The sequence below is a fragment of the Solanum stenotomum genome, chromosome 8 (genome assembly GCF_019186545.1).
Source record: "Solanum stenotomum isolate F172 chromosome 8, ASM1918654v1, whole genome shotgun sequence".
NCBI classification, from domain to species: Eukaryota; Viridiplantae; Streptophyta; class Magnoliopsida; order Solanales; family Solanaceae; genus Solanum; species Solanum stenotomum.
In genome coordinates this window covers 23,459,544-23,603,722 of record NC_064289.1, presented here as the reverse complement: position 1 = coordinate 23,603,722, position 144,179 = coordinate 23,459,544, and the positions used below count along the sequence as shown (strand labels likewise).

Here is a 144,179-nt window from a genome sequence, read left to right as displayed (position 1 = left end):
TTCTGATGTGGTAGGTGCACGTCCTTCTAGAGAGATAGGCTCTCAGCCAATGGGCGGTCCCAAGGAGTTTGTGTTCTTTTTGATATAATCTCTTAACACAAAACACAAACTCAAGATTTTAGCAAACAAAAACTCGCAAGCTTAAAAGGAAAAAGCCATCTTCAAGGTAGAACAATACTCACACTCAACAAACGAATCTGATAAAGGGCTGAAGCATCTTTGTTGAGTTTTAGTTTTGTGTCTATCATTTTATAGGTTTTTGCATCTTGAAACTTCTCAAGTATACAAGCAAAGACCATTTTGGTGAAGTATTCTCCAGCAAGCACAATAAGAACCTAATCAAGTTGCAAGCATCCGAGTGTGTCTTAGGAGTTATACTTTCGTGCGTATATTGTAAATCTGTTCCTAGTCTATAAAGGATTCAGATCTTGTTTCGGTTTCTAAAAGTTTAAATCGTCTAGAGTTAGGTGGTTTAGTAGGCGATGTTGTATTCGCTTAGAAAAATCTATATTGATCAGTGAGGGTTAGTATAATGGGCAGTGTTGTATCTACTCTAACTCAGCTAAGTGATATGAGATATTGCTTAGTGTGGAGATTAGCAGGTTAATCTCATTTTGTAAACTGGCTTTTACTTTTGCTCGGAGAAGATTAGTGAAAGCAGTTAGAAAAGTCCTGGCAGGCCAGGTCGTGGTTTTACTCCCTTGAACAAGGAGGTTTCCACGTAAAACACTTGTGCAGATCTTACTTTCAGCTATTTATTTTCTACACATTTTTAGTTACTGTTCTTGTTGTGACAAGGGACCTGGTCCCTGACTGACAGTGGACGCATACATTCCATCAATTGGTATCAGAGCGGGTGCTCTCTAGCTGGTTAACACCAAGAAAGAGTCATATGGAAAGAATGGTTGCTCCACTGAGATGGCAAGAAGGTCGGTCTTCAACAAGGCCACCCTTGTTTGATGGTCAGTATTATCGGTGGTGGAAACATTACATGTTTGACTTCATAATGGCTGAAGACTATGAGCTATGGGATGTTATTTGTGAGGGTCCCTATGTGCCATCTATAGAAGTAAAATATGGGGATGTCACAAGAGTCGTTGTCAACACTCGACAGCAATATAATGAATTTGACAAACGGAAAGTTGAGAAAACTTACAAGGCTAAGAAGTTCTTAATGTATGGAATCAGACTTAATGTATATAATCTGATTTCTTCGTTCGAATCAGCTAAAAAAATTTGGGATCTACTGAGAACTACCTATGATGAAGTTGAGGAAACAAGGGCACATCTGACTGGGGATGCTGATCAGAACGGAGATGCAGAAAGGTATGAATCACTAGCCTCCAAGGTGTCACAATGTGAGAACCTTGAAGTAGATGAGACCATGGACTATCTCACTCAAAAGTTTCAAAAACTTGTGAGTAAACGTGGAAGCTCCATGAAGGAAGAAGCTCATGATAGCGCTACAAGCTCTAGTGGCATGTGTTACAAGCGCAATCAACCAGGTCACACCATGAGAGACTGTCATGTGCTTGAAGTTGATCACAAGGAAGTAAAAGACCAAGAGGGGGACCAGGTCCATGCCAGCAGTGGCAGAAGAGAAACCTTTTTCCAGATGGTAAAGAGGGAGATGACTGCATGGGAAGACTCCTCGAGTGTTTTGATGACTCTGAGCACTCTGATGAAGCCTTTATGGAAAAATCTGATGATGAGGAAGATGAAGAAGAGGTAACCCTTTCTGATCTTAAACAAAACTTACATGTTTACTGTGTTAAGAGGTTGAGAAGTCTAGCCGTTGTTTTGATTGACTCCTTTCATTGAGTTAACAACTGAAAATGATCTAATGAACAACAACCTAGATATCCTTTGAGAAGAAAAAGTAGCCTTGGTTGACCAAATGTCTGTTGTGGAAGAACAATTGATGGTTCTAGAAGCTGAAATCTAGAACTTAGGGAAAAATTAAATATGCTGAGTGAGAAATGTGGCAGCGGAAACGGGGAGGCCAGCAGCTTACAAATCGAGCTAGAAACCAGTTTGAATACTGCTGAAACAAAACATGCTATGGCCTTGGAGAGAAATAATTTGTTAAAGAGGGACCTGGTCTGTGTCAAAGAAGAACTGAACAAATCTCTCAAGTGGACCAACTCCTCTAAAATTCCCTGCAAAGCTTACCAGTCAAGGTCAAAATGATAGGACGGGGTTAGGAAATTCAAGAAAAATTCCTTCTTACAATCTCCATGGCAAAGATGTGTCCATGTCTGATAGTTTGTCGTGTCTCCATGGTGGTCGCGATGGTCACTTGAAGAAGGATTGTCCAGCTTGGAAAAGGACCCAAGATAAACTCTCAAAATATTCTAAGTAGAGGAACATGAAGAATAAGGGACCTGGTCAACAGAGCAACAAGCAGAAGAAGAGACCTACAGAAGAACTGGCAGAAGACGGGACTTGGTCGTTCTCCTGTTCCTACGTTGAAAAAAATCAATCTGCCTCACTAGACAAAGAATTCTCTTATCACTCCTTTATCTGCTTACTGGGAACTCCAACTAAAGTGGTTTCCCAAGTCTAATGATCGATATGGTATTCTTGAGAGAAGAAGTAGCAGCAATCAGCATTGATTCATGAATTGTCGATGCTCAAGGCACGTGACTGGGAAACTGAAAACTTCTTATCTCTCAAGGCACTTCAAGGTTGAGGTGTCTCATTTGGCGATGGCAGAAAAGTCTCACTTGCCTTAGTGCTCAAAGTGAGAATGCTGAGATGACAAAGGTTGTGACGATGGTGTTGAAGAGAAGCAGATCAGACCATCCTTCAACAATCTCAAGGAAGCTGATGCAGATGATGAACCTGATGAGGGACCTGGTCAGCGGATTACCAAAGCTAAAATTTTCAAATGATAAAGTCTGTGATGCCTGTGCAAGAGGGAAACTAACAAGATCATCTTTCAAGGCTGAGATGGGAATGAGCTCAACCAGACCTTTGGAGCTTCTCCACATGGATCTATGTGGACCTGTCGGAATTCAAAGCAGAGGAGGTAAGAAGTATATTCTTGTAGTTGTTGATGATTTCTCCAGGTACACTTAGAATATGTTTCTGGAAAAAAAAAGACGAGACTTCTGGAATTCTGATCACCTTTGCCAAAGCTATTCAACTGAAGGTCAACTCCAAAATTACAGAGTTTGAAAACTCTCATCTTGAAAGTTTTTGTGCTGAAAATGGAATCAATCTCAACTTTTCTACACCAAGAACTCCTCAAAAAAATGAAGTGGTTGATATTGCAAGAACTATGCTAATTGACTCGGGGCTTGCTATGAACTTCTGGGCAGAAGCTTTCAACACAGCATGTTATTTCACAAATAGTTGCCTTATCAGGTCTATGTTGAAAAAGACTCCTTATGAATTGTTGAACAACAGAAAGCCTTCAATTTCCCACCTTAAGCCATTTGGGTGCAAATGCTTTGTACTAAATAATGAAAAGGATGATCGGGGTAAGTTTGATGCCATGAGTGATGAAGGTGTGCTTGTGGGATACTCTTTCACTAGCAAAGCATACAGAGTGTTTAACAAAAGAACTATTTGTGTTGAAGAAAACATTCATGTGACGTTTGATGAATCTGAGAAAAATAATGATCACATAGGAGACAATTAGATTGAGGAGCTGATCAAGGAAAGATAAGACAAGGACAACCTAAACCCTGGAAACAAACAGGTCACAAAAGAAATTGCTACAGATCTCACAGGAGTACCTGGTCCCTCTGATACTACCCAGAAGTTTCCATCTTAAAATCATGAAGTTGATGATGCTGAATCTGATGCTGAAATCTAAGAAGAGTCGATCAGAAAGTCCGAATGGAAACATCAATTCTCACATCCATTGGACAATCTCATCTCTCCACTTGACTTTGGAATTCAAACTAGATCCAGGACAAGAAATCTAGATGCATATTCAGTCTTTATGTCATCCATAGAACATCAAGGAAGCTTTGAAGGATGTAGAATGGGTAACTTCAATGTAGGAGAAGCTTTATCAAGTTGAGAGAAGCAAAGTGTGGCACCTGGTCCCCAGACCACTCGACAGAACCATTATTGGGACCAGATAGGTGTTCAGAAACAAACTTGATGAGCATGGGATCATTACTAGAATAAGTCAAGACTGGTAGTACAGGGCTACAAACAAGAATAAGGGATTGATTATGATGAGACCTTTGCTCCTGTAGCTAGAATGAAAGTCATCAGAATCTTGATTGCGTTTGCTGCTGACATGGAGTTCAAGCTTTTTCAAATGGATGTCAAGAGTGCCTTCTTGAATGGGAATCTGAAGGAAGAAGTGTATGTCAAACAACCCCCAGGCTTTGAAGATGCAGAACTGCCAAATAATGTGCTGAAGTTAGACAAGGCTCTGTATGGGTTGAAACAAGCTCCTAGAGCTTGGTATGAACTCTTGTCAAAATTCCTTCTTGCAAATGGGTTCAAAAGAAGTAAAATTGATAATACACTATTTTGAAATCCAGAGGAAAGGAGTTGTTGATTGTGCAGGTTTTTGTGGATGATATCATCTTTAGAGCCACTACAAATTTACTTTGCAAGGAATTCATTGATCTAATGAGCAGTGAGTTTGAAATGAGCATGAAGGGAGAACTCACTTTCTTCCTAGGCTTGCAGATCAAACAAACCTCTCAAGGCATTTCAATATGCCAAGAGAAGTATATCAAAGAGCTGCTCAAGAAATTTAATCTTCTTGAGGCAAAGGTGTTGGATACTCATATGAGCACAAGTGTAAAACTTGATATAGATGAAGATGGTGTGAAGGTAAATCAAACCATGTATAGGGGAATCAAATTATCACTTCTATACCTCACTGCAAGCAGGCCAGACATAGTGTTCAACGTAGGGATGTGTGCAAGGTTTCAAGCAGCACCAAAGGAGTGTCACTTGAAGGCAGCCAAGCGTATCTTGAGATACTTGAAAGGAACTAAGGACCTGGTCTTCTTCTACCCTACTAGTGACTCTTTTGATCTTATAGGTTATGCTGATGTTGATTATATAGGTTTTTTGGTTGATCGAAAAAGCACATCAGGCATGGCACATTTCCTAAGATCAGCTTTGATTTCATGGGGAACCAAAAAGCAGAATTTCGTGGCAATTGTCTATTGCAGAGGCAGAGTATGTGGCTGCTGCATCATGTTATGCACAACTACTATGGATTAAGCAGCAGCTGGTCGATTTTGGTGTACTCACAGACACTATTCCTCTCATTTGTGATAACAATAGTGCCATGAACATGGCCAAAAATCCCATCCAGCACAAGAGGACAAAGCACATAGACGTGAGGCATCATTTTCTAAGGGACAATGTTGAAAAGCAAAACGTGGTGATGAAGTTCTGCAAAACTGAAGATTAGTTGGCTCATATCTTTACAAATCCCTTGAGTAAAGAATGTTTCATTAAAAACAAGATGAGACTGGGGATGCACAAGATTACCTGATTCCTTCACAAGTTTGCACAAAAATCTTCTTTTTGGTTATGTTACGGAGGCAGGTATCTATACTTGTTTTAATGCTTGTCACTTAAGAATTCACTTCTGGTACCTTAAATGCAGGTATACACTCATGGTGAGTTTAGCTAACGGGAAGATCTAACCATACAGGCAGGGTCACAAACTGAAAAGGGGACCTGGTCCTCATGAGGTTAGTATCACTTATGCTACACTGTCTGTATGTAAACATCACTGCCATATGTCTATCGCATATTTATCGCGTCAGTTTCCGATGTCTTTTCGTTTTTAAACCAAAAGGTTTTGAATGGAAGACTCTTTGACCCTGACATTCTAACCAAAATTGGAATGTCAAATCTTTTTGTTGTCTCCATTCAAGGTTGGAACCATCTCTTTGAGCCACCAGTTCCGTACTTGCACGAACCTGAGGTGCGTGAATTTTTCTACAAAATGGAACTTCCGGAAAATGGTGGAATCGCAACTATTGTCAGGAATGTTGAAACATGTCTGGATGAAGAAATATTAGGGATCATTTTAGGGGTTTCTATGGAAGGAATTCAAATGATCGAAGGTTGTAAACCATCCAGTGACTTCACAAAACTTGCCACAAAACATGGAGATGTCAAGAATGCAGGATTACCAAAAAAGTTTCTCAAAGGGGAATATCAGTTGCTTTTTGAGTTCATCAACAAGGTGTTAGTGCCCAGAACTGAAAAAAGAACAGCGGCATCTGCTGCTGATCTTTTTCTCATGGAGAAATTTGATGAACTTGAAGAGATCAACCTCCCTGCCATTATGCTGGAATATGAGTGTGTTGAAGGAAAAGCTAGGGGCAGATCTCAAGTGGCAGATGTTCTAGAGTAGCAGACTGCTCTTAAACGGGAAGTGACTGATCTCACTGAGATTTTGAATAACAAGGAGATTTAAATCACTTCACCGAGGTCTGAATTACAGAAGGCGGTTTCGAGGGGACCTGGTACCAGTGATGGAAATGAGCAGGTGTTGCAAAAGTTGAGGGATGAGAATACAATGCTGCTGAAGACAAATGCCTCATTCAGTGAGGAAGTTAAGGCTCTCAACAGGCAGCTTATCAAGGCTCATAAGGATGCAAATGAGCCTCTGTCTCTGTTTAGGCGCATCTTCACTCTCCTTCCCCTTCCATCCTAAAAGTGTCTTGTTTCCTTAGTTTCCCTTTTTGTTCTTCAATCCTGATTAAAACTCTTCTGGCTTTCTGTTGTTTTGACTGACTACAGTGGTCAGTATTTGTGATCTAATGTTATTTATGTTTCTGCCTTGTTCATGTGTGGTTTAACATTCTCTTTATGCATACATACACATGTTATGTGTGGCCGAAGGCCCTGAATTATTTATTTCCTTGCATTTAACTTCAATATGTTTACTGCTTCACCTTTTCAATGATGACAAAAGGAGGAAGTTTTGTTGTAAAGGTTGGCTGTGGAATTAGGGGCATTGAACTAAGGGGGAACATACAAAGGGGGAACTGATTAAGGGGGAATACCAGTTTTATTGAATGAATGTTTGTTCACTCACGTGAGGAGTTATGCAGGTTGTTTGTCATCATCAAAAAGGGGGAAATTGATAAGTGCTTATGTTCCTAGATGTTTTGATGATCTCCTCACAAGTGCAGGGACCTGATCCTCTGCAGAGTATGAATACTCGTCCAGTGGTCAAAGTGTTGTACAGCTGGAAAGTTATCTGCGTTAGAAAGTTGGTGAAGCTGCAGAGTACTCCACCAATCAGAAGCGACGAGGTTGCTTGTTCATTAGATAATAACTTTTCATGTCTAAATATATCCAAGGAAAAATAACAAACTAATTCATTCATTCAAAAGGAGAGAGCCAACACGTATTCTCAAGAACTTACTAAGAGAAGTTTGCAAGGGACCTGGTCCCTGCAAGACTGCGATGTGAAAGGACGACACGATAGCTATCAGAGAAGTTGCCACTTCTGATGTGGTAGGTGCACGTCCTTCCAGAAAGGCAGACTCTTAGCCAATGGGAGGTCCCAAGGAGTTTGTGTTCTTTTTGATATAATCTCTTAACACAAAACACACACTCAAGATTTTGACAAACAAAAACTCACAAGCTTAAAAGGAAAAAGGCATCTTCAAGGTAGAACAATACTTACACTCAACAAAAGGATCTGATAAAGGGCTGAAGCATCTTTGTTAAGTTTGAGTTTTTTTTCTATCATTTTATAGGTTTTTGCATCTTGAAACTTCTCAAGTATACAATCAAAGACCATTTTGGTAAAGTATTCTCCAGCAAGCACAACAAGAAGCTGATCAAGTTGCAAGCATCCGAGTGTGTCTTAGGAGTTATACTTTCATGCGTATATTGTAAATCTGTTCCTAGTCTATAAAGGATTCAGATCTTGTTTCGGTTTCTAAAAGTCTAAATCATCAAGAGTTAGTTGGTTTAGTAGGCGGTGTTGTATCCGCTTACAAAAATCTATATTGATCAGTGAGGGTTAGTAGAGTGGGCAGTGTTGTATCTGCTCTGGCTCAGCTAAGTGATATGAGATATTGCTTAGTGTGGAGATTAGCAGGCTAATCTCATTTTGTAAACTGGCAGTTACTTTTGCTTGTAGAAGATTAGTGAAAGCAGTTTGAAAAGTCCTAGCGGGCCAGGTCGTGGTTTTACTCCCTTGAGCAAGGAGGTTTCCACATAAAACATTTGTGCAGATCTTACTTTTAGTTGTTTATTTTCTGCACATTTTTAGTTACTGTTCTTGCTGAGACAAGGGACCTAGTCCCTGACTGACAGTGGACGCATACATTCCATCAAGGTATGTGTGCAAGGTTTTATATAACAACCCACTCGGAAGGATGCTACCACTTAAACAAGAAATCTAACTAAATACTTGTGACATTTAAAATAGATTATTATGGCCATATTGATTATAATTTAGTAGAGGGATTAGGTTCATAAAGAAAAAAAAGAAATAGTTAAGGATGTGCATCCTGTCTATTTAAATATTTATTTGATGTCAAATTGATATTGCGCAGAATTTTAACTTATGGTTGAAAAACCCTTCCAAAATAATATAAGCCAATAACTCACGAGATTTTTATGCATATATTATCCTTACACTGCAAAAATGATATAAAAAGAATATTACCACTTCCGAGTACCAAAATTAGGTGGTCCATGCTTCACACAACCATTCAAAACAAGTGGTAAATTTAATATATTACAAGACTTGGGCTTACACACCCCAAAAGAACAAAACATATAGCCATACTTATATCACAACCCATGGTGACCTGATCAAATTAGCCTTCAAAATTTCATGTAAATATACAACACATAGGTCATGTATTAGTCCTAAGGTTTATGCAAATTATAGATGCTTATATGCAAATGTGATCTTCCCATAAACCTCGCAAAAACTCCGCCTCCAATGGCCAGCTTCAAGTATCCCCTCGAACACTCCCTACAATAGAAACAACTATCGCTAATCATAAAGCTTAGTGGGGTAAAAAATATATGTGTGGAGCTGCTAGATTCACCAAGTTACCTTTCAAAAGTCATGGACAGCACAATTGAAACATAATAAATAAATCAAGTAAACAATATATTATGGGTATCAAGTTCTATATTTAAAGATCCAAGTGTCCAGAACGCTCATAGCACCATTTCCCAAGAGATCCAATACCAAGGCTCGCCCAATATATACATCATACCGTCACACCCAGCATAACCAAGTATCAAGAAGGACCAAAGCCCTGTATCAAGAAGGACCGAAGTTCTGTATCAAGAAGGGTCAAAGCCCAATAATCAAGAGCATCAAGAACCATATTAAAAATGGCTTCCTAGTTCATACCTAAAATGGACAACATTCATACTTAAGACGAACCAAAAATCCAGAGTCAAGAAGGCAAATAATCTGAATCAATAGGCATGCCAATAGTGACAAAGTCATAGCCACAAGAAGGACAAAGTCCCAACAAGAATGCCAAGTGATCAAGCAATTCGTACAAGTGAGCGAGTTACACAAGTGTCTTGAAAGTCTAAGAGAATATCAATATGACAATACAATGTGACAAGAAGTAACCAAGGTATCGAGATAACCCTTCAATATACAAGCAGATAACAAGAGTACAAGTACAAGTTTATACCCAAACCTCGGGCTTTAGCATAGAAACAGTCTAACAAAACTTAAAGAATTCAAACCGTAGCCCGACCAACGTATCAAGGTTCTCAACTTGTACACAAGTATATATAGCCTTAAAAATACAATTAAATAACTTATTTAACTTCTATTATCTCAATAATGTTGACGTAAAACAGGATCATCATCACAAGTAAGCCTAGCATGTATTAATACAACTATGCTCCCAGAATAATGAATCTTTCCAGCCTGGTACCTCAAGTCGTAACTTAAATTTGTAAAGGTAAAATGCAAAACTGAACTTTATATCTTTCATGAAAGATGTAGGTACATCTCTAAATGTTGTAAATAAACAAGAATCACTGCAAAATATATTTTGTACGAAAAAATATATTCAAAACACTAACAGTTGATCATACAGGATTTCAAATTCCGAAATCTGGACAGAAATTCCCCTATGTTGCGTCCCATATTCCGAATCTATAACATCTAAATTAGAGCTTTACATAGATATAAGAATTGTAGGTATACGAATTAGCTTTCCAAATCATATTTATTCACTGTAAATGAATTTATAGAGAACACGATATGCATAAATTACCAAACACTACCCAGCTCAGAAACAAATTTTATCACTTACCAAAGAGAAGTGTGTGCCTCGAATTCCAGCCAAAAGGACCAAGTTTTTCTCTTGTGATTTTGAAGAACAACTGATTAAATAAGGCTCTTATACTTGAGAAAAACGAATTTACTAAAGGAGGCGTGAAAATATATAGTCACAAAAGTGATGTTTATCACTTGTGCAACTGTCCTTCAAAGGTGCTGCCCAAATAGTTATGTGCAACCTAAAATGCATACATATACACACATATATATATATATATATATATATATATATATCCTTCACCTCCATTTAAGTTATAGATAATTCCAACTAGAATGTTACGTAAATACCCCAAAACAATCCTTAAATGACTGTCTCAATTTATGTTAAGCAAGTTTGCAATTATGACAAAATTTTAAGTTCCCAAAATGAGAATAAAACATATTGTAGTAATTAAGAAATGGTAAATCAACATGCGACTCTTGGTTAGTACTTCGGGGTGTTACATTTTAGGCATGTCCCAGGGAATCACATCCAAAAGCAGCCAAGCGGATTCTGAGGTATCTAAAAAAAGATAGGGGACCTGGTCCTCTTCTAACAGAAGACTCATTTGATCTAGTAGGGTATGCAGATACTAATTTTGTAGGTTATCAGGTGGATAGAAAGAGCACGTCCGGAATGGCACACTTCCTACGTTCCTCACTCATTTCCTGGGGAACAAAGAAACAAAATTCAGTGGCTCTCTCTACAACTGAAGCTGAATATATAGCAGTTGCATCATGTTGTGCCCAACTACTATGGATCAAGCAGCAAATTGAAGATTTTGGAGTACTCATTCATACCATTCCACTCATATGTGACTGTTTTACTCGAAAAAATAAAAATTGACTGGTTTTAAAGAATCGCCAATTAATTTTTAAAGGGAAATTAAGAAAACTATTTTTTCCAAAAGACTAAAGCAGTAATCTAATGAAAATATAAAAAGGGGGTTCAAGGTTCATATTAGCATTGTGGGATGGGTTTGAAAGCACCCGAAATGCCCGCTAACACGCGGTTATCCAATAATTAGCATATTTGGCTAATTAATTTAACAAAAATATGCATACTTGAATAAATAGAGATAGTCAAAAAATTTACTTAATTTTAAATAGTGAATTCAAAATGGCTATCTCTTGGGGACATTGATTAGGAAGAACCTTAAAATTAAATATACATAAAACATATAATAGAAAATAAATGAGTAAAGGGAAGAAAATTTTGGGCCAAAGTCTGGTTCTGTTCGTGTGGACCAGCACTTTGGCCTAATTTTGTTTTGGGCCTTTGGCCCATTAAGCACATGTCATAACAACTAGTATTAAAAGCTAAAATGATTTCTTTCTGCTTTTGGCCCAATTTTCCACCTGTCCTAAATTAGTAAAACAGTAATAATCAAGACAAAGGGGCTTAGGCCCAAAGTAACAAAATACAAAACCAAAATTCAGGGCCTTTAGGCCCATTTTCGCATACACTAGGTGTATACTAGTGCATACGATTTCATATATCAGCTCCAAACACCTATACATCAATTTTCGAGACTTGTTCTTCGATTTCTATGAGCTGGCACACTCGATAGAGAATTCTTGGGGCCTTCGTGGCCCCCTTTGAAATGCAAAGATAGAGTCCATGAGGACCCAGACAACTTTCACATGCAAAATGAAGAAAAGAACAGAAGAATCAGTAACCAGTAATAACATCTCTAAACCGGTCACCAAATAATAAGTGTATCAAAACGAACACAACATATACATATTGCAAACAACTAGCAGTAACTGTGATCTTAACAAAATGCAAATAAATGAAAAGAAAACCAAAAGCAAGCCAAGATAATCACATTACTCACGCTTGTACTATTTTCTCCAACTAACTTCCATTTTTTAGCAAATTAACCAGTAATTGAAGCAAACAAGTTGTGGACACATAGAACATTAATTAAACTCTAAGTTATAGACCAAAGAAAATAAGACAGCACGAAGTCGGTAAAGTCAAATTTGGCAACTACAATAGCAAGATTATACATTTGAAACCAAAACAATTCATTACTTAACACACTTTGGGGAACACATAAATCAGCTAAGGAAAATACCTCTAAAACAATAATAATTATTGATTTTACACATAAGATGAACAAGTCAGAACCTTTGTTAAATGTTTGTCTCAATAGCACTACTTTTAACTAAAAATAAATCAACTTAATTCAAATTAGGGAACTGTGTGGTTTGATTGTGGTGGAAAGTGTTCCTCAGCTGGCGTTCTAAGATTTTGACACTCCTCTTCGAACTAAGGCTGGCAAATGGGCAGGGTTTTGGCCGGTCAGGTCCGGTTCCGGTTTGGTTCCTATACCGGTTTAACTAGTAAGGAACCGGTCTTAAAGGGTACCGGAACCGGTCTTATAGGGTACCGGAACCGGTATCGAAACGGAACCCAATTTTTTATCCGGTTCGATAAGAATCAGTTCCGGTCCGGTTCCTGTCCGGTTGATCCGGTTCAACGGTCACTTCCATTTTTATTTTTATTTTTTTAAGTTGAAAATTAATTTATAGTTGTTGGGCCCTTTTAGCCGTTGGGTTGGGGCCCAAAACGGCTCAAAACAGCCCCCCACCCCTCTTTAACCCCTTAACACTATAAATATACCCATATTCTTTTATTTGAATCACAAATTCACAAATTATTTCATTAACATCTTACAAAATCTCTCAATTTTCAATATCTCATAAATTCATAATTATTATTTTCTGATATTGACTTGGAGTTCGGATTTTTGAAATTTATTTGAAGTAAATCGGAAGGTTCAATTGGCATCTTTTTTGAAATTTATTTGAAGTAAATCGGAAGGTTCAATTGGCATCTCTCAATTCCGACTTTGGTTATACGTCTACTTTTATGTAGACGTTCGGTACATTCGTTCCAACTTTAATTTTTTATTTGTTTACTAATTAAGTTATTTTATTTTTTTGTTATATTATCTTGCTTGTGTTTTCATAATATTTAATTATTTTAAACTTGAACATGAATTTGGAAAGAAATAGTGATAAAAGACCAATGTCGGAAAGAAAAAATAATATGGGAGGAGGAAGTAGTTCTAATTCTAAAAATTTGCCACCTAGATTTGGATTTAATACTAATGATTATACTCATGTTGATGAAACTTCTTTTACACGAGACTCACGACCTATTGAATTTAATTCCGAAAATGAAGTAGATCATGAGACTTTAAATAGATGTTTTACTAATTTTGAGGAAGAATTAGATGAGGAAGTAGAAATAAATGAGGAAGATAATGAGACCCCTACCCCTACTAGTCCGGCTACCGAATTACCAGAACAAGATGAAGTCCCCTCTTTACCTACTTTTTCAAAGACTATTATACATGTTAAAAGATCTTTAGTATGAAAACTTTTGGTACAAAATGAGGAAAAAACTATTGTTACTTGCACGAAATGTAAATTGACCATTAAACATGTAACTACGGGTACACAAGGGGGAACGGGACGACTAAGAACACATTTGAGAAAGTGTAATAAAGAATTTGCTCGCCTAGTTGATATAGAAAGGGCTAATAGAAATGGAATACCCATACCTGAAAATTCTATGGGAGTTGGAGGTTCTAATATGGTTCAAAGTGTATTAAATATGACTAACCCGGCTAGCCGAAGCACACACCACACATATAGTAAAGAAAAATATCGTAGAGAATTAGCTAAAATGGTTGTTGTTTGTGGTTTGCCTTTTTCATTTCCTTCCCATCCTGAATTTGTTCATTATATTCGGGAATTATGTAACCCAAATTATAAAGGCATTCCAAGAAGTACAATTAAAAGTGATCTTTCTAAATATCAAAAAGAAAATTGTCATTTTCTTCGTTGTTTATTTGTTTATTATGATGGTAGATTATCTATTACTTTTGATATGGGACGTAGTCTTAATGGTAATGATTATTTTACAATTACTATCCATTGGATTGACCACGAATGGAACATGCAAAAATGAATATTAGGGTATAAATATGTTGAAGAAACTAAAATCGGTTCTTATATAGCAACAAAAATAAGCTCTATTTTAAAAAATTTTGGAATATGTGATAAAATAATGAGTGTCACTTTAGATAATGTTTCTAATAATTTAAAAGCAATTGATTATTTAAAATGTAGACTTTGTCCAATTGATAATGATTCTTTTCATATTAAGTGTGCCGTACATGTGTATAATTTGATAGTAAAAGATGATATTTCTCAATTTGGAATTTCTTGTGAAAAAATTAGACTTGCTTGTAATTGAATTTTTTAAGCTAAAGTAAAAGCTAAAATTACAGAATTTAAAAATCGTTGTAAAGAATGTGGACTTACATATAGAAAAGTTCCAAAAGAAGTATGCACTAGATGGAATTCTTTATTTGAAATGCTTGACGTTGCTTATATTTATCAAGAGTTGGTACAATTAGTTTTTAATGCTCATAATGCGGACCCGAATTTAAGAATTGGCTATGAAGATTGGGAAAATACAAAAGAACTTATTGAATTTTTAAGTATTTTTTATAAAGCAACAAATGTTGCTTCTGGTCAATATTATCCAACTATTTCTTCTGTTTTAGTAAATATATGTGCTATTTCATCTGAATTTGCAAAATATAGAGGAAACGATCGATTTGAAGATTCACTTACTTTTATGATTGAAAAATTCAAAAAATATTTTTTTTCCTATTCCTCAAATCTATTTGACTGCTACTACTTTCAAACCAAATTACAAATTAAAAGGTGTTGAAAGAATGGTTGAAAAGATTTATGCAAATTTTGAAATTAAAGATGATGAAACTCCTAGTGTTGAAGATTGTAAAAGTAGCATATATACAAAATCTAGAGAGTTATATAATACATATAAAGCTATGGAAAAAAATATTTCAATAGTTGAACCTCCAACTTGTAGGCCTAGAAGTGATGATACGGATGATTGGATGGATGATTATCTTGAGCTTGAATCCTCTACTAATAATGATTTTGATTTACATTTCAATCAGGCACGGGAAAAGATTAGATATGAAGAAGGACAACTTCAAGCTCAAATATTAGTATGGTGGAAGAATCGTGAAAGTCAATTTCTGACCCTTGCTAGGGTTGTTCGAGATGTGCTAGCGATTCAAGCATCATCGGTCGCTTCGGAGCAAGCCTTTAGTGCGGCGAGATTTATGATTGGAGATCATCGATATTCATTAGCAAAGGATAGTTTGGAAATATCGGTGTTGTTTCGAGATTGGGTCAATGTCGAAAGAAGAAATACCGGACTACCATAATTAAGGTTGGTGCACAGTCTCCAACTGTGGCAAAAATCTTGGCAAATAGCATGGCCTCGAAGGTTGTGTCTATTATTCATAAATGTTATGTTTAATAGACACAACCTTAGTTTTTGCATCTTGAAAATTCTCAAGAATACAAGCAAAGACCATCTTCGTGAAGTATTATCCTCAAGAGCAACAAGGACCTGATAGAGTTGTAAGGCGTCTAGTTGTCTTAGGATTATATCTTTTGTGCTTACATTGTAAATCTGTTCCTACTCTATAAAGGATTCAGATATTTTTTCTATTCGTAAAAGTCTAAATCGGTTAGAGTTAGCTGATTTAATGGGCAGTGTTGTATCTACTTAGTCAAATTCTAAGTCTTCTAGGAGCTAATTGATTTAGTGGGCAGTGTTGTATCTGCTTAGTTGAAGTCTAAGTTATCTAGGGTTGATAGCTTAGTGGGCAGTACGATATCTGATTTAGGCTTAATAAGTAATATGATTATTACTTAGCTTTGAGATTAATATTGCTTAATCTCATTTGGTGTTGTATCTGCGTTTCATTTTTGCTTGAAGAGATTAGTGAAAACAGTTGAAAATCATGTGTGACAGGTCATGATTTTACTCCCTTGAGCAAGAAGGTTTCCACGTAAATTGCTTGTGTTTTCTTCTATTCATTATTTACACTTTATTACTGTTCTTGCTGAGTCAAGGGACTTGGTCCATTGACTGATAGTAGACACACATATTCTATCACAAGACATCAAGAATAAGATTGCTCAAAAAAACATAATAGTAAAGCATTGTTATCATGAAGGAAATGAAGTTGCAGATGCTCTTCCTAAATACGCTATTACTATACAAGAGCCAATAATTTACTTTCAGGAATCTAAACTTCCGGCTGAGGTCAGGGGTCCTTTAANTAATTTTTTTAAGTTGAAAATTAATTTATAGTTGTTGGGCCCTTTTAGCCGTTGGGCTGGGGGCCAAAATGGCTCAAAACAGCCCCCCACCCCTCTCTAACCCCTTAACACTATAAATATACCCATATTCTTTTATTTGAATCACAAATTCACAAATTATTTCATTAACATCTTACAAAATCTCTCAATTTTCAATCTCTCAATTTTCAATCTCTCATAAATTCATAATTATTATTTTGTGAAATTGACTTGGAGTTCGGATTTTGGAAATTTATTTGACGTAAATCAGAAGCTTCAATTGGCATCTCTCAATTTCGACTTTGGTTATACGTCTACTTTTATGTAGACGTTCGGTACATTCGTTCCAACTTTAATTTTTTATTTGTTTACTAATTAAGTTATTTTATTTTTTTGTTATATTATCTTGCTTGTGTTTTCATAATATTTAATTATTTTAAACTTGAACATGAATTTGGAAAGAAATAGTGGTAAAAGACCAATGTCGGAAAGAAAAAATAATCGGGGAGGAGGAAGTAGTTCTAATTCTAAAAATTTGTCACCTAGATTTGGATTTAATACTAATGATTATACTCATGTTAATGAAACTTCTTTTACACGAGACTCACGACCTATTGAATTTAATTCTGAAAATGAAGTAGATCGTGAGACTTTAAATAGATGTTTTACTAATTTTGAGGAAGTAGAAATAAATGAGGAAGATAATGAGACACCTACCCCTACTAGTTCGGCTACCGAATTATCGGAACAAGATGAAGTCCCCTCTTTACCTACTTTTTCAAAGACCGTTATACGTGTTAAAAGATCTTTAGTATGAAAATTTTTGGTACAAAATGAGGAAAAAACTATTGTTACTTGCACGAAATGTAAATTGACCATGAAACATGTAACTACGGGTACACAAGGGGGAACGGGACGACTAAGAACACATTTGAGAAAGTGTAATAAAGAATTTGCTCGCCTAGTTGATATAGAAAGGGCTAATAGAAATGGAATACCCATACCCGAAAATTCTATGGGAGTTGGAGGTTATAATATGATTCAAAGTGTATTAAATATAACTAACCCGGCTAGCCGAAGCACACACCACACATATAGTAAAGAAAAAGATCGTAGAGAATTAGCTAAAATGGTCGTTGTTTGTGGTTTGCCTTTTTTCATTTCCTTCCCATCCTGAATTTATTCATTATATTTGGGAATTGTGTAACCCAAACTATAAAGGCAATCCAAGAAGTACAATTAAAAGTGATCTTTTTAAATATCAAAAAGAAAATTGTCATTTTCTTCATTGTTTATATGTTTATTATGATGGTAGATTATCTATTATTTTTTATATGGGACGTAGTCTTAATGGTAATGATTATTTTACAATTATTGTCCATTGGATTGACCATGAATGGAACATGCAAAAATGAACATTAAGGTATAAATATGTTGAAGAAACTAAAATCAGTTCTTATATAGCAACAAAAATAAGCTCTATTTTAAAAAATTTTGGAATATGTGATAAAATAATGAGTGTCACTTTAGATAATGTTTCTAATAATTTAAAAGCAATTGATTATTTAAAATGTAGACTTTGTCCAATTGATAATGATTCTTTTCATATTAAGTGTGCCGCACATGTGTATAATTTGATAGTAAAAGATGGTATTTCTCAATTTGGAATTTCTTGTGAAAAAATTAGACATGCTTGTAATTGAATTTTTTAAGCTAAAGTAAAAGCTAGAATTACAGAATTTAAAAATCGTTGTAAAGAATGTGGACTTACATATAGAAAAGTTCCAAAAGAAGTATGCACTACATGGAATTCTTTATTTAAAATGCTTGAAGTTGATTATATTTATCAAGAGCTGGTACAATTAGTTTTTAATGCTCATAATGCACACCCGAATTTAAAAATTGGCTATGAAGATTGGAAAAATACAAAAGAACTTATTGAATTTTTAAGTATTTTTTATAAAGCAACAAATGTTGCTTCTGGTCAATATTATCCAACCATTTCTTCTATTTTAGTAAATATATGTGCTATTTCATCTGAATTTGCAAAATATAGAGGAAAAGATCGATTTGAAGATTCACTTACTTTTATGATTGAAAAATTCAAAAAATATTTTTTTCCTATTCCTCAAATCTATTTGACAGCTACCACTTTCAACCCAAATTACAAATTAAAAGGTGTTGAACGAATGGTTGAAAAGATTTATGCAAATCTCGAAATTAAAGATGATGAAACTCCTAGTGTTGAAGATTGTAAAAGTAGCATCTATACAAAATCTAGAGAGTTATATAATACATATAAAGCTATGGAAAAAATATTCCAATAGTTGAACCTCCAACTTGTAGGCCTAGAAGTGATGATACGGATGATTGGATGGATGATTATCTTGAGCTTGAATCCTCTACTAATAATGATTTTGATTTACATTTCAATCAGGCAAGGGAAAAGATTAGGTATAAAGAAGGACAACTTCAAGCTCAAATATTAGTATGGTGGAAGAATCGTGAACATCAATTTCTGAACCTTGCTAGGGTTGTTCGAGATGTGCTAGCGATTCAAGCATCATCGGTCGCTTCGGAGCAAGCCTTTAGTGTGGCGAGATTTATGATTGGAGATCATCGATATTCATTAGCAAAAGATAGTTTGGAAATATCGGTGTTGTTTCAAGATTGGGTCAATGCCGAAAGAAGAAATACCGGACTACCACAATTAAGTAGCCAAATAAAAGACAAAATAGATGAAATATTTGGTGATAATAGTGATGATGGCATGGAAGCAATGGAAGAAGAACGGCAAATACAAGTCCAAAAAAATTTTCTTTTGAAATGATACAAAAGTTACGAAAAGATTTTTAAAAAAGTTTCAATTGTTAGTAGTTAGTACAATAATTAATATTCAATACCTAGATTATGTATTATTGTACTCTTTGTCTCTTTCTAATATTTGTATTGTACAATTTATTTATTTGAATAAATATACGGCTATTCGCCTTGATTTTCTTTTAAAATAGTCTCTTATATTTAATCCAAGTCATTTTACAAATTTAATTTTACACTATTTTAATATTAGTTTAAACTTTAATATAAGATTGAATTTTAAGGTTTAAACTTTAAATTCAACATAAACTTTAAACTTTAAAGTCAATTTGAAACTTTAAATTCAATATAAACTTTAAACTTTAAAGTCAATTTTAAAATTTAAAGTTTAAAGTTTAAACTTAAATTCAATTGAAACTTTAGTTTACTTTAACGTTTAAAGTTTTACGTTGAAGTTTTTTTAATAATATAATATTATTAATTAATAATATAATATTATATAATAATTAAAGTTAATAAAAAAATAAAGAAAATTACCGATACACAATGATCCAGTAAGAATCGGTTCCGGTTTGATCCAAACCAGTTCCTATCCGGTAACTAAGGGACTAGGCGGAACCTATGGTAATTTCTGGTAAAACCGATCCTGTCCAATTGCCAGTCTTACTTCGGACTATGTCCCAGTTCGTTGCTAAGAAAAAGTTTCACGTTGTACTGCATCCTTGTTGATATCGTCCGCACATGTGGTTTGATTTAAGAATTCATCCGCTTGGATGCTCTCGATAAATACTGAAATAAACTTGTTAGTAGAAACTGTAATTGAGAAAAAAAAGGTAACATATCTTACAACACTTTTTGGTTATGTTCTTGCACGTTTCTACGGATATGCCGTTGTCATGATGTTTTGAAATCACTCTTGCTTTGAAAGATGCCATATAAGTATGTCAGTATATGTTTGCATGCTCAAAGTAAATAATTAGTAGACATAGTGCCACTTTAGCTACCGGCTTGAGTCAAAAATTAAAGAAAGATCATTCATATAACAAATGAGTATATCTTAATGACAGGCATAAACAATTTTTTTTCAACTAGATGAGAAAATAACAAAGTATTGAGACTAAATGAAAATGGATACCACTTTCGAACGTCGTATGTCCATTACAACTTATTATTTATTGAGGATTTGGAGATGTCATTACTTGTTTTCTGCATGGCAAACTCTGATAATCTCTACAATGAGCTAGATGGCTCAATGATTATCCAACTGTAACGAGGTAGATGGCTCGATGATTATCCAACTGTAACGAGGTGGATGACTCGATAATAGTCCAACTGTAACGAGGTAGATGGCTCGATGATATTTGCTTCTTAACTCATGCTAAGAAAAAGTTCCACGTTGTGTTGCATCTTTTCTTTGATGTCTTCCACACCTGTGGTTTGATTTGAGAATTCATCCTCTTGGATGCTCTCGACAAAGAATGAAATAAACTTGTTAGCAGAAACTAGAATTTAAATAGAGAAGTGATATGTTTTATTGTGTTCGACAAATGTTCTATTCTATAAATGTTCTGACATCAGCCTCCATCGGTTTTGACGCAGTAGATAATGACTTGATATGATGTGGATGACGATGCTTCATTGATAGGATGATGATGATCCATTGGTAGTATAATGCTGCTACATGGTAGGATGATGATGCTATATTAGTAGAATAATGTTGATGTTCCTCTGGGTGATGATGTTGGTGCTCCATTGATAGGATGATGATTCTTCATTGATGATCCATTGGTAGGATTATGTTGATGGCCCTCTGGTTGATGACGTTGATGCTTCATTGATATGATGATAATTCTTCGTTGATGATCCATTAGTAGGATAATGTTGATCCATTGGCAGGATGACGTTGATGCTCTATTGATAGGATGATGATTCTTTGTTGATGATCTATTGGTAGGATAATGTTGATCCATTGGCAGGATGATGATATTCCATCGACAAAATGACGATGATATCCATTCGTGTAGTAGCGTTGATGCTCGATAATGATACTTCATTGATGATCCATTGGCAAAATCATGTTGATAATCCATCGATAAAATGATGATGATGTCCCTTTGGGTGGTGATACTACCTCATTTAATAATACTGTAGAAATGTCCTTCTGAGTAATTCCCATTACTGCGTCTGATATCGACATGCTTTGTAAATATTCTTCAAAATGTCCTTGATGCTGAAAAATGTAATTTAATGTCATTGTAGATGCTTGTACATGTCTAGAGTGATGCTTTCACTTATTCATATTTGAACATTTCTATTCATTGTGACACAAGCTTTGCTGGAAATTTGAACGAAGTGTCGATGCTCGTATTCTGCATTGTTTCTTTTTCTTCTAAATAAACTTCAATGACTTTCCCGCATCCACATATAATTTGTCAATTTTGGGGAGCTTCTCGCCTTTTTGAATTCTCCATATTCATTGAATTGAGGAATATGATGAACTTGAGGCGATCTTATAGACTTGCATCCACAAAAAAATTGTTAGATTTTAAAACAAATTGATCTGTGTTGACTCCTTCAAGCGCTTGCTCCTCGTCTTGCTATCTTTAGTTGATCGCTCCGATCACTTGCTTCTTGATAGACAAGACAAAACATTCTATGTGATGAGTCCTCAGATTGGACTCATTTAGGGCTTTATTTTAATAAAAAATAGTGTCCTCAAATGTTTATTTTATCTCAATATCTTATGAAAACTTTCAAGTTTCAGGTATTTGAAATTTTAGTGGAAACATGGACACTTAGGCACAAAAAGGAACAAAAAAACAAGAGAATGAAGAAACTGAAGCCTAAGCATCGCCAAGCACACTTGGCGAATCGCCGAAGGGACGTACTCCGCCCTCATTTCCAGCACACAGAGTCCTGAGGGAAGAGGATCAAAAAGGCGATAAAAGGAGCAGTCGGCGCATCGTCGATCAATTCTGTGAAGTAGTACTATACCGCCCAATGGTCCAAGACGCAAAGATGTTTTAGGCAAAAACAAAAAGGTGATGATCCAGATGATGGGCGAATCGCCGAGTCGGTCGCCGAGTCCCACTTACCTCGCTGAATGATCCACTACAGCACTATTTTCTGAAACTTATAAATACTAGCTTTCTATTAGTTTTAGGAGAGTCCGAACATTATTGTTAATTTTCACTTTTAGAACATCATTTTTAGTATTTTTCTCTCAAGTTTGGAGAGGGTTTTGTGGGAAACTCGAAGAAAAGAGTTCATCTCCCCCAAGTTGGAAGTGAGTCTTCTCTATTCTTCTTTATTTGCTTAAATTAAGGTTTAATTTGTTATACCCATTTGATTTCATTATCATTTTAGGTGTATTTTATTATTCCTTGATGTGTGGCTAAAAACCCCTATTCTTGGGGTGTGATTTAGCAAATATGTGTTGATATTATTGTTGGGTCTTGCTTGCTAATAGATTAGATATATTTTAATGGTGATTTCACATAGTGATTGTGGTTAAATTTAATGGGTTTATAGTTGCAAATACAAAGCTACCCATGTGTTTTCGACTTGCCCGAGAGGGAGGTCGCAAAACCAAGACAGCTAGACTGATGGCCTAAGGAGTGGGTCGACATGAGGTTCATCCCGAGAGGGTAAGCCCTAGTCCCATATCTTAACACTCAGCTCGAGAGAGTGAGTGGGGTAAGGCGTAGGCTGGCATTCATGCGGCAAATGGGTGTCCAAGAGGAACGCATTTGAAACGGGGTAAGTTGCCCGAGAGGGAACTTATTTCCATCTAAAGCTTAGTCTAGTCACTATTATCTTGCAAATTTCCTATTGAAAGCATGTACCCAACTATTTATCTCAAATTGTATTGCAGTCACACCCCAAAAACTTTTCCCCATACTTGATTTTCTAGTTATTTTTGTTGTTTTTACTACTTGTGACAAAACCCCCTTTGATATTTGACACTTTCATGTCACCCCCCAACTTTACAACGTTTTTATTCGCAAATCTCTTTAGCTATGACTAGTTAGAATGAAATTCTAATTAATATTATTTTCATTGCCACTCATTTGGGACACGACCCCAACCCTTAGTTGGGTTACTATATTATCGACGATCGTAGACACTCGTACCGTATATTAGTGTCGTTGGTCACGATAAGCATCACTATACAAAAATATTTGAAACATATAGACAAAATCTTTTTTTAAAACAAAAGTTTTCAAAAAGTTGTAATTGAAAAAGGTCGATGCCAAGTATCATGTCACGTCAATCTTAAAGAACGCCCTTGGTCCGAAACTTTGGCGTGTCTGATAGCTTGTTCTAGAGAATTCAACTGATCCTTAAAGCTTTGAAAATGTCTTACATAGTCCTGCTGAAATCTACTAAGATTGAAAATAAAAATGCAGTTGACTTTGAACTTCAACAGTGTCAGAGATTGTTGAGGTTGGATGTAAACTTTAGAGATCATTTGAAGTTAGCCTTAAACTTCTAATCATGCTTGAAGAAAAAAATTTGATGCCATCATAAAAAATTTATGTCCCAGTTAGAAATTTTGGGGTATCTCGAACTGTTGATGAATGAATCCTGAAATTTTTGATATATTCTCAAAAATTATGTCCCAGATATAATTCTCAATGTAACTTCTATCTTGACTTGTTGGAGAGATCTTCTTCTTCAAAATTTTTTAGTTCTCAAAAATTTTGTCAAAGTTTCTATTGTAAAGAAAAATAGAAAACTTATGAGAGATATGACCGAGCCATTGTGGCGTCTAGGTATCCCATTGAGGCAGGAATCAGGTCAAACGTAGTTCCCCTATTGATGACTAACAAAAATAAGAAATTTTGACAAGGAAACGACCGAGGCCGACACAGGCTACCTACGTGTCTCATTCTAGAGAATTTTGGTCGAACGTAGTTCAATTACAAAAGAGGAATATTGAAAATATATGAAGGTGTGACCGAAGCCGACATATGCAGCCTACGTATCTCATTCTTGAGAATTCAGGTCAGACGTAGTTTATTACAATATATAATTTTCTAACTACAGAACATAACACGATTACAAACAAACGATGCGATTACATGTTAAGAAATAAATAAAACTCTGAATCTTCAAATATAATAGCTCTTGATAGCATCTGAGTCGATTGACAACTTGAGATGAATGTCTATGTTCAACCACGGCATGTGAACAAACGAATGCATCGATGTATCTTCTATGTAAACTGTTGAGTTCTCTTTTCTGAGATTTTCTCAGATGGACCTGATTTTGACTTCTTTAACACAATCATCCTTTTCTAGATTTACGATTTTTGTCTCATACTGATTCAACTCACCTTGAGTTTCGAACTGTTTCAAATCTTTAACAAGGTGTTCAACTATCATGATCTCCTCAATATACTCTTCAAACTCATCTTCATCTACCTGATTTTGTTCATTCAACTTGTGACATGACATGATATTGACAAGTTTTACAAAAAATTATTTTTTACTAAAACAAAAAACAAAGATTGTTTAGATAGAACAAATAAATCAAGCAAAATGAATTTTCGCAATAGAAGAGGCTTTCGCTGAAAATAAGGATATACGAACTTTGGCCATGACCAGGAGCCATTTTGACTTTTCAAAATATTATGAGGGAAATTAAAACATAATTAGGCAAAATAACATAAAAGGTCGGTTCTGGGCCTCATTCGAATTACCACCGATTTTAGAAATAGCATAAGATTCATCTTTTTCTATCAAGATGAGCGAGGAACCAAAAGCGGAGTGGAAGTCCAATTAAGAACTTGCTCCATTGGATTGATGTCTCGTATGCCTGGTGTCTAGATCATCTTCTTAGGTGCAACATCACCTTCTTCAAAAAGATCCCCAATTTCTTCTCCAAAACCGTCATCATTGGCATATTCCTCTACCAGAAAGGACTGGCATAAATGAGGCGCAGACTTTGGTGGAACATTATTAATCCCCTTTTTGTTCTGACCCTCTCTTGACACTAAAGCAAAAGCTATATGGGGTGTCATGCTCGTAAAATTGAGTTTCTCACTTATTCTCAGAGAAGCTACAACTTTCTCAAGGTTGTCAGGACCATTCAAAACTATCACATTTACCATGCACCACTCATCCTCCGTCTCTTTCATATTTATAGTGGCACCTCCACAGTTCGGCAGAGGATTACTATTGACGCTGGGTACAACAGTCCTGAACACTTTCTGGTCAATCAAGTTCTGCATCATATGCTTCAAATTAATACAATTTTCAGTATCATGCCTAACACTATTGGAATAATATGCACATCTTCGATCAGCTCGGTAAAATCTTGAGCTAGTATTGACTGGCTTGGGCTTGATTGGATAAATAATATATGTCGCACTCCATTGCTCAGGACCAGCCGAAACTATCACATTTACCATGCACCACTCATCATTCGTCACTATCATATTTATAGTGGCATCTCCATAGTTCGGTAGAGGATTACTATTGACGTTGGGTACAACGGTCCTGACCACTTTCTGGTCGATCAAGTTCTGGATCATGTGCTTCAAATTAATACAATTTTCAACATCATGCCTCACACTATTGGAATGATTTGCACATCTTCGATCGGCTCGGTAAAACCTTGAGCTAGTATCGACTGGCTTGGGCTTGATCGGATGAATAATATTTGTCGCACTCAATTGCTCAAACTTCGTCCGACTTTCAATGAGCGGCGTAAAATTCTGAGCAGGTTTATTCTCGAATCTCGAACGAGGAGGATCATAATGTTCTTGTGAGGCGGAGGCATTTGATAATAATTTGAGGCTTTTTGACGAGAAGGTGCTTGAGACTTTGGGTCAATCATGTTAATAGAGAATCCTCCACGATTCAACAGTGAACCATCATTGGCATTGGAAGTGACAGTTTGAAGAGTAACAATTCTTAGATCAATCAAGTCTTGAATATTATGCTTCAAGTTGATGTAATCCTCAGTGGTATGTCCAGCACCTCCTGAATGATAAGCACAATGAAGATCGGGCCTGTAAAGTTTGGAATTGACATTGAGATTTTTTGGATCAATTGTTTATATTAGGCCAGCTACTTGCAATCTCTCAAAAAATTGGGTTTGACTTTCAACCAAAGGAGTAAGGACTCGAGAAGGTTTCTTCAAAAACTTCTGACAAGAAAGATTGTAATCATTTCGTAAAGATGGAGGTACTTGGCGGTAACTTGAAAGATTTTGGTGAGCAGGTGTTGGTGATGGAAAATTTGGGTATTGTGGAGTTTGGTAGCTAGGATGGGTATTTGGGTAATTTGGCAATACAACTTGGTAACTTGGTCGAACATTTGGGTAATTTGGCAATGGAGCTTGGTGATTTAGATAATTTGGTAATGGAACTAGGTAATTTGGTTGGATGGGTTAAGGATTTTGTGGAGCTAAAGGGTAGGTTTTGGATGATGAATGCTTTTGAACATTGAGACCGGCATGTCACTTTGATTTTTGGCTCGATTCAAATGAGATAAAGGAAACATCTTCCCTTTTCCTTCTCAATGGTCTCGAGGATTCATCTTGGGGAGTCATTCAGATGATTTTTTCGATCTTGACACCGTCTTCATGAGCTTCACCAATTTTAACTATCTCACTAAACTTCCCTCCTAAAAGGAGCAACATCATATTGTAGTACTTCGGATCTTGAATGAGCACGAAGACTTCGCTAATTTCTTTCTCGGTTATGGGATGCCTAATTTTTGCAGCTTCTCTTCTCTAACGGTAGGCATACTCTTAATAGCTTTCAATAGAATTCTGTTTGAGTCTCTCCAAAGAGTAACGATCAGGAAAGAATTCTACATTGTAACAAAATCTTTCAATGAACTATTTAGCCAAAGCATTCCAACTTGGCCACTGTTTGATTTCTTCAAAAATAAACCATTCCAAAGCCTCTCCTTCTAGACTTCGACTAAATAGTCGCATTAACAAAACTTTATCACTCCCTACTCCCACAAGTCGGTCACAATAATCCCTCAGCTGAGTCAAAGGACTTTCAACTCCACTAAAAGTGTCAAATTTTGGTACTTTGAAACCTTCTAGAAACTCCAAATATGGATGACGGCACAAATTTTTATAATTCAACCCCACAATGTCTAGGGTGTACTGGAAGTCCTTCATTGCATTCAAAACTTCCTCTCTGATGCTTTGCTCAGTCTGTCCTTTTGTGACCTTCCATTCCTTCTCCTTCTTCTCAAAATGTTCAAGTTCAAAATGTGTAGTCGAAGGAGGCCGGTATGATTCTGGCAATATTGAAAGATGAAATGCGGTTTTTAGAGGTATGGGTTGAGTGGTAAGTAGATTTTGGACAATTTGAGTAGGGATTTGATGCACCGGAGGAAAATTTTGGAAAATGTTGGTGTTTGGAGTTTGAGGAGGAGGTAACTATTGGTGTAAGAGCTAGCATGATGTGGGTTAGGGGTGGTTAAGTCAATGAGGGGAGGCTGTGGATCCGAAGTAGAAAAATGAAGTGGAGGCCTTTCATTGTCTGGAGTAGGAGTGTTGGCAATGATAGCCAAATTCGTCAAATCTCGGGTCTTATCCATTTCATCCCTCATTTCAACAATTTGTTGAAACAATTGTGCAATCAACTTGTTCTGTTCAGCAATGATAGGATCATTCACAATAATTTTGGTCAAATCAGTATTTTCAACATTTTCAACCACTTTTTCTTTGCCTTTTGACAAACATTGGTAGGAGAAGGAATCTTTGGGGTCTTTGGACCTTGTGAAGTATGGATGTTCAGTCATTTTCTCAACACATATTAGTTTTGAGTACCTGACAAAGAAAAACAACTTAAAGGCAAATGTGTTAGTCTGTGTAGATGATAAATAATACAAGATATCACACATATTACTGTAAACACATAAGAGTTGCTTCATTTGAGGATAAACTAGCCCATATATATAGAGAAACGACTAAATAGACAAGAATTTGTCTATTTGATTTTAGGATTAATGAATCTGAAATGTCGACTTAAGTCAAGTTAAAGTCGATAGTATCTTTCATTGTCGTATTCTGTTTTTCGATAGAGATGTAACTTTAATTTCTTTGTAGGAGTTGGAAAAGATAGAATTTCTCAAAAATGGGGACCGAGCCTTGAAAGGCTGCCTAGGTATCTCACGAAAGAGAATTCAGGTCTTACGTAGGTCGACCCTTGAATCTCTTTCAATTTGAGACGATAAATCTTTTTTTGATATGAGAGTAATATTTAAAAAATGAAATACAAATTTTGTTGGAAAACTAAAGACTCGAAGAGTATTTGGACGCATTTTTTATAGTGACTTGATATTTATGCTTAGAGGTTCTAAAACAATTCGAAGAGAAGTGAACCAAAGTATCTCCAAATAAAGTAACATATTCACACAAGCACCTATAACACATAAAGAGATATTGAGCGTTCTAAACAGATATGTGACCCTTTTATATCAAGGGTAGGCCTAACGATTCGAAGGATGTATAACGTCGTTTGAAACATTACATTGCCTCGAAACCCAAATCTTTACAAGTTTTACGAATAAACTGAATGGGGGTACATAATAGGGGAAAAGGGATACAAAATTATCAGTCTCGCACAGGGATACAATCCTAAACTATGCTTCTATGGAAAGATCCTTCGTTCTTGATTTTTATTATCTATGGATGTCCACGCTTTTGTTTGCAATGATAACTTGCTCCTTCTTCGATTTAGAATAACGTTATAATCTAACTCCTTAACCCTAATGACAATGTTTTGCCAAATGAATTATACATCCTTCAAATTTAAACACACAAGTATGATTGTCTTTTTGTTGACCAATAGGCCAAATAGACACAAGGTGGTCTTCTAATGGGCCCAATACACCTTGAGTGTTGGGTCAACTTAGTTCAAAATGAGCTAAATTTGGGATTTGGTTTCGCTCTACGCTAGTTGACTAAGAGTGGTTTTAGAAACACCGGGAACCCAAATGGACAATTTAGGCTGGAACTCACGACAACAATTGGACGCATGACGTACTAGTAAATTGCTGATCATTCCAGAAAATGATCAAGTATAAAAAGTCCGACTGCGATTATGAAGAAACCGTCTTTAATATAATATACATACAACATAAAATTCCATGAATGCAACAATTTAATATATACAATAAATAAAGCAAGTAACAGTTAAAACACATAGCCAAATAAATTAATCTTAAGGCTAGAACCAATCAATTTCCCAGCGGAGTCACCATTCTACTTTACTCAAAAAATAAAAATGGACTGGTTTTACAGAGTCGTCACTTAAATTTTAAAGGGACATTAAGAAAACTGTTTTTTTAAAAAGACAAATAGTAATCTAATGAAAATATAAAAAGGGTTTCGAGGTTCATACTAGCATTTTGGGAAAGGTTTGAAAGCACCCGAAATGCCCGATAACATGTGATTATACGACAATTAACGTATTTGGCTAATTAATTTAAGGAAAATATGCATACTTGAATAAATAGAGATACTCAAAAAATTTACTTAATTTTAAATAGTGAATTCAAAATGGCTATCTTTTTGGGGACATTGATTAGAAAAAACCTTAAAATTAAATAAACATAAAACATATAATACCAAATAAATGAGTATAGAAAAGAAAAATTTTGGGCCCAAGTCTGGTTCTGTTCGCCTGGGCCATCACTTGGTCCTAACAACTAGCATTAAAAGCTGAAATGATTTTTTTGGGCTTTTGGCCCAATTTTCCACATGTCCTAAATTAGCAAAATAGTAATAAGCAAGAAAAAGGGACTTAGGCCCATTTCCCCGTTTCCGCATACACTAGGTGTATACTAGTGCATACGATTTCATATATCATCTCCAAACACCTATACGTCAATTTTTGAGACATGTTCTTCGACTTCTATGAGCTGGCAGACTCAATAGAGAACTTTTGGGGACTTCGTGACTCCTTTTGAAATGCAAAGACAGAGTCTGTGAGGACCCGGACAGATTTCACATGCAAAACGAAGAAAAGAACAGAAGAATCGGTAACCAGTAATAACATCTCTGAACCGGTCACCAAAATATAAATGTATCAAAAAGAACACAACTTATCCATATTGCAAACAACTAACACTAACTGTGATCTTAACAAAATGCAAATAAATAAAAAGAAAACCAAAAGCAAGCCAAGATAATCACATTACTCACGCTTATACTATTGTCTCCAACTAACTTCCAATTTTTAGCAAATTAACCAGTAATTGAAGCAAACAAATTGTGGATACATAGAACAATAATTAAACTCTAAGTTATAGACCAAAAAAAATAAGACAACATGAAGTCGGTAAAGTCAAATTTGGCAACTACAACAACAATATTATACATTTGAAACCGAAATAATTCATTACTTAACACACTTTGGGGAACACATAAATCAGCCAAGGAATATACCTCTAAAACGATAATAATTATTGATTTTAGACATAAGATGAACAAGTCAGAACCATTGTTAAATGCTTGTCTCAACAGCACTACTTTTAACTAAAAATAAATCAACTTAATTTAAATGAGGGAACTAATAACACAATAGGCAGTTGTTTGCCACATTCTTAAGACGACATGACCTTAAATTTTAAACATGATAAAACAATTATAGACAAATAGATTCTATTATACAAGAAATAGAGAGACAGTGAACTCAAAACGAAGACGAACAACGATAGAGACATGCTGATAATCTTGTTAGAATGAAACGATGTTTAAACAGAGGTGACTGAAATCACAAAACTAAACACTTCAACAGGATTCACAATATTTAACTACATTAGAAGCATAGAACAACAAATTCACATCAATACGGAGACAAGACAGCAAACCTATTGACGATCATACATACAAAACATTAACAGACAAAAGGGAAAAGAGAAACAAGAACTGGAAGTAGACCGCAAATCGAAAAGACAAACGAGCTCTTCACTTTACAATAGTTTAACTATCAACAATAGGAACCTTTAAACACTATGTTTTGGGCAAGCTTTCAATACAAAAAGAGATACGCAAAGGGGATTCAAACAACTTGTGAGTAAGATGAAAAATCAAAGAAAAGAACACAAAATGATATCAGTTTCATCCAAGAAGACAACCATACCAACTAAGAGAGTAACTGACAATAGCCAAAGAAAGAACTCAATAGCATTAAGAAAACTTTACTAACATCAGTTAATATTCACCACTATATCTAAACACATGACTATTTGACAATAAAACTATTCAAACCAGTTGAGCGAAAAACTGAATAAACACATATCATTCAAAGAAAGAAAAAGAGTTATAACATAAAGATGTTACCTTTCGTAGGGAATAAACTGAGACCAAACAAGATAGCTATAAGGCTGATTCCACCACCAAAATGAGACTACAAGAAAACAGCAAGAACGTCAAATTCAAAACGAAATCAAAACTTGAGTGCCATCTATCTCACTTATCAATTTTTGGGTCTATTTTAGCCTCAAAAATCGTTGTATTTTCTCTGTAATATTGTCTTTAATTTTTGAGTTCGCCTCCATTTTTTCTAACCCCTAAACACTAAAGAAGAGAGAAGTTTATATAGAAGAAGATTTTTTGACAGAAATGGAGGGAAATCGAGAGGGATTTTTGGATGAATTCCCAATTTGAAATTCGAATCCCCCCTAGAGGATAAGGCTGGACAGCTTCAACTAGTACTATTCTCAACGGGAAAAAAATAAGTCGTTCGATCGAGGGACAATGACGAAAGGACAAGGATATTGCTCCACCTGGCCTGCTCGCGTACAAAAGGCGAGGACAAGGTTGTTGGGGGCTGAAAACTCGTATGAATTGTCGAAGGATGAGAGGAAAACGACGAGAAAGGGCAGTGTACTGCTTGTACGCGTAGACACCGTGAGCCTGTTGTGTACTCGCCACTGCTTTCCATCTATTTGACGTTGTTTGGAGTCGTTGTAGCTTGTGAATTTTGATGCTGCTCCTGTCGTTCTTGAATTGATGTTAATGTTGGAGAGAATGGGTTTGGAGTTGGGCCGGGTAAGGGAGTTATGAGGTGGGCTACGAATTGGAAAAGGAGAATAATGAAATTGGGCCTGGAGATTTGCTGGAAATGCGAAAATAAAAGTCCAAAAATTGTCATTTAAGATTGGTCAAGTGTAAACATTAAATTGGTTTAGCAAAATAGCTACATGGATGCAATTATGGCCGAATGGGAGTTAGTTAATTAGCCAAATTGAGTCAATTAGCAAATTTGGCTAAAGAATTAAATAAGATGAATTAATACGATTAATTAGTGAGCTTCTTAATCTTAACGAAATAAAATAATTAAACATAATTGTAAACTAATGATTTAAATACAAACTAATTCATTCAAAATTGCAATTATGATTTAAACTAAACTAAATTAAAACAAAATCTCTTTGATATGATTTTCAAATATTTATAAAATATACTAATTACATATATAACTATATGAAATATATTTATTATTCAAAACACTATAAAAGTCGACTGAAATTACTAAAATAACCTTGAAACTAATTTGAATTATATAAAGCTAATTATTCTAAATCGTTCAAAAAATTAAGAAGCTCAAAAATTAATTATTATCGGGGAGGGTCAAAATTGGGTGTCAACAGTGACAATACCAGTGCAGTCAACATTGGAAAGAATCCAATTTAGCATAAGAGAACCAAACACATTGATGTCAAGCATCACTTCTTGAGAGACAATGTTGAAAAAGGGAACAGCAACATGCAGTATTGTAGAATTGAAGAGCAGATTGCAAATATTTTCATAAAAGCCCTCAGTAAAGATCAATTTGAGAGTAATAGGTTGAAGCTGGGGATGATGAACATTGACTGACATGCCTCTATCCGAAGGCATCCAATCTTCCTTTGGTTATGATCAGAAGGGCAGGTATCCTCATTGTTTGTAATGCTTTGTTTAAGTAAGATCAACTATGTACCTGTTGCAGGTATACACTCATGGAAAATCACAGAAGCAAGGAATGGTCAGAACTCAGAACCATTCAGGGATCAAACTTTTTCCTGCAGTTAGGTACCTGATCCTGGCTAAAGGTTAGCACTCTCTACATTATGCTTAAACTGATAAATGAGAACCATTGAGATCTCTATGTGTCATTCATCGGCCATTCTGACCGTTGTACCATCTCTTTAAGTTCAAGCGATGCGTCTACTCAGGGACCTTACATGTCCTTTCAATTTCTTTTTATATCTCTTCCCTCCACTCTTTCCTCTTCATTTTTCAAACTCTCTTTTCTCAAAGTAGTTCGATAAACCCTAACTTCTCTTTCTTTCAAGTACTCTTCTCCTTATTTTCTCCAACATGTCTCAATCACCTTCCTCTTCCAAACAAATATTGGACTCCCTAAATGAAATAGATCCAGTGGCCTTCTACACATCATTTGATGCTCCCTCTCCGTCGAAAATGGCGAACATCTCTCCAATCAACATTGCAAAAGTCAATCCTCTTAGTCCCCAGTCTCCCATAGATCTCAATAACCCAGCACCCTCGCATCAACTTGGTCCCTATTCAACTATGTTATCTAACCACTTATTTGAGGGTGATCTTCCCAAGAGTAAGTCTTTTGAGTCCAATATTCTTGCCACCAGTGAAAGTATAGTTATCGAGAGTCTGGCACAGATGAGAGAAGGGGTGATACATAAAGCAGGAGGTAGTTTTGCAAATAAAGAAGGAGGTAGTTTTGTAGAGAGAATTCTTGGAGATACAGAACCAGTCTTCGATTGAACACCTGAGGTTGGTCTCCATCTTTCTGATGATTCAAGTGACACTGACGAGGATGACGTCCCTCTTAAGTGGGCACTGCAAAAGAGAATGGTCCCTATCATAAGGTCACAGACGAAACTTAAAAAAATGAGGCCCTTTAGAGCAATTTCCCAAAAACTCATGGGTGATGCTATGAAGTCAAGTGAAACAACTACGGCGGAGAATAGAAGGAGAAGAAGGTCTGGTGATGTGGTAATAAAATTTCCTACTGATGATGTGGTGGAAGTCTCTAACGAACTCTCTGAAAATGAGTTTGTGGATAAAGACACCCCCCTAGCTATTACACAAAAGGGAAAAGGGAAACAAGTTGAAGAAAACAGGCAAGTTGAAATCTAGAACACCTACCTCAAGAAGCCTGACACTACAAAAGGAAAGGGAAAGGATTCACATAAGAAGAGGGAACCATCAAAGAGGAAGAGAGAGACTTCCCCTGTTCTCAAGCAAAACTCTGAACAAGGACCAGGTACCAAACAAAATAATAATGATAAAGAAGTGAACAAGCAAATGATTGTTGATAATCTATGCCTACAAGAGGTTCTAGGAGGGAGGGTGTTTGATACTGAAATCCCTACGAAGCCAAGTATGGACTCATTGGCTGATCTTGTGAAGCTTCAATCATGGACTCACATGTTCATGACCAAGTCTCATGTTCTACATGAAGAGCATGTTCAAGACTTCTACTATAATATGGAATTTACAGAGGATGGCAACATTAACACTTGGGTAGATAACGAAAGTCTACATCTGGATAAAGAACTGCTGGGAAAAATACTGGAGGTACCTAGAGAATGGACCAAATTCATAGTGGGGAAGTCGTGCACCAAGCAGTTTGTGAAAGAATGCTCCAAACTTCCTGACATGCGTCGTGCGGGTCCAAAAGAAGCTCCTGAAGGGAGAGTACCAACTGTTGTTTGAGTTCTTCAATAAGGTACTTCTTCCTCGAACTAAGAAACGCACAGTGGCATCTGTGAATAACTTGTTTGTAATGGAATCACTCTACAAATTTGAACCCCTTAATCTCCCATCACTAATGTTGGATCATATGTATAAACTGTAATTGAACACTACGGCAAACATGGCATGGGTTACGAATATTTCCTCACTAAAGTATTTAAACATTTGAACATTCTAATGGGACTAGGTATTGTTGGAACTGTTAAACAATCCTTCTCTCTGAATACTTTGGTAGAGTGTGAGTGCATCGAAGGGAAAGCAGGACCACTGAGCAAGATGTCTCAATTGGTAATGGAACAAAATCAACTAAAGCACGAATTGAATGAGACAAATGTGCATGTAAGTAACAAGGATTCAGAGATTGCCTTATTGAAGGCTTAATTGCTCAAAGCACGGACTGAAGGACCTGATACTAAAGAAGCCAAAGAGTTACGGTTAAAGAATGTTGCCCTCCTTGCTCAGAATGCTGCTCTACAAGAGAAACTGATCAAAGATAATGATGAAGCAAATGATCGGCTTACTCTTGTCATCAAGTCCATCTCCCATCAACCTCCATCTACATAGTCTTCTCCCTTCCCTTCCTTGTCTTTCTTTGGAGTGGATAGTGTTCGGGGTTCTCAATATCAGTTTAATTTTAATGTATTGAATGTTATATTTTGTGCAATGAAGTTGGTTCCCTTTTTGTTGTGATAAAATCTTGTTTTTTCTACCATGTATGTGTTGCCCCAGGCTATGATCTTGCTTTGCAAACTTACTTGTCAGGCTGGTTTACTACGCTTCTTTTTTTATGATGCCAAAAGGGGGGAAATGTTAGTTGCTTAGGTTGGGGAAAGGCAAGTGTCACAGGGGGAATGAAAACGAAGGCATTTGTGTGGAGTTTGTCATCGCCAAAAAGGGGAAAATTGTTATTTGCAGTTTTGATGATTTGACAAGCCATGGGACCTTGTAAAGGGACCTGATCCTGGTGTCAATATACACACAAATGTCAGGCTGTAAAAAGTACAATTGATTGGTGCACAGTCTCCAACTGTGGCAGAAACCTCGGCAAATAGCATGGCCTCGAAGGTTGTGTCTATTATTCATAAATGTTATGTTTAATAGACACAACCTTAGTTTTTGCATCTTGAAAATTCTCAAGAATACAAGCAAAGACCATCTTCGTGAAGTATTATCCTCAAGAGCAACAGGGACCTGATAGAGCTGCAAGGCGTCTAGTTGTCTTAGGATTATATATTTTGTGCTTACATTGTAAATTTGTTCCTACTCTATAAAGGATTCAGCTATTTTTTCTATTCGTAAAAGTCTAAATCGGTTAGAGTTAGTTGATTTAGTAAGCAGTGTTGTATCTGCTTAGTCAAATTCTAAGTCTTCTAGGAGCTAATTGATTTAGTGGGCAGTGTTGTATCTGCTTAGTTGAAGTTTAAGTTATCTAGGGTTGATAGCTTAGTGGGCAGTACGATATCTGATTAGGCTTAATAAGTAATATGGTTATTACTTAGCTTTGAGATTAATAGCTTAATCTCATTTGGTGTTGTATCTGTGTTTCACTTTTGCTTGAAGAGATTAGTGAAAACAGTTGAAAATCATGTGTGACAGGTCGTGGTTTTACTCCCTTGAGCAAGGAGGTTTCCACGTAAATTGCTTGTGTTTTCTTCTGTTCATTATTTACACTTTATTATTGTTCTTGCTGAGTCAAGGGACCTGGTCCGTTGACTGATAGTAGACACACATATTCTATCAGAAGACATCAAGAATAAGATTGCTCAAAAAAACATAATAGTAAAGCATTGTTATCAGGAAGGAAATAAAGTTGCAGATGGTCTTCCTAAATACGCTATTACTATACAAGAGCCAATAATTTACTTTCAGGAATCTAAACTTCCGGCTGAGGTCAGGGGTCCTTTAACAATGAATAAACTTCAATTGTCTTCCTTCAGGAGAAGACCAAAGAAGGCCTCTTACTAGTATTACGATCCTCCATAATTCATTTCATCTCTCATTCATTAATGACTTAAGATCTTTTTCTGATCGTAAACTCTATTAGGATATTTAGGAGGTAAGGTTTGATGTCGCCCTCCAACTTATGTACTTTTTTTGTAGTGAAATGGATATGGTAGGGGTCTTGCCTAACCCCCCCTATCACACCGGAGGTGAACATATCTGTGTGAATGATTCTTGGTAAATAAATAAATAAATATTGTGGAGGATCTCAAATAAATTGAAGTATGTTGTCCTTATCGAATATTGATGACTTATCGAACACTTGACTCTGACTAAGATTGTCTTACTCTAGTGCAATGTATTTAAGATAAACTTGTTGTGGACTCGGAATAGACTTCTCGAGTAGTCCCCAAAACTGACCTTTGTTGACTTGGAGATGACTTGAATTGAGTTTCCATTTGTCAAATTCTGAATTGATCANATTGTGCACCCTAACAACCAAATGTTGTTGTTGGTGCGTGGTCGAAGGCACCAACTCGTAGTGCGATTGCGCGAGATCGATTCCCGCCGAAGGTAACCTTTTTTTTAACTTTAAATTCAGCTTTTTCTCTTAAAAAAAACCTTTTTAAAAATTGTTTTTATTAAAACTCGTTTTTGCCGCCTCATCTGGCCCCACCCTCTTTCTTAACCACCCTTTTTCTTGCCATCCGGTCTCATTCGTTTCTTAATTGAATTTAAAAACAAATAAAAGTCCTAGCACAATTCTAAACAAAATATAAGTTTAATTTTCCCTAGCACAATTCTAAACAAAATATAAAACTGCTAGAAAATCTACAACTTACAAGTATTTGTCACTGCATAATTGAAGTGCTAAGCAGGTTTTGCTAACGTTACCCTTGTGCCACTCCTAGACTTACGGCCTTACCCTAGAGTCACTCTTAGGTGAAAATACTCAAAATATTGGCTAATTAGAGCTTACGCCTTGTGATCAGTGTGAATATATATAGTAAGTTGCCGGAGGCCTAACTTTTGAATTGTTCTTTCCTACAAACTAGTGAATGCTACATGTTTATTTAATAATTAAGTGAAATAGTAATCTCATTTTTAACTATGTATATGTTTGGACATGCGTATATTACCTAGTAAGTTCGAGTTTTTCAAAATCAAATTAAATTGTTTATGTCGAATTTTAAATTTATAAATCAAACCAATAAAACTTGGGTTTTTCAACAATAAAATTATCGCAATTTTTTCATATGTTTTCAAAATTGTCAATTATTATAATTTATAATAATTTTTATGTAGTTTTTAATAAAATAATTTTTATTCAAAAAATAAAATATGTCTTAATTTACGGTCAAAATTAAAAAATTAGATTCTCAAAATTCCACCAGTATTACATAAACTTACTCTCAAAATCTTAATAGATGTTGCTCCATATCCATATTAATCATCGATCGGGATATGTTGTTTATCAAATTTTGATAAAAACACTTGTCAAATATAAATAAGACAAATTAAGGTAACTCAAATTACTATTAAAATCTAATTATATGAAGAAAAAAAAACTATGTATAAATCAAGTGGCATTTAACTGTTTTAAAATTATCATGGCAATTCGTCAAATATGATTATGATGAGTGTGCACCACCATTCTCCAAATCAAGAAAAAGAAAGAAACAATAGAATAATTGAGTATATCGGAGCTTAATTATTACCTTTCACTATATAATATACGTAGTAATTTTACAAAAAGAAATTTGAGAACTAGAGAAAGACATATTAGTAACTAACTAACGGGAAGGTCGTAAAAAATGGATCAAGAATTGGAAACAGTATATAAATCCAAGTCCTAGGCCACTACGTGGATATAAGATGCCTTCCTCCTACCTGTCTTGTCTGAAAAGAATGTGTTCTTCCTTATAATTATATTCATCTTCGTATGATTTAATCGACTCATCATCACAGTATTCACATGAAAAAGATGTATCTATCTCTGAATCTGAATTTAAATTTGAGTCTGAATTTGAATTATACTTCATCTTCTTATTCTAAGGTTGAAGGTGCGGGCTTGTTGTTTATCAAATTAAGGGCACACATAACCTGCGTATATGTATTTATAGATGAACTATCACTTCTTTTCCTAATTCTACATGATTTACAATTCAACGGATATTTTTATAAGACTAATTTCTTGTATTCCTAATATAATACAACTTGGGTCGCCTTGCTTTCCTAATATATAAGTTTGACTTCAAGAAAGATTTGATTTATGACTTAAATCTGAAATAATTCATTTTATATAAATATTTTGGCTACAATAGTACACGAATATAATTTTTATATTTCGGATTTTGAACTTTGTAATATTTTTAGTTTATACGCATGGTTTAAGAGTTTTAACGATTTTAACTTTGGACTCCTCATTAGTTTTGTATTTTATTTTATAATTATTTTTTATTTAACTCACGGGCCGATCCAACCCACATTATTGCTAAGGCCTACAAGCTAATGGGCTTATTTGGGCCGGATTAAAAAGTTCTATTTTTAAAGTAAAAATTAGGCAAATGACATAGTATAAGAAAGAAATTACTTCCTTTCCCTACTCTTTCATTAATTACCAAAAATCCCTTTTTTTTGTGTTTTTCGGATACATAATATAGCAGTATGGATACTTAATATAGCAGCGCGGATACTTTAATTAATAACGGGCGGATACTTAAATTATTAAGTTGTTAGCAGCACAGATACTTAATTAACGGGCGGATGCATAATATAGCAGCGCAGATACTTTAATTAATAACGGGCGGATACTTAAACTAATAAAGTATCTGGTTAAGTTGAATTGGGGGAAAATAAGGGATTTTTGTATTTTAGTAAAAGAGTAGGGAAATATTGAGAATAGGTAAAGAAGTGTTGTGTATTTAAGTAATTTTTCCATTTTTAAATGGACTCTAAAAATTTTAGCCCACAGATTGAGCCGGTTTGGCCCAACGGGCTTAGTCCTTATTGACGGCTCTACTAGTTAGATTGATAAGATTACACAAGATCGGTGAAATTAATTTAAATTTTTTCTTCCCGAATTTAATTAAACAAAAGATGTATTATGAAGGACAATCTAGTCCTGTAGGAAATTTTTATATAAATAATAATTAGATTGAAAGAACTATTTAAAAAAACTCAAAAATTAATGGACATAAATGTAATATCGTAAACCACAACAACATCTTCATTGTAATCTCATAAGTGGAGTCTGGAAAGAATAGATTGTAGGCAACCCTTACCCCTATTTCGTAGAGGTAGAGAGACTGTTTCCGAAAGATCCTGGGTTAAAGTGCAACAAATCAAAAGTAGTTATGATAAAGAAAATACAATAGTAAAGAAAATAAGTCAATTAATACGAAAAAAATTTAATATTATGAAGTCAAATCTAAAAAAAAAGTCTCTAGAATTATATTATCCCTAGAAATAATTAACCTCTCGATAATGCAAATTATACTTGACTACAATATAATATTAATAAATAACAAAGAATATGTTTTTTTTTTAAAAAAAAAGAAAGGTAACAACATCAATTATTAATCCTTTTATAAAGTTTTTCTTGTGAAATAAAAAAAACATCAAATCTCAACGGGATGAATGACCTTTGTATTAAAAAAAAAAACATACAAAAACTAAATGAACAGAGTAAATAAATAGAGAACTCTTGTTAAGGATTCTTGATCGTCGATGAAAGTGTTGTCGAATAAGAGCAAATAACTTGTAACAACTTGAAAGCCTATTAGTAGTTGAAATGAAAGGGATACAAGTGGGGAAAACGATTTATTTCTAGTATTACCCACATTTTCCCTATTGTCACATGAAACCCATACAAACACTAAATTATCAATATACTCAGTATGTAATTAATATGGATTTATAAACTGGAGCAAAGGTATGTCTTATGGATGAAAACTTTAAAGCTATATTCACAAGCAAGATGATACACTGGAACAGACCTAACGACAATAATTGGAAGCTCAATACCGATAGGATTTACATGAGAAACCAAAACAAGGTTGGAGCCGAAGAATTGTTAGAAATAGAACTGGGGGCATGATTATGGCTTTCACATACCCTACTTAATTCTACACTAATAATTAGCTTTGATTGATATCTCTTGGTGTCTCGATCAACAATTTGAAGCTTTGGAGGTAAAATTGGATTCTCAAATTGTGGTCCGAATGATTAATGGAAGCCACCTTGGAGAATTCACAACCTCATTGAAGACATCAAGAATAAGATTGCTCAAAGAAATATAATAGTAAGGCATTGTTATCGAGAATGAAATGAAGTTGTAGATGCTCTTCCTAAATACGCTATTACTATACAAGAGCCAATAATTTAACCATGATTTTCCCATGTTTGAGAGTAAATACGCCAAGTACTCCTAACTATTACTCATTCTAGTGTTTTACAACTAATTCGGTATACGATGTGATTTATTTATAGGTGAAATACTCAAAATATTGGCTAATTAGTGTATGGAAAACAAGACTCCCTCTCACCATCGCGACGCGACCACTAGAGCTTACGAGTTACGCCTTGTGAATTGTGATCAGTGTGAATATATATAGTAAGTGGAGGCCTAACTTTTGAATTGTTCTTTCCTACAAATGTGATCAGGTTGGTTCGAGTTTTTCAAAAATCAAATTAAATTATTTATATCGAATTCTAAATTTATAAATCAAACCAATAAGAACAAAATTATCGCATATTTTTAAAATTGTCAATTATTATAACTTATAATAATTTTTATGTAGTTTTTAATAATATAAAATTTACGGTAATTTTTTATAATAATATAAATTATTATAAATTGTCTTAATTTACTGTCAAAATTAAAAAAATGATTTGTCAATACCACATAAACTTACTCTCAAAATTCCACCTATGCCACATAAACTTACTCTCAAAATTCCACCAATGCCACATAAACTTACTCTCAAAACCCTAAATTATGTTGGAGCTAGCGCCTAGCAAACATCTCCATATCCATATTAACCATCGTAAAAAATAATTATGTGAAAGAAACTACTATATATTTAACTATCAAAATAATACTTGTCCAAAATTGGGCAAAGAGGCTCTAATTAATCTGTATTATGAGAAATTAAAGTGACGCTTAATTGTTTTAAAATTATCATGGCAATTCGTCAAAGATGATATTATGATGAATGTGCACCACCATTATCCAAATCAAGAATAAGAAAGAAACAAAACAATGATTGAACAAAAATAAGAAAGAAACAAAACAATGATTGAAGCTTAATATATTATATTTAGTAACTTTACAAAGTAGGAAAAAACACAACTAATGGGGAGGTTGTAAAGCAAGCATCAAGAATCGGAAACAGGATAGAAATCCAATCACTATGACACCACGACGACGCGGATATAAAATGCCTTCCTCCCGCCTTTCTTGTCTAAAGAGAACATGTTCTTCCATACAATCCCACTCATGTTCATCTAAATTAATCCATTCATCATCACTATATTCACATGAAAAAGACGTATCGATCTTTGAATCTGAGAAATTCTTCATCTTTTTATTCTAGGGTTGAAGGTGCGGGCTTGTTGTTTGTATATTAAGTTAAGGGCACATATTACCTGCGTATATGTATTTATAGATGAACTATTACTTCTTTTCCTAATTCTACATGATTTACAATTCAACCTATATTTGTTATAACACTAATTGTATTCCTAATATAATCCTAGCTAATAAAGGAATTATTATTATACCAACTTATTAGTTTGACTTCAACATGCTTTCCACTCATTATTATTATCATTACTCCCTCCCTCCATCCACTTTTAATTGTCATAGTTTTCTTTTTTAGAGTCAAATTATAAAAAAAATTGACTAACATTTTTTTTCATCATATTGATATGCAAAAAATTGCAATTTATAGTAAATTTTGTTTAATTTTTAAATATCTATTTTTTTTTTTGTTTAAAATATTGAATTAATGTAATCTAATTTAACTTTAAAAATTAGTCAAATTGACTTTCGAAAAACAGAATATGACAATCAAAAATGAACGGAGGGAGTATATATATATTTTCTATTTTCTACTATATTATAAAAGGGAGTTTAGGCCCAAGTATAATATATAATATTCAAGTTTTGGACTTTTCCCAATCTTGAATATTATATATTATACTTGTGGGACTTTTAAAAGGGAGTTATGCCCAAGTATAATATATAATATTCAAGATTGGGACTTTCTTGAATATTATATATTATATTTATTATATAGTAGAACTTGGGCATAAACTCCCTTTTAAAATAATATATATATATATATATATATGTCACAAATGGAAAAGTTCAAGGAAGCAACATATATCATTTACAAATGACTTAAAAAGTATTAAAAATTACAATAATTATCAATTTAAAATATTTAAAAGCTATATAATAAAATAGGTTGACTCTCAGAATTCTATCATACTCATATATATTGGGACAGAAAAAATAACACATATCATTTTAAAATTACCAAAAAAGTATTATAAATAATAATAATTAACAACTTAAAATATCTGAAAGACATTTTAAAAGGGTTAATTTTGTAATTTTATCCATTTCACATAAATTAGGACAAAGTGACTAGTAATGTACATTATTTCAAAGTTACATAAAAATATTATAATTCACAATAATTAATAACTTAAAACATTTTTAAAAAAAATATGAAAATTTGGATGACTCTCCAAATTTCATTTGTGTCACATAAATTGAGACAACAGAAATAACATATATTGGGTCCATTTTAATTTATTTGTCTTATTTTTTTGTTTTTTTTATATTTAAAAATTGCGTAAAAATACTATAAATCATGATAATTGACAATATCAAATATGTTTTGAAAAAAATACAAAAAATTCCACTGATTCTTGAAGTGAATCTATTGTAAAAATACTATAAATCATGATAATTGACAACATAAAATATTTACAAAATGTTGTATGTGGGTAGTCTTATTATGCCTTAAATAGCGTCAAAGAAAGTACAGGTTTGTGATAAAAAAAACTTATTTCTTTATCCACGCAAGCAATCGCTTCAAAAACTCGGTTATTAGCCCCAAAATATACCATTTATATTATTGGGCCCGTGCAAAGCACGGGCAACATTGTCTAGTTATATATAGACGAAAGAATATTTTGAAAAATTAAGTTACTAATCACGTGCATAAAATAAAGATATATATGTATGTGACTACTAGTTACATTGATACAATTATTTATATATAAGATCAGTGAAATTAATTTTAATTTTTTTCTTTCCGGATTTAATTCAAGAAAAGATGTATTATGAAGGACAATTTAGTAATGTCACAAATTCTTATTTAGATAATAATCAAATTAATGAACTATTAAAAAAATTTCAAAATAAGGGAGATAAGTGTAATATAGTAAATCACAATTACAATAATAACATATCCATGGTAATTTCACAAGTGAGATTTGGGAAGAATAGAGTGTACACAGTCCTTACCCCTACTTCATGGAGGTAGAGAGACTATTTTCAAAAGATCTTCGGCTAAAGTGCAGTAAAAAAAACTAGTTGTAAAAAAATGACATTGAAGAAAACAAGTCAATTAACACAAAAATAAAATTAATATATATTATGGAGTCAAATATGAGGAAAAGTCTCTAAAATTTTCTACAAAAAGTTAACCTCTCGATTATGCAAATTATACTTGATTACATGAGTATAATATAAAATAAAGTATATGTTTTAAAAAGGTAACATTGTTATGAAACTATAAAATAAGAAGGAGAAAGTAGAGAGAAGAGAGAAGACTTATTATTTCTCTTGAGGGATGATTTTACAATGAAAGGGCTCCTCTATTTATGGGGGGAGGGGGAATTCACTTGGTCCCAAAGTTAGGGTTCCTAAATATTCTCTAAAAGATAGACATTCACTATATTTATAACATTCCTCTTGAATGTTTAATTCGTAGATAATGTGTCTCGTTAAAAATATTACTTAAAAAAAATTAAAAAAGAAAAACTCTAGTGAAGGAAAAGACTACACATATCTAATAATATGCATCTAGGTTCACTACAAGAAAAACGGTCTATAAGGAAGGGAAATCTGGTTCCTAGAAGTCTAAATCTGGTCCCAAAAGATCAATTACGAAGGGAAATAGTTGGTCGCCACCCGTCCTTGTTGGCTCCGACGCAAAATGTCAATAGCGACGGGTTCAACATACTGATCGTAAACTTCATTTAGAGACCAGTAAAAAAGATGGTCGCAACATAAATTTAGGGACCACACACGTGCTCCTAATAGATGAATTTATTTCGGTCGCTAAATCTTTTCGACAAATAACCAACTCGTCCTAGATTATCTTTAAGGACTGATATTTAACTAGTCCTAGATTATCCTTAAGGACCAAAATCTTTCTAGTCCTAGAATATATTTTAGGGACAAGTAACATTTCTTGTCCTAGAATATCCTTTAGAGACAAGTAACATTTATGGTCTGTAATTGAAAATCCAAGCTTTATGTCACAAAAAAGTATTTTTCATCCCAAAAAATCAAATCACTACTGAAAATCTTGATACAAAATGATAATATATATAGAGAGAGTGTTATTAATTACAATAAAACGGTTAACATCCCATAATTGATGTTAGTTTCAATATTTGCTCAACACCTTCACAAAAACATAGAAAATATCTTGAGCTAGACTATGATATATATCAAGTTCTTGTGCATCTTCTAAACTTGCATCTTGGCTTATCAAANGTGCACCAATTGCACTAAGACCTGGTACTTCAAAATCAAGAATTTCCTCATTCTCTTTTCTTGAGGTTGGAATAGATCCTTATTCACATCAAGTGAACGAACAACCATCAGAGTACTTAATGGATGCGCTTCATCCATACAAAATCTTTTCAACATTTTTTCTGTGTAGGCATATTGATGAACAAAAACACTATTTGTTAGATGCTCAATTTGCAAATCAAGATATAATTTTATCTTTTCAAGATCTGTCATCTAATTCGTTCTTTAAATAATCAATTGTCTTTTGAAGTTCTATAGGAGTTTCAATAAGTTTATGTCATCAACATAAATAGCAAGTACAACAAATTCTGATGTTTTTTTCTTTATAAAAACATATGGACAAATTGCATCATTTGTATAACCTTCCTTAAACAAATACTCACTAAGACAACTATACCACATGCGTCCATATTGCTTCAAACCATACAATGATCTTTACAATTTAATTGAATACATTTCTCGAAATTTTGAACTACATACCTTAGGGATCGTAAATTCTTCGAAAAGTTCATGTATATCTCATTATCAAGTGATCCATAAGATAGGTTGTAACTACATTCATCAAATGCATTTCAAATCTCTCATGGACTGTGAACTAATGAGATAGCACAATGTTATTACATCCATAACAGGTGAGTATGTCTCTTCATAATCGATACCAGGCATTTATGAAAATTCTTGTGCAATAAGGCGTGCTTTATACATTTGTATTTCATTTTTCTCATTCTTTTTCGCACAAAAATTCATTTTACAACGAACATGTTTAATACCATTAGGTGTCTGAATTATAGGTCCAAAAACTTTACACTTTATAAGTGAATTAACTCTGATTGAATTGCTTCTGTCATTTTGGCCAATCATTTTTTCATCGACATTCTACAACAGATTGAGGTTCAAGATCCTCACTATCTTGCATGATTTTTTTTGCAACATTATATGCAAAGACATAATCAACCACTAATTTTGATCAATTCAGATTAGTTTCAACATCTCTTGAATTTAAGGATAATTCATTATTTCCTTGAGTCTCAAGCTCGTTGATTCCTTCATGGATATCAAAATTATTCAAATTTTGAACTTCCATATGAGATTTTTTCATAGTGTCATCTTGGACTTTAATTTTTTTTTTCTAGGATTTTGATCTAGAACCCAATGGTCTACCATGATTTAGGTAACGTGCTATGAAACTATAAAATAAAAAGAAGGAGAAAGTAGAGAGAAGAGAGAAGCCTTGTAATTTCTCTTGAGGGATAATTTGGCAATGAAGAGGACCCCTTTATTTATAGGGAAAATTGACTTGGTCCCAAAGTTAGGATTCCTAAATATTCTCTAAAAGATAGGCATTCATTGTAATAAATCCAAATTGCTCACTATATTGATAAGAGAACGAAACGCGATTACAACTTTAGAATCGTAATTGCAATAGCTAAACTACTAAATTACAATGGAAATATGAAATAACAAGTAACTAAGATAGAGATAAGAACTGGGATGAGAAACTTAGACACTAGAAGAAAAAGAGAGGAACAAACGTTTTTCTTCAATATATATAGCTNGGTTCCAATCCGGTAACTAAGGGACCGGACGGAACCTTTGGAAATTTCCGGTAACATCCGGTTCCGGTAACAAAATCCGGTTCCGGTACCGGTTCCGGTAAAACCGGTCCTGTTGATCCGGTCCTGTCCGTTTGCCAACCTTAGTAGTTAGTACCATTCCCAACAATACTCCCACCCTCAATGAGAACCTTGTGGTTCGATTCAAGGAATGAAAAATAGTTATGAATATCCAGCCACATAGTGAGACTAATCCAGCAAGGCTACCATGTATCCATGATTTACCCATTTTCTTAAGTTGTAACAATTCTTTAAATAAAGAAATTAGGCGAAATGATCTGATGGACCCTTGTACTTGTATGAGTTTGTATTCTGAACCCTTCTACTTAAACATTTGTCAACTGAACCCCTAAACTCAACTAAAATAAAAATTTTAAACCCTCTGACCATTGACCGAACTTACGTTGCATTTGTTTTGCTGAGTCAATTATAGAGCGTGGTATCACACTTGTGAAAGTGAATGGAAACATGAATTTACTTGAAAAAATTAAATAAACAATAAAATGTAATTAGAAAAACACAAAAGTGCCCAACCCTCCCGTTTATTCCACTACACCTCACATCTCCTCCCTATTTCTTCCATTGAACCTCCGTTGTCAATGACTGCGGGTTTTTTTTCCAGAGAATTGCATAAACAAAACTAAACAACAAACCTTATTGATTGCTCACAAGTGAGCCAAAGGTCCTATTGTCTAATTTCACTAATAGCTATTGCAAAAATAGAAGCTAACAATTGGAGGATTTGGAACAAATTTGGTCACTTCATCTTTTTCTTCCTTGAAGCAAACGTGATGATTCACACGATGAACAAACTTTCAACATTCAAGCTTCGTCTGATTTGTTATAAGCGTTTTAGTCTTCATCTTCACATAGAAAAATTCAATTTCAATAGCCAAAACAAGCCTCACAAATAGAGCAACAGCTTTCCTTTTGTCAGTCATTAGCTTATTTGTTAGAGACAAAGATGTTCAATGAAGAACATCACTAGCTGAGGAAGAATAACCATAGCAAACCCTAAAAATGAAATCAATTCCTGTTGATTGTGGTTGAGGGTTGGGGAAGTGCAGGAAATCAAAGAGAGAAATATCAATTTTTAAATATTTTTTTAATAGAAACTTATTTTTCTTGCCTTTTATTTAATATTGGTTAATAAAAAAAATATTTATTAGGAATTAGGGCAATTATGACATGGCATTATTATATGTGACATGGATATGACATGTCATTTATGTTAAAGAGAGTGAGCTACACACATAGGTGGAAGGGTTTAACAGTCCCATTTTAATAGAGTTTAAGAGTTCAGTTGACAAATAATTAAGTAAAAGTGTTCAGAATACAAACTCATATAAGTACAAGGGTCCGTTAGACCACTTCTCCAAGAAATTAATGCAAGTGTTACACTAGAAAACTCTATGTCATGTGGTATGACTCTTCTGCAATCTGAAAAATAAAAGCCTGGGGGCATCATGTTGCCTGTAGACACCAAGTCCAAAATGAATCCACCAATTGCACAACACTTCATATTTATGTGCAACTCTTAGGAATTGCCTTTTCAAAATGGAAGCATAAGGCAGTGGTTGCAATAAAGGCTTCAGGAAGCACAAATTCTTTGAATTTTTCAATCCTCTCAAAAGCAACAACCAAATTGATATCAAGTAACTAACGAGAATCATGGTTCTCTGGAATTGCTAAACTTACCACTATACAGTATAGTAGAACTAATAAAATTTCTTGTCGATGAGGCATGGAAACTTGCTTTAACCTAATCCATAGCCCCAAGATTGGTGTAGATATCAGCAAATGATGCCATGAAAGACATGACTTGAACCAAGTGTTGGAATGTATGCGTCCACTTAAGTCGATGGAACCAGGTCCTCAACACAGTTACAGTAATAGACAGTAAAGAACAAATGCTGAAAGTAAAGATTGACAAGCAACTTTACGTGGAAACTTCCTTGCTCAAGGGAGTAAAACCACGACCTATCTCAACAGAATTTTTCAAACTGGTTCCACTAATCTTCTTAAGCAAAAGTAAAAGCTAGTTTACAAAAATGCTAATCTCCACACTAAGCAATACCTCCTATCACTTAGTTGAGCCAGAGCAGATACCACACTGCCCAAAATATACTAATCATAACCAATTAATATAGACTTTAGAGTAAGATACTAAGGTACCCTTAACTTAGTTCTTACAATGATTCACACAAGTTTGAAACGTTTCTATCACAAGTGAAACGATTCCTTCAATATACGCACTATTACAAGCAACCAAAATTACAGCAGAAACAGAAAGCAATAGAAACACTTCTATTAAGTCCCTTGCTATTTTTGAAACTTGAAGGTATCTCTCTCTGAATGAATGATGAATATTGTTGTTTGTTGTTTGATATATACCATGAAGAGTTATTACCCAACATACAAACAACCTCGTCGCTCCGGATTGGTAAAGTACTCTGCAACTTCACCAACTTCCTGACACGGACAGTTTTTACAGATGTACAGCATTTTGCTACTGGACGAGTATTCATACTCTGCAGAGGACCAGGTCCCTGCACTTGTGAGGAGATCATCAAAACATCTGGGAGCATAAACACTTATCACCAAGGTTGAAATCTTCAGTACAACATCATCGTAATATTCCACTTTCCATTCTAGAGAAATTATCATCGATTTGTCAATTACTTCACCAATATCTCCATCTTCACTCTTCAGAATAGGTGTAGAATGTGGCAAAGACCTGAAAAACCCTGACCCTAACTTCTTTATCCAATCCAACAAAGTAACGTATCCACGAGAAAAAACTAGATTGTTATAGTTCGTATAAGTAAATATATCAGATTGTACTACTGGTGCATCGAATTGCTCAAAACGTTAGTAACACCATTATAAAGACTCATCAATGAATTCTCCATAAACTCTCCCGGTAACTTGTTAGTGGTATAAGAAGTGCTGAAAGCACCATAACTTTGAATATCAATTTCAACTCCACCAACACACGCCCTTTCACACAACTGTGCAGTGTAACCTGTACGTCTTGTAGCAGTTGCGTCAAGCAATTCACATGCATTTGATATTGTATGTAAAGATTCATTATCAATAGACAGACAACTAAAATCATCATGCCCAGTGTCTAAACAATTGGACACATAATTACAGAAGGGAAAAATCCATAGTATGACATCACATTCTAAATGGGAACATGTGCATGTCCTCATATGACAACAAACATAAGTGGAAAGTTTATTCCAATTGTCCAAAGTGATACCTATTTGCACAAAGAGTATTTGTCTAATATGAAACTCTGCACTTGGACACTTAAATAGTACTGTTACAACGCCATTCGCCACAGATTTTCTATCTCCAAAAGTAGAGTCTATTACAAAGATATAAGGACCAGGATCAAAGTCAATATAAGGCCAAGGAAGCCTTGCTTTATAAGCTAGGCCAAACATAGAAACTATAAGTCTAACAACCTGAATATACAGTGAATGCTTTGAGGAACTTGCATAAATTGCCTGGAGTACTACTTCCTGTATTTTCTCCTAACTAGCACACCCTCTCAAGTTAGACTGGAGTACTTTCTGTATTTTCTCCTCACTAGCACACCCTGTCAAGTTAGACAACAAGAAACTAGGAAGATTGTACTCCTGCACAGTATCAATCCAATTGCTAATTAGTAAACTAAAGTCAAGGTAAGGTGACACTCTAGTTTGTTCACACTCACACATATCTTCAAGAGAATTATGCAAACAAGGAATTGTGTGATGCCATAAGACACCATCAGATGAATATTCGATTGCAACAATTCAGAAACTCACCTTTGACATTACGGTACATTGGCTAGGAAAAGGAACCAGAGATCTGATGTATCCCATTTAGGACATTTGACAAACAAAACGACATTATCTCGTGGATTCTCCTCCCCCTCAGTATTAGATTCTTTCGTATCAACTAACACCGCAGTAGGCATCTTGGTTTGCAAGCTGACATCTTCGCTGAAGTTATCTTCGCCTACCTTGGCTACTGTAGTTGCAAATTTTTCTCCCTCGTGGTCTATAATGTTTAGAACATTAATTTCAGAGCTTACTGTTGTGTGATAAATTTTGTCGAACACCTTAGCTTCAACAATGAAAAAAGGTGTTGATACCTAATTCGCTCCCTCTACTAGCTTTGCATTCCCAAGATGAGGTGAGTCCGTGAATGCCAAGGCATCCACATTTTTATACGTCTCTAGAAATTTATCAAACACCTGGTCCACCTTTGAGTTGCCACGAATATCATAAGTAAAATCAAGGGCAGATGAGGCAGGAAAATTACTATGAGGCAATACAACTGATTGTGAAACTATAGGGACAGAATTAGTGCAGTCAAAATGAACATGTATGAATTCGCTGGACGCCTCACTACATCATTGTTGGTTTGTTGTCGAAATCGCTGAACAAATTTACCCTTGAAATGCTTCCAATCCAAAAATAGCTTGTTGCAAAATAAACTACTGAACTAGGCAAGAGCTTCGCCATCAAGGTAGAATGAAGGAAGCGGAAGCCAGTCATTCTCATCGAAGCCAATGTATGTGAAGTACAACTCGGCCCGAAAAATCCAACTCTCTGGGTTGTCGTCGCCATTGAATCTAGGTAGAACCATCACTGTTGTTGGAGTACAATCGATGAAAACACCAATGCAACAAACCCGAATTGCTCACTATATTGATAAGAGAACTAAACACGATTACAACTTTGGAATCGTAATTGCAATAGTCAAACTATTGAAATACAATGAAAATATGAAAATAACAAGTAACTAAGATAGAAATAAAAATTGGGATGAGAAGGACTCTAGAAGAAGAAGAGAGGAACAAACATTTTTCTTCAATATGCATAACCCTTTTATGTTAACTCCAAAACCTATTTAACCAATTGATAATTGGACCTGGATCTCAAATAAAACTCTCCAACATTTTAATCCACCCAATAATCTTAAATGGACCCGTCTCATTCACCTCTTCCCGCCCATATATAGGCCCTTATGTAGTTAGTTTCATTCACAACATTCACTATATTTATAACACAATTATTAATCCTTTTGTAAAGTCTTTTTTTTTGTGAAATAGAAGAACATCAACTCATCAAGTCTCAACGGGGTGAATAACGTTTAAATTATTTTTTTTAAAAGTACATGTAAAAATGAACAAAGCAAAATAGATAGAGAACTCTTGTTGAGGATTCTTGACTGTCCATGAAAGTGTGGCCGAATAACAGTAAATAACTTGTAACAACTTGAATGCTTAAGCAATATTAGTAGTGGAAATCAATGAGATACGAGTAGGGAAAAGCAGTTTATTTCTAGTATCACCCAACGGTAACATTTCCCTATTATCACACCCCTCCGTACAACACTTAATTATCAGTATACTATGTATATAACAAATATAGATTTGTAACAATTGTGAAGGATCTAGGATACATTCAAGTCCTCTGTTCTTGAGACAAAAGTGAAGAAGATGAATAGAAAAGAAAATGGGTCGGATCTAGATGGGTGAGTTTCTATAGAAATTGGGTATTTAAAATTGGAGTGGTTCATTTAATTCTAAGTTTGATATGTGTTTTTTTATCAAAATTAAGGGTATATTTATGTCAAAGTATTATGAGAGAGTATATTTGGACCCAAAGTATAAACATGAGTATATTTAAACTATTTCTAATAATACAGAGACATATTTGACCCTTTCTGTTATATATATATATGACACATATTATAAGTTTAAAAAGTATACATGGTAACATTTTTTCATATTTGACCTTTTTCCGTTTTATATATATGGCACATATTATCAATTTAAAAAGTATACATGGTAATTTTATTTTTATTAATTAAAGGAGATTAAGAAGAAAAAAAAGATTTTTTTTCATTTTTATATTAATTAAAGGAATTTTAAAAGAAAAATAATTAGAAAAAAAGTTCCTTAAAAAATATTTTATTAGAAAGAAAAAAAAATTGGGATAATTTCGGAGACCTCCCTTCAGGTTTCGCTCTATAATATTCACTTCCCTTGCGGTTTACGATATTACGCCTACCTCCCTTATTTTGGTTCTTTTTAACCATTCTTTAACCCTATCTAAAATAAATATAAATCAATTATGACTTGACAAATTTACCTTTCTTTATATTAATTTCTTCATATTAATGCATATTATTAAAAACATGACTTATTTAATAAATACTTTAAAAATAAATCAACATAAATAAGTAAGTACTAAAACACATATTATATATACTAGATAATGTTGGCCGTGCTATGCACGGCCCAATAATATAAATGGTATGTTTTGGGGCTAATAACCGAGTTTTTGAAGCAATTGTTTGCGTGGATAAAGGGATAAGTTTTTTTATCACAAACTTATACTTTCTTTGACGCTATTTAAGGCATAATAAGACTACTCACATACAACATTTTTGAAATATTTTATGTTGTCAATTATCTTGATTTATAGTATTTTTACGATAGATTCACTTCAAGAAGCAGTGGAATTTTTTGTATTTTTTCAAAACATATTTTATATTGTCAATTATCATGATTTATAGTATTTTTACGCAATTTTTAAATATATATAAAAAAAGACAAATAAATTAAAATGGACCCAATATATGTTATTTCTGTTGTCTCAATTTATGTGACACAAATGAAATTTGGAGAGTCATCCAAATTTTCATATTTTTTTAAAAAATGTATTAAGCTATTAATTATTGTGATTTATAATATTTTTATGTAACTTTCAAATAACGTACATTACTGGTCACTTTGTCCTAATTTAGGTGATATGAATAAAATTACAAAATTAACCCTTTTAAAATGTCTTTCAGATATTTTAAGTTGTTAATTATTATTATTTATAATACTTTTTTGGTTATTTTAAAATGATATGTGTTATTTTTTCTGTCCCAATATATGTGAGTCTGATAGAATTCTGAGAGTTAACGTATTTTATTATATAGCTTTTAAATATTTTAAATTGGTAATTATTGTAATTTTTAATGCTTTTTAAGTCATTTGTAAATGATATCCTTGATTGGGACTTTTCCATTTGTGACACATATATATAGATATTTGGTGCCCGTGCAATAAATATTAATTTTTTTTTGTTTTAATTTATGTGATATAAATGGAATTTGAAGATCAGTCGATTTTTTATATGTTTTCTTAAAAATATATTTGAAGTTATTAAATTGTTGTGATTTATAGTATTTTTGCGTTAGTTTTTGAATAATATAGGTTACTCCTGTTTCAATTCACGTGAATAATCATAAATATTTTCAATTGTTAATTTATTGTGAATTGTAGAAATTTTGACGTTATTTTCAAATAGTACATGTTACTTATTCTATTCCAATTAGTCAATCAAATTTCTTATATGATTTTAAAATATTTTTAATTGCTAATTATTGTGATTTATAGCATCTTTTATGTAACTTTTAATAATATATAATTTGTTCAAATTCATATGACAATGATAAGATTTCAAGAGTCAACGCAATAAAAATTTAAATTTTTTAAAAAGTTGTACCTCTAATATATTTTGTAGCTAAAATATACTCTCTCCGTCCACTTGTATTTGTCATGTTGCGCTTTTTGAAAGTCCATTTGACTAATTTTCAAAGTTAAATCAGATTGTATTAATTCGATATTTTTTTAAAAAAATTAAATATGCAAAATCTATACAAAAAGTACTATAATTGTAATTTTTTGCCTATGAATATGATGAAAAAACACATTGTAAAATATTAGTTAAAATTCTTATAGTTTGACTCTAAAAAGGAAAGCATAACAATTAAAAGTGCATAGAGAGAGTAATAAATAGGTAATTAAATTTCAAGAAGTTTAAAATAAAAGGTTGAAAAAAAGAATTAGATAGACAACATATATTGAAAATTGAAAACATATAAATAATAAATGGGCCCAAATGAGGTCAAACTTTTTGGCTAATAAAGTAGTAGGTAATTAATGGTGTTAAATTGTCAAATAATATAAATTTTAAAGGTACAACCATAAAAGAAGAATGTACAACACTATGAAGCACATATCATCCAACACTTGTCATGTGTTAAGTAGTAGTTATTCCCATTTATTATATATAGTAATACACGTGTTCTTTTTTCCAAATTAAAATACACATTTCTTCATATTGATCTATTTTTAAAGTATTTATTAAATAAATTATATTTTAAAATAATATGAAAGAACTAATACGAAGAGGGATAAATTTGTCAAATTATAATTAATTTAGATTTATTTTAAATAGATTTAAAGAATGGTTACGTAAAAATCAAAATAAAGGAGGTAAGCGTAATATGGTAAACCATGGAAAGGTGTGTGCTGTAGAGTGAAACCTCAAGGGAAATTTTTTAAATTATCCCAAAAAAATTTTTAAAAAACAATATGTTTATTATGGAAAGAGATATTTTTACCAAAAGTAAAAATATTTTTTTTTATCAGAATATTAACAATAAAGGTATTTTTAGACAAATTATCAATGGAGAATATTTTTTAATTTCCTATAATTTTAAGAACATTTTAAACCTTTATTTTATTAAAAATAATTAATAGAAGATCTTCGCCGAATAATATGAAGATATTGGAAAATCATTTTTAAAATTTGTAAAGAAAAACGTGCTTTCTGAGTAAATAAATCATATATATATAAAAGAGAACATTAGACCCGCCTATGTGGTGCTATCACAAATCAGAATTTTCTTTTAATTTATTTATTTTCAAAACTAGCCTTACCCCTTTCATTAAAAATTGTGACATTTATGAAAAGTTGCGACTTTAATGAAGAGTTACGACTTTTATGAAAAGTTGTGACTTTTATGAAAAGTTATGACTTTAATAAAGAGTTACGACTTTTATGAAAATTTGTGACTTTTATGAAAGGTTATGACATTCTCAAAGGGTTGCAACTTTTTTAAATAGCTGTAACCTTTCCGATAAGACACAATAAACATTTGTTCACACTACCCTTTGTTGTCTATCAATAGAGGGATTTCCTCTCATTTTAAAACAACGAAATTTTGAACCTCTTCTTCTTCTTCTCCACAATTAAATATTTGTGTACTTTGCTCTTATTGAGTGGTTCACTGACACCATTGCTTTATGTTATAGATCCTGATTTGTATTTTTACAACTATTAATTTATGCTTATGTTATTAACAATAAATGATAAGATATAATAATTTTCATTTTTCTTTACATTATTAATGTTTGTTACTATGTAATCTTGAATGTAAGATAACATAGTTTTTAGTTTTAATGACTGATAGATTTTAAGTATTATTTTATAAATTTCATGATATTAAATTCCTGCGCGAAGCACGAATAATTTTACTAGTTTATTTAATATAATAAAAATATACACTAAAATCAATTAAGTATTATGTTAATAAAATATATGTATTCTGATTCCGTCAAAATAAGATTCTATTTTGCATTGGGAAAAGCAAACTTATGAAATTCATGTTCAAATTCGTCTCTTGAGAATTCAGAAATTTCTTTGATTTTGAAGATGACAACTGAACAACTACTTCTAAGTATCGATCCTTTGGATCTCAAATTTACACGTGAGTTTCTTCTTCTTCTTCCTCTTCTTCAATTTTATCAGTTTTAATTTAACTTTCTAGGGTTTTGATTATTGTTTTTTCTTGTTTCCAAGTTGAACTCAACAAGTCAATTTCCACCTTCTTTCAACTCATCAATAAGACTGATAATCATGTTGCTTTCAAGGTACTATATCATTTTTTTACTTAATCTCCATTTTTTATTTTTTGAAATGGGTTTTGGGGACTAAAAATAGTGTAACTATAGTTAATTAATATGTATACTTAAATTTGTGATTCAAAAACAACAACATACAGGGGTTCGAGTCCTGAGTACAGGGAGAATCATGTTGGAGAGCCACCCGAATGGATCCAGCAATGCTCGATCCAAATTTAGTCGGAGTTTCAATATGGGCACCAACCAAAAAAACAACAATATACCTTGTGTAATCTCACAAAGTGAAGTCTGGGTAGGGTAGGGTAGGGTCTACACATAACTTATTTACTGTTTACGATAGATCGAGAAAAACAGTACAAAGTAGATCGAAAAGGAAATACCGGAAATGAAGAAGCACATTAATTTGTGATTCATAAAGTTAAAGCACTTGGTTTGCCTCAAATACTAGTTGAGGGTAATTTTACCTTATAGATTTAGATGATAGAAAAGGCTGAAATCCTTATCTTAACTCAATTATGGATTGTTTTTTTTTCAGTTAAAAGAATCATAATTGACGGAAGAAATGTGATTTATGAGGAAGATCTTTTGTAATCAAGGAAATGGTCATTTAGAAGTTAGTTGTTGTATAATTATGGCTGAGCAGGATTTACTACTGTATTGAAATGGTTAAATTATATACTGTTGTTAACTTTTATTAGGTAAAGACGACCAATCCCAGGAAGTATACTGTTAGGCCGAACAGTGGAATTGTTCTCCCACGATCAAGGTCCAATGTTACAGGTGCTTTTCTAGTTCTCTGTGATGGGTATTTTAGATTTGATGGATGTTTGATGTTATTTTTGGTTTACATTTGTGGATAATTGGACTTAGTTACGATGCAACCTCAAATGGAGTTACCTCCAGATATGCAATGCAAAGACAAGTTTCTTGTACAGAGTGTGATTGTGGACCCTGGGTCTACACCAAAAGATATTAACCCGGACATGGTATTTTAGCTTAGTTTAGCCTTTCGTAAAGTTTTATATATTGTAGTCAACTTTGGTACATTCCAATCTTATTCTTTTCATTTTCTGAAGTTCAACAAGCCCGGGGGAAATGATGTTGAGGAATGCAAACTAAAAGTTATTTATGTCTCACCACCACGAAAACCATCACCAGTCCCTGAAGATTCTGAGGAAGGAACTTCACCAACAGCTTCTGACACTGTAAAATGACAATCTAAATTAGTTTATTGTATCTTATTTAATCGATTAGAATACCACCTTTAATTTTATTTATCTTTTCATCATGGTAGGGACATACATTAGTTGTAAATGATTTTTTTGTTGCTTATACAGGATTTACAAGAACACAGTGAGCCTCAGGATAACTCTGTTAAGGTATGTTATGGTGGTCATGTAAAGCATTGATGTCTGGATATTTTTAATTCATTAGACAAATAAGTCTCCTGGGAGAAATGTTTGTCATCTGACCTGTAAACATTGAGTACCTTCTGACTCATTGGAGTTACTTGATGGCCTCAACCAGGTAATAAGTCTGGGCACACCTTAAGTGAACTCTTTGAATCTTTGTGTTCATTAGAAAGGTTTATGAAACCCATTAACCTATCAGATTTTACTTTTTCAACTCGAGAAATTTGATCAGCTTATGTTAGATTTATTCAATATTTAGTTTCCCTTGTTACCATCTTCTCAGCTTGTTCTTCACCTAAAAGGGGACCATATATGTTGGTGTTTTATAACCTACACTTATAGGAAGTTGATTTGATCCTCAATACCTCAACTATCATTTCCTTGTTGTGCAGTTAATCTGTTTAGTAGATGGAGGTATTAGGTTCGCAGGGCTTTGGTCTAATAGTAAGAGCACAAATATGTGATATGTGGGTTAGGCACATGTCACAGGTTTGAACAATGCCGCTACTAAAGCATGGTTAAGTGGAGAAGGGTGGAAGGGCGGGTTCGTTATCTACCGAGTTCCTAATTGTTCCCCACTCACCCTTGGGGATTTCTCAGTTTTCCAAAAAGAAAGAAAAAGATGGAGGTCATCGTAGTAAACATGTAATTCTTAAGAAATTTCAGAAGGACTTTGCTAGAATTATCTATAAACCCTTAATATAACATCAAAAGAAAAAAAAAAGTATACAAACACTGTTATTCACCTTCAAAATGTGATAAGTGAGAATAGTATTTTCCTTCTTTTTCAGCCTCTTAATCCAACGTTCTGTTTTCAACAATTTATGCTAAGCGCAATTCTTATGAAATCAATGGGTCTGCTGCTTCTGTTGGTAGTCAGCAACTCCAGACACTCTTTTGACAAATGGCAAACCCTACTTGTTGAAATCTCTTATTCATTGAATAAAAGGTGACACCAGACCCTGAAGAGAAAATAAATTTATGTTTGTTTCTTTTCACCAGCTTCCCAACTTGATTGGTTTGAGGCGTATTATTGTGTTGTCGTTCTTTTCACCAACTTACTTGGTAACTCAAAAATTGTTTAGTCATTTAAAGAGTTAGCTCAAGTTTGCATACACAGGTAGAGGTGATAAACAAGCTGGAAACACCCTACGCTATTGTAATTATGAATTTTAAAATATTTCTTTACTATTTCAGGATTATCTCTCCTGAGAAGGAGATAGTTTGATAATTATTACATTTGAAATTTCATCAAAACAAGAAAAAAGAAAGAACATAAACAGTAGAATTGTTGAATAAGAATTGTCTATGCTTGATTCTTCTACAGAAACACATTATGCCTCAACATCTATCTTTGGATTTGGGAAGTGATAGGCAACGGGTTTCGTTCTTTCAGCATGCTAGTGTCAAACTTAATGTCCTCTCACATTTCCAACCTTGGTACCAGACAGATGTGTGATGATTCCTATTTGATACAAAATTCATTTCTTGGTTGTACTGCAGGCCAGAGATCTCATTTTGAGGTTGATGGAAGAGAGAGATTCCATTCTTCGACAAAATGCCAAGCTCAACCGAGACCTGGTATTTGATGTTTCTTTCTTTATCTTTGGATTAACAGACATTCTTTATATATATTAAACATAGTTAGGCATCATTACAAAATACAGGGTTCAGACAGCCTCTGGAGTCTTCTACTATATATATATATATATGAAAGGTGGGATTGGTATAGATAACTGAGATGGATCTTTTAAAAGGAGTTCCTAATATGTGTAACTGAAAAGCATCATAGGCGAACAAGGAGGAACTATCAACAAAAATATGTTACCAAAAAGTATCTTCTTTGCTCGTTCCTTTGCTAGTTAGTCCGTGACGATGTTCTGTTCTTTGTAGCAGTGAGTCAGCTGAGGTGCTTGTAGCATCACCGTCAATAACCTGCATTCATCCATAATAGTAGAGTAAGTGTCATTATTTTTAAGGAGTAGATTAATTACCTCTAAGGAGTCAGTGTTGATCTTTCGTGGCATGTAGTTATTTTTCACAGTGATCCTCAATCTGTAGAGCAAGGCACAAAGTTCAGTCATGTTGTTAGTAGCTTTGGGAACACCTTTCATGAATCCAAGAACCCAGTATCTGCTGCTATCTATAAAATCCCTCCCATATCTCCAACTTCTAGATTACCTAATGAAGAACCGTCCATGTTAAATCTTATAGTGGTTCCTTCTACCTTTTTCCCAACTAACCGCAATGGGCATATCACTAGTCTGGCTATTTGTTCACAAATGGAATTCCATAGCCCTTGGGCTGACATTTTTATAAGGGAAAATGATTTTTATTATTTATGAAAACTATTGTGGGACTACACTTGGTTTGTTGTTGTTATGGTATTGTCATTTCCAGTGAGCCAAGCGTTCCAAAGACAAAAAGGTAACAGGTCTTTCCAGGTTATGAACCCATTAACAGTCCTGCTGCTATTAATGATATTCCAAGTGAACCCGAGAGGCCTGGTCTTTGAAGCAATGATCATGGGAGGCGTATATGTTAATGCTACTAGCATCCGTATCATTCCAGAAGGAGACTGTGTTAGTGCAGCAGTCAAAGAAAATGTGTCTTCCCTGTGTTTCTGCATTACTGGTCAATGGTTTTTAAGTAAATTGATGTTTCCTTTTTCTGTCTACTAGTTCACAAGTTCCAGATAATTTTATGTGCATGGTAGCTTAAAGGTCATTAATCCCCAGTTATAGCAGTAAACAGGTCCGTTAGCGTACAAGCATTAACCAAATGATCTAAGTTAGTCTTGAAAGGCGAGTTTTAGAGAGAAGGTGGTAGCTGTTAGAGACTAGAACTTGTATTTAGAATGTGGACCAAGTTGATTTTAAGAAACTTTATTGTGCAATCAGCAGAAAATAGAAAATACTCCCTCTGTTCCTTTTTATATGTCATCCCTTTCTAAATAGTTGGACCATAATACTTGTCATTTCATAAAATCAATGCATAAATTACCAGTAGTTAATTAGTCTTGAAAATATATACGTTGATCAACCTAGGAAAACTAATAAGTAATTAATATTTATTGGAGTACTTCATACATTGATTAATTACTCTCTCCATTCACTATTCTATAAAATCTGATTTTGAAAATAAACTCAAAAATTTAAATAGTCATCCAAATGCATTTTAATTTTTGAAATCTAGCATATTCATCATTTATTGAAAAGTTGACTTAAGAAAACATCAAATAAGGGTATAAGGGTAAAGTTACATAATTTCTTAATACAAGTGCAATCTAAAACTGTGACATATAAAAAGGAACGGAGGGAGTAGTTCGTAGACTACTTAGTTTTAGTGTGATAACCATAGGGTGGTGATTTGGCCTAAGCTTGGAACTTCATAACAAACCTGGGCCTTTATCTGGATTTTCTTGTAACAACTGTTTGAATTTAGTAGGTGTGCACAAAGAAAATTTTCCATCTGTTGTGTTGACATTTTGGCTAAGATGATTTTATCATTTGGTTCTTTTTGAAACCATTGTCCAGGAGCTTCTTAGGCATGGACATCAAGAACGTCGTACTGGAGTTCGACTTTTGTACATCTTGCTGGTTGGCTTGGCTGGTATTCTTTTGGGGTTCATTGTCAGAAACGTTTGATGACCTCACAGCTCTGAGATTATTATACTCTCTTTCTGGTTGCTGTGGGCAGGTGTGAGGGGCGATTTGAATACTTTCTAAGAGAACTTTTGTACATCTATTTGAGTCTGAATTGCTTGCTAATTCTAAGTATGTTAGTTGAATATTTTCAATGTCGTATGATGATAGAACTATAGTTGTGGTCCTAGCTTTGCTTTTATGAGGTAAATCAAAAGGAAGAAAAGAAGAAAGAATACCACATTGAGTTGTAGCCTGTATTGAACTATCATGTAGGTGTTTTTTGTTTCGAAGCATGAAATATCAAACGAGTTTTGTCTGAAAAACAGTTCAGCTAAAGACATGTAATGCTAATAGATGGTTATTGTTGGTATTTCCAGAAAACATGAAGAATTGTTATTGATTGACTAGTTGAGTTTTTGATTCAACGTTTCATTCCCCAAGAGTGATGGGTTTATTTCATTACTAAAACTAAATTATGCACAAAGTTTAGAGTGAAAATATTACAGAGTAGACAAGAAGGGAGAGGGGAAAAAGTTACATCACAACTACAAGCATCGCAATGAATATCCATATCTTCGTCTTCATCCTCACTGTCATTGGGCCAACCATTCCTACGAATGCGTTGATGCTGAATTGTGCAACGATTGGGTCTTTGTCCCAACACTAAAGGATTTTTCACCCAAATATGTGTCAAGATTTCGACTAACTTCTTTTGATACTCCCTTGTTATCTTCCTTAGTCGCTTTGTTCGAATATCATTAAGTTATAATGTCTGCAGATCCAGAAAATTGTATTTCTGGTCTTTATGGTTTGCCACTCATTCAACACTAAACTCTTATGCTGTAACCTTATGCAGAGAGTCATTGATATGGATTTGAAATGTTGTGTGCTGAAATATTTTAGAGAATACGTGCATAGGGGAAGAGTACTTTAGACTTGTGTAGGTGTACCTAACGGATAAGAAAGTTAACTACACCTTAGTCTATTTTATATTTCAGCATTTGACATTTTGAGCCCAATATAAGTTAGGTATAATATTGCTTGGACTCTTTAAAAATGTCGACGGGCAGATACTCCAAAAAAAGTTCATTTTGGAGAATCACCATTTCTCAAGCATGTGTATGGTAAAAAGGTTTCATTTCCAGATAGGAATAAGAAATGCCTAGTTGACTTTTTCTTCATTTGCTAGGTTATATTTTCCTTAGCATTCCTGCTAACTTTAGATTAAAGTCAACAAATTCTCCTCTTTATTTAACAGATAACTTGCTCAATTTACCTTTTAATCTTTTTTTCTCTTGGATTAAAATCACCATTTCTCAAGTCTAAATCAAGCTACCAAAGATGGCTTGCATTTAATATGTGCATCTTAAAACAAACTTTCAATTGTTTTTACCTTGCCTTGTGGATTCACGAGTGCTTTATTATTAATTGTTGTTGCACCTAATAGAGGCAATTTGAGGGTATACACCTCTTTCATTTTCACACAATTTCTTCGTAAGTAATCTTCATTGGGCAATCTGAGGGTATTCTATTTTTATGAATACAAATCAATCTTCATCGAGCCTTCTTCGATGTCCTCTGCAATAGATTGTTTAAATTCAGAGAGAAAAGGCTATAAAATTTTGAGATTATGGTGATCATTGGGTGTGCTTTCGCTGTTGATAATTCACTAACTAGAGCTCCTAATTGAATTTTATTACGAGGGGTACTAAACATATCAGTATCTTGTACATTTGCAGACAAGTTTCTTGCGTACAAGATCATTTGGCCACATTGTCCTTCTGATTGCACCAATTATGACATACATTCTAAATATTAGTGAGTTTGAAAAGAATTGAAGGCACGTGAGAATCTAGAAAAGCCTAGAAGTTGAAGAGAAAAACATTAGGGCAAATTCAATATTCTATCTCGCGGAAGTTTATAAATGCGAGTTTAGATCAAGAAATTGAAAACTGTCCTTTTAGATTCTTTCACGTGTTGTTGTCCTAGTATAGAAAAATGTATCTTTTCATTTTGCAAAATTCTGGTATGAATGAATATATAATGTATGTTCGGTTTCAATTTGTTGAGAAGTTGACTTTAAAATTTTGATATTATATGTGTCGATGGTGCAAATATGGTATACATTCTAAGATGAAATTACGCATTGGACGATATAATCTAAAGATAAAGTACACATTTCTTCATTTGATATAAATAGAATTGAAGATACTTTGGACAAAATTTATTTCATGATAAATATTTCATTCCATAAAGAGTCAAGTATCTTGTATTTACCTTTACCAAAAGAATCAAAGGTATATCAGATTTGCAGAAGAAAACTAAAATTGCAGCAAATTTGCACCAGAACTGCATGACAGCAGCACCAAAAATGCGCCAAAACAGCACCAAAAGTTCTTCAAAACAACACCAGAATTGCACTAGAAAAGTATCAAAATAGCACCGGAAATGCACCAAAACAGTTAGACTAGATTCACACTGCTACAACCCTAAAGTTGCACCAAAACAGCAGCAGAAAAGATCCAAAACTGCACTAAATTTACACCAAAAAAGTATCAAAACAGCATTGGAATTACACCAAAACAGTAGCATCAGAATCACCTCTAAAACAACATTAGACTTGCACCAACAAAACCACCAGAAAAGAGTTGGAACTGCACCAAAAACTGCACGATAAAAACACCAAAAACAGACCCCAAAATTGCACCAAAACAGTAGCACCAAATTCGCACTAAAACAGTACAATGACAACGGTATCAATGTGCGCCAACTTCGTGAACTATGGCACACCAGATCCCATTCCTGGTGCACCATGCTGCGTTGCTATGACGACCCTAAGTAATATAGCTAGCGCTACTACCATTTAGACTCAACAGTCCATCTGCAGATGCATGATGGATTTTATTGCTACTTACAGCCTAAATGCTACTGCCATTGCCCACTTTGCCTGGTTTTTGTGGTGTTTTTCTTGGTTTCACAATTGACTCTTAACACTAATTGTGAAAACTATCATGTGTTTCTTACCACCTAATACTTTGCAGTTTCTTTTTTGGATCTAACCATCCAATATTATAATCTCTAGATTCAGGACCAACAATTGTGAGTGACAACTGACAAACCTAAAACTATCAAAAGCAAGCCTATTATGCAATGCCTTCACAGAGCGAATAGCTTTTCATGGTGTGGAATTCCTCCTCTGTTCAGATGTTCCCCGGTTTCTATGAAGATCAAATTTGTTACTTGGTCTCCGGTGAGCATATTGATTATCATTAGTCTCCACCCTCCTAGGAGATCGAGAGACTCTTTCGTTGGTTCTGTTGGAACTTCTTCCTGCCGAAGTCTTCAATGAATTTATTGGAAGCTTTCTGTCCCCATATCTTGATCGAGCATCTTGCTCACTGTTATTTTCTGCTCTCCAAGACGATCTTCTTGATGGCCTTTCCACATCTCTATTTTGATTTCTCCCCAAGGATGTCCTCGGAGAGGTAGCTGAAGTATTCCTATCATAATCTCTAGTCCTCAAGGTTAATCTTCGGCTAGGCCTCCTATCATCATCTCTTGTCATCGAGTTTCTATCATCAACTCTTGTCCTCAAGTTTAATCTTCGGCTAGGCCTCCTATCATCATCTCTTGTCATCGAGTTTCTATCATCAACTCTTGTCCTCGAGTTTAATCTTCGGCTAGGCTCCCTATCATCATCTCTTGTCATCGAGTTTCTATCATCAACTCTTGTCCTCGAATTTAATCTTCGGCTAGGCTTCCTATCATCATCTCTTGTCATCGAGTTTCTATCATCAACTCTTGTCCTCGAGTTTACTCTTTGGCTATGCTTCACATCTCTAGCCTCATTGTCCGTCTCATCATCATGGTAGTCATTATGCACATCATCAGAGTCCTCATCATAATCTTTTTCTTCTTCATCTTCATTATCAACATCAGTTTCCTTTGCATCACCTTCTTTCAGATCATGACTACCTTTTTGCTGCACTTCTTTCAATTTTTTATCCTCCATAACCTTGTTCATGAGATAAACATACTTAGACCTCAGTTCTACCAACGAGTTCTTCTGAATTAACATTCCCCTTTTATAGCCCTCCTTCAATACCACAGTATGTGTGTCGATCTTACTTGACACATAGAATATCCCTGGATGCAACAACAATGCCCTCTTAAACCTAGAACGAAGTCCCAAATACTCTCCTATCAAAAGCAAATTATCTTTCTCCGCCTTCTTCCCAACACAAAGACTAAGAATTTCATGCAAAATTATCACTGCCCACTTATCAGCTTCATCACTCTTTTCAGGAAGATTCTTTACATTCACATATGGCGAAATATAAGGCAATTTTTTCCATTCATCAACCCATTTCTTATACTTCTTATCCATCTCAAACCCATTCAAATACTTCAAATCAAACTTAACTAACAAATCCTCACTTTCACATTTCACTGCTTGTTTTTCCAAAAAGGAAACAGCAAGTTCATGACTCCAACAAACTAACTCCAACATTGACTCATTATTCACCTGAAAATAATCCGGATATTCTGGTACTATAGTATCCACAAAATTATTACACAAACCCAAATCCCATTTAAGCTTATCAATAACATGTAAAGGAATTTTATTAATTTTACCTATCATCAAAATCTTCAAAAGCCTATCTGCAACATCTTCTTTGTAACTCACACTTTGATAGAACAGCTCTTCATCTGAGTCAATACTGAGAATTTCTGGGGTTAACTTGATATGGGGATGTATGTTTATGCTAGCAGGGAAAAATTCTTGAAAAATTGAAGGATATTTTCGGATAAACTCAATGGGGCGAGATGGGATTTGTAGAGTATCTTTAGATTGTGTGATGATGTTTAAGGGAATAGATTTCGATGGTTCAGATTTGATAAGATTCTTGATGTTGAGAAGTGGTTTGAGATTCTTTTCTCTTTCGACAGCGTGGTCCAATCCACGATCTCTTACATGTTTGATGGAAAGGGCATCGTCGAATAGTGTCCGCCATTGTTGACGCTGGTGGTGGTGCGTTCGACGGAGGAGGAAATGCATGTACATAATTTGGAGACTGCTACTGCTGCTGCTGTTAGCAAGGGTTTAAGGAGAGCTTCTCATTACTTGGGGTTTGTAGGGGTATTTTGGGGAATTGGGCAGTTATCTATCAATATATATAATTGGAGAGGAAAAACATCATAGTCTCGACCCCACAATTAAAAGAAATATGATTATTATTTTTTAAAAATTACATGTCAACAATGAAGAAATCACAGATCTTTAATATTTGATTTTAAAATATTAAAAATAATTATCTTTCTAATAATTTATTTTCTAATCTAACTACTTCAAATTTAAAATTTGAATTCAAATATTATTTTTTTTGGTAATTGTAATTGTATTACTAGATTTTCAAATATGTACAAATTTGAAGCTTAGGACACGGACATAATTCCAAGTCTCAAAGCCCATCACCTTTGCCTTGCCCAGGCTCTATGCTAGAATTTCTACTAAGGATAAAAATTTAGTTTATGCATTGCACTAGCCAGTCTAGGATTCATGCTACTTCTACAATGAATTTCCTGAATGATTTGCTTTATAATTTCCTCTATGCTCCTCTCCTTTTGCTGAAAAATTCTGTGATGTCATATGTAATAAAGAGCTGCAGCTAATGTCATTCTATACACTTCATCTTGTATTGATTTCCTGTTAGCATGCAGTGTTTCCCATTCTATCTCTTCAGTCCACCCTGCACTACTTCTGGTGATGGACAACCATTGAAGTAGTCTTTGCCATATCACATTTGCCACACTGCATGCAAAAAATAGGTGTTGGTGTGTTTCAGGTTCTGCTTTACACATTGCGCCAATTGAATCAGTGTTTATCCCCCATTTGTCTAGCCTGTCTTTTGTGTACAATCTCCTTTGTATAGCCAAGTATAGGATGAATGTCCATTTGGGACTGCCTTGATTGTTGCATATCATTCTTCTCCATGGCACCTTGCTCAACTCACCTCTAAGTGTTTTATACATGTCCTTAATTGTGAATGTTTCAACCTCCATAACCTCTGTCACTTTAATCCTGCTTCTGATATCCAATACCCTGCTTGTAGGATTTTCCTCACAACCCAAGAAGCTTGTTTAGCTTGCACTTCCCATGGTCTCTTATCTTTGATGTAGTAAGTATGGACCCATACTATCCATAACTTATCTTTTTTCTTAGACAGGTCCCACAAATATTTGAGTATTGCTGCTTTATTCCACATATACACATCAGTCCACCAGCAATCTTTGGCCAACATAATTTATCTCATGATACAAGAGCTTTCCCTTTAGTTTGTGCATCACCATTCCATAAGAATCTCTTACATATAGTTTCAAATATTAAAATGTATTAATCATGTGATTATATATTAGCAGGAAACGTGGAGTGGATGGAACAAGGAAAAAAACAAATTACTTTTAAGATATTTGATTTCAATATATTAGGAGATAAAAATAAAAATTTAATATTCATACAGGTTCTGAATCTTGATTTAAACAATTTTTTAAAAGGCAAAATAAAAAGAAGAGAAAAACATTTATAATATACAAATTACTAAAATTTCAATATTGATTGCCAAAAAAATGAAATAACAAATATGAAATTTTAGAAAAAATGAAAACAAATTATATCCACTATTACACGTTGAAAACTTAATTAGTTTTAAAAAAATAAAGATCTAAAATTTCACTTTTAGAAATAAATATTAATTATTATTATTATTAGTATTATTATTATTAGAAATATGAAGTTTTAGAAAAAATGAAAACAAATTATATCCACTATTACACGTTGCTAAAGAAGTTTTAAAAAATAAACCAAATAATTTTAAAATGGTTCTAAAAAATAGGGTGTGTGATTCCCTTTTTTGGAAAGTTATTATATTTTAATTTTTAATTATTTTTAAAATATTTTATAGAATTATTTAATTTTGAATTGAGAATCTGAAACCATAAATAACTGTTTTATATTTAAACCATTTAATTATCTTATTCTTCTTCAAACTAATCATATATTTAATTATTCAATTCAAATTCATTGTTATCCAAATATAGCTAATATCAATTTGAATTGCATATTAGTTAGTTTCCACGATTTTTTTTTAATTTGAATTTTAAAATTTCCTATTTTGAAATAGAATTTAAAAATATAAGTGCAAATTGTTAAATAATAATAATAATTTGGATAACAATGAATTTGAATTGATGTAACCGATTAAAATATGATAATTTTTTTAAAGAAAATTTATTATTTAAAACATAAAAATAAATAAAAACAATGACAAAATTAAAAAATAATATTATTTAAAATATAATAATTCCTATTAATTTAAAATTTCTGAAAATGCTCCAAAAAAACGGAACTCAGAATTATTAAAAGAAAAAAAAAACTAAACTAAACTGCACGGTAAATATTCTTTTGAGATCAATTATTTTGTTGTGACTCTTCCTAAATATTTGCTCCTGTTACAAATTCACTTAATTGTGTGGATGTTTCTCTTAATCTATCCTAACATAATGTGTCTATTTATTATATTAATTAAATATTATAGTAACGTATTATCAAATGTTGTAAAAGGATGGTTTAAACAGAGCAAATGACATAAATGGTCCCTAAACTATTCTAGTAGGTCTAAAATGGTCTCTTAACTATACAGTTGATGGATATGGTCCTTTAACTATTCACCTTTTTGTCAAATTTGGTTTCCATCCACTTTTTATGAATACCGTCAACAAACGTCGTTCAGTACACACTCTCTCTCAATTTGGAGCTGTTTTTGTGCAGTTTGGTGACGTTTTTGGAGCTGTGTTTTGTGCAGTTTGGTGCTGATTTTTGGTGGTTGGTGCTGCTGTTTGTGCAGCAGTTTGGTGACCTTTTTGGAGCTGTATGTGCAGCAGTTTGGTGACGTTTTGGGAGCTGTTTTTTTTTTGGGTGTTCTGGTGCTGCAATTCGATCAAAGTTTGATAGCTGCTATTTTTTGTTGTAGTTTAAGTTATTTTCTGCACAACAATTGTTGAAAACAGAGCACTATAGTTCAATTTAGTTGCTGATTTTTGAATTTTTCTACAATTTTATGCAATTTCATTGATGTAATGACCGATTATTAACATGAAAATAGAATCGTATTTTTGCTCACAATATTTTCTCAATTGTGTTCGCTACTTTGCATTTTACTTTAACTCGCATGAAATAACGACCAACGACTTAATTGCAATAAGACAATAAAGAAAAGAATTGAGAAAAAAAGTGAGGAAATAGTGAGATAATGGACAAAAGAAATGACGAAAAAGAAAGTCAATACAGATTGACTTAACAGATTAACGGTGTTAACTAACAGTTTTTAAAAAGAGTGGATGGAAACCAAACTTGACAAAAGGGTGGATAGTTAAAGGACCATATCCGTCAAATGTATAGTTAAAGGACCATTTTAGACCTACTAGGATAGTTTAGGGACCATTTATGTCATTTGCTCGTTTAAACATTCTATAAAAGGGTAGTCTTCACCCTTAGGAAATACATACTTGAAGAGATAAAAGAATACTCTCTCCTCTATACTTTCCATCACAATTTGTCTTCCTTACTTGTTTAGTATTATTATATTTTGCTCTCATTTTACAACACATTATCAACACAAGTCTCTAACCAACTGAGACCTACTTAATTTGAAATTAATTCCTAAAAGTTAATCAACTTTCTTTTAGAGTTAGTTTTCATCATGTCGAATTTGTCAAAGATTGAATTTGTGGCACTTGACATTTCTAGAAAGAACTATTTGTCATGGGTACTTGATGCTGAAATTCACCTTACCGCTAAGGGTCTTGGTGATTGTATAATTGAAGGAAATAAGGCATCAAGTCAGGATAAAGCGAATGCTATGATTTTCCTTCGTCATCATCTTGATGAAAGCTTGAAGGTTGAATACTTAACAGTGAAAGATCTACTTGAATTGTGGATAGGTTTGAAAGGGAGGTATGACCACCTCAAGGCAACTGTATTGCCAAGGGCTCGTTATGAGTGGATGCACTTACGGTTTCAAGATTATAAAACCGTAATTGAGTATAACTCTGATGTATTTAGAATCACTTCCCAATTAAAATTACGTGGGAAAGTTATAAAAGATGAGGACATGTTGGAAAAGACACTAACTACTTTCCATGCCTCCAATAAGATATTACAGCAGCAATATCCTGAAAATGGTTTTAAAAAATACTCTGAATTAATCTCATGCCTTCTGGTGGCTGAGTAGCATAATGACCTTTTAATGAAAAATCATGAAGCCCGTCCCACTGGAAGTGCTCCATTACCGGAGGCTCACGGGGTAGAAACACACAGTCAGTCTGAAATAAGACAAAATAATCGGGGCCATGATAATGTGTGTGGACGTGGCAAAGACAAAAGACGATATAATAATCGTCGAGGTGGTGGTCATAACAAAAGGGAGAACAATATGGGTTCTCAAAATAATCCTTCAAAAGGCAAGGGCGATAACTGTCATCGTTGTAGCCTTAAAGGTCACTAGAAAATAAGTTCAAACGATAATTTATTTACAAAATATTACAAATCAATTGCCGGATGCATTTACTAACCTTTCACGGGTTACTAAATCATATATCCCAGCTGCTAATGCTCAAGTTCAAGTTGATGTCCCGATAGGACAAAATGTTAAGGCAAATGAGTCTGGACCACGCTTAAAACGTGGTAGACCAATTGGTTCCAAGGATAAAAATCCTCGAAAAAGAAAAGGAATAAATGATCAAGATGATCATAATATAGAGGCAATTGCTCATGAAGAGCTCCGAGACATAATAAATGAAGACACCACAAAGGAGGTCCATGTACCTGAAAATAATGAGAATGAAGAAATCTCTATAAATTATTTCTCGACGAGAAAAAAGTGGAATCGAAATAATATTGTGGTGGATAATATTTTTGCCTATAATGTTGCAGTTGAAATAATGCAACAAGATGAGGATTTAGAACCACAATATGTCAATGAATGTAGACAGAGAAATGATTGGTCAAAATGGAAGGAAGCAATTCAAACAGAATTGGCTTCACTTGAAAAAAGTGAAGTTTTTGGACCAATAGTCCGAACCCCTAAAGGTGTCAAGCCAGTTGGGTACAAATGGATTTTTGTGCGAAAACACAATGTAAATGGTAAAGTCGTAAGATATAAAACATGACTTGTGGCACAAAGATTTTCGCAAAGACCTGACATTGATTATGATGAGACATATTCTCCTGTGGTAGATGCAGTTACCTTCATGTATCTAATAAATATGACAGTTCATGAAAAAATTGAAATGCATCTAATGGACGTTGTCACAACCTATTTATATGGCTCACTAGACCACAATATTTTTATGAAAATCTCTGAAGCACTCAAATTGCCTAAAGCATATGAAAATTCAAAAGAAAGTTGTTCAATAAAGCTTCAGAAATCCTTAAATGGATTGAAACAATCAGGGCGAATGTGGTATAATCGTCTTAGAGAATATTTGCTAAAAGAAGGGTATAAGAATGACCCTATTTGTCCTTGTATTATTATACGAAGGTCAAAATCTGAATTTGTAATAATATCTGTTTATGTTGATGACTTGAACATCATTGGAACTCCTATAGAGCTTTCAAAAGCCGTTGAATGTTTGAAGAAATAATTTGAAATGAAAGCTCTTGGAAAGACAAAATTTTGTCTTGGCCTTCAGATTGAACATTTGAAAAATGGAATATTCATCCATCAATCAACATATACTGAAAAGGTTTTGAAGCGATTTTACATGGATAAATCACACCCATTGAGTACCCCGATGGTTGTGAGATCTCTTGATATAAATAAAGATTTGAAGCGATTTTACATGGATAAATCACACCCATTGAGTACCCCGATGGTTGTGAGATCTCTCTATATAAATAAAGATTCATTCCTACCTCAAGAAAAGGATGAAGAGATTCATGGTGATGAAACACCATATCTTAGTGTTATTGGGGCACTAATATACCTAGCCAACAATACCCAGCCAGATATTTGTTTCGCAATAAGTTTATTGGCGAGATTCAGCTCATGTCCAACAAGAAGACATTGGAAAGGTGTTAAGCATATATTCAGATATCTTCAAGGAACAATTGATATGGGATTGTTGTGTTCTAATGCATCTAAGTCAGAATTGATCGGTTATGCAGATGCTGGCTATTTGTCTGATCCACATAAATTCCGATCTCAGACAGGTTATTTATTCACATATGGAGGTATAACTATATCATGGCGTTCGATGAAGTAAACAATAGTTGCTACTTCTTCAAATCATGCAGAGATAATAGCTATTCATGAAGCTAGTCGAGAGTGTGTATGGTTAAGATCAATGACTCAACACATTTTGCAATTATGCGGTCTTTCTGTGCAAACAAAGATTCCAACAATATTGTATGAAGATAAGTTGCTTGTATAGCTCAATTAAAGGGAGGATATATCAAAGGAGATCGAACAAAACATATTTCACCTAAGTTCTTTTTCACACATGATTTTCAACAAAATGGTGAGATAAATGTTCAACAGATTCATTCGAGTGATAATCTTGCAGATTTATTCACTAAGGCATTGCCAACATCAACATTTGAGAAGTTAAGATATAAGATTGGAATGCGTTGTCTCCAGGATATCAAATAAAGTTTTCATCAAGAGGAGTAAAATACGCGTTGTACTCTTTTTCCCTTAACTAAGGTTTTGTCCCATTGGGTTTTCCTAGTAAGGTTTTTAATGAGGCAGCACTCAAGGCGTATTACAAGATATGTGTACTCTTTTTCCTTCACTAGGATTTTTCCCACTGAATTTATCCTAGTAAGATTTTAACGAGGCACATTATCTATAAACATCCAAGGGGGAGTGTTACAAATCCACTTAATTGTGTGGATGTTTCTCTTAATCTATCCTAACGTAATGTATCTATTTATTATATTAATTAAATATTATAGTAACGTATTGTCAAATGTTGTAAAAGGATGGTTTAAACATCCTATAAAAGGGTAGTCTTCACCCTTAGGAAAGACACACTTGAAGAGATAAAAGAATACTCTCTCCTCTATACTTTCCATCACAATTTGTCTTCCTTACTTGTTTAGTATTATTATATTTTGCTCTCATTTTACTACAGCTCCATTATTTTGCCTCCTTTTTTATAGCAAATTATATTAACCAAAAAATTGTAGACAACAAATGAACACTTTTGTTAACTCCTTATTCAGTAAATTTTTAAATTTAAAATCACTTATAACTGTTCAATACAATTTTCATACTTATCAATTATCATTGTGAAAAGAAACTGCCACTGTTAACATAAATATATAATGACTTCTACAATTATTTTACACAACAAAGAAGAATAAGCGGTGGAAATATTTGTAGGTATGAAATTCATAGAAGAACAAATCTTGAATTCATTTGATATATGCTATGGAAAGCAATTTGTATGTCAATCATTCTTCAAATTCTTGATTGTTGATTTTCCGCATTATCTTATTTATTAAGTTTACACTGTGATTTATGTACAAGATGTTATTCCTTGATCTTTGATTTCTTTATTTTAAGACTTTGAAGATGATAAATCAAATAAATGGATAAGACAATCAAAAAAATTGTACAAGATATTGGTGGTTCATAATCTTAATTCTTACTGCTTTATCATTAGAGTAAGTCATAGTTCTTTTTATTCCTCTTCTCAATTATATCATTCCATACTGTTGAATGGGCTTCTCCTATCTTTTAAATGATTGAAGGTTTTGCAAAGAGAGATCCATGATTGTGATTTACACTGGTTAGGTGAGAATTACAAAGGTGCTTTAATGTGTGAAAGTAACATGATAATAAATAAAATTTAAAAAAAAATCAAATTAGATGATAATCTCTTTTTTGTTTTTGTTTTTCAATTTATTTTTTAATCTCAAGTCATCGTATTCAAATTTTAAAAGATGGAGAATTTTTTTGTGTCTATTCAAAATTAAACCGGATGTTTATCTTTTTTTCTTTTTTTTATCTTTTTATTTTTTAATCTCAAGTCATCATTTAATAAAATAATATTATTACTAATAATAATCAGGACAATAATAGTAATGCTTACTTAAATGTACTTAACATGTTGTTTAGATTTTCTAGAATTTAGAATCGCATCCCTTTTAGGGGTAACATTATGAATAGAAAGTGGCAAAGTGATTACACACTTTCATCATCTATCATACATTCATACTGCATTATATATTGTATCTCTTACTTTGTTTTGCTAGTTTTCTTTCTTTCTTTTTTTTAGATTTTTTCACTACTGCGTAGATAATTTTATGGAAGATTCAGATACTATTTGATTAATTACATGATGACTAAATAACTTTTTTCTTTTAAATGTCTCAATACGTATTACATAGGCATGAAACTTACAAATATTTAACTTGAAATATTATTGTTTTAAATTTTAATGACCATTTTATTTGTTCGTTGCTATAGTTAGATATTTCACCGTCTTTAAAATAATTTGTTTTGATTGATTTGTTGAATACAAGTAATTGACAAAATATTTTTGTTTCTTTGAATAACAAATTAGCAATTCAACTTTCATATTATTTGTGCTTTGCACGCACTAAAATTGCAAATGCTCCATTAGATTAAATAAAGTATTATAATGTGAACTAGATGTAATTGAGATAATTAAATATCATCTTTAATCTATATTATGACATTTATTATAGTATTTAACTAATCTATCATTTTTAAGATTTTGATTTTCACATTATAAAATATGACTATCTATACAGAAACTTCAAAGTCCTAAGATTAACTAATATTTTGTTTTGTCATGTTTGTCATGTATAATTTGAATGTCATTTGGCATACCTGTATTTTCTTAAAATGAAGTTTAGAAAATAGAAAACTAATTATTGGTAATTGTTTTAGACCTTAAAAAGAGTTTGTGGTATGATTATAATTGAAAATTTTATTATGTGCTCAATTTATATATATATATATATAAATCATTTGTATTTAAATGCAAAATTTGATTATTCTTTCACGTTTCTTACTTCCCTATAAAGATATGTAATTTGTTTATTCTAAAATCTCTCTATATATAATAAGAGAGGAAAAATTATATGTGACATCACTACAACAAATAATTTTTTTTGCTATATATAATATGAGAGACAAAAACAATCAAGTATAAATAAATAGTAAATATTTTTAAACTTTAAAACAAATTCTATTTAAAATCTTTAATATTGCTTTGTTCAATGTCCAATAGTCTAACGAAAGTAGGATTATATCTCTAAAGTTTCGTCGGTTGTTGATATAGCTTGGATAAAGTATTAATAGGTTTAATATAGTTTTGTTTTATTCAAAAATTTTAAATCATAGTGCACTTAAGCAATAGATAGGAAATGCAATTACAAATTTTGATTCGAAGCATATCAATAATTTTATTTTAAATGAATAGATAACTAAGAAATTATCCTAAGAATATAAAGAGTTTTTCTGCTTAAAACTTCTATGAATGAATTTTTCAATAACAATATTTATATTTTCTTTAACATTCACATTTAAATATCATGTAATATTCATACTCAATGATGATTATTAAATTATGCTAATTTACTATAATTATGTTGTAAATTAAGATAAAAATATTTATTAATACATTATAATATAGTGATAAAGTCATACAAAACGTGTATCGCACTATTACATATCATTTTATTAAAAATAATTATATTTAATATATTCAAACAAATAAATATAATAAATTATCATAAATAATTTTTTTAATATTTACGCATACTAGTTTGATTTAATATAAAGGCAAAAGGGTCTGATAGGCCCTTATACTTGGATCGGATTGTAAACTGGACCCTTTTACTTATAACTTTGTCAACTAGACACTTAATCTCAATGAAATACAATATTTTAAACTCTTCTGACCATTGACCAAACTTATGTGGCAATAAAATTGATGAGTTGGAAAAGTGCGTGATTTACACGCGAATTAAGAGCGTGAACGGCTAGAAATACACATATAATCAGAAATTTTCTTTTTAAAAAGGAAAAATTAAAATACTCCTTTCCTCTTCTAATTTTCTGTAAATAAAAATAATTAGGATAATTAGGTTCTCCGCCGGTAGATTTCTCATCGTATAAATTAATCATTGAAATTGAAGTTGAATAGAAATGGTTATATGAAATAAAAAAGAAATAAATCTTCAAATTTATTTCTGATTTATTTGTCTTCAAATCGGGAACGGTTTACATGATTTTGAGCTTCTAATTTGAAAATTCAAATTGGAAACTTCTCTCTAAAATTGAAAACTCGAATCACAAGTCTATACGGCCTGAATCGAAGAACCTGATAACTCGATTTCAGATCGAAACGACTGAGTCGAAGAACTCGATATTGGACTCGATTTCAGATCGAAATGACTGAGTCGAAGAACTCGATATTGGACTCATATCTTGGGCTGTTATCTTGACAAGAATGTATTGATTGCAGTAGCTCAAGAAATCGTTCTGATACTAGTCCATTTACTTGATTTCAACTCTTCGCGCGGAGATGAACGTGATAAATATCATCGACATTGCTAAATGATGGAATATGGGCTTGGATTTGGTTGGGGGAGGCGCTGGAGGTGAGATCAGATGAGAAAGGGGATGGAGAAAGGGTTACAACGAGAGAGAAAGTAAAACATAGCATTTTTAAATAAATAAATATATATATATATATATATATATATATATACACACTAGTATTCATCCCCACGCGTTGTGCGGATATTTTAAAATATAACAGTGTTGAATTAAATTTATAACGTTTTTTATTCTTCATTTATTTCAATTTATTTAAAATGCCATTGTTTAGGTTTTATCGGAAGATTATCATAATCTAACAAATAGTAGAGGAAAAAAAGCAACCAATTGACTTAAAACTATCGTAAGATCTTATATTATGTACAATAAAATTTAATTTTTAAAAATAATTCTTAGAATTTTTCAAGAATTAATTTCATAAGCAATTCTCATATAGTTAGTGATACAAACCATCTGAAATATAATATAACTTTGAAATAAAGAGCAATGTAAGAGGGTAATAATTTTTTTAACAGAAAATGACCTAAAATATCCTTAAACTATTGAAAATGATACAAAACTACACTATCCACCATCATCACCATCATCCTTGTAACTTCATTTCCCAATTTTCTAAGTTAATTTGATCCATACCTCTTGTTATTTCCCAATAAAATCATCATCTTGATTTAATATAACATGTGAATATAAACAAATAAACAATAAATTAAAGTGCTTGTACATGAAAGTAAAATATAAATGCGGTTATAAGAATTTTGATAAATAAACTTATATAACTTAAGAATTAAACATCTAATGGATTAGACCAAATCTAATTAGAACTCAATAAAGAGTTAATTTATGAAGTTTATTAGACAACTTTTAATGAATTATTATATATTTTGAATTCTCACAATTTACTATTTGAAACGAAATTTAATTCAATTTAAATAAAATTAAATTTATTAGATAACTTTTCATGAACTATTATATATTTTGAGTTTTCACAATTTACTATTTGAAACAAATTGTAATTCAATTTAGATAAGTAATGTCATTTTTAGGATGATATTTTGTCCAATTTAGATAAGTTCATAAGAAGTATTTAATTCAATTTAGATAAGTTTTCACAAAAATAATATCATTTTTGCGGCGATATTTAATCCAATTTAGATAAGTATTCATAAGAAGTGTTTTAGGAGAAAAATATATATCGAAAATATATGAGGCAAAGTTTATCAGGCACGGCTCCGCAAATCTGTATTTGAAGTTGGTTCTCCAATGTCCATGCTTCATATTAACTAATCTTTTAACACTAATATGCAACATTTTTCACGATGTATTCTGCACAAGATCAACAATTATAGTATAATATTATATTCTTAATTAATATAACAATATACTATTTTTGAATTTAGTTTCATTTGATATAATTCAATTAAATTTAAAGAATAAAAGTAAGAAGCACTCACCTAAAAACCCTGTTTTGAATTCAAAACAGATACATGTTTTGACAATTTTTTACTTTGATCTATATCAAAACACAATACTTTATCAAAACAAATATGATGAGCCCGTATGCTGCGATGTTTGGTATACAAATTCTAATTTAAATTTTGTTAACAAAATATCTAATATATAACTTATATTTTTACTTACTTCTTGATAACACTCAATCAAATATAAAGAAGTAAGAAACACTCACCTATATACCATAGTATAAGTGATAACATAACATGTCACTATAGTGTGGCAATTTTTTTTTTGTTCTTTACGTTCATGTCAATTCCCAGATGTGTGACTCTTATCAAGTAAATTTAATCAATATTTTAGATAAAAGAAATACTTAGACATCAAAGTAAACCACATCCCAATCTGTTGTAATAGCTTAGCTTTCTCTAGACATTCATCAACTAAATTAAGAAGTAAAACCTATTTTTAGAGTCTCCAAGATAATTATAGATCACATCACAATAATAGATTGATTGTATTAATTACTGCAACAAATCTTTACAATTAAATTTTTATAAGCTTAATTTAAGTACAAAATTCCTAATTTAAATCCAGGAAAAATTATCAACTTACCTTCATGAGAATGACGATTGAATTTATGAGATTTTCGTTTCTCCTTTATGAATTTGTCTTTCTTTTATTTCCTTGGTTCTTCATCTCCTTAGATCTTCTGGCATTTGCTTTTCATTTTATATAATGTATATATCTATTTGCATACATTGGGAGATATGTGAAAGTGAAAAAAAATCTTGTTTCACAATGAAAGATAATAGAAAGACAATACTGAGAAATAAGGGAGAAGTTATTCTATAAGTTTTAAATTTGAAAACGGTAACTGATTAATATTTTAATAAGAATTCAATCTCATTCAAATTCAAATTCAAATTCAAATTATATTAAAAGAAAAACTGACAAAATTATTATTATTTTTTTTAAAAAATGGCACAACCGCAAAAATTTGTAAAAAGCATTTCGTTTGGATTATTTTTTCTACTACTATTCTCATGATTTGAATTTGAATTTAGACTCAAATTTTATTAAAAGAAAATCTTGATAAAGTTATATTTTTTTTATATATAAAAAAATTACTGGAAAAACTGCCAGAAAGCTTTTCTTTTGCACGACTTTTCATTCTTCCACTATTGTCACAATGCTTTGAATTAAAAATAACTGGACTAATTAAATAAAGAATTATTCATTTTCTTTCCTATAAAAAGGGAGTTTTTTTTAATATTTTAATTTTTTTAATCACTTAAATACAGATCAGTTACATCATCCTATTTAATATTTAAAATTCTAAAAATTTGTGGTGTTGACATGTAGCGTTTTGTCTTTTTCTATTATATATAGATAGATTTTATATTTATTTTCTGACGTGTCACTAAAAAATGACGTGAATTTCATATGTATTTGGTTGTATTTACACGCACCCGATCAAGTGAAAAAAGGGTTTAAAATATTGTGTTTTATTGAGTTTAAATGTTCAATTGACAAAGTCGTAAATAGAAGGGTCCAGTTTACGATCCGACTCAAGTATAAGGCGTATCAGACCATTTTGCCTAATATAAATAACATTTGGTCCGTGCAAAGCATGTGTCAGTTATGTTAGGGTAAAATCAGCAAAGTAGAGATACCCAATTGTGAGTCTCTTCCTCTAGATTTCTCTGATTTGATGGCATAACAACTAAATCAGCCCTTCTCTGCGATTGGTATTATTTGGACGTAGTCTTGGAGTTTTCTTCTCAAGGTAAAATTTTGTTGTTATAACTATAAATTGTTTTGTGGAATGTTTGATTTTTTACCCGATATTGTGTTTTTCCAAATTCTGAATTTGAATTGTATGTTTCCATCTCGTTTTGTTTTTGTTGATGTCGTGCTCTTGAGTATGTTAGTGGGAAGCTTATGTGTTAGAGCTTTTGCAGGGGCGGGGGTACAATTTTTTTTTTTTAAAATATGCAGGATGCGGTGGGTACGCTGGTTGGGTTCTGGTGAGGAAGTGAATAAAGGTGGTGCTATATGTCTGCCCAGGTTATTTAATTTCCGATCAAATGATTTCTGTTTGTTAGAGCTCAGCATTTTCTGTAATGTGAATTTGCAAGGTTACATTCTTGTTCATGCCTTACTACTGTAAAATTAGCCTCAAACCAAATTGTTGTTTCTAATAATGAATGAATCACAATATGATTTGAAACTTATATAGGCCAAAGTTATTTTTGATTCTGACCAAGAGTGTTATTGTAATCAAAATGTTTTATCTTATTACATATGTTCTACCTGTGTTTACCTATTGAATATCAACAAAAGTTTCTTAATTTTACATTTATATCTTCAACTGTATGTCTATCATGAAGAATTGATGCTGTTAGAAGCAGAAATCGTTTGAGGTTTATGCGGGGCAGGTTCATCCGAGGCGGAGTAGGGCGGGGCAAAGTCTTGGCGGATTTATGTAGATCTGCCCCGCACCACCCCATTTGCCATCCCTGCTGCTAAATTTTTGAAATATGTTTATACAATATATATGGAAGATCCATTATGATTCACCAGTTCAATAATATATCGTCTATCGTGAGAGATCTGCCTTGTAATAAATTAGTAAATTATTTAACATTGGGAGTTTATTATGCAGCCACAAAACACATTTGTGTTAAAAGAAAGGACTCCAAATTTCCCTCAGTACTGCTCATCACTCATCAAACCTGCTGGTCTGTTGGTTTGGCTCTTTTCAACTGCTGTTCATATTAAAAAACACATTCTTAGAGTGTTCTTCTCATCTAGGTAAGGTTTTATGTTTGTACATGTATTAATGAATTTGGTTCTATGGTGCATCTTATATCTTTGTTGTTCTCTTTTTCTTCTTTGAGCGTTGTTGTTGTTGGTATAACTAACTAATCGAGTATTCAGGGAGGTTCACGGTTCACGTATGAGTATTATTTATCTGCTTAGTAGTTTCCATTAAACTTTTTTCCGAAGGAGTTTTTTTCTATAACTTAAGCAAGGTGAGTGGTCCTTCTAAAAAGTTAAATTTGGACGGGCTGCTGAACCATTTTTTTAATAAAACAAAACCAAATCCACATTACAAAATACAAAATGGAATCACAACTTTCCAAAAAAGAAATCAAAAGAGTCTAAAACTAAAACTGGGTAAGTGGACATGGAAGCTCGCTGGAGCTCCTCAATCTGCTGGAACCCATGTCTTTGTACATGTGTGCCTTCATTTTTGTGTATCATAGCTCAAGGGCATTCTAATCAGCCACTGTCATACGATCAACTATCTTGGTAGATTGTACGAGATAATGGTGTTAATGTGCTAATCTTCTTTCTCGTTTTAGCTAGTACCATATAGCAGAATTCTAAGGTCCTCTCCGAGTACTATGATCTTGATGCCAAATAGAGTCTATCTCGAGGATTATTCAATGGTTAAAATTTCTCAACATTTGCTCCCACTCTCTCAGAAGTAGTTGACAATAAGATGTGGTAAATAAATTTCAGCTAGATCTCTTATGACTATGAATTTTGTGTCATAGCCAGATGTTGTTAGTTACATGTTTCTGGTGTCCAGGTGCGTACGTACTTCCATATGTTAAAAACATTCAATAGAATGAGCAAAGCTAGTACCACACAAAGAAACTCTTTTCGGTATATAAAGCTTAATGCAATAACCCATATGTCGTCCTTCATCCTGGTTCTCTTCTTTTTTGAAATAGGTAACTTTGTATTCACACAAAAGACCTCATCAAAATCGATAAGGTGGGATTTACAAACCCCCAGGGGGTGCCATCATACTCAAATCCAAAGAGACAAAACTAACTTTACAATTGGCTTTTAAACTCCACAAGGCTATCTACTTCCCCCACTAAATTTTGCTTACACCAAAAATACAAAAGACTAAGGCATTTCATCTTGATCTCCTCTGGGCTGCTAACCTTTCCTTCAAAACATCTCCCATTCCTTTCCTTCCATAATGTCCACCATATGCAAGCAGGGATATTTTTCCACCAATCTTCTTTTGATCCTCTCTTTCCGATTCCTTGCCAGTGTGTTAGGACCTCAAAAGTGGTTCTGGGCATTGTCCAGTTAACCCCGAGTATACAAACGAACCTGTTCCACAGATCTGTAGCTATCTTGCAATGCAGAAACAAATGACCATTTACTTCAGCCTTCTGTCCGCACATGTAGCACTTTGAACAGATCTGTATACCTCTTCTTTGTAGCACTTCATGGGTGAGACAAGCTCTTCTAATTACCAACCAAGTGAAACATGCAACTTTTAAAGGAACCTTAATTTTCCAGATTAATTTCCAAGGCCAAACTGTTGTCAAGAGATGATTGGTATTCCTCTCCCAATAGCATGATTTAACTGTAAACACCCCTCTGCTATGCAGTCTCCAAACTGGTTTGTCAGGCTCTGTGACAGTGCCTGGAAACAAGTTTAAAGCATGAAGTAGGTCTGCTACTCTTCCAACCTCCCAATCATTTAGAGCTCTTCTGAACATAAGGTCCCAACCTTGAGGGGTCCACATTTGCGCTATAGTGTCATTCTGCTGTAGACTGATAATGTACAGATCAGGAAAAAGTATCCTCAGAATTACATCACCTAACCAGGTCTCGTTCCAGAAACTGGTCTTCAAACCATTCCCCACTCTGAAGGTCACCTTTGCACTGAAATCAGGCCACATTCTCCTGATGGTTTTCCATACAGAGCACCCAAAAGTGCCATTCACCTCTTCAGTTATCCAGTTGCTTTGTAGGCCATATTTCTCAGCAATAAACCTCCTCCATAATGCCATATCTTCACCACAGAATCTCCACAACCATTTTTGCAGCAGGCTGGTGTTCTGAGTACTCAAATTCTTAATGCCCAGACCTCCTTGTGCTTTGCTCATTGTCACCTCTTCCCATTTAACCAGGTTGTATCCTTGCTTCTCTTTATTTCCTTGCCAGAGGAGAACCCTTCTCAGCTTGTTGAGTTTCTTTCCAATACTTTTTGGTAGTGGAAAAAGACTTGGCATATAAGTCGGAAGTGCATCCAGAACTGATTTTATGAGAGTCAATCTACCTCCCAGGGATATATATTGACTCTTCCACCTTGTCAGCTTCCTTTCACTTCTCTCCAGAACTTCACTCCATACTTCCAATTTTTTGTTCTTGGCGCCCAAGGGCATCCCCAGGTATTTGGTGGGAAGAGAAGCTACTTGGCAGCGCAGGTTGTCGGCAAGGCCTTGCATGTCATTTACTTGATTAACCGGGAACAAGCAACTCTTCTGCCAGTTCACATGTAGTCCTGATATGCCTTCAAAAATGGTTAGTATTGCCCTCAAATGTCTAATTTGTGACACTTCTGCACCACAAAACACTAAAGAGTCGTCCGCAAATAGAAGGTGTGTGATCTCCATATTATTGGCTCTGTTTGTATGTGCACCAAAACCTCTTATCCACCCCATTTCATTAGCCTTTCTGACCATGTAGTTGAGTCGCTCCATTGCTAGGAGAAATAAGAAAGGAGACATGGGATCTCCTTGTCTCAATCCCCTTTGTGATTGAAAAAAACCTTCAGGACTCCCATTTATAATGATTGAGAACTTCACTGTTGACACGCAAAACTTGATCCAATTCACCCATTTCCTCCCAAACCCCATTTCACTCAGAACTTTCCAGAGGTAGTTCCAGTTGACATGGTCATATGCCTTCTCTATATCCAATTTGCATAGGATACCTGGTATCTTTTGTTTTATCCCTGGAGTCCACCAACTCATTTGCCAATAAAGAGGCATCCATTATCTGTCTGTCCTTCAAAAAAGCCATTTGGTGCTCATCAATCAGTCTCCCCATCACTGTTTTCATTCTCTCAGTGATCAGCTTTGCGATGATTTTATACATTCCACCAATCAAACTTATTGGCCTAAAATCCTTGAGTTCCGCAGCTCCGAGCTTCTTGGGGATTAATACCACAAAAGTGGCATTCAAGGATCTTTCAAACACTTCATTCTGATGGAAATTGTGGATTGTTTGCATCGCATCGCTCTTTATGATCCCCCAACACTCCTTGAAAAAAAGCATAGTAAAACCATCTGGACCAGGGGCTTTGTCTCCATCGCACAATTTGAGAATGTGTACCACTTCCTCTTCTGAAAATGGTCTCTGCATCCNTTCTTGGGGATTAATACCACAAAAGTGGCATTCAAGGATCTTTCAAACACTTCATTCTGATGGAAATTGTGGATTGTTTGCATTGCATCGCTCTTTATGATCCCCCAACACTCCTTGAAAAAAAGCATAGTAAAACCATCTGGACCAGGGGCTTTGTCTCCATCGCACAATTTGAGAATGTGTACCACTTCCTCTTCTGAAAATGGTCTCTGCATCCATTCCTGCTCCTCTTGGCTTATTCTTGGGCAATTTGTCATCACAAATGATGGCCTCCAACTTTCTGATTCAGTGTATAGCTGCTTGTAGAACTCTGTTATATGATCTTTGATTTCTTTTGGATCTGTATTCTCCTCCCCATTGATAATCAGCCTGTCGATGGTGTTGCACCTCCTATGAGCTGTTGCTACTCTTTGAAAGAACTTGGTATTATTATCACCTTGTTTTAGCCACAACACTCTGGACTTCTGTCTCCACCTGGACTCTTCATTCTTCGCTAATTCTTCTAACTCGACTAGAACTGTTGCTCTAATCATCATCTCATCCTCTGTCAGCACCCTATCATTCTGTATCAGATCCATCTCAGCTAGCTCACTTAACAAGTTGTTCTTCTTGTTGTTAAGTTCCCCGAAAGTTACACTGCTCCAATCTTTAAGTTTCTGTTTTAGCATCTTTAACTTCATACTGAATTTGAAATCTGGGCATCCTTCCACAACAAAACCATTCCACCAGTTCTGGACTAGATCTTTGAAACCTTCTACATTAAGCCACCAGTTCTCAAATTTGAAGTAAGCCTTCCTCTGTTCCCAATCACCACATTGTAACATAACTGGGTTGTGATCAGATATAACTCTAGGCATAATTTGTTGCCTTATGTTTCTGAATTGTACTTCCCACTCAATTGAATAGAGAAACCTGTCCAGTCTCGCAGCACTGTCGTGGTCAGCCCCTCTGTACCAGGTAAAGGTCCCACCATTTAGATGAGGGTCATGTAACTCCATATCCTCTATCCAACTCGAGAAATCAGCCATTACATTGGTTATTCTTCTGCATCCTCTCCTTTCTGCCATTGTTCTGACAGTGTTGAAGTCCCCACAGGTGACCCAGGGGCCTCCACATAGCTCCCTAACTGCTGCAATTTCTTCCCAGCACTCCAGTTTCTCAGCTCTGGGGTGTGGAGCATATACGCCAGTAAGAAACCAACAAAAACCATCGTGGATAGCTTCAAATTTGTAAGTGATTGAGTATTTGCCTTCCTCCACACAACTACCCATCCATACTCTTGAGTCCCACATAATTAGTATCCCCCCACTACTACCATCAGCTTCAGAATATCCACATTTCATCCATCTACTAGACCACAATTGTTTGGCTATCCCCTCTACATCTTTATTGATTTTTGTCTCCTGAAGGCAATAAACATCAGCTCTCCATTTTAGAAGAGAGCTCTTAACCAGATTCCTTGCTGAAATCTTGTTAATCCCCCTGACGTTCCATGATAAAATATTTACTTTCATTTAAGAGTTAGTGATAGGACTCTCCCTCTGTTCCTTGCACCTTCGACCTCCTCGTTCAAATCTGACTGTAAGTTCTTCAACTCATTCTTGCCAATTCCTCTGTGACGAGGTGTTGACACTGCACTGTTTGCCCCTTTCTTTTCCATCACACTCTTTCTTTCATCGAGCTTCATTAGTAATGCATGTGTTTCTTCCCTGAAACCTTCGAATGCCACTCCATAAGTTTTACTGAGCTCCAAAATATGTGACTTTATCCAACTGGATGCTTCAATCTCGCCGTCTGTATGGTACCCAGGGTTTTGTAAGGAAACCGGCTCCGCATCGTGAATCTGTTGAATTTGCATGCCTCCTTCCACTAGTTCTTGTACCCCTGAAATCTCCCCAAAATCCTTAGAATGATCAATCCCCTTTGCTTTGTTGCGTAGTAGTTCAACAGCCTCTTTCGTCTTGTTTACCGAGACTCTGTTTTTATGAGCTGAGATGTCGGTGTTTTCCACCATACTTGAGGTTTCCCATTTGTTGTAAGCCCGTAAGAACTGCGCCGCTAATTCCTTGATGCCACTTAACCCTTCTAGAAATTCCCCCTGCTTATCATGTGCCAAGTCAAACTTTTTATTGACCAGGCCCCCCTCTTTATTTTGTTCTGGCCCCAATCTTAAAATTGGGCTTTGTTTTGGGTTGGGCTTGCCCCGGCCCACTATTTCGTTTGACTTGGAGGACTACCCACATGCCTCTGACACACCATGTGCTCTACCAGCTGTAGCAGGTACTTTTTGACTTTGCAGAGTAGCCTCACCTTTACCCAGTGGTTTTCCACCTCGTGACCTCTGGGTACTGACCTCGGAGTTCAGATCTTCTCCGGCAAACACTCTTACCGGCGATTCTGCCCAAATTTGCATCGTGTAGCATATTCCGCCCCCGTCGATGGTCACTTCTTTGGGTATGTCTGCTCCATCTCCTTTGATTCTGATTCTTGCCCATTTGAGATGATTCCTCAATTGGGTTTCCTCTTCCGTCTCTACCCACCCCCCGTAGAAATCTCCGATGACCTTGAAAATTTTCTGATCCCAAAAATGCAAAGGCAACCCTACAATTTTTACCCAGTTGAATTTTCTTTACTCCTTCCGCATCTCGTACCTATTGTTGGATTCCACCATTGGAGGATAACTGGATTATTCCTCCACTCCCAATCTCCTTCAATCACTTGCTCTGCTGTGACCCTAAGTGCAAACTCGAATAGAAAGAAGTCATTGCCCATTTCGTAGATGTTCAAGCTGTGTGTTTGTTTCCATAGTCGATTAGCCCATCCCCTGATTTCTGACAGGGTCACTGTTTCTCCGGCTCTAGGTTCAAATGCACCCACCAAACTTCTCTTTAGCACTTCACTGTACTCCTCTGGATCATCGTTGATAAAGATTGTATCCCCTTTTAGAGCTGCCTTCTCTTTTTCAGCAAGTTTTGAATCTTTATTAGCCCATTTAATGCTCCTTAGCACTGTAGCATATGGAATGTCTTTGCTCACCAGTCCGTGATTGCCCCCATTCATTAACTTTCTACGACTATTAATGAATCTTCCAACCTTTTCCGCAAAGCTCAACCACCCTGAGTTAAAGTTTAATTCAGGAATGATGATAACTTCCCTCCTCCTGCCTTTTACATTTATTAAACTGATGTAGCGCCCATATTTATTGTAGTTCCTCGAACAAAAAACTTCTGAGAACCCATCTTTTTTCTTCCATCTCTTCACCATATTCCCCCTCGTCAATGATGCCTCCCGTAAAATCTGCACGATCCATTCCATTGACTTCTCATTAAAAGTCGTTCTCGTAATAGATTTTCTATTTCTTTCCGTCCAGTCGTACCATGCTCCCGCTGTACCAGGTGTTCTTGTGATGTCGTAGGACTTGAATCCAACTGCAAAGTAAATACTATCTTCCATTTGAAACTCGCCTGCAAAGGACAGTGGGGAAGAAAAGAAAGGAGAAAGGAGAAATGAAATCCGGTGATCAGAAGGATCACCGGAGGACGTAGGAGAGGGGGGTCCTACTGATTTAAACCATTCCTTGGTTATTGTGTCTGAGTGGTTCTCTTCTTTGAATAGTCCTTATTCTAAGATTTGGGGGACTTTGACTTGTCAAGATTTTGTTTCTCCTTCCCGCACTAGGCTGTTCGGAGATGGAGTTTAAATTGAATTTCACCTGTTAAATTAAAAACCATGTTAACTTCTGTGAATTTTTTCAAATTCCACCATATTGAGTGCAATCACCCCATAGAATACCAAAATGTCAAAAATGAAGATAAATATATAACTTTTGAATAAATGTACTGGTCAATATATTTGTACTACAACAGTCATCGGATGAAGATTTGTGCTTTAACAATCTGATACATGAGTAACCAAAAAATATTAAGAGTTTATTTACGAGTTAGTGTGTACATGGAGTCAGCTTTTGACAATTTTGTCATATTATTCTAACTAAAGATGCTCCCAACTGAATAAACTCTCTTCTGAGTATTGAACTGTAGCTACGCTTGCAAACATTATTCTGATTGCTTCACTAAGGTTAATATGGTACTACATGGGACATTTAATTGAGATACAAAATCTGATTTGTTTTCTTAAGAATGTCGAGCTTAAATATAATATGATCTTATGTGACTTCTAGTTTGATCCGTAAACATTGTGTGTGACTGTCAATTTCATATGAACCATAAATGCATTTTTTGGCCTACTTGAGTTACTTCAAACTATTTGAGGCAGGTTTTGACATAATTTGAATCATATGTGAGTTCTTAGAGAATGTTTTGGTTATGACATGTGAAATAGGGTTGTATGTTATCACCTAGAGCCATATGTTGAATACTAATGCTAACTTGCATCACCTATGTGCCATGAATCAAGTGTGGGATAAGCTCGGTTAACTATGTGAACATAGACGTAAACAAATATGTTTGCTGCTAGTTGGAATGTGAACTGAGTGCCTTCATTTAAGTGCTCGGTGATGCTGATGCGCAATTGTTATGTCTCTTGCGACAGCTTTTGGAAATGAATTTAATATGTGGTGTTTCAAGGCTGTTGATTGTGGCATTGCGAAGTGCTCCTAAAAGGCTTATCAACTCCTCCATCTCCCAGTCTTGTATGTTTCTTCTGAGGTTGGGGTTCGTTGAGTTTCCATTCCCGTGTTTGTGTATTTTAGCGCCTGGTTGATTTACAATCTGGAATATCTCAGGGTAGGCAACCTCTAGAAGGGTGTTACCTGACCACTTATCTCTACAGAAACAGATGTGTTGGCCATTCCCCACAACCAGGTCTTTGTGTTGTGAGAACATCTCTCATAGCTTGCTTATGCTTTTCCAGCTGCCAACCCTATATGGTTCAGTTGAGACTTTAGAGAACCAGTGACTCGGTGCTCCATGTTTGTCAATAATGACTTCCTTTCATAGGCACTGATCCAGCTGAGTGTATCTCCATAGCCACTTCATTAGTATCCCCAAGAAAGTTCACCTACATTTCTTCAATAATTCAAAAGAATAGAGCTCCTGCCACAATTTAAGCTGAAACTCCAACGACCAGAGGGAAGCTTGTAAATTTAGGCTCCTATCCTAGTTCTGCACGAGTCGAGGAATTAATGACTACTGTAGCATGATCATCGAAACCAATTGCTAAAGGATTTCGAAAGAAGTCAGTTACTAGTAAAACCCTCTTAACTTTTTCTCAAACTTCCCACTTTTATTGACCAAGTCCAACCTAAACATTACCTGATTTTGCTGGGTTTATTTCTTAAGAGGATGCATCTCTTTGCTTTGGTGATTTGTCCTATTGTCAAATGATTTCTAGTTTGATATTCATGTGTTGGCCTGTTGTTCAGATGACTTAGTTGCAGAAGTGTACTCTTAATGTTTGAACGTAAAAGGCACCCTAGACGTGTTCACAGTTTCTTCAAACTCTTGATTGTTAACTTAGCACCATGTTATTGTGTTGGTGATTGAGCAAATTATATTTTATCTTTATTACATTCTTACCTGCCTTCTGTTTGTCGGATTCTTTTGTCCTTTGTATGCTACAATTTGTTATTTCCTGTGAAGTTTATTATCTGATGGACTTTTAATTTATATACGGATATGTTGTGATTGTTGTGTTTGGAAATGGAGTGCTAACATTTCTGCTTAATCTCAGTCTTATCAGTTAAATCAATGTCAATTTTGGATGCATGACCTTTTGCATCTCCTCTCTTGATTAGTTGAGCATAAGATTATACTGAACTTTTAGCTTGTAATTCTTTTCACTTATAGTTTGTGGGCTGGGAAAGTAGTTTCTTCACTCTCGTTCAGCTTATTCTAGCTCAGTATGGCCATAAAGTTTAGGTTGTAACTTGATCATGAGCAAATCTGTTGATGTTTCCCCATTGTAAAGGTTAGAATGTCTTTCTGTTTTCTGTAGTACCACTGCAGTCAATAAAAGCATTGATATATACACAATGAATATGTCATTTTGTGAATGACATTCCACTCATTCGTAAAGAAGAAGCATGTAATCTTGTTATGGTCTTTAATGTATATATATTCAAAGAAACTCCATTAGTGTGAAATTAGAAATTTTGTGAAGAGAGTGTAGAAGTTTTTTTCCGATTGTGTTAAGGGCGAGTAAAATTAAATATACATTTATAATATCAAATATTTAACCCGTGTATGCTACCTAATTTTTCAACAAAGGGTGTACACTGGACTATCCTTCACCTAAGGTGGCTCCGCCAATGAGTACTAATTAAATCATGATTTAAATACCTCCTAGACCCAAATCCTCAAATAAAATACGCCATCCTCCTGTTTTTTTTTCCACTTCTTGACAACCAATAAAAAAAATGCTAATTTTATTATATTACTTTGACTTATTATATAAGTTATCTCACTCATTGAAAAGTAAATTGAAAATGATTAGTACTAGTACTTAATAATAAGAGTAAAATAGATATAAAACAATAAAATATTTTTTGGTTTTTAAACTAGACAAATAAATATGAAATTCTGTTGCTATGATGACTATTTGGTTTATGATTTTTAGCTTTGATATTGTCTTCAAGTTGATTGCACAACTCCAATTCATTTAAAAGCTTTGTTTTTTTGTGAGGGATGATATTATGCAATTATATCACAGTAAAATGAACCATTTTATTATAAAGTTTTGCAATTTGCATAAGAGTGAGATGTACCATTTATCTATGAGTGAAGTGAACCATAACTCCGTCATCTTTCTAACTTTTGGTTCTTTGACACTTGATCATCTTATCCTCTTTAACTTTTAATATTGCTGCAGCTAGCTGCTCTATCTTGTTCTGGTTGAATAACTTTGATAAAAACTACTAGCAAATAGCCAAATATGATTGACACATGCTGTTTTGGGGTTAAACGTGTTTTTATATTTTTGGCTGATAGGGGTGGCTTTTTCATTCCCTCTTTAATGAATGCTCTTTCAAGTTATTCTTGATGGGGTTACAGCTAACTCAGTTATAATTCCTCTTTTCCGGAAACTTGTTTTATACCTGGTGACTTCTTTTATGAACTGTCCAGCTGCTCCTAGGCATGACCTCCTGTCCACACAAAAGGGTTGCACCATTGCTACATACACCCGGTCAGCAACTCCAAAGAAGGAGTGTTGAGGTTTATTGACTTTTGTCTTTGATTAGTAATTGTCCAGGCCAAAAGCCAATCAAGTGAATATAGTGCAGTTTAAGTAAATGTTTTATTCTTTGTTCCGGGTTAAAGATTTCTTAGAGGATGGATCTCTTTGCATTGGTGATTTGTCCTATTGTCAGATGATTTCTAGTTTGATATTTATGTGTTGACCTCTTGTTCAGATAACTTGGTTGCAAAAGTATACTCAATGTTTGAACATAAAAGGCATCCTAAATGTGTTGGCAGTTTCTTTGAACTCTTGATTGTTAATGTAGCACCATGTTATTGTGTCAGTGATTGGACGAATTATATTCAACCTTTATCACATTTTTACTTGCCTTCTGTTTGTCATATTCTTTTTTGTTCTTTGTACGCTACAGTTAGTTATTTCCTGTCAAGTAAAACATCTGATGGACTTTTAGTTATATCCGGATATGTTGTGATTGATGTGTTTGGAAATGGAGTGCTTACTTTTCTGCTTAGTCTCATTCTTATCAGTTAAATCAATGTCAATTTTGGATGCATGACCTTTTGCATCCCCTCACTTGAATAGTTGAGCATAAGATTTTACTAAACTTTTAGCTTGTAATTCTTTTCACTTACGGCTCGTTTGGTGTGAGGGATAAGCATAAATAGTCCTGGGATAAAATTTAGATGTCTTGTTTGGTTGACATGTTTGGGATAACTTATCCCGCCATTTATAGCATAGTGATGGGATAAGTTATCCCATATACATGGTGGGATAAGTTATCCCACGATAACTAACCCTAGGATAGTTTATCCTGGGATAATTAGTTCCCAACCAAACGACCCCTTATAGTTTGTGGGTTGGGAAAGTAGTTGCTTCACTCTCGTTCAGCTTATTCTAGCTTAGTATGGCCATAAAGTTTAGGTTGTAACTTGATCATGAGCGAATCTGTTGATGTTTCCCCATTGTAAGGCTGACGCCCTACACGTCATGGAAAAATCGTGCTTTTTATCTATAGTTATTAGCATCCCATTAAGTATGGAAATAATGACTCTTCTTTCCAGCACTTTCAGATTGATAATATTGCTGCAACAAGGCAGGCTTAGGATGTTTAGGTCTCTCTTAGCTTGGAGGTGTATGGTAGATGTTCACCATATATAGTTGTATACTTTTATTTTTTGAGATAAGGGCAACTGTATAGTTGTATACTTTTTTCTGACCATTGTATAAACATACTGAGAGAGAGAGTGTAATGTGGTGGTTTATTTTAGCAGCACATTTTAAGCTTGTCTGCTAACCTTCTGGCAAATTGATGACGAAACTGAAAGGACAGCTCTAATCTTATTTTGTGTAACAACAATACTCGATGTAATCCCACAAGTGAGGTCTGGGAGGGTAGACCTTACCCCGTTCCGATATACCCTCAGCTCAAATGAATTAGATAAGTTGTTCTTGAGCAATGAGCATCATGCATAGGCAAAAGGGAACGAAGAGGCAAAGCCCCCATCTTCCACATATCTTGCTCATCCGACTATCATGAATCACCAAACCTGCATTCCGGCATCCAAGTCATAAACTTTATGCTTCTAAAGTCCTCTAGTCATGCCATTTTCCTAACAAGTAAATATCATCTCACCTGACCAGTTAAACCCACCCATCCACTTAAGAAAGACAAAAAAACCAAGAAGTCGGACCTTGTTTCGAGTTCATTGACGTGGTCCACCTTGTCTATTATGCTTAATTATGTACAGAAGAGGATATATACTTCAGATTATGAAGCCTTTTGCATCAACTTTGAGTTTCTTGTAGCTGAAAGGAGGTGGATTTGGAAAGGCACTCAAATAGAGACAAAGGGATCAACATTGTCCTTTATATTTGAGTTAAGACTGGGGTCTGAGATATCACTAGAGAAATAAACTCAAAGAATTCAAACAAAGTGCTATTTCAAATCATTTAGCTTTTATAAGTATACATATATGAGGTATCACAAAACATAAACCAAATGGCATTGAAACTTTTAGTAATTAGTATAATGATGCAATCCTAATCCGCTCATCCCCACAAGCTAGGATTCATTTTTAGAATCAAATATTTGAGCCATTTCGAACAAATTTTGGAGAAAAAGCTCAAAGAGGTAATAAATCTCTACATACCTCAATACTCTTCCCAAATTTAATTTCAACATCCCAAAGCCACTAACGATAAATCCAATTTGTATCAAGAGTAGTTCATTTAAACTCAACATAGTCTATTTAGGGCTTAAACTTTGACTACCAAGCCCAAAATAAAACTGAAGGTGCTTAATCACCCTATTAAATCCATCTATCCTTGGCATTCAATAGTCTATTGGGGTCATTTATAACCCAACATGTATTCAAAGAGACATGGAAAGCAGATGTAGTGTGTCTCCGGGAAACAAAGCTAACGGGGGATATTACAAAGATACTGAAGGAAGTTTGGACAGACCAGTTGCGCAAGAAACTCATTTATTTGTGGAGGACTAAGTGGGTAAGGCCAGGGAACATAAAAGGAGGATTGCTAAACTGTTGAAGCAAGGATGACAATGCAACCAAAAAGGAAGGAAGATGGAAGATTGTCCTTGCATGCATTTTGTGGACAATGTAGAAAGAAAGGAATAGGAGATGTTTTGAAGACAAGCAGAGCAACTTGCTGGAGTTTAAAATGAATTGCTCAGCTCCGTTTTATTTTTGATGTAAACAGAAATTAATAGCTCAAACAGAAGATATTTTTCACACTTTAGACTATTCAAGGAACAACAGATTGATGCTCAAGTTGTAAGTTGTAATACTTTTGAAGGGGGACTACATATTTTGATGTAGTATACCTGTGGATATATAGAATAATTGTTGCCATTCTAAAAAAAAATAGTCAAGGGCACTACTTAGTGTCTTCCCCAATAACCAACATTAATGGCAACCTAGGGTTTCATTTAATACCTTTATCCTACCACTTTCTACACGTATAAATAGCATTTAAACACTTACTTTGTATTCATTAAATAAGTTTCAAGTGGTAGCAATTACCTTTGGTTGCAAAACCTACTCAATTTCCCTTTTGAGTTCTTGAATTATTGAGTGGTATTAGCTTTAATATACTTTATTTAACACAAAATATGGTGACAATCTCACCTTGGATATCCTAAGTGAAACTTTCCCTCTAGTTCTCCTAACACATAGCCAAATATTGAAATTTGAAAATGGCAAAAAACTCATGATCTAGGGTATATATAGAGACTGAGCCTCGCGCAGTTGGACTCGGATGTGAGCCCATCGCTGAGTCTTTTCCTTTGGCTATCAGGCTTTTTTCCGGTGCAAACTTATCGTGTGAAGCTTGTCCTGGCTTAGCTTCTCTTTCAACGAGCGTGTCTTGGAGCATAAAACCACTGTGGCTTGCCTCAATCTCCCTCCCAAGCCTTGTCATGGCTCTTTGGGCACGAACCTACTTGGGAGTGGAGCCTTGTTCCATTTTCCAACTTCGACGATTTTAGCCATTTATGCTATGTTCATACACTTTCCACACACGTGTAAATATTTGCATACCTTTCCACGGTATTATTCTCATTCATGGGTCTAGTTAGAGACCTCCAAACAAACTTAAAAGCATTACAAAATTATTCAGGATCAGGCATCAACGTTATCAAAGGTGAAAAGCGCCGAAAAGCTCTAAGGTCTGTTGGGGATTTAAGCGCAAATAAAGTGTGGGATTTAACAAAAAGGCACAAAGGGAAAAAATACAAATATATATGTTTAGTCTAAGCCTAATAATTATAAACATGAATAACAAATATATGACCAAAGAAATTGATTTTTTTTTTTGATAAAGTGAAATTTCAATTGTTTAGTGTCTTCTCTTCAAAAGGGCTTGTTGGCAAGGAAAGTATGTCTTAAAACCTTGATGATGACACTGAAGCGCACATAAAGCGAGCCGAAGCGCTCAACATATTTTGAGCCTCTCTTCAGGGCTTAAGCGCGCCTTTGACAAAAACTGTTTAGAATGCTACCCAAAAGAAGGCTTTATAGAACTTTTTCCGTATTTTCCCCTTGGCAATGAGGGAAAGGTGTAGAATGGACTATAGGTGATAGTAAAGCAATTAGCTTGCAGTAGTTGTGTTAACTGGTTTAATTTGTTGTTTTCTGTTCAATCATAGCATAGAAGTTTTGGTGGTGACAACCATGGAAATCTCAGCCAGGTGTAGGGAGTTTGTACGAGTCCGGAGCCAAAAAGGCAAGAAAATTAGCTAAAGATTCTAAAAGGGCAACAAAATTGAGTTGATAACCAAAATGGCAACATTTAAACGGTCTAACAAACACCATCTAAATTAGGGAAAAGGAGTAAGGTGCGAAGTACGATGCGCCTTATAAGGCTCAAGGCTCCTGTGCCTCTTTCCTTTTTTTTCTTTTTTTTAGTTCATGTTTAATGTTTTGTTTTAGTTAGTTTTTTCTCTTCTTTTTTTTTGTTTTACTTTTAATTTTTGTTTTTTATTTTGAAGTTGTTCCTATTTATTTTGCATGTGATTTTTATTTTTATTTAGCAAATTATTCAAAATAAAAAACAAAAATTCAAAGGAAAAATAAAATTTATAGTAAGATTTTAAAATAAATAGCAAGATTTTGATATTTTTCAAACTTGAATTAATAAAATCTTACCTAAAAATCGGATAATTTGCTAAAAAAAATATAAAAATCACATGCAAAATAAATAGGAACAACTTCAAAATAAAAAACAAAAATTGAAAGGAAAAACTAAAAAAAGAAAAGAAAAAACTTAACCTAACTAAAAACAAAACATTACAACATAAACTAAAAAAAAAAAGGGAAAGAAAAGAGGCGCAGGAGCCTTGTGCCTTGTAAGGTTGCGAGCCATGCGCCTTGCAAGGCGCATCGTATTTCGCGCCGTGCTCCTTTTTTCGTAATTTAAACGGTGTTTGTTAGACCGTCTAAATGTTGCCCTTTTGGTTCTCCACTCAATTTTGTTGCCCTTTGGGAATTTTTGGCTAATTTTCTTGCCCTTTTGGCTCCGGACTCGAGTTTGTACTGATCCGCTATGTTGCTTGGACTCTCCAAAAATGGTGTTGCACCCGTTTCCGGACTTCCAAAAGTGCGGTACTTTTGGAGGATTCAACATGCATCCGGCAACATTTTTGAAAAGTCCGAGAAACATAGCTAATCAATTCATTCTTTTTCATGTATTTGGCTGTAGATGCTTACATACTCCTTATTCTGTATACTTTCAGGTTTAGTGAACCATAGTTTTCGATCCTTTTGTTTTTAGTTTTTTTTACAATAATGAACAAACTGACATGGTTTTAGACGTAGACTTCATGAGTAATGAGTAGTTTTAAAGCTTACCCCTTTTCAGAATCTTTTCCTTTTCTGACCACCCATCCATTTAATATTAGGAACTATTTTGTCTGGGTGATATTAATCTGGTTATGAGGATGAGAGCTCATTACTTGATTGCTTTAATGATACTCCTTAATCACTGTTTACTTTGTGCTTCACGAAATTAATTTTTTTTCATGCAACTACCTAAGAAAATGATTTAACACATGTTGATTAATTTAAGTGACAGATCAAGAATGATGTTAGGTTTTATAGAGACTAGCATCTGTGAGTTTTTTCTCCGTTGTTGTTGTCTGTTTTTTGATCTTTTTCTTTTTCGTTTGTGTAGGAGATACCATTGCAATTTTAAGGGCAGAGTTGAAAAGTCAAAGGAAACATGTCAAAATTTTTTTAAAAAAATCCCTCTGGTCCAAGATATTAGAAGAGGTAGCAAGTCAGTGCTGCTTTATATATCTCTTTAATTCTTGAATTTAAATAATCGTAATTTGATTACTATTTCTTAGTGGACCCGTTAATGATACATATTCTTAGCATGATAAGGTTAGACTGTTCTAGATTTATTAATCAAATTTCTTTGAATATTATACCAACTGGTTTACTCGTTACTGAAGGTAACAGAGAAGCTTGTGGACATTGTGCATTTCCTTCATTTGGAAATCCATGCTGCATTTGGCTGTTCTGGTATGCATTTGAACCTTCAATTTAACTTCTCTTATGGTGATTTTTTACTGTCATGTAGGGGCTGGTTGGAGGAGTGATTGTTCTTAATTTGATATTTCTGTTACTTTCTTAACTAATGCTTGCATTCAAGTTTTTGTTCTGTATCTTCAGAGATCCTTCCTTTTTTTTTATTGAACTTTTATGTTGAATTGTTAAAAAACATGAAAAAACTAGCCCACCAACCATTCAATTTTCCATGACTATTGCATGGAGAGTCTATACTCTAACTTGCAACACTCACAGGAAAGACAACGTTAAGTTGAGTTACAGTGAGGTAGTTTAACTTACCAACCAACCAACCACCTATATCTTGCAGGATCACTAAGGAGCTACCCCTATCTTTGTAGAAGGTTAACATTTGGATCCATAGAAGTGTCGATAGGTCTATAACTTGTCATTCCTGTCTCCTAAGTATATCTAGAACATGCCATTCCTGTCTCCTCAAGTATCTCTAGAGCATACTTCCGTTGTAAAATGGTAATACCTGATATAGAATAAGCGACCTCAATACCAAGAAAATATTGTAATTCCTTAGATGATTAGTCTGAAAGTGCTAATAGAGATTCTGCTTCAATTTGGTGATACAATCTTGTGTTCATTGCATGTGATGACTATATTGTCAACATAAACCACCAAGTAAATGCAAAAATTCGGGTCAGAATGCTGGTATAAGACAAAATGGTCAGCTTTATTGTAAGTTATTCCAAACTCCTGAATAACTATGCAAAACTTACTACACCAGGCTCGAGGAAACTGTTTCAGACCATAGAGTCACCACAAACTTCATAAATATTTGTCTAATCTTGACTTTGATGTAACATCCTCTTAACTTATTCTTGTGAATTCAGTTTCATTGTAAGTTATGCCAAACTCCTGAATCACTATGCCAGGCTCAAGGAAACTCTTTCAGATCGTAGAGTGACCGTAAACTTACCAAATATTTGTCTAATCTTGACTTTATTGTAACATCCTATCAAGCTGTCTGTTGAAAACAAATGGTTTCCTGTTGTTGAAGCATGTCTAGTGGTCAGGGGAGATTCCTTGATCTTGGATGAATTTTTGAGTAATCTGCTACTAGTTATTCGAACAACAGAACTAGAGTTCGCAGATTATGCTTATTGCTCAATACTTGTCTATGATGTTACAGTTAATCTGATTGTACAACCCATGGCTGTTTCAATGGTCCCATTTGAAATGGTATGTTTGGAATCATTTTGGGGGACAGAAACTCATGAGAGACACTTGCAAACTTCTTTTGTTGAATCATCATCATCTTAAATTTCTGTTTTGATTTTGCATAATGTATCAAGTTAATTGTAATCTTGACTAGACTGCACATGGTTTAGTGACTAGACTGGAAAGTTTGTGGTTTCATGATTACCTTGCTGATCCTTGCAGATGGAGAGAAATCTATGAAAAACAACAACCAGAGGTTGGGATCTGCTGGTCTTGCATTGCATTATGTGAATATCATCACTCAGATTGATACACTTGTAGCATCTCATGCTTGTTTTTAAAAAATCAACTATCATCTTCAGTAGTCTTGCTCCAAGTATTTTTCCCTTACTTCCATCTAACCCACTTTTGATCTCTATTAGTAGTGATGTTGTGGAATATGGGACGAAATTTCTTTTCTTTCTCCAGTAAGCTAAAACACCTTTTTGGTGATCATATCAACAATCCTCATCCGTTATGTTTGTGTGCTCTCATTTAATCATCATTTTTGATCCCAAATTATATGCTCTAAATTGTTCTTCAAAGACTCCCCTGAAATATGTGGAACTCATCAATTCGCTATTGAATTTGTGAATTTCAAACCTTTGCTTGAGGCTGAAGTTGATTTCTGCTAAGCTCTAATCTTTGCAGACATACTAATGTGCAATTGAGCCTTTTTTTTAAAAAAAAAAAAAAAAACCGTTAGTGATCCATTTTAAAATTGCCTCTTAACTTTACTCGAACTCCTTCAGTTTGTAACCTAGTTGCTTTTTCATCTTTATTCTGTTGTAACACTTTGGGACATGTACAAATGCACTTATTTCACTTGCTCGAGCCTCATTTTGATTCCTTTGATGATAAGAGGTGGACCCATGTGGAAGGGTGGGGGTGCTCGTGCACCTGTTAGCTTCGAAAAAATCATGTATATATATGTATATATACCTAGTGAAATAGTATATATATTTAATTTGCCTACTAACATGCAAAAGAAGGCTCATGACATGTTGGTTGCATCCTACTTCCCTTACCTGTGACCCTGGATCAAATCTCAACTCTCACTTTTAATTGTTTTTTTAAAAATAAATTAAATGGCTTATAATAGCCATGGAAAACAGTATTCGCAAATGGGAGAGTTGAGAATCGAACCTGCAACAGTTCCTGAAGTTTCTCTTCAAAGTATTTACTCCTAAAAACTCTGTGGAAGTTTATACAAAAGATTTTTAGGATAATAACAGAACAACGTATTTGGTTTGTGGAGCTGATGAAGGCATATAGCTGATTAGCTGACAACAAGAGCTAGTTTTATTTAAAATTGAAGAGGAACACTATGGTGATGGAGTAATGTATGGGTGGTCCAACTAGGTGATCGTTCTTAGACTTAACTATCCACTTTTGTTGTAGAGAATTAGGAGAAGATGAGTGATGGAGTACTCTTGGGAAGATAGGAATCTTTGAACCGACCCATAAAGATACTCTTTGGTATGGTCACTTTTTACGATACAAATGGGGACTCCTAACGGATTGTAGTTTTCAATAGTTTGTAAGTATGTAAAACAGCTTGGAAGATATTTCCATTGGGAATATTCCAGTGCAGTTGGAGTAATCGTCAATCATTGTAATACAGTAATGAGCTTAGACTAGAACTTACAGGCATGGTCCAATGTAATCATGGTGGACAGGTTCTAAAAGGGATGGGAATTTACTACTGTCTTGTTTTGGGAAGAAGCACATTTTTGTTTTCCAAATTGATACGAGTCATAAACTAGTGTTGTTATGGAGGAAAATCAGAAATTATATGTCGAAGTTAAGAGAATGAGGATGACCAGTTGTAATGCAGTGAAATGAGCCATCTGGCAGATAGTAAATGTTTCTTGACTTGCATCCCCCATGCAATTGTTTGTCCTGTAACATGATCCTACAAGGAATTGCGTAAGTCCGCTGATAATAATAAAGCTAAATGGGCATTCAGAAACTTGTAGGACGTAGTTAAGAGTCAGAGATGGAGTAATGAGAACTTGACCATGGTTTTGGTGCCAAAAGTAGGATAATTATGGGTGAGAAAAAAATATCGAATATAAGAGAATAAATATATATTACTTGCCATGTGCTGATATTCTTATATCAAAAATCCATGCCCTAGAGACAGAATGTTTGAGGAACATCTCTGAGTTGCGGGTATGTGTGAAAGAGATACAGATGAATCCTTAAGTGAGTTACATTTCAAGAATTCGTCATGTTTGTCACTAGTTCCACTGTTGACTGAAGTACGAAATCCTGAAGGTGCTTTCTGATTTTTGCTTTCCATTGCCATTTATGATCAGAAAAGAAGAACTGGTCATTAATTGACATTTTAAAATCATAGCCACATTAGCTAATTGTTGAATAAGAACTGTCTATGCTTGATTCTTCTACCAGAAACACATTATGCCTCAACATCTATCTTTGGATTTGGGAAGTGATAGGCAACGGGTTTCGTTTTTTCAGCATGCTAGTGTCAAACTTAATGTTCTCTCACATTTCCGACCTTGATACCAGATAGATGTGTGATAATCTCTTTTTGATACAAAAATTATTTCTTGGTTGTACTGCAGGCCAGAGATCTCATTTTGAGGTTGATGGAAGAGAGAGATTCCATTCTTCGACAAAATGCCAAGCTCAACCGAGACCTGGTATCTGATGTTTCTTTCTTTTTCTTTGGATTAATTGACGGTTCTCTATATATATTAAACATAGTTAGGCATCATTACAAAATACAGGGTTCAGACAGACTCTGGAGTGCCGGGATTGGTATAGATAACTGGGATGGATCTTTTAAAAGGAGTTCCTAATATGTGTAACTGAAAAGCATCGTAGGCCTGTATATGGTGGACAATATGGAAAGATAGGAATTCTAGATGTTCTGAAAATAAGAGCAACTCTATCCAACATTTGAAGATGAATTGTATTTTGCTCTTTAGTTTTTGGTGTAGACAGTCTCACTCTGTAGAAACTGTGGAAATTCTAGATGTATTAAGCTCCCTATAGAAGACTAGAATAGCTCCAGTTTCTTAAGAGTTTTTTGATGTAAATATGGTGCAAAGTACAACCAATGTACTGCCTGATCTTAACATTGATAGAAATACACAAAGTTACCAATTTCAAAAAAAAAAAAAGCATCGTAGGCGAACAAGGAGGAACTATCAACAAAAATATGTCACCAAAAAGTTTCTTCTTTGCTACTTCCTTAGCTAGTAAGTCTGTGACGTGGTTCTGTTCTTTGTAGCAGTGAGTCAGCTGAGGTGCTTGTAGCATCTCCGTCAATAGCCTGCATTCATCCATAATAGTAGAGTAAGGTCTTTGTTTTTAAGGAGTAGATTAATTACCTCTAAGGAGTCAATGTTGATTTTTCGCGGCATGTAGTTATTTTCCACAGTGATCCTCAATCTGTAGAGCTAGGCACAAAGTTCGGTCATGTTGTTAGTAGCTTTTGGAACACCTTTCATGAATCCAAGAACCCAATTTTCGCTGCTATCGCAAAAAACCCCTCCCATACCTCCAACTTCTAGAGTACCTAATGAAGAACTGTCCATATTAAGCTTATAGTGGTACCTTCTAGGTATTTCTCAACTATCCGCAATGGGCATATCACTAGTCTGGCTATTTGTTCACAAATGGATTTCCATAGCCCTTGGGCTGACATTTTTATAAGGGAAAATGATTTTATTATTTTTGAAAAGTATTGTGGGACTACACTGGTATGTTGTTGTGGTATTGTCATTTCCAGTGAGCCAAATGTTTCAAAGACAAAAAGGTAACAGGTCTTTCCAGGTTACAAACCTATTTACAGTCCTGCTGCTATTAATGATATTCCAAGTGAACCCGAGAGGCCTGGTCTTTGAAGCAATGATTATGGGAGGAGTTTATGTTAATGCTACTAGCATTTGTATTATTCCAGAAGGAGACTGCGTTAGTGCGGCAGTCAAAGAAAATGTGTCTTCCCTGTGTTTCTGCATTACTGGTCAATGGTTTTTAAGTAAATTGATGTTTCCTTTTTCTGTCTGCTAGTTTACAAGTTCCAGATAATTTGCTGTGCATGGTAGCTTGAAGGTCATTAATCCCCAGTTATAGCAGTAAACAGGTCCGTTAGAAGGTGGTAACTGTTAGAGACTAGAACTTGATCAAGTTGATTTTAAGAAACTTTATTGTGCAATCAGCAGAAAATAGTTCATAGACTACTTAGTTTTAGTGTGATGACCATAGGCTGGTGATTTGGCCTAAGCTGGGAACTTCATAGCAAGCTTGGGCCTTTATCTGGATTTTCTTGCAACAACTGTTTGAATTTAGTAGGTGTGCACAAAGAAAAATTTCCATCTGTTGTTTTGACATTTTGGCTAAGAGGATTTTATCATTTGGTTCTGTTTGAAACCATTGTCCAGGATCTTCTTAGGCATGGATGTCACGAACGTCGTACTGGAGTTCGACTTTTGTACATCTTGCTGGTTAGCTTGGCTGGTATTCTTTTGGGGTTCATTGTCAGAAACGTTTGATGACCTCACAACTCTGAGATTATACTCTCTCTGGTTTCTGTGGGTAGGTGTGCGGGGTGATTTGAATACTTTCTAGGAGAACTTTTGTACATCTTTTTGAGTCTGAATTGCTTACTAATTCTAAAGTATATTAGTTGAATATTTTCAGTGTCTTGGGATGATAGAACTATAGTTGTGGTCCTAGCTTTGCTTTTACGAGGTAAATTTTATTTTATAAGAAGTTGTACTGTGAGACTGAAAATTGTAGACCTGCTTACAACATGAACCACTGTCCAGTGATCAGCAGGGAGGAGCAACAAGATTTACAGAAACCTTTTGAAGAAGATGAGGTCCTGAAAGGGCTCAAGGCATGTGCTATAGACAAGGCACTAGGTCTGGATGGGTATCGGTTTCTTCGTGAAGTGTTGGGAGATTTTAAAGGAGGATGTGATGCTACTATCCAGAACTTCCATTCTCAGGAAGTTTTTGAAAAGAGCCTTAATGCAACTTACATTACACTCATTCCAAAGAAGAATGGAGCCAAAGAATTGAGAGATTTTAGACCAATCAGTCTCATTGGAAGTGTCTACAAGCTAATTTCCAAAATTCTTATAGAATGGCTAAAGAAGGTGATGCCAAAGCTAGTTGACACTCAACAAATGGGCTTTCTGAAAGGAAGACAAATCACTGATGTTGTTTTCATTGCAAATGAATGTCTTGACTCAAGAGTGAAGGCATATGACCATGTTAACTGGGACTATTTGCTTGGAATTCTACATAGTATGGGTTTCGGGAGGAAGTGGATTAGATGGATAAGGTTTTGCATTAGCACTGTCAAGTTCTCAATACTGATAAATGGTTCTCCTGAAGGTTTCTTTCCGGCAAACAGAGGCTTGAGACAAGGTGATCCACTCTCACCTTTCTTATTTTTGCTAGTCATGGAAGGCCTGAACAGTATGATTAAAACAGCGCATAGGAATGATTGGATAAGGGGTTTTAATGTGGTCAAAGAGGTGAATACTAGATTGGAAATCATCCATCTGCAATATGTAGATGACACTTTGATTTTTTGTGATGCAGAAGACTGCCAACTAAAAATTTTGAGGATAGTTCTCATACTATTTGAGTCGGTATCAGGGTTGGACACTAATTGGAGAAAGAGACATCTTTCCAATCAATGATGTGCCCAAGATACAAAATCTGGTGGATATTTTGGGTGGAGAAATAGGACAGTTACCAGCAACATACTTGGGTATGCCTTTGGGTGCCCAAAGCAAATCCAAAAGATATGGAATGGAGTAGTGGAAAGATGTGAGTAAAGATTGTCTAGATGGGAGTCTCAATATTTATCAAGAGGTGGTAGATTAGTGCTGATCAACTCAGTTTTGGATGCATTACCAACTTACTTGATGCCAGTTTTTCCCCTTCCTGCAAAGGTGGAAGAAATAATTGATGCTATGAGAAGTAACTTTTTGTGGCACGATGAGAAGCAATATAAAGGTTTCCACCAAGTCAAATGGAAGATATTGCTACTTTCCAAGAAGCAAGGAGGACTGGCCATCAAAAATCTTAGAAAGCAGAACATAAGTCTTCTCATGAAGGTTATGAAGATTTCTTTTAGAAGGACAATCTTTGTGGGATAGGGTAATCCAAGCCAAATATGGGAAAGAAGGACCCTGGAAGACTAAGGAAGTGACATCCACATATGGAACCAGTTTGAAAAGGGTAGTAAATAAATTGGTGAACACTCATCAAATGGCCTTTATTAAAGGAAGACAGATCATGGACGCTGCTCTTATAGCCAATAAATGTGTGGATACTAGATTGAGAGGGGAGGTGCCAGGCATTATGTGCAAGCTAGATATAGAGAAGGCTTATAATCACATGAACTGGGATTTTTTGCTAAACATTCTCAGACAAATGGGATTCGGTGAAAGGTGGTTGAAATGGATTGGCTTTTGTATTAAAACTGTTAGGTTCTCCATACTTGTAAATGGAGAACCTGTGGGTTTTTTTCCATCAGAGAGGGGTCTTAGACAAGGTGACCCTCTCTCCCCTTTCCTATTCATCATTACCATATTCATCATTACCATTGAGGGTTTCAACAGTATGTTGAGGATTGCAATAGCAATAGGTGGGTGGATAAAGGGATTCAAGGTTAGCAGCAGAGCAGGAGTAGATATGGAAGTATGTCATCTGTTGTATGCAGATGATACTGTGATATTTTGTGAAGCTATAGCTGAACAAATTTGCTATATCAGGATGATACTAATTGTTTTTGAAGCCATTTCTGGTTTAAGCGTTAACTAGAGGAAAAGTAACCTCTTTCCTATTAAAGAAGTGGTGCAGATGGAGGAACTAGCTGGTATCTTGGGGTGTAAGGTAGACAAATTACCAACAGTCTATCTAGGCATGCCATTAGGCAACAAACACAAAGAATTGATTATCTGGGATAGGATTTTGGAAAAGACGGAAAAGAAGTTGGCAAACTGGAAGACGCAATACTTGTCCCTTGGAGGCAGGCTCATTTTGATAAATGCAGTTCTGGACTCGCTTCCCACATATGTGATGTCCCTATTCCCTATTCCAATAAGTGTGGTCAAGAAGTTGGACCGACTAAGAAGAAATTTTCTTTGGTTTGGGAACAAGGAGGGAAAGGGGTATCATTTGGTAGAATGGAAGACTGCACAATTACACAAGGAGGCTGGTGGTTTAGGAGTCAGGAATCTGAAACTACAGAATGATTGCTTGCTCATGAAATGGTTATGGAGATTAAATGGAAATGATCATGCTCTATGGAAGGAGGTAATCCTGAATAAGTATGGCCAGACAGAGCAATGGTGTACCAATGCAGTATCAACCACCTACGAAACATCGGTATGGAGATCTATAAGGAATCTTTGGCCTACACTAGTAGAGAATTCATGTTATGAGGTGGGTGCTAGGAACAAAATACTATTTTGGAAGGACCTATGGATTGGACAAGAAGTTTTAATGCAAGTTTTCCCTGATCTGGCCAATATATGCACTAACCTTGAGGTTACAGTGGCTGATAGCTGGTCCCCACAGGGATGGAACTTCTTCTTCAGGAGGCATCTTAATGACTGGGAAGTAGGCAGGTTTGTGGAGCTATTGCAGATGATTGATGGTTTCAAAGGCACTACTGTAGAGGATGACACTTTTAGATGGAAACATGATAAGGATGGCAAGTTCTCTGTAGGTAGAATTTATAGGAAAGAGGTATCCTGGATGCCTTAAAACAAAATAGGCCCTTGGAAGCATGTATGGAAAAGTATGGCTCCTACTAAGGTCAAGTGCTTTGCTTGGTTAGTAATCAAGAAAGCTTGCCTCACTCATGAGATACTTCAGAAAAAGGGATTGCCAATTGTGTCCAGATGCATGTTATGTAGTGACGCTAGAGAGACAAATAATCATCTGTTCCTCCATTGTAAAGTCACATCTCAGCTTTGGACTATGTTCCTCAGTTTAACCGAGACAAAATGGTCAATGCCAGAGCACACATCAGACTTGTTAAGTTGCTGGATTAGGAGAGGGGGAAGCAAGACACAGAAGAAGTGGTGGAGAATAATCCCACACTGTATCTAGTGGACTATCTGGAGGGAGAGGAATGGAAGAAACTTTGAAGATAGATTCAACAACATTCAGAAAATCAAAGAGAGCTGCATAGCAACTTTCTACTTTTGGTGTAAAGAACATTGTATAGAAAATGCTGAACAATTAGTAGATCTTTTAGGATTACTGTAATTAGTTTCTCGTTCTAGTTTGTTACTACCTTTTTGGAGGTCTTCAGCATACCTTAATGCTAAGGAATACAACATTATCAGTTTAAAAAAAAAAAACATATGGAACCAGTTTGTGGAGATCAATTAGAAACTTATGGCATGGCTTCTATGCTAAGACATAATGTAATGTGAACAATGGGAGGAAGAACAGGTTTTGGGAAGATAACTAGTTAGGGAATGGAAGTCTCAAACGCTTGTTCCCAGATATTCATCACATGAACCAACAACAAGAGTCGACTCTTTATGAAGTTTGGTCCGAACATGGATGGAACCTTACCTATAGAAGATTGATGCAAGACTGGGAGGTGGAGAGATTGGCTGAATTTTATGGAACACTTGATCAATTCTTAGGATTCAAGGATTCAAGGAAGGAGAAGACACTCTTACATGGAATTGTCATAACAAAGGATTATTCACTGTTAGTTCTGCATATAGAAATATGAATTAGATGGGATCTCAAGTTAACTTTCTGCCTTGGAAGCTTATAAGGAAGGTTAAAATACCATATAAAGTGGTAGTTTTTACTTGGTTGGTAGTGAAAGAGGTTGTACAAGAGAATCTTATGAAGAGGGGAATACAGATGTGCCCAAGATGGTTTTATGAGCAGGTTGCAGAGACAATTAACCATCTGTTCTTACATTGTAAAGTGGTTGGCCAGCTGTGGAATTTGTTTACTAGCTTCAGAGATATAAGCTAGACTATTTCAGAGAGAACAGGACAGACTCTAGAAAGCTGGAATATGCCCTGTTGGAATATGGAGGGCAGTGCACAAACAAGAGTGGATGGAAAATTGTCTCAGTAGTTATTTGGTGGACCATATGGAAAAAAAGGAATTCTAGGAGTTTTGATAACAAGAGCAGCCCTTTGCACAAGATTAAGATGAACTGCATTATCACTTTTTGCTATTGGTGTAGTTCAGAGTATATAGATGATAATGTGGCTATTGTAGACATTCTAGGGTCCTTATAAAGATGAAGGAGGATCTAGGATAGTTTTCTTTTTTCTTTATCTTTTGTTTATGCCAGACACACAAGTGTGGAGGGAGGATGTGATGTAAATTTTTGGATACCAGCTTTGAGCTGATGATTGATATGCAAATGTTACCTTTATAAAAAAAAGAAGAAGAAAGAATACCACATTGAGCTGTAGCCTGTATTGAACTATCATGTAGGTGTTTTTTGTTTCGAAGCATGACTACCAAACGAGTTTTGACTCAAAAAAAGTTCAGCCTGCTAAAGACAGGTAATGCTAATAGGATAGAATTGTATCTGTTTATGTGGATCCAAAGAGCATAATACTCAATCAGAATGATTACTGTTAGTATTTCCAGAAAACATTTGTATTGATGTAGAAAGCTGCATCCAAAAGATATAGTTATTGATTGAGTAATTGAGACTGATCCAAAGTTTTGTTTCCCAGAGATGGTTTATTTCATTACTAAGACTAAATTATGCACAAAGTTTAGAGTCGCAATATTACAATAGTAGAAAAGTAAGGAAAGGGGGGAAAGGGGATAAAGTCATGTAGCTAATACATGTCAACTTTAGGTAAAGCACTGATGATATGATCAATTTCTACATCACAGCTACAAGCATCACAATGAACATCCATATCTTCGTCTTCATCCTCACTGTCACGAGGCCAACCATTCCTGTGAATGCGTTGATGCTGAATTGTGCAACGATTGGGTCTTTGTCCCAACACTAAAGGATTTTTCACCCAAATATGTGTCAAGATTTCGACTAACTTCTTTCGACACTCCCTTGCTACCTTCCTCAGTTGCTTTGTTCCTTTCATGTTGCCAATCAACTTTACTCCTTTTTGCCTAAACTCACCCCCCATAAAGACCAAAATTATACCAATCGCATAGAATGCTCCAATATGACCTCCTTTTGCTGCTCTCTTCAGAAATTCACTTGCAAGTTCTGGCATATCGTCTTTAAAGAAATCCATCTGAAAATAGTAAGCACATTTACGAATACATTAGTATCAATCTCAATTCAAAAATCATTGAAAATTTATCTTTAATTATTTGTCGGACATAAACTGTACATAAAATTAATTCTTACCACGCCCTTCCTATATAAAGCTTCTGTATTTCCGCATTCTCTGCATAACTCCAAGAATGAAGCAACTTTGTTTATCTTCTCTTGATTTTCCTTCTCCCACGAAGGTTCTATCGAAAACTCTGCCAACGTTGCATTTTGATATACGTATCGTTCATTTGCGACTTCATGAAAAACCTTGCAACTAAAAATATCGATCAGTTAGAAAATAACAACAAAAATTGCTCATCGTAGAAAGATTTATAGAATTATGAGATACATAAATAAATATATACCTTAGCTTAGCATTGATATAATTCTGAAAAGAAGTAGAAGCAACCCTTGCAACAATTTCAGTAAGTAACTCATTAGGAAGTGATTCAATGGCAGAAGAAAAATTCTCTTTCATTATGAGTTTGTTATTTCTTGTTCCTCTGATCTTCGTTATTTTTTTTGAATGACGGCTAATCACCATTTTAATTTGCTAATTGGGATCAACAATGAAGGGAGTAATTACTGCAAGCAACTAATGCAATTGAGTTATGTCTAACTTATCTATATTTATAGTTGAGTTTATATTTCTTTAAGTTTTTCTACTTTGAATGGGATTTGGATTTTTTTTTAAATACTAAACCGAAAAAGGAAAACTTTTAGAAATATTTTTTCTTATAGAGGTGAAAGTAGGAAAAGTGTGTGCGGTACTAGGATTCCTTTTCCGATGTGTAGTTGGATTATTGATTTCTATAAAATATTTTAGAAGGATTGTTTTTAGAAACTTTAAAAAATTAAAATCATTTAATTAAATTAATTATTAAAAGTATAACTTACATAAATCTCACAGTGTAAAGAGTAAATTACATGCTATCCCTATTTTTTTTCTCGTTGCAATAATTCTTAAAATTTATACCTTTTCAATACATAAGTCATCATCTAGATACATTAATTCTAATACAAGAAGATCCTTCTGTTGCGCTAAAAATGGAATAAAGTCTGAAAATCTAATTAAATTTCATAAATTACACTTACGTTTCTTCTTACTCCTAATCATACCGAGCCAAATCCTAACAGAACGAAGAAATTCAAAATTTCTAATTGCCCCCCTGTTCATCGAAGAAACCTTTCAAATTTAATTCAAAAACTTTTGTTGAAATTTTGGGTAAGCGAAGTGAGTTATGAAGGATACAAAAGTGATGACATTGTTGTTGGACAAACAATTTCTTTTTGAATCTTCAAGTTCACCAAAGATCCTTTCAATTTTGATTCAAGATTGTCGAAAATTTTGAGATTCAAGATTCTTCTCCCAGTACATCGAAGATCTTTTCAATTTTGATTCAAAATTGTTGAAAATTTTGATATTCAAAATTCTTCTCCTGGTTCATTGAAGATCCTTTCAATTTTGATTCAAAATTATCAAAAATTTCGAGAAGATACATCATGAATATCTGCGCTAGTCTTGTTACTATCATTGTCAGGAATTTGAAGAAGTTTTTGAGCTTCTTTGAGGGCTCTTAGCCTCTCCTTTCGCGCGGCTGCCACCATCGCCTCTATGGCGCTTTCCTTTTCTATCGACATTGGCTATATACTTGTATACTAAATGTCATATTTGAAAAAGTAGAAGAACACAATATTGATAGAGCAACTGGTTGGACTTATATGTATCAACTTTTATATTTATGAATCATGTCCATAAAATTGTGCATGATACATTACTATTTATAACTTTAACTTCAGGATAATGAGATCTGATAATGAAAGATATGGAATTATATGTATTGTGTAGTCGATTTTTTAATTTGTGATCTCGAGATGATATATTACTCATGATATACTATTATTTTAAAAATAATTAGTAAAATGCTAAGTAGTGTAATCATACCTTACACATTAAAGTAGTAAAGTTGCCCATAAAGTGTTTGATTTTCATCGATACATTACTGTTTGGTTTTAAATCGATACATTAATTGACAAATTGTAACATGCTAGCACAATTCAAAATTCAAAATTCTTCTCCCATTCTTCCAAAAAAACTTTTAATTTTTGAATCAAACTTGTCGAAAAATTGTACTGATACAACATGAACTTGTCGATCTTGTCAAGACATTCTGAAATCTGAGAATGTGAGGTGAGGTAGGAACGATATAAAAGTGATGAAATTGTTGTTGGTCAAATTTTGGTTTTGTGAATCTCAAATCAGTCATTGCGGCTGAATTAGAGATCAATGAGTTGATGAAAAATTTGTAAATCAGATACATTATTGAGGTGAAGAAACATGAGTCTAGATTTTCAGTGTATCACTATGTATTGATACAACATACAAAAAGACAGAAGAGATACATAGCTCTGATGGATCATTCATACCTTTTATAATGTTATGTAATCGTTTTTTGAATTGTGTTTTCGAGATGGATAGATTTGTCAATACATTACTATTTATGTATCTTGTTTAAATTGATAAGTATTGTATTTATACTAGATACATTAAATAAGTAATTGTTGTCCATAAGATGTTAGATTTGAGATCGATACATTATTGTGTGGTAGTTGCTATGTAATTGATACATTTAGTATAAATTCGAATTTAACGTATCATATCTAAAAAAATAGTGCATGATACATTACTATTTATGTATGTCGTTTAAATTGATAAGTATTGTATTGTTACGGGATTCGTTTAACATGTAATTGTTGCCCATAAGTTGTTTGGTTGGAGATCGATACATGAACTACATATTATAGTATTTATGTATCATGCCCGTATAATTTGACGTAGCTATGTATCATATACAAAAAAAATTATGAATATGATAAACACTGATTTAGTTATAAAATAGTACTTAACATACATAAAACCATTTGATACATAGTCAGTAAAGGATAATGAAATTTGTAATAGTTATGTGTCAAATACATAACTCTAAAGTCGAGATCCTTCTTCGACTTTGACTTCTCCAACTCCAGATTCTACATGAATAATGAATCTTCATTTTGTTTAAATCTATTTTCAATAAAATCTTGATCGTCAAAAATAAAGATACGACGTGGACTTTCTTGAGTAGATGAAACTAATTGGATAAACCCAATACTAAAAGATGGAACATCATCCATATGTAGCTTATCTTCAATTGTGTAGGAGAACTTTGTCACCTTGTATTTTGTTGCCCCTAAGTACTTGAAATTTCTGAACACTATATATAAGTTTGTGACATGAAAATGAAAGAGATGAAAAAAAATAAAGGACCAATAAATTGAGTTTATTGTCGTGTTTCTATAAAAAAAAAAAAAAAAGAACTGGAAAGAGCTGGAGATATAGTGGAGAGAGAAAATATTTAAAATTCGAAAAAAGGAGTGATGGAGGTAACTGGTGATATAGTGGAGTGATTATAGGCATGAAAAAGGGGAGAAAATCGTGGAGTTGAAAGATTCAAAGTTATGTATCCGGAAAGAAGAGAATTTGAAAAAAAAAAAAAGAAGGAATTTTTGTAATTTCTTAAAATAGTAGAGAATAATAGAAAATAGGGTAAAAAAAGATCTGTAATTAGGTAATTTTTCTTTATTAAATCAGTAAAACAATGAACCTGAATTGTGGCAACCCACCCAAAGAAACAATGAATTGGGCTTACGTTGGCTCATCCATTTTTTCAATTTTTTTATATTTTTATAGATTTTGAAAGCAACTTTTTTTTTTTCGAAAGATGATAGAGTCGTTCAATCTTGAATTAGCATGTGGATAGATGATATGGAATCTTGATTCAAACAAATAAACACATAGTGTATGAAATAGGTATACAAACTAATATCACCTAAATTAAATATCACAATCCATAGATATCAATTTTATACACTAAAACAACTAATAATAAATTTGGTGAGCATCAATTTGCATACTAATTTTCACAGACATTATACTTTTTCCATGCACATATGACATATATGAAACCACTTTATAAGTCTATTCCATTTATTATATAATCTAAAGTATATCTCCTAAATTGAATATCACAATCCATATATATATATTAGTTTGGACAATCATTCCGTAAACTAAAACAGATAATAAAAAATAAAAGTTGTTGAGCACTAATTTTTATATCAATTTTCATAGTTATTCATTACATAAACTAAAACATGCTTGTATATAACCTGATATAAAAAAGACCAAGTAAATCAATTGTATGTCCATTACATACATATAGTTTCAGACTACATATAGTTTATATATGTTCAAAAGGGTTAACATACCATATTGTATATACATTTCATGTAATACGTAATAAAATAAATATGTACGATAAAATAGTGATAAGCTTCTACCACTAATAAATGAAAAATAGTAAATTGATCCAAAACAATTGAATTTTTCATCAACAATATCCTTCATCACATAATCTATTAGCTTAATCATTTCTTAAAACTGTTATTTCGAAAAAATAGTTTTAAGAAATGATATTGTTAGTAAGTGGGAAGTTCTAGCAATTGAAATTAATTACGTCCATGATTAACACTTAATAGAATAGTATCAATAGCTAATTCAGAACAAACCCGATAACAAGGAGATTTAATAACCTAGATTTTTTTATCAAAATGAAAATAACATCAAGTTTTACCATTCTTAAACCAAAACAATGCCTTTTGAGAAATAATATTAAAGTTCATATTACATGAATCATAATAAATTAAGGAACAAGTTATCTGGCAACTAAATACAAATCTCTTTGTTTCCCTCCACTTAATCCATATGTTTCCGTCATATCCAAATCTTTTGGATTCATTCCATATGGTAGTTCCCATTCAAAGTGATAGAGTAATTGAGCTAGAGAAAGTTCAACATTAGTTAGACCAAATAGCACTCCTGGACACATTCTTCTTCCAGCACCAAATGGAATAAACTCAAAATGATTTCCCATAAAGTCAATTGAAGAGTTCTCAAATCTCTCTGGTATAAAGCTTTCAGGATCATGCCAACTTCTAGGATCTCTCGCAAGTGCCCATGCATTGACCAATATCTTAGTTTTAAGAGGTATGGTATATCCATCTATATTTGTTTGCTCCCTACATTCTCTAGGTCCTAGAAGAGGAGCTGGTGTATGTAACCTTAATGTCTCCTTAATCACTAATTTTAAGTACGTCAATTTTTCCAAATCTTCTTCATTATCATAATCTTTCTTTCCCCTAAAGACTTGTCTCACTTCCTTTTGGGCCTTGGCCATAATAGTTGGATTTTTCATCATTTCTGATAATACCCAAATAGTAATTGTAGATGAAGTTTCACTTCCAGCAATAAAAATATCCTACATCAACATTAAGTAAATAAATAAAGTCAATAAAGTTAAAATCGTACATAAGGTAAAATATGAAATTTGGGTACTATAATATTAAGGAAAAATCTTTCAAGGAGTCTCGATAACTTAATGATATTATTTTTAGCTATATCCATACTATTAATTAAAAAAAAATAAAAAATCAATCTACTTTTATTGAATTAAATAATAATAGAAATAACTTAATAAATCAGATTTTTTTTTTTAAAAAATAAGCATGAAAAAGGAAGAAAAGGCTAAGGCAACCCTTAAAATAAAGGAGAAATTACACGGATAAGCAAATATATACTAGTTAATTAGATAACATAACTATAGTTTGAATTAATTATCACGTGTGACCTCTTTTTAGCTATAATTATGTGTGTCTCTCTCTTCTCTTCCTCTCTCTCGCCTCTCTCCTCTCTTATACATATACACATACAAATTATACATATACATGTACAATTATATGACAGATATACAAATATAATTCCCCTCTTTGCCCTCTCTTGTTCGCCTCTCTCCTCCTCCCAATCTTGCTTGCATGTCGCCTCCCTCTCCCAATCTCACTCGCTAGACATACAGATACATATGTATACAAGTTACATATATACAATTATCTGACAGATATACATATACAATTCGACAGATATACAAATACAATTCACCTCTCTGCCCTCTCCCACTCGCCTCTCTCTCCCAATCTCGCTCACCTCTCTCCTCCCTCTAAATGTTGCTACGAATCGTAATTAAAAAACTACAACTATGAAGCCTAATTAAGTTATTTTTAGCGGCTGTTTGTGAAATTTCCTCTAAAATAAAGGGGAGGGAAGAAGATTATGAGATGAGACCCAAACTTACAAGAATCACAGCTTTAATGTGGTCATTTGTGATTGGACATTCAAGTTCAGCGTCCTCCATAACCTTAAGTAAAACATCAACCAAATCTTCACCTCCAAATTGATCACCAATTCCCTTATTTCTATTTGCTTTATTTTCAAGATGCTCCTTTAAGATGTCTTCCATTATTTCATCGACCTTTTTATGGGCATTCATCAATCTAGATTCCGCACCACTTAGTTTGTGAAGTAATTTCCAAGAAGGAAACAAATCAGTCACACAAAATCCTGATGCTAATATCAATATATCCTTCAACAATTTTACAAACTCATCTCGATCTTTGAACATTTTCCCAAATGCCGCACTACAAGTGACAGAATTGGTAAACCAAAAGATTTTTTCTGTCATGTTAATCGGAGAATCCCTCGTAGAACGAATCGATGAAATGAGACTTGAAATCTCATCTTTTCGAATCGTACTAAAGGACTTGACCATCTTTGCACTAAAAAGTTGTACCTTACAAATTTTACGCATTTGTTTGCAGTAATTATCATATGGACTAAATACAATGTCTTTATTATTGTAAAATATGATGGTTGTGGACGTAGATTGTGGCCTATCAGCAAAGGCGAGATCGTGAGTTGTTAGAAGCTCTTTTGCAATAGTAGATGATGATATGATCACAACAGGAATTTCCCCAAGTTGTAAGTACATGAGAGGACCATACCTTTGTGCTAAATTTCTAAGATTAGGATGCAAATGTCCTCTTCCAATCAAGTGATGTAGACTTCCAATAAAAGGGAGTCTCCATGGACCTGGAGGCAACCTTGTTTGTTTTCTGTTTCTACTAAGTAGAATGAAAAAGAAGGAGAAGAAGAGAAGCAAAGAAACTATGGTAAAAAGGGAAGAGTACATTTTCACTAAGAAACAGATGTTTGTGATGAATGTTGCTTTAACAAATTTTAGCTGCTTTGATAAAGCTTGTCCAATGAATACTTGATTGATAATCCCTCCGTCCCATTTTATATGTCATCTATTTCTATAAATAGTTGGACCACAATATTTGTCATTTTATAAAATTTATGCATAAATTATCATATTTTGCCTATTATACCCTTGATAGAATAGTTTAATTAATCTTGTCATTTATTAATAAAGTTGACTTAAGAAAACATTAAATAAGGGTAGAAGGGTAAAGTTACATCATTTCTTAATGCAAGTGCAAAGTAAAAAAATGACATATAAAATGGGACGAAGGGAAGTAATTTTAAAGAGTTAATAGTTAAAAGTCTCTTTAAACTTGGCACACTTTATTAAATGCACACCTAAATTATGAGAAGTCTTAATTATTATCACAAATCAAATATGGATTTTTGGAATTATTTAACCCCTACACTACAAAAGTCTTAGTTATCCTCTCGAACATTGATTGTCGAAATAAAATTTACATATTTGAAAACTACATATAAAGTACAATAACTAAGTCACAATAATTGATAATTCAGAATATTTAAAAGATATAAAAAAAAATTATACTTAAAGAAAGATCACTTAGAATTTCGAAGTCCGAAAGATGCCAAATAAATTTAAAACAAAGTATTTTTTTTTTTTACATAAAAATCTTTAACTTAAAGTTTATTACACAAAATATTGATCCTTAAAGTTGGCCAAGAAATTGGAAAAATAAAAGTATGAAAAACACAAGGGAGTGACTGACTAGCTGTGAAACATACAGTAGCATTTTTAGTTTGATATAGATTATAGAACAATAACAAGGTTCTTGAAATTCCATTGTTATATTTTCTAATTTTATTATTATTTTGTGATTTATAATATTACATCTATCTTTTTTTATTTTCATAGCAAGGTTGGCAGGCCCTCCTACAAATATCATAGACACGTCGGTGGGTTTGCAATTCACTTCCAATTGTTATTTGTAATAACCCACATGTCTAATCTAGGGGTGGCTTAAGTATATTCGTGACCCAAAGCTAAAATTGAATAGAAACCTTAAATTATTTTTATTCTTTTATGTAATTTGTTATATTCAATTCATTTAATTTTTTAAAAATATAGTATTATAGATATGAAAAAAATTTCAAATAATTTTTTTCTTTTATATGAAAAAAAATACATTTTCTATAAATAATATTCAATGTATTTTTTTAATTTTTTTTTTATCTAAAATCTATTGTTGGTAAAGAAAACGAAGCCCCTCAAATATGGGGGGGTCTAAGACACTTACTTTTTTTCTAGAGTCAGCCCTGGTCTAATCCTATGCATTTTCTATATGTGTAAAGCAACTCTAAGAATGTGTCCGTAATTGTAAGAGCTTCTTTAAAAATCTTTACCCCTATAATATTCTTCTTAGGTGTAATGCATCATACCAATTTAATAATTAATCTTGAACATCATTAGTTAGAGTTTCCTTAAATTTTAATTATAGGATATTAAATTAATTGAACACATCTGGTTAAATATCTTGTTTATATTCTGATAGAAAAAAGTAGCAATTAAAATCCACATATATCAAATTATATTGTGAAAAAAGAATATATGTACTCTTCATTTCAAAATAAGAGATATTTTTATCTTGGCATATTCTCTTAAAGAAACTAATCATTCTTAGAGTATTTTTGTATACTAACTTACCCCTAATCAAAGAAAGGTTAATTAATGGTTCTTGATCAGGGGAGTAAATACGCGTCGCACTCTTTTTTTCTTAACCAAGACTTTATCCCACTAGGTTTTCCAGGTAAAGTTTTCAATGAGACAACAAATAATGAGTATTAGGGAGAAGGCCCAAAATAGTTCCTCATCTTTGGGTTAAGACTCAAAGTCATCCTTAAGTTTTCACACGGAGCACTAATAGTCCCTCATGTTTGCAATATTGGTGCACTTTTGGTCCTCCCCTAAATTTTTGCCTATTTTTTAACATTAATTTTGTTCATAATTTTATAATTTTATGTAAGGGATGTCCCATCGTCTTTTTATATATTTCGTAGAAATAATAACTCTATGTGAGAGAAGGTGAGAAGAAGAACATCTTGTTATGTTCAGTATAAATATTATTGCAGCTAAACTAAGAATATTTTAACATACGACATTGCAAGAAAAGAAACCTTTGTACTATTGTACGTGAAATCGTTGTGATGAACCTCTCGACTTTACTTGCAATACGATTACTACTAAACCAAATAAGGTGTTTTTCTTCTCACAATCTCTCACATGGAGTTATTATTTCTACTAAATATATAAAATGACGATGAAACATTTCATACATAAATTATGAATAAAATCAATGTTAAAAATAGGCAAAATTTTGAAGTTGGACCAAAAGTGCCCCAATATTGCAAACATGAGGGACTATTAATGCTCCATGTGAAAACTCAAGGATGACTTTGAGTCTTAACCCAAAGATAAGGGACTATTTTGTGCCTTTTCTTTTTCTTTCACTATTATTTTTCTTTTATATGAACATTCGAGGGGAAGTGTTGTAAAATGGATGTCCACATTAATATATTATGTATTGTAAGATAAATATACAAACAATATGTTAAGTGTTGTATACTAGTTAACCATATGATATACTTGATGCCCAAAGTATATACATGGTAATAGATATCCATGTATCACACTTGATGCCCATGTATTTACACCTATATATACGTCCTCTTCTTGTAACAAAGAGAGCATCGAGAACAAGTAAAATTAAAATATTAAACATATGATTTCTCATCCATCTATCTTGTTATCTTACCATTGACACTTATTTTATAAAAAACAATGGTGTAATTGTTTCTGTTTGTGCAAATACCTTTGGGTTCTCGAATTGGAGTTTAAGTGGTCTCGTGGGCTTTGGCAGTCCATAGTTTCATAAGGCTTATGGGCTAGACATAACACACAACTCCTATGGGGTTATCAAGTTGTTCCTCAAAATCAAGAATTTGTATGTAAAAAATAGGAATTATGAAGTAAAGTTTCTAGTAAAGTCGAGAATTCTTCAAATCTATATATATAAAATTAGTGAACTTATCCGTGCATCGTACTAAGTGAATGCTCATTTTATAAATTTGTTACGAATTAAAAAGTCAAAACTTAATCTTAATACTATTGTTCTTTTAAGAATTTTTTAAGATTATAAATATAAAGAATATTGCTAACACAAAGAAGTCATTTGGTGTGAACATAAGATATAATAATCTCACGATAAAATATAGAATTATTTTATTCTGTGTTTGGATGAAGGTATAAGGTATTAATATCATAGTGATGAAATACGTTATTTCATATACATGGTGAGATAACTTATTTCGAAATAGTTAATCTCAATTCTCAGGATAATTTATTCTCAACCAAACGAATCACAACAGTTTCCTATATATTGTACTTGTTAGATGCGATGATTGCATGTATGTTCATTCGTTATTTGTTGGATCCGTTTATGTACGGTGACATTCTATGACAAAAATGACTTATAACTCTATGATGTAGCACAATTTAAAATTGGATTTATATTAACAATTCTTTTTTTGGAAGGATTTGTCTTCTTCCACACTTCTGGCTTGATCTATATATTTGAAGAAGTTCAAAAAAGAAAAGAAAAGAGAGAGATGAGAAGGAGGCATGTCACATGTAGAGCCGTCAATATGGGCTAGGCCCGTTGGGCCGGTCTAGCTTAACCCGTGATTTAATAGGGTTGGGCTACGATTTTTGAAGCTCATTTAAGAAAAGGGCTTTTTAGCTCAGTCTAAATAAGTTTGCCGATTTGTGAGGCTTGAGAAATATGGATAGGGTCGGCCCGTGGGCCAAATAAAATTAATTAAAAAATAAAAATAAAATAGAGTATTAAAAATAACAAGAGTCTAAACTCAAAATTTATTTAAAGTTTGAAATATTACAATTTAAATACAAATTATGTTTATAAAATATGTACTACATAAAATTAAATTTCCCTAAAATTTCTCGGAATCACTACATAGGCCATAGTCCATGGAATATTGTCATAGTTTTTGTGTTTTATTATGATCAATGGAAAATAATTAGGTTAATATTTTTATTTAGTTATTTATGCTTTTACTTGAAATCAAACTTAATAAATATTATAAAGATAATTTTATTTGTATATTTGATTAACAAGTGGTAACACTAACACTATGTAATATTGTCTTGTCGATATTTATGATAAATTTTTAGATTATAATTTAATTTAAGAAATTATAAAAAAATAGACTTTTAAGAAAAGAGGCCTGGCTTGGCAAGCCTATAGCTCACGTACTTGTGGGCTGGGCCGACCATTTTCTGGCCCACATAAAAAATGGGCTAGCCCGGCCTGACCCGTCAAATTTCAAAGCATGTATGAATTAGCCCGGATGGGATGGGTCAGCCCATATTGACAGCTCTAGTCACATGTGGATAATTGTAGTTCGATCTGAACTTGTCACAATGTGACTTGTTCTTAAGTATTGATTAAAAAAAATACTTCAAGTGAAACAACTTTAAATAATTGAGTATAGCGTCTCATATGATAATATAAAAAAATACATATAAAATGTGAGAATAATCTTTAAATTATGACATATTCGAGAAAAATCGTATAAATTTGATTTTAAAATATAAAATAAAATAAAATATATCAGTTAAAAATATTTTTAAAATGATTGAGCCCTAACATATCCTCAGTCCTATCTATGGAGGCAAAAACTATGACAAAATGACAAAGCATAACACCCTATAGACTAAATTAGCAATAAATAGCCCACTTTTAATTTTTTAGCAAGAAAAAGACTTTGTTTTATTTATTTGGCATTGAATAGTTATTTTTCTCATTTTTTAAAAATGTATTTTTGTTCTCCTTATTTTTCTCAAACACACGTTTGATTGCTGTTTTTTTTTCTTGAAAAGAAAAAAAATATTGTTTTATTATCCCTATTTTTATCTCTTTTTTTTATTTTTTCAACACTTTTAAAATAGAGTTCTTCTCTTTTTTGTCTCCTTTTTCTTTTTCCATAATTCTTTTCATGCGTATATTTATTCTCTCCCTAATTTTTAATTCTTCTCCTTAATTCAATCTGTTTATGAAAATCAAATATAACAATATGTTTTTTCATGGTTACTTCTAAAAATCATCTTTATATATAATCTTGTTCTTGTCCAATTAATTGTTGAATTTCATGATTTGTAGAATTGAAGTTTTTTCAATTTTGTTTTTTGTGAAAATTTAGGTTATTCAACCTTCTTTTGTTTTCTTTCTAAAATCCTTTTCATATATATATATTTGCTTCTCTTCTGAATTTTCTCTTATTCTCCTTAATTTACTCTGTCTATGCAAATCAGATATACCTGTATGTTTATCGATTGATCCTTTCAATAATTTCTTTTAATATATAATTATGCAGCATTTCTTGCCCCATTAATTTTGAAATGTCGTGATTTTTGGAACTAAAGTTTTTAAAACTTTTTTTGGCGAAAATTCAGGTAATAGTTTTTTGAAATTTTTGTTCTCAATTTCATGGGTAAGAAAGATTCTCGTAAGATCTTCATAAAAAATCAGAATGTTGATTTTGATGAATACAACCCAATGTATACTAATGAATTCTAATCTCACTTTATGTAACACCCCTCAAAATGAAATAGGAAGAACTAGAGCCTCTCATGTGTTTTTGTAGCGGTTATCTTGTTTAAATGATAAGTTTTGGCTTTTGAGGTCTAGTTTGAAGAGTTTAGTGAGTCAACATCAAGGCACGTGTTAGACTCTATGCTATGAAACCTACTCTAGGTTGGTTGAGGGTGCTAGACAAGGAGCCAAGCCAAAATGGGTAAGCCTTAGCCAAAAAGCCAAGGCTGTCCTAAGTTGGTTGCTCACTGCCCCAAAGACCACGGGCACCACCACGACCAGTGGTGACCTAGACGGTCCATATAGTTAGGCGTGAAGATCCCTTGGTCTCAAGGGAGGCAAGACAACTTTGCCTAGGTGCTGCCTCACCTTCACGAGCTCCACCACGACTCGTGGTGTGCAACACGGATCGTGGGAGCCCTCATGAAGATGCCTTGGGCCCTTGAGGGCTTGAATTGGTGGAAAGGCTCACTGGTCAAGGGACCACGGGCACCACCACGAGCCGTGGTGCCCCTCACGACCCGTTTAGTTGGGCGTGGTCCCTGACGGGCTGCCTCAAGTTAGGGGGTTTTTGGTAAATTCGTTTTAATGTTTTATTATGTGGGGTTGATTCTAAATGACTTATTTCATAAATATATAAGGTTTTAAGTCTTTTTATCAAGTCATTCACTCATTATTTCCCCAAATCAAATCCAAAGTTCTCTCTCTATATTTCTCTCTAACTCAAGGAAGAACAAGAATAAGTGGGAGCTAGGGTTTTGGATTCACGGCTTTCTTCATCAAATTTCTCGGGAAATCTTAGAAAAGGTATGGGGATCCCTTGATCCTTGATTATCCTTTCTTTCAAGAAGTCCATTCAAAAAGGGTTTCAAAAGTCTTCAAAGAACAAAAAGCCTAATTTCTATTCTAAGCATGGGTTCATTGATAAATTGTTTTCAAAAGCATTATATTGGTGAATTAAAGTATAATTGATGATCTTATATGAATTTTTTTCAAGAATCCATGTTTTCACTAAAACCCTAAATTTGCTATGAAGTGGGTCTATTTCTATAAATTCAAAATTGATGAAAATATGTGTAAAGTGAATTGAATTGACATCTCTTGTGTTGTTTAATGTTTATTTATGATTAATTGTTGATAATGAATTAATTAAGGGTGGTAAGCCTTATGGGTGAAGTATTGATGTTTTTGGCTATGGCTTTGGATTATGGTAAGAAAGCTTGAACTCTCTTTATGGAATTGATTGTTGTTGGTAGGTTGAACCCACCTTTGGTGGAAGTGTTATATCTTATTCTTGTGTGGTATTATTGGAAATTGAGGCCATGAAGGGCAATATATGAGTGTTATTATATTGTTGTATTTTTATACATATATGAGGCTATATGTAAAGTCCTATACGAAGCTTTATGTAAAGTTTTATGTGAAGCTATATGTGAAGGCATGATGTGAATGAGTTTATGTGATCTTGTGATGATCTTATGTAAAGGGTATAACATTGTGATTTAAAGTATGATTTCTCATGAGGTATATATGAAATGATGTTGGATTATGAAGTATCCTTAGATGATAATGTTGTGACTTGGTTGGTAGACTAAAGTGTCTCTCCTTGCTACTTAAAGTCTTGAATGCATGAATGTGTGAAGTGGGCTAGAACTAAGAAATGGTGCCCTTTCTATAAATGTTAAAAGATGAATTATAGGCCAAGACTTGAATCGGCAGAACTAAGAAATGGTGCCCTTTCATAAGTCTAGCTTTCCTAAGTAAATGTATAANAAGTGGGCTAGAACTAAGAAATGGTGCCCTTTCTATAAATGTTAAAAGAGGAATTATAGGCCAAGACTTGAATCGGCAGAACTAAGAAATGGTGCCCTTTCATAAGTCTAGCTTTCCTAAGTAAATGTATAACCTTGAAGGATGGGCCTTGGGGCGAAGTTCCCTTCTTGAGTGAGATGATAAACTTAGAGATGGATGGAGCCGGAACAGTATGATAATCCTTATCTAAGAAAGTCAAATGAGCTATCCTTATGAACCTTGATTGGCCATGACTAAGAAATGGGGCCTTTCTTAGGAAGAGGTACTATGAGTTGGTTGAACTAGAAAAGGAACCCTCTCTAAGTACATATGTGATTGAGTACTCTATGGGAAACAAGGCTAGCACCGAATGGATGTGGTTAGGAAGGTGGCCTAGTTGAGTATGAGATTAGGCACAATGAACTTTCTTGGACATCCCCTAAATCATGTACCTACATGGGTTGCTTACTAGTTCTACCTTTGGCAAGTAGGACAACCTGCACGGAGTAGGATAGACTCTGAATTCCATGCCTAGCTAGTATGGTCTATGTCGGTTATGCCTATTCCCATCATGTGGGATGTGCACTCTAGTTATTGGATAGGTTCTACAACGTGTAGGTTGTAGTATGTGATGCTATCTACATATGGCACGAGTAAGCTTTGAAAATACTAAAGTAAGTTCCCTAAGTCTAACGACTATTATGTGAAAGTCCCCTTATGTGTTTGAATGTCTCCTAAATGGTTTCTTAAAGAATGTTGGTCTATTGATGTTATGTTGTAAAGGAAATGTCCTTATCTAAGGTAATCTTAAGGAACACTTAAGAGGTTGTATGGGCGGTCACTTCTTGTTTCACTCAAGTGTGTCTTAAGGTTATATTAGGAAGAGGTCCTATGGTAATGAAATGGCATGTGTTCTTTTAAAGTTAAGCATGAGTTGCATATGGATATATGTTGAGTATGTGTATGGTTGGCTATGGTCTTATATGTGAATGTTGACTTGTATTATGTCTCTTATACTTGTGAAGTGAAGGTTTTATCAAAATGATATGAAAGCATACATTTCTTGTAAATGTCCGTTGTGCATTGTTTTTGCATGGTCTCCATACTTAGTACTTAATTGTGCTAACCCCTTTCTTTTCCTTTTTGACTAAAGTGTAGGGATTTGGAGATGGTGACATGTCATGGCTACTTGATAGGTTTCTAAGTGTTGAAGATGAAGACTTGGTGAGTCCTCATAGATTCGAGGACAATACCCTACATGTCCCTTTTTTTTTTATGTCTTTCTAGTATTTGCTTAAGTTTTGTATGGGCTTAATCCTAATGTTGTATTCAAAGTATTAGATGGTTTGAGACATAAGTGTATAAAGTCTAGAAGTCTTCCGCTTACTATTTTAATGAAATGTCTTCTTTGTAAAGAAAAGTTTAAATTCCTTACGGTTTTTATTACCGAATGCGATGAATGAATGATAAGGCTTGTATAAGACCTCCGAGAGGTCGAATACACATGTAACGGCTAGGGGGTGCTCCCGGGTTGTTATAATTTAAATTAAAATATACAAGTTTATTATGTGAATACAAATCACTGAATACACAATGAATACGAACTAATGTATATACAGTGCAGTTACCGTATACATAAACAAAATCACATGTACAATTAATGAATAAAATTTATATATGTATCATATTAATCTCATTCTTGTATTCATTATAGTAATACGTATAATTGATGGTAATACTCTTATGTATACAATATAAAGTTTATGTATATATGCTACAATTACTGTATACATCAATAAAATTTACACGTCTATTTTTATGAATATTTTTTTGTGTATACATATTTTTTCTTATGTATATATTATGTAATCGCAACTTTAATTATTGTATAATTTATGAATATGTATTATTACAGTTTCTAATAAAATGTCATTTAATATTATTTGATTAATTATGTCGATTATGTGATAATTAATACATGTTAGAGCATTAATAATACATTTTCTTACCTTAGAAGTAGTCACAATCTTTTAATAAGTTATTTAAAGAATTTTAAAAAATTCATTCCTTAAAAATTGGTGTAACCTTTTTTTAATATGTTAATTAATAAATATATATATTTCACTTCTTAAAAGTAGGCAATCGATTTTCTAATAAACTAATTATTGTTGATTGGTAAAAAAAAAAAATTCATAAAATTACAATCAAATATATATTTATTTTTCTGTAAATTGCGTCAATATTTTTTTTTATAGACGGTTAAATAAAGTTGAGTTTGAGAATTTAAAGAAATTGAAAAGCTAACTTCCTTAATTATAGGAGTCAAAAACAAGGAAAAAAAAATAATTCCACATCTCCTTAATTAATGCGGGTTGGTTGCACATGATTAAAAGAAAAAAACTATAAAAAGTTGGTTTTATTTCTTTTAGACTAATACGTGCTAATTTTATTTTAGACTATTAATTGCTAATTAATATTAAATTATATATTGCCAATTATATGTCTGTGTCAATTCCTAAAAACTATTGGTGCCCCCTTGATAGGGGCCCATTTCAAATTGACCCTAAATTGTATGGGTGGGATTTTGAACAATGATGACTATTGATGTAAGCCCAACCTTATGCAAAAGAATCCAGACAAGGAAACTTCCAAGCTCTTTCCTAGAGATATAATTAATTCATTCTTTAATATTTATTTAAAACTGATTAAAAAGGAAAGTAATTAATTTAAATGAACTGATTAGAATAATAACTAGAAAAAACAAAACTTTAAAGAATTAACTAGCTCGTGAGCCTTTGATGAACAAGAGTCAGTTAATCTAAAGCAAACTCGGTTGAGCTAAGTCTGAGTTCGAATAGTTCGATTCCTAAAATCATTAGGAAGGTGCAAAGATAGAATAAAAAAAAATACGATTAATTGGGTTAGTAAATCAATGTTTGTAATTTTTTTAATGGATTATTGGTTTGATTTTTGATTAGTAATTAAATCGATAATCCAATAAGATTATATTAAAATTACTATTTTAATCCTAATTATACAAAGGTGACTTTAATATTTTACCATCATATTTCTTAAATTTTAATATTACTTTTAGTTGTAGGTAACACAAATTAGCCTTTTTGTCTCTCTATTGTGACACTTTCTCTCTTCTCGACACAAACTAGTATTATTTCTCTTTACTCAATTTTAGATTTGGTTGTGACAAAAACAAGACAATTAATGTTGTTTCCACAATTTATTGCATAAGTCTTTAGAAAGAATTCAAACAATGACATTTGAGTTGAACTTCTCTTCTTGCTATTATTTCTATTTTATGAACGTCGTGTATATATGATTGATTATATGAGCTTTTTTCTTATCAGTTAAACTAAAAAAATTGTCCGTTGAGTACCAAAAATTGACTAACCAAAAATCAATAATAAATATCGGTTATCAATTCGACATTTCACAAATTAAAAATCAATAAATTAAATCATTAATATATAAAACCAAATCGAGCGACTGATGTACACCCCTACAAACCAGACATCACAAGCAAAACACATCGTCGATTTGCCTCCTACATATTTTTAGCTTTGTAGGCCCATTTCGAAGTGATCATAACTCCTAAAACTTTTGCAAAAAAATCCAGGCAAGGAAATTTCCAAGATCCTTCCTATATATACCACTCAATCTTTCTTCCTCATTTCAAAATAGATAAAAATTTAAGTAAATTATTGCACCAATCCATAAAATTCTAAATTAATAACTGGAAATATGATGAAGTGACAAATATGATATAATATAAACTAGTGTTATAATGGTATCAAATTACATTAGTTTGAATATTTGTTGAGAATTAATTGTTATACTGGAGTGTAAAGTGTACACGAATGGTAATTATATTGAAGCATCCTTCAAAAAGAAAAAAAAGCACTTTGGACCTATTGTGCTTTCCAAAGCTTTTTTTTATAATTCATGTTATTTTGGCGGTAATAGAATATAAGATAAATTAGTTCTTTTCATCGTTAATTAAAGATTTCAAATTTAAATATTGAAAGTTAAAAAAAAATCTGATATGAAGTACTTCTCATGACCTTATGTTGTGTTAATCTAAATTAATCGAAATCTTAAAGTGGATAGCAAATACAAAGGATAATAAAAAAAGACAAATGTCAATTGTCAATGAATTGTATCTTGTTAATTTGCAACTTAATTCCAAGAGTGTACCTTCTTGAAAGTTCAATATGATCACCCTGTGAATGTAATATGTAAAATATTATTTTCATCGACATACTTCCAAAGTGTGTAGAATATTCCAAATTAATTAAATCCAAGATATATTGTTTTCAAACTTACTGATGCTGATTTTAAAATATCCACTAAATTTCTGATATATGTTTTCCAGAATAGTAAAGTTTTTACATATTTAAAAAATACAATAAGATAAAAAATAATTTAGCTATCTTTTTGTTTCTTGATTTATAATTTCTTGAGATCTATAATTTTCTCTAAAATAAAATAGGAAACATACACACGAACAATTTTTTTTTAAAGAAAAAAATGTGTACTGAAATTACTTTAATCTTTCATATCTAACTCCATTGACAAAATTCTATTGGAGAAATACACACACACACAAAAAAATGGAATTAATAAAATATAATTAAGGAGTGTAATATTTTAAGAAAAGTTTCTCTCATTGACCCTGAAGCTCATGCATGGGACACGCATTGCAGAAATTACCAATATTAATGTCTTGTCATAATGTCATTTAATTATTAACCTCTCAATTACTACACGCTACTTTATTTCAACTCCTTAATAAATTATAAATATAAGAATAATTTTATTACATCACCCTTTGAATATAATAAATATAATATCTCAAAAAATGTAATAGAAAAATGACTATAATTAATGACAAGAGTAAATTAAGAACTAAGTGTAAAATTATCCATTGATTTCATAAAGTGGACAAGTATTGTTGAACATCCCAAAATAGTATAGTAGACAACTATTGTTAGACGGAAGGAATACTTTGTCATTAGGTGGAGAGCAATGGAAAATCCCATTAAAAAAAAAAGGTGCTTAATTAGACATATATGGCATATATTGATGACATTTTATTTAGACATTCTTTAATGGAACACCTTACCGCTTAATAAGATATTTCAATTAGATATATTCGTTCAAATTTTGAAGAAAACAAATCATCTATTACGTAGGTATAGTTAAGATAATCACATAAAATATGTCATCTTCTTTAATTATATGCATTAACCTCAAATAGAAACTATACAACTTATTGAGGAGAATGTGTACAATAAAAGGAGATGACATTCTATATGGTTAATTTAACTACCTAGCAGATGAATGAAAACACATGCAAATATTTTTCCAAAATTTTAATAAAAAATGTTTAATCAAAATATTTTGTTAAAAGTTGAAGTGTTCAATTAGAATAAAACTTAATTCGATTGTCTAACTGAAATATCATGACAAGATGTATTTAGCCATTTATTGAACATTTCTTTTGATCACTGTCACAGAAATGAAACTCAATATCTCGCATTAGCAAGCTTAGTTTAATTACTTGTTTAAGACTGTCAAATTAGATTGCGCGAAATGAGAGCTGCATAAATCATGAAAATGGAGTTCACATTGAGGTTTCGAGTTCGAATCTTGGGTATGGAAAAAATCATGTTGAGAGCACCACCCTTAAATGTACCCTACAATGTATGATTCAAATTTAATCAGAACTCCAATATGGGCTCTGACTAAGAAAAATTTAGAAAAATGTAGTTCATCATTACTAACGGGCGGGTGAATAATGTACTAGTTCGATCCAACAAGAATAGATTTTGGCTTACCCCTTCCTTTTTACTACTCCCTCCGTCCAACAATAGTTGTTCACTATACTATTTTAGTATGTCCAGCAATACTTATCCATTTTATGAAATCAATGGGTAATTTTACACTTAGTTTCTAGTTTACCCTTATCATTAATTATAATCATTTTTTATTACATTTTTCAAGACATTATATTTATTAGTATATTCAAAGGATGATATGGTAAAATTATCTTTTTATTTATAGTTTCTTAAGAAGTGTGCAAAGTCAATAATGAACGAGTATTATTAGAGAGATTAATAAAAATAGGTTTGAAACCCTTTTCCTTTTTACAAGATAGGCTTAATTAGTTTTTGATTTGTTGCTTTAACTTTATAATACTCCATACTATTTCTTTTATATAAATTAGAGCTCAAACTTACCATCAATTTCATGCCTCAATTAACTAATTGTTAAATTTGTTCGTGAAATATGTACGCCATTTCAGAGTTCAATTCCCAGGTCTTCATCATTCATCTGTTTTTTGTTAACAGACCAACATATGCACCAAAGAAAAAATAGAAATGTCAGGTCTCATTTGTTTGGTCTTAATAAAATATTAATACTAATTATTCAAATTCAAGTCCTTCTATTTTAAATTTTAAATCTTCTTTTAATGTTACAAATTGCCTATGTGCGTTTAATTGTGACAAGTCAGTAAAAGCTGTGTAGCACTTTGCAGTATCGTGAGGTTGAAGTCAAAGCAATTGAATAGTGCGTTTAATTATTATGTTGTGTTTTTTAAAAATTAATTTAATTTATTTTTAAAATTAAATTATATTATATTAATTAGATATTTTAAATAAAAAAATTAGATATTCAAAAAATTAAATGAAAGGTATTATAAATTGCATCTTTTTGCATATCAATATAATGAAAAAAATACATTATAAAATGTTAGTCATTCTTATAATTTGACTCTAAAAAAAAATCATGACAATTAAAAATGAACGGAGTATATAATATAATGGTAAATTAAAAGAGTGGTGGAAATAAATATGGATTCAGACGTGTCACCGCTCCCTTTATATATGAACCATTCTTTACCACTACTGTATTAAAAGCTTCAAACACCTTTCCTTCCTCTTTCTTTTGGTGTGTTAAGCAAACTCATGAATGTTTGTAACTACATGATATCACAAATAGACACCTTAACTAGTTGGATTGATCACAAACACAAGGTTAGCTCTCAAATTCATGCCTAATTTCTTTACAATCTTCATATGAGTATATTTTTTTGATGATCAAGTTGTCTCGGCCCAGCTTTTATGCACCTCAACTAATTGTTATATTATTTCATCTTTTGAGTTTATTTCCTGTGTTTTGATAAGGATGACTTAATTTGTGTGGAGCAGTTATAATCAAGTAATTTTTTATTTTAATGTTGATCTTCTTGCTCTGTTTTTTTTTTCTTTCTTGTATTGAGACAGTTGTAAAATCAGGAGAAGGGAATCGAATCTCGGGTTTCAATTCACGTGACACACTTTAATTTTAAGTCCATTTTAAAAAATAACACTTCTAAGTTTGATAAGTAATCAGTAATTAACTTTGCCCTTCCTATTTTATCTGATTTAGTGCACAAGTTTTAGAAGTTTTTCATTTATTTTATAAAATTTAATACCAATTCAAGTCATATAAAATTCTTCATTTATTTTTAAAAATTTAATATCAATTCAAGTTATGTCACATAAATTGATACCGAGGAATGGAGTTGTAAAAAAGGAAGATAGTATATGTCTTGTTGGGATGTTATAGAAACAAGACCTGGAAAACTCTGCTTTGTCCCAATGGGCTGTTTTTCTCTGCTAGTTTCTTTTCTTATGCTCTTTTTACAATATGTAATTTGATATAGCATGAACTTGGGGTCGTTTGGTTGGGAATAAGTTATGGCAGGATAAGTTGTTTCACCATATATATATATGGGATAATTTATTCCATCACTAAAGTATAAATGGTGCGATAAATAATTTTAAAACGGTCTAATACCTCCAACCAAACGTAGGATAATATAGTCCCCTGGATTATTATACCTTTTTGCAAGTCACACGTGAATTACGTTTTCAGACTAGTAAGCCATGTTCCTTGTGAACATTTATGAATGTTTACATCTAAATGATATTGTCTTATGCATCTTTTTCCAGGTTGTTTTCTCCATTTGTAAAAGAGGAAAATATATGTGTTTCATTTTATCTTGATCAAGTTCCCTATTAGTGGAGTCACCTCCAGAGCCAACAATGAAGAAGAATAACAACAAGCCCTTAGGAATTCAATTAATAGAGAACATAAATAAGTCGAGCCTATCTTTCAAGACATATCAAGTAATTGTTCTAATTGTGACATTTTTCGCATATACAAGTTACCATGCTAATAGAAAAACTACAAGCATCGTAAAACAAGCACTTGATCCCCAATCCCTTGGTGTTGGTCCGATTTTTCCATGGCAAGGAAATAGTATTCGGAAATCATTTAGAGATGGTTGGTTTCCATTTAATGGCCCTGATGGAACAACATTGCTCGGTGACCTTGATGTGGCTTTCCTATTTGTGTATGCCATTGGAATGTATTTCTCAGGGCACGTGGGCGATAGGATGGATCTTAGAGTTTTTTTGACCGCGGGAATGTTGGGAACTGGTTTATTCACAGCTCTTTTTGGAGTTGGATATTGGGCAAACATTCATAGTTTCTATTACTATCTTATCATTCAAATGATTGCTGGATTGTTTCAATCCACTGGATGGCCGTCAGTCGTTGCAGTGGTCGGGAATTGGTTTGGAAAGAAGAAGAGGGGACTTATAATGGGCATTTGGAATGCTCACACCTCTGTTGGGAACATTACAGGGTCGTTAGTCGCCTCAATCTTATTGAAATATGGATGGGGTTGGTCGATGGTTGTACCTGGTATCCTTATTGCTTTTAGTGGTGTGGTAGTGTTCCTTTTGTTACCCGTTCATCCCGAATCTGTTGGGGGTAATAAAGATGAAGATGAGGTGTTGTTATCTCCCGGAAAAGAAGAAGATGAAGTGAATGAACAACCTCTCTTGAGGTTGAGATCAGACAGAGAAGAGGAATCATGCGCTGTAGGTTTTATAGAAGCATGGAAGATCCCGGGGGTTGCACCCTTTGCTCTTTGCCTTTTTTTCGCGAAATTGGTGGCTTACACATTTCTCTATTGGCTGCCTTACTACATTAGCCACACAGGCATGAATGTTTGCTGTTCTATATTTGTCATGTTAGATATGTTGTTTTCTTAACTCTATGTTCGTTTTAATGTTACTGCAGCAATAGATGGACGATACTTGTCTAACGAGGAATCTGGAAACTTATCAACGTTGTTTGATGTCGGAGGGGTCATAGGTGGAATCCTAGCAGGTTACATCTCAGATAAGTTGGGTGCTAGAGCAATAACAGCAGCTAGCTTTATGTACTGTGTTATCCCAGCTCTATACCTATATCGAAGCTACGGACACATCTCTATGACTATAAACATCATCCTCATGTTGATTGCTGGAGTGTTTGTGAATGGACCTTACGCGTTGATAACAACTGCTGTTTCAGCAGACTTGGGAACACATAGCTCTTTGAAGGGTAATTCACGAGCGCTTGCAACTGTCACTGCTATTATTGATGGAACTGGATCAATTGGTGCTGCAGTTGGACCATTTCTAACAGGTTATATTTCAGCTGATAGCTGGAATGCAGTTTTTGTAATGTTGATGGGATCAGCTTTAGTTGCTGGTTTGTTTTTGACTAGGCTTGTTGTAACTGAGGTGAATGGAAAGATTCAAGAATTTAGGTCTCAAGGATCATCTATGTCTACTAATCTTCAAGTGTGATTGCCATAATATTGTGTGATAATCCAAATACACAATTTGGATATTATCAGCCTTTTATTCAGAGGGATAAAAAAGTGGAAATGCTCAAATCAACTCAAGATGAGGATATGAATTCTTCTTCATTTTAGTGGCAAAGATGAAAAGGTGGAAATCCTCAAATCAACTTAAGATTTGTGAGATGGACTCTGAAAGGGAGAAAACTGGTTCTCTTTAGATCATCATCACATATACATGTAAATTTTGTGTGCCTGGAACTTCTTCTTTGTTTGCTACTCCATCCGATTTAATTTATATGTCTGATTTAATTACGAAGATTTAGAACATAAGAAAAACTTTTGAATCTTGTAATTTTAAACTAAAGATATGTTAAATGTACAAAATGTTATTTAATCTTGTGATCCTTAGCATGTGGGATTAAAAAGTTGTAAAGAAAGGAAAGATGCTATTTTTCAAACGGGTTAAAAGGAAAAGTAAGACGAACAAATTAAATAAAAGGAATACTTCATTTTCAGAAGTAGGATCAGCCAGATATAAAAATAAAACCAGGCTATACAACTACCTAAACCAGAAATCAATTCCTAAATACCAAGGATCAAACAAGGCTATACAACCACTTAAACCAGACATCAATTCATAAATACTAAGCTTACGTCCACCATGTGATATGAAGTCATAAATTTAAATTAACATTTGGATATGTAACTTGAGAGCATGATTTAAAATTTCAAATCGTGATTTCAATAACTGTTTTTAAATGTAATATTTAACCCACAAGTTTATATTTTATTAAAAAGGACTCATCATTTTAAATTTTGCAAAAAAGGACTCATACTCGGCATGAAAAATTGTTCAATAACTAGTTACTATTATTATTAACTAATTGATCTTTATAAAACCTAAAATTATGTATATTTGAAAGTTCATAATCATAAACATTTATTTATAAAGGAAACATGAAGATATGCAATTTAGCAATGTGGCGTTTTAAAATACGGTGATATCTTATTTATGAACTACGATTTGCTTATTTGGTAAGATGTATAAGAATTAGAAAAATTAGATTATTCTCATAACTTGTGGGACTTCCAATACAACTTAAAAAGTTTGAATGGCTGTCCAAATAAAACGTCAACTTCAAATCAATCTTATTTCAAATCATGATTTTATATTGCATGTCCAAAACGAGTCCAAACAATATCAGTTACAGTAAACAAATCACAAAAAGATGGCTCGTCAAAATTACTTGTTGAATCCAACGGCTAGAGTGTACTTCATGTTTCAATAGGACCCATGTGGATCGAAGGATTTTTTTTTCCCCTACCCGAAATAGTGGCGCTTGTCGACGCAATATCTGGGTTCGAACTACTAAGCTTTGAGTATGTCTATCAAATACATTATCAATTCCAACAAGCATCAGAGGACCATAAAAATATCTTTATTTTTTACAGACCAAGTCCAAGGGACACACACATAGTAATGCCATGCCATTCAGGTTAAAAAAAAACATTGGGACAACATATCCAATGTAGTCCCATAGAGTACCGTCTGGGGAGGGTAGAGTATATATATCATGACGTTGTTAATAAACTGTGTTTAAAGGCTGGGAAATGTTAAGAGAACGTATTCACGCTAAAACCTATTTATGCACACACTATGGAGGATTATGTAGACAACATGTTGCTAAAAGTAACGAGAGATAAAGCGCAACAGTCGAATCTGTGGGGGTAAGGTTACGAGGGAGCACAACCTAAGGTTAAATCCAAGAAACCGTAGGTTCTGGGTGGCAACAGGTAAGTTATTGGAAAATTTATCTCCAAACTCCGAACGAAGAATAAAGACCAAGCTTCGTAAAATTAGTTGGAGTCATCTCGGAAATGCAACTGCTCTGCACCACCAAAGAAGTTCAACGTTAACATAGGGGATAATGGCAATCGTCGATAGAACACTACTTTAAACGGTCAAGTATTACCAATGGATAAAGGAAGGCGTTGAGTCTCATAACTTTCTGAAACAATCAATACTACTTCACACGAAACTCTCCTACTTATGGTACTAGATTTTGACAAATTGAACTAAACATGCTAAAACCCATTTGATCTTGATAAATACTATAAACATGTGTACAATTTTAAGACGAGAGCTCCCATCAACTGTTGTGGAGATTAATCTACAGTAATCTTACACTTACATCTGACAATTCAATATGAAAGAGTGAATGACATGCGCATTGATCAGTTAGACTACCATATGGCTTCAAATGCATTAACATTTGACCCAGTGATCTCTTGAAATGAAACAAACAAATAATTTTGGTGAAGTACCAAACGCATGAAATAAAATGATTTTAAGATGTTGGTTTGCAAAAACCAATACATAATTGTCCCACTCCCGCAGAGCTATATAACCACCACCGTAGTTAAAGCAACAAACTACAAGGCCATTTTAAATCTTGCACTTTACTCACATATACTAAGAGCAAAATGTACAAGCTTCACAAGTGGCTTGGCCCCTTCGCCTTTAGGAGTTGCAGCAAAAGAAAGAACACCAACTCAGCAGGAAGTAGACAACGCACCAGATATAGCCGCAATTCCTTATACTAGAGTAAGAAAGCATGTAGAACAGTAGAAATGCACTTCTATCATTGATTCTCCCCAATAACTAGACTATAGAATTTAGAATCAATACTTCTAAGTATGTCATTGCCTAAAGAATTTAGATTTCTCCTTTCACAAGTATGCCAAAAAGACCGGATTTCTTACAGCTTGCTATCCTGCAGTAAGTAGAATACTACAAGAATAGTAGTGATGAGCACACAAAGAAGAGCTTAACGTGTGAAAAATCATTAAAACAAAAATGAGGACAACTAATCATTATTTCTTGGGAAGAAAATTTGTGATGACTACATTCTGGGGGAACTTTTTCTAGAACAGATATTCCAAGGAACTGTTTCACAAAGTCATATTCCAGTCTCAACAATTAATGGTGGCAAATTGCTGATTGGAAATAGATAAACATTGCATGGACATACTGTTTCTAATTGGATAAAAAGAAATATATAAGCTTATATTTACAGTACTATCCTCTGCTAGGTTTCATTGAGCTCTGCCAGTGGCTGAAAACACGATATAAGAAAGCACTTTCATCTCATGACACTCTGAAGTCAGAACCTTAAAAGAGAGTGGAACAGCAGAAATATCAGCAAAACAAACTAGCTATTGCTGCATAGTGTGCACATGTTAGGGGTTCCTACTGCAATACTCACAACCCTTAATTACATCAATGACAGAGAGAAAAACATCAACTTTGCAAGAGTTCATTATTTCGCATCTTGTCAATTCTTGTATTTATAGTCCCATCAAACAAACATCAGTAGAAATCAAATGTGATTAGCCAATTATTTTTTTTGAAATTGGTAAATGTGATTAGCCAATTATACTGTCATAACCTTTGCAAAAGAGTTGTGTTGCATTTTTTTCCATCAATAAAGACTGCCTAAGGTAGTGAACAAATAATCATACGCCGAGAATGCAACTGATTTGCCAAAGAGATGATCCTAAGATTCTATTCAACACTCAACAAAAATTATATTTACACGAGTAGCTTGGGGAGAATACCATCAAAGATTCACTGCTGCAAATCAAATGTGGGTAATAAAGGTTTATGTGATTCATAAGTAAGCATCAAAGTATTTGTGTGAGACCCAAATGAAAGAGCACTGTGTACATCCAGTGCCAGGTGTAGGTTGGAAAATGATTTTGCGTTTTAAATTTCTACTACAACAAGATGACTTATTTATTTGTTTCACGTGGTTGTTGAGGATTGATATAGCCAACCCCAACTAGTCTGGGATTGAAGCACAGTGGTTGCTATTGTCTTCTTTGACATCCTTATCTTCTCCTAGATGAATGTAAAACTCGCCTGTTGTTTACAGTACAAATAGTTCTTAGAATTTTTTTGGGAAAATACATAATTACCCTCTCCCGCAACTTTTTCCCTTTTGCTTACTACACACCTAAAATTTGCGAGCATCTTACAAATCTATAGACTTGTCTAAAGTGGAACTATTATCCCCTTATTTGTTAATGTGGTGCAAAGAGTGTATTAACTCAACTTGAGTCGCATGATGGAAAAAAAAAAGATACAATAGTGAAGCAACCATGCTGAACATAATGGAGAAGAGAACAGTAGCAACAACACATAATAAGATAACCGAAGCAAAGGAAACAATAAGTAATAATAAATTCGAAGAACAATATAGTATCAATGTTATCAAAGGCATGCTTAAGCCCTGAAGCAAGACTCAAAACGGGTTGAGCGCTTCGCCTCACTTAATGTGCGCTTCAATGTTGTCATCAAGATTCTAGGCATACTTTTCCTTGCTAATGAGATACTTCTGAAGAGGCAACACTAAATATTGATATTTCACTTTATCATAAAAAAAATTCAATTAATTTGTTCATATATTTGTCATTATGCTTATAATATTAGTCTTGGACTAAACATATAGATTTATAAATTTTTTCTCCCTTTGCGCCTTTTTTCATTGAATCCCATACTTTACTTACACTTTGCGCTTAAATCCCCAACGCACCTTAGAGCTTTTTTGCATTTGTTGTTTGTGATAACACTGGATAGTATGTGAGTTATCATAACAATACTGATAAGGGAAGCTAGACAACGTTCGACTACCTACTAATCTTCTATCCTAATCTTCGACCTCCAAATCCTCCTATATAGGGTTGGGAAAACACCATATTCCATTAAATTAGCTTCTCCTCCTCATCATCATTTTTCATAAACTTCTTCACACCATTGAACAAGAATCCGAGACCTCTTACCATGTAATATCTCATTCATCTTAACCCATTCCCCATGGATACTTATTCATATTCCCTTTCCATTACCAAGGACTACGAGCTTTGCCAGCAAACACAGGGTGCCAATATTGGAGTTCCACTGGTTCTTTGCATGCCTAAAGATGGTTGTTTCTTTATGCATATTCATACTATAATTGTTGCTGGAAACAATTTGAGGCCAATTGGCATGTCTTGAGACAAGTTTGTGGTTGGACTTTGGAGAAGAAGATGAAATCTTAAGTGGGCAGGGTTGAAATCAGAGAGAATGATAAGGAGAAGATGGTAGGTTAAACAACTGAAAAAGAAAGAAGAAATAAAGTTCGGTAAAAGAAAACTGACATGAAAACAGATGGCAGCGCGTGAGTTACACTGGCCAGCTTAAATTTGATTGTTGCTCCCTCAGGGTGGTAATAATTTCACATCAGACAAGTCTAGAGGTCATACCCATTTTTTTCACAAAACCAAAAAACAAACAATCATGGTTCTCCACCATAAACCTAAAAACAATTTGCAAAAACTTTTAAATGTTATCATTTTGACCCAAATGATCCAATCCTCTTCTTTTTTTAAAAAAACAAAAAATTATCTATCCATTTATTATGTAAAAGAATTCTCATAAGCTACCAATCTAGACTTTTATAATACTAATAAATTACATAATAACCCCAGTTATTTTTATTTCTTTCTTGTTATGCATTTTCCCAAAATGTACAACAATTATTTCTCTTGAACTAATCATTTCCTTTCTTTTTGATGGCAAAGAAAAGGTTTGGGGCCAATATAATCCTTAGGACCAGCCGCAGCCCAAATGGCCTTGCCCCTCTACCTTTCTCCACTTAAATGCAAGCTTAGTTTGCATGGCGCAAGGCTCGAGCCTATGACCAAAGTCACAAATCCCACTCAACCTTTGCCACTTGAACTAAATCCTGAGGGCTTCTCTTGAACTAATCCTTTATTTTATATTTATATGATTCGCCAGGAAAATACATGTTTTTTTTTGGATGCAATGTTTACATCATAATGGAGTTGTAATGAATGACATGGGTCTAGGTGATACTTGTGCCAAATCATGGCTTGCAATTTATTTTCTGTTTTCAGAAACATCCATAACAGTCAACTGTTTCAGAAGATAGTTTTTGTTTTTCACACTATAATCCTACAAAAACTTTTCCAAATGATCTTTCAAAATGGCACATTGAAGATGGACTGTTTTTACCACCCAGAAACAGCACTCTCTTCCGAGCATTGAGGGTTCACAAAGGACACATATCTGATGGTCAAATAATTGGGCAAAAAACATCACCAAATAGGTAATAGCTGTTGAGCAGTGTCAGTAATGAGGAATTACATTCCAAAAGTGATCATGCTTATTATGTTCCGAAAAAATCAAGTGAAGCTAGATGGCTGAGTCCCAATTAGGAAGTGAGCTGGTATCCGCAGCCAAACAATATTCCAAAATTTCTCTTGTCAGACTATCAAATTTATTCTTCTGCTGTAAATTTCATGTGAAAGGTGACAAGGAAGATAAATCTTAACCAATAAACGATTACAATATGGAAACGGCCTAGCAGAAAAATATGCAACTATTCAGATACTTCCTAGGTTTCCAGATTAACAAAATTTGATTGCTAGTAAACAATCCACCAGGATGAATGCATAGCAACACAAATTCCTCAAGAAATATATTGTACAGATATTCTGATTTAACACAAAAATTATTGTTTATACATTGTATTATGGTTGATCTCTGTCTCTACTCAAAAATTGCCGGTGAAGACTGGTCTACTGTTCGAATTCTCTGCCTCAAACAGTAAAGGGAAATTGGTCTTAACCCTGCTAAACCTTGACGCCTAACTAGACAGTCGAGCACCAACCACAGCAGCCAAACGTAATTACACAAATTAAGCGATATTAAATAAAAAGGCGAACAAAAATCATCATTATCAGCTCAAATTTACTCGAAGATTTCACTCTAGCATGGTGTACAGATCACAAAATTAATGATTATTTGAGTTACTGTTGGAATTATTCGAATTTACATTTGAAAGGAAGAAGAATTTGTTAACCTGAAAAAAGGAGAGTGAATCTAAAGACGATCGCCAGGCTTAGGGGGCTTGCGGTATTTCTCTTCTACATCTTTGGCTTTGAATAATGCATTCTGTATAAGCTTGTTAATGTTGGGGACGTTGTAGTTCTGAGCTATGTATATACCGCAAACAGTTCCTGCCATCAATGAGAAACTGCTCTTTATAATCCCCATCACCTTCTTCCCTTCTTCCGATCCCGCAACTACTCAAACTTGAATTTGCAGGTCAACTGACGAACTTGATGCCAAATCGCCGACTCTGGGAGTTGCCTTGGACTTGCTATTTTTTTAATTTGAAGGGGTCATTGCATAAATATCTCTATTTTGGTGGTTGTTTTAATTTTTTCCCCTCAAAAATTGATTTTTAATTTTTATCCTCAAAACTTTAGTATAAAAAAAAAATTCAAAAATGTCTGTGAGAGTGAAAAAAGAAAAATCACAAAGCATTAGAAGTATATATAAGCTTAATAACACAAGTTATATCTCATAGCATAAGGTTATTGGCAAAAATTATGCCCATTATAGGAGAAAGGCGGAACGGTCTGATATACTCTTGTACTTGTATGAATTTGTATTTTGAATCATTCTACTTGATCATTTGTCAATTGAACTCTTAAACTCAGTGAAACTAAGCATTTTAAATCTCTTTCGATGTGTGTGAACTTCAAACACTTGACAAAAATGACATATCATCATCCACATCACATTTTAAATGACACATCACTTATTATGATTTTTTTAAAAAAAAAATCTAATTTTTCTTTCTTTTCCACTTCATTCCTCCTTCATCCCTTCACCTCTCTCCATTTTTTTTTACATTAGAGATACCACCACAACCTTCCATTCTCACTAGTATCATTACATTCCTAAATAACTAACACTTATCATTCGATTTTTTTTCCAAAATTTCTTTCATTCACAACTTCTAATCGTATTTCTTTTACCAGCATTCACATCTACCACTTGAACCACCATAAATCTTTTTTTCCCATCGATGTTAACAAATAGCCATTAAAATAACACAATATACTCTAATATTTGTACAGAATTTTACATAACACATTTCACATAATTTCATGAAGACATTCAACAATCACTTATCATCTTTCAAGAGTACTGTTGAATCTTTATCACTTTATGTGTTATAAATTACCCCAAAAATAAAAGGAAAATACAGATTTACAACAACAATACAATTTTGTTTCTATTCCCGAAGGAAGAAAATGTGAAAAAAAGAAGAAGAGAAACAAAAAATTGGAAAGGATCGGAAAGGGGAGAAAGAAGAGAAATGGGGGTTTGAGAGTAGAAAGAAAAAAAAGAAATGGGGATGGTGGGGTGGGAAAAGAAGAAAGAACTGGAAAAAAAAGTAAATTTATTATTTTTATCTTTTTATTCTATTTTTAAAAAGAAAAAAAATATTTTTAATCTAAAATTTGATCTTTCACGCTCCTTCTATGCGTAACATCACGCATTTGTGCCAACTCAATAATTAAGTTGCCACATAAGCTTGTTCAACGGTCAGAAGGGCGTAAAACATAGAGTTTCATTGAGTTTAAGGGTTCAATTGACAAATAGTCAAGTAGAAGGGTCCAGAATACAAACGCATACACAGATCATTTCGCCTAGGAGAAATTATGTCCAAGATACAAGTTATAAGTTTAGTGACATAAGTTATACCTGAAGGCAAAAGAAATTAAACTTAAGACATAAGTTATATCCCAAGGCAAAAGTTTAGTAGCCCAAATTATGCAATATGATATAAGTTCAATGGCACAAGTTATGCCTTAAGGCGAAAGTTCTCTAAAAGTCTTATGAGAGAAGTATTGAAAACACCCCTGAACTTGGTGTGAATTGTTAGTTTCATCTCTGAACTATTGACAGTCTTAAAAACACCACTTTACTTGATTAACTGAACTTAAATACACCCCCGATCTGTCGCATGGCATAACAAGTGGTCTCAAACTCTTGTAAGAGCATGAGACTCTTAATATAGGGTTCAAGAAAAGTGTTGAAAATATCCCTAAAAATGGGGAAAATTTAGAGGTGTATTCCACCTATATGGCAAGATCTTTAGTGTATTTAAGTTTAGTTAGCCAAGTAGAGGGTGTATTTAAGGTTGTCAATAGTTCAGGAACAAAACTGACAATTCACGCCAAGTTCAGGAGTATTTTCAATACTTCTCTCAAGTCTTATTGTGCGAATCAAAAATCATGTTTAATGCAGAAGTTATACCTTAAGGAAAACTAGAGTCATTAATATAGGTTAGACCTATTGAATTGGTTTGGCCCTACTTGTGATTTAATAGGGTTGAACTAAAAAATTTGAAGCTCATTTAAGAACAAGGATTTTTAGTGCGGCTCGAATAAGTTTGTTGATCCGTGGGGCTTGAGCAATGTCGATTGGACCGACCATGAGTCAACTAAAAAATAATTAAAAATATAATAGAATACTCTAATAAGTAAATAACAAAGAGCTTGAAAAGGTGTAAATTGATTAGTAGAGAACTAAGACTAAACTATAAATTATGAACTCTCTTCAACTCAAATCTAACGTGTCTATTTATAATGATGATCCAAGAATTCTAAGTTGGATCGTCGACATACTTCGCGATCCAA

At 33.7% G+C, this 144,179-nt stretch overlaps 6 protein-coding genes and 1 long non-coding RNA gene across 13 annotated transcripts; 3 read left to right on the top strand and 4 right to left on the bottom strand.

The window, feature by feature from the left end:
- Positions 1-56,898: 56,898 nt before the first annotated feature.
- Positions 56,899-109,961, top strand: LOC125874866 (vesicle-associated protein 1-2-like). Of its 5 annotated transcripts, none has more exons than XM_049555903.1 (8): positions 56,899-57,061; positions 57,154-57,224; positions 57,914-57,995; positions 58,086-58,201; positions 58,292-58,420; positions 58,553-58,594; positions 60,131-60,208; positions 62,164-62,678. In XM_049555903.1, the coding sequence occupies exons 1-8, from the start codon at positions 57,007-57,009 to the stop codon at positions 62,272-62,274; spliced, it is 684 nt and encodes a 227-aa protein (XP_049411860.1). In that variant the 5' UTR covers positions 56,899-57,006; the 3' UTR covers positions 62,275-62,678. The 5 variants fall into 5 exon arrangements, with proteins under 5 accessions (XP_049411860.1, XP_049411862.1, XP_049411863.1 ...); XM_049555905.1 differs by lacking the exon at positions 62,164-62,678 and adding an exon at positions 109,915-109,961 and having other exon boundaries at positions 56,920-57,061; XM_049555906.1 differs by lacking the exon at positions 62,164-62,678 and adding an exon at positions 109,877-109,903 and having other exon boundaries at positions 56,920-57,061.
- Positions 64,661-67,361, bottom strand: LOC125874862 (protein WHAT'S THIS FACTOR 9, mitochondrial). 2 transcript variants are annotated; one of them, XM_049555897.1, is made up of 2 exons: positions 65,871-67,361; positions 64,661-65,798 (listed from the first exon to the last, which is right to left on the bottom strand). In XM_049555897.1, the coding sequence occupies exons 1-2, from the start codon at positions 67,337-67,339 to the stop codon at positions 65,450-65,452; spliced, it is 1,818 nt and encodes a 605-aa protein (XP_049411854.1). In that variant the 5' UTR covers positions 67,340-67,361; the 3' UTR covers positions 64,661-65,449. The 2 variants fall into 2 exon arrangements, with proteins under 2 accessions (XP_049411854.1, XP_049411856.1); XM_049555899.1 differs by having other exon boundaries at positions 65,943-67,361.
- LOC125874870 (uncharacterized) lies at positions 81,038-82,040 on the top strand. Its single transcript, XR_007447318.1, has 3 exons — positions 81,038-81,168; positions 81,381-81,449; positions 81,773-82,040. It is a non-coding gene; the product is annotated as an uncharacterized LOC125874870 (long non-coding RNA).
- A 1-nt stretch (position 109,962) lies between the features above and the next one.
- LOC125873629 (putative F-box protein At1g67623) lies at positions 109,963-110,783 on the bottom strand. The gene is made up of 4 exons (XM_049554517.1): positions 110,671-110,783; positions 110,399-110,579; positions 110,100-110,282; positions 109,963-109,980 (listed from the first exon to the last, which is right to left on the bottom strand). The coding sequence occupies exons 1-4, from the start codon at positions 110,781-110,783 to the stop codon at positions 109,963-109,965; spliced, it is 495 nt and encodes a 164-aa protein (XP_049410474.1).
- Positions 110,784-115,009: 4,226 nt separating this feature from the next.
- LOC125874864 (cytochrome P450 71D7-like) lies at positions 115,010-117,426 on the bottom strand. The gene is made up of 2 exons (XM_049555901.1): positions 116,533-117,426; positions 115,010-115,662 (listed from the first exon to the last, which is right to left on the bottom strand). The coding sequence occupies exons 1-2, from the start codon at positions 117,424-117,426 to the stop codon at positions 115,060-115,062; spliced, it is 1,497 nt and encodes a 498-aa protein (XP_049411858.1). The 3' UTR covers positions 115,010-115,059.
- A 14,400-nt stretch (positions 117,427-131,826) lies between these two features.
- Positions 131,827-135,012, top strand: LOC125874863 (putative glycerol-3-phosphate transporter 1). Its single transcript, XM_049555900.1, has 3 exons — positions 131,827-131,970; positions 132,931-133,987; positions 134,069-135,012. Exons 2-3 carry the CDS (start codon positions 133,024-133,026, stop codon positions 134,620-134,622), a joined length of 1,518 nt encoding a protein of 505 aa, XP_049411857.1. The 5' UTR covers positions 131,827-131,970; positions 132,931-133,023; the 3' UTR covers positions 134,623-135,012.
- A 1,172-nt stretch (positions 135,013-136,184) lies between these two features.
- LOC125874869 (uncharacterized) lies at positions 136,185-141,869 on the bottom strand. Of its 2 annotated transcripts, none has more exons than XM_049555908.1 (2): positions 141,545-141,869; positions 136,185-136,507 (listed from the first exon to the last, which is right to left on the bottom strand). In XM_049555908.1, exon 1 carries the CDS (start codon positions 141,736-141,738, stop codon positions 141,565-141,567), a length of 174 nt encoding a protein of 57 aa, XP_049411865.1. In that variant the 5' UTR covers positions 141,739-141,869; the 3' UTR covers positions 136,185-136,507; positions 141,545-141,564. The 2 variants fall into 2 exon arrangements, with proteins under 2 accessions (XP_049411865.1, XP_049411866.1); XM_049555909.1 differs by lacking the exon at positions 136,185-136,507 and adding an exon at positions 137,374-137,789 and having other exon boundaries at positions 141,545-141,768.
- Positions 141,870-144,179: the final 2,310 nt, after the last annotated feature.

Coding starts and splice junctions, on each gene's coding strand:
- LOC125874869 (XM_049555908.1), bottom strand. CDS start 141,738: ATGGGGATTATAAAGAGCAGTTTCTCATTGATGGCAGGAACTGTTTGC.
- LOC125874864 (XM_049555901.1), bottom strand. CDS start 117,426: ATGTACTCTTCCCTTTTTACCATAGTTTCTTTGCTTCTCTTCTTCTCC. Junction 115,663..116,532: donor ACATTAAAGCTGTGATTCTT/GTAAGTTTGGGT, acceptor ATGTTGATGTAG/GATATTTTTATTGCTGGAAG.
- LOC125874866 (XM_049555903.1), top strand. CDS start 57,007: ATGACAACTGAACAACTACTTCTAAGTATCGATCCTTTGGATCTCAAA. Junction 57,062..57,153: donor TTTGGATCTCAAATTTACAC/GTGAGTTTCTTC, acceptor CTTGTTTCCAAG/TTGAACTCAACAAGTCAATT. Junction 57,996..58,085: donor ATCAAGGTCCAATGTTACAG/GTGCTTTTCTAG, acceptor AATTGGACTTAG/TTACGATGCAACCTCAAATG.
- LOC125874862 (XM_049555897.1), bottom strand. CDS start 67,339: ATGTACATGCATTTCCTCCTCCGTCGAACGCACCACCACCAGCGTCAA. Junction 65,799..65,870: donor AGGCCTAGCCGAAGATTAAA/CTTGAGGACAAG, acceptor CCGAAGATTAAC/CTTGAGGACTAGAGATTATG.
- LOC125873629 (XM_049554517.1), bottom strand. CDS start 110,783: ATGAAAGAGAATTTTTCTTCTGCCATTGAATCACTTCCTAATGAGTTA. Junction 110,580..110,670: donor TATATCAATGCTAAGCTAAG/GTATATATTTAT, acceptor CGATATTTTTAG/TTGCAAGGTTTTTCATGAAG. Junction 110,283..110,398: donor CTTTATATAGGAAGGGCGTG/GTAAGAATTAAT, acceptor TACTATTTTCAG/ATGGATTTCTTTAAAGACGA.
- LOC125874863 (XM_049555900.1), top strand. CDS start 133,024: ATGAAGAAGAATAACAACAAGCCCTTAGGAATTCAATTAATAGAGAAC. Junction 133,988..134,068: donor TTACTACATTAGCCACACAG/GCATGAATGTTT, acceptor ATGTTACTGCAG/CAATAGATGGACGATACTTG.